Source organism: Eleutherodactylus coqui, chromosome 6 (genome assembly GCF_035609145.1).
Source record: "Eleutherodactylus coqui strain aEleCoq1 chromosome 6, aEleCoq1.hap1, whole genome shotgun sequence".
Lineage (NCBI taxonomy): Eukaryota > Metazoa > Chordata > Amphibia > Anura > Eleutherodactylidae > Eleutherodactylus > Eleutherodactylus coqui.
The window spans coordinates 234,444,428-234,588,606 of NC_089842.1; the positions used below are offsets into that span (position 1 = coordinate 234,444,428).

General features: G+C 47.6%; 4 protein-coding genes across 5 annotated transcripts in view; 2 read left to right on the plus strand and 2 right to left on the minus strand.

Annotated features, from left to right (window-relative positions):
• Positions 1 to 51,599: 51,599 nt before the first annotated feature.
• On the minus strand, positions 51,600 to 69,949 carry UBQLN4 (ubiquilin 4). Its single transcript, XM_066609123.1, has 11 exons — positions 69,764 to 69,949; positions 60,977 to 61,128; positions 60,473 to 60,681; positions 60,123 to 60,385; positions 58,581 to 58,739; positions 56,842 to 57,061; positions 55,577 to 55,716; positions 54,709 to 54,792; positions 54,201 to 54,316; positions 53,290 to 53,461; positions 51,600 to 52,284 (listed from the first exon to the last, which is right to left on the minus strand). Exons 1-11 carry the CDS (start codon positions 69,899 to 69,901, stop codon positions 52,132 to 52,134), a joined length of 1,806 nt encoding a protein of 601 aa, XP_066465220.1. The 5' UTR covers positions 69,902 to 69,949; the 3' UTR covers positions 51,600 to 52,131.
• A 445-nt stretch (positions 69,950 to 70,394) lies between these two features.
• Positions 70,395 to 75,619, plus strand: LAMTOR2 (late endosomal/lysosomal adaptor, MAPK and MTOR activator 2). Its single transcript, XM_066609124.1, has 4 exons — positions 70,395 to 70,535; positions 72,481 to 72,643; positions 74,959 to 75,048; positions 75,317 to 75,619. Exons 1-4 carry the CDS (start codon positions 70,468 to 70,470, stop codon positions 75,371 to 75,373), a joined length of 378 nt encoding a protein of 125 aa, XP_066465221.1. The 5' UTR covers positions 70,395 to 70,467; the 3' UTR covers positions 75,374 to 75,619.
• A 17,782-nt stretch (positions 75,620 to 93,401) lies between these two features.
• Positions 93,402 to 114,954, plus strand: RAB25 (RAB25, member RAS oncogene family). The gene is made up of 5 exons (XM_066609125.1): positions 93,402 to 93,617; positions 108,936 to 109,131; positions 109,570 to 109,766; positions 113,473 to 113,553; positions 114,287 to 114,954. Exons 1-5 carry the CDS (start codon positions 93,578 to 93,580, stop codon positions 114,421 to 114,423), a joined length of 651 nt encoding a protein of 216 aa, XP_066465222.1. The 5' UTR covers positions 93,402 to 93,577; the 3' UTR covers positions 114,424 to 114,954.
• Positions 114,955 to 130,625: 15,671 nt separating this feature from the next.
• Positions 130,626 to 144,179, minus strand: part of CIART (circadian associated repressor of transcription) — a 13,669-nt gene continuing 115 nt past the window's right edge. The window contains exons 1-7 of one of the 2 annotated variants that reach the window (XM_066609127.1): positions 144,097 to 144,179; positions 143,546 to 143,801; positions 136,899 to 137,441; positions 136,605 to 136,680; positions 133,092 to 133,170; positions 132,358 to 132,496; positions 130,626 to 132,270 (exon numbers count right to left, since the gene is read on the minus strand). The exon at positions 144,097 to 144,179 is cut by the window's right edge and continues 115 nt beyond it. In XM_066609127.1, the coding sequence (XP_066465224.1) occupies positions 131,764 to 132,270; positions 132,358 to 132,496; positions 133,092 to 133,170; positions 136,605 to 136,680; positions 136,899 to 137,441; positions 143,546 to 143,629 (1,428 nt within the window). In that variant the 5' untranslated portion in view covers positions 143,630 to 143,801; positions 144,097 to 144,179 and the 3' untranslated portion in view covers positions 130,626 to 131,763. Of the gene's footprint in view, positions 132,271 to 132,357; positions 132,497 to 133,091; positions 133,171 to 136,604; positions 136,681 to 136,898; positions 137,442 to 143,545 lie in introns of both variants that reach the window. The other variant, XM_066609126.1, reaches the window with a different exon arrangement.

Consider the following 144,179-nt stretch of genomic DNA (forward strand, 5'->3'; position numbering starts at 1 on the left):
AGATGGGCATAAGTGCATTTTGGTCATGTGAACATGCTGCATATTTGAGTCACCAAAAATCACTTATGCCCATGTTTGGGGAAACATTGGCATTATGAAAAGTTTGGGAAACACTGGTATAATACTACGTGCAAATTTCAGACAAATGTCAAGCTGGCCGCACTTCACCTGGTAACATCAGCTTTTTGCCGGTTGATGCAGGAGAGAACATAACTTGGGCGATCAGCGGATTGCCCCAAGTCCACATTCTGAAAGGGTTTGTGTATCATGGCAGTGTTAACTGTACTACTAGCATTATATTCTTGAACCAGGAGGCTCGGAATGAACAGTGATGTAGGTTGAGCCAGATAGCAGACTTGTATGCACTTGTCGGAGGACCGAAGGTAAGCCACAATAATTCTTTATATTGATATTGAAGCCCAAGAAGCCAACCCCAACCCCAACCAGTCCACCTTCTGGCATATTAGCCTCCATAGCAGTGCTATATAGTAGATATATTGCCTTAAAAGATAGAGTGGGCTGATTCTAAGGAAAGGAGATTTTCTTTTATTCTGTTGATCTACCCCATGATTGCCTCACCCAGTGCTTTAAATGGGCGTTATCAATACATTAGGGTGTGTCTTACTGTGCCTGGCACACTCGGCTACTCATAGGCATGTAAACAGCCATGGCACAAAGAGTTAAAAGCCATATGTAGAATGTACCATCAGTGAACATAATAAACTTGTCTCACATACTATATAATCCCTTTTTTTTTTATTATTAGTCACATTCATTTTTTTTCATATGATTGTTTTCTCCCACCCCCAAAAAATTGATGAACAGCAAATCCAGAGCCTCAGGGGTTAATCTTTTTTTTTCTCTCCCTTTCCGTCTTCCAAGCATGTAGACCTCTATTGTGTAATTTCTGTGCATATCAAAAGATGACATCAGTTGTTCGCACACACGCACACACCATAGGAGCTTGTATGTCAGGCAGATTAAGACCTCTCTCCTATAAAGCTGCCAATCAAATGGAGCAAGGCCAATGTTGAAAAGCCACAGCCTTGAGAAGCACTGCCCTGTGTATGTGTGTGAGTGTGTGTGTGCATGTGTGTCTCGCCCACCCACACTACTGTGTGTGTGCCTTCGCTGGAGAAGGGTGTTGGCGTCAAGGGAAAGATGAGAGATTGCATTGACAATGTGATATTTCAGTTCTCACAAAGCCGGCATCTGTTGCAGAAGCACACGGTAAGTGATTCACATTCTTATCCCGGGTCTTAAGGATGAGTAGAATTTAAAGAAAAAACAAATTTATTTTAAAAAAAAGGCAAAAGGGGTTAGAATTCTACAGGTGTCATAAATAAAAGAAGAAACAGGGACATGAATGTGCTGAAAGCACTGGTGTCTTCCAACGCTCACTTGTTTTGTGCATTCTTCTTTATTCATTTTGCTATAGTGAATATAGATTTTATAGATTTTTTAAATTTGACTTTAGAATTTAATTTTTTTAATTTGTTTTCATTAATTTTACTAGAATGTGACATTCATTTGTTTTTGACTTAAAGCGGAAAATTAGATTTAGATTAGATTTCATTTTTTTTAGATGTTTTAATATTAATTTTCAATGTCATGGGTTCAAATCGTTCAATTCTTTATATGGGTAACGTTGATTTTTGAAGAATACAATGGGTGGAGATGTTGGATTTTAGAGGGGGAGGTTAGTTTTTACAGCATGTTAAACTTGAAATGAAATTTGGGTACAGACATACATTGCACAAATGATGGTAACAGGTGTTTGGGAATACAATAGGATTGGTCGTGATCATGTAAGTGTACTAACTATATATATATAGATAGATAGATATAGATATATATAGATATATATATTTGTAATCATTTCTAGGTTATTTTAAATATTCAATATTTTATATAATTTAATCATTACAGTAATATACAATATAGACCCCCATGATTTAGTGTAAGAGTCATATATAGGAGTCATGAGTTTTAGCACCAGGGGAAAAGTTGCTATATAAAATATTAATAATTTGAAGTGTTTATATAAGTGTTACATAAATGCAAACTTTTTGAATTTTTTTTACATATTACAAATATACAAATTCAATGGATCCTCCTAACCCCTCTATGGGGATCCAATATACCTTAAATAAATGGATTTAAACTTCTAGTTTCTAGGATAGACTATATGGACACAGATAACATAATTTATGATTTTGAGTTTTTGGTCACATTCACATAAAATGATTTAACTCTTTCCTTCCAAATGATGATTGATATGGGGCTTTTAACCCTGAGGAAACCAGATGGATGCAGATTATGAAGGTTAAAAGCAAAGCGCTCAGGCTGTGTCATTGGGAGATCCTGCAGTTTGATAGCTGAGATTTAATGTCCAGTCAAGACGATGCCCCCCCCCCCCCCACCCCACACTTCCTTTAAAAATCTCACGCTGAGATAGTTTAGCGTAGACCTCAGCGTGTCGCCTCACATGAAAGTTGGGCAGGATTATGGAAGCGGCTTCAGTGGGTTTTACCCTCTCTGTTCCTTATATATTATCTTCTATAGCATAACTTCACACATACCCGCTCTCCCCAGGAGGTCCCCTACAGGTTCCTCAGTTGATTTCTAATGACTGGAACCTTTTTAGTGCCCCTTCCCCCTCCCATCTCCAGCTTCAATCCAAATGTCACCTACAGTAGTCACTTCTCTTAGTAGGGATACAACTGACTCCATTGGATTTATATAAGGCTTACAACACAAATGCATTAAATTGCAAGGTCTGTGATGTCAAGGTTGAGACTGACTACTTATCTGCAACCTTCTTTAAAATCAATTGAAGACAGTCACAACTAATGGGAATGGAAGCACATTGAGTTCCAGCCCAGCAAATGTGGGGGGCCCATCTAGCTCAAATGTCAAATTATATGTAGGCGTATGAGTTCCAGTATAGGATTTAAGTCCTTACTTGCTTAGCATCTCCATGGAGGTCCATAAGGGTGGACTGAGGACATGACTTTCCTCCTTGGAGTCTTTTAAAAGTTTCTGATTGAAAAGTGATGCTTCTGATTGCCACATAAATAATATAGGGGCTAGCAATGTCAAGTTACTGCATTGCTTTAAGAATGCATAGTCTTAAAGGCAATGTCCTTTTCCACATGTCTCCTGAGCAGACTGCTATTAAAGGGATATTCCAGACAGTCTATAGGTGATAGCTGCTAAATTGGTGCTGGTCTGAGCCCTGGGCTTGCTACCGTTAGCCAGAATGGAGATATCTGGTCCCCTGTTCCCCCCAGCTGGAGGACTGCAGCTAGCAGGAGTTTCAGTGGAGCAGCTGTCGAATATGCTGAGCGACCGACTGTGGCCACAGACTTCTCTTATCACCTTCATCTGGCTGTCAGGGTCCCTATCCCTTTGCTCCTGTCAGTTGTGGCAAATGCTGCACCCCTCTGCGACACAGGTCGTCTGTCTCCACCGTCCATAAGGGTGCACATGCGCATACACTTTGCTTCTTAAATGGCCAGTGCATACACCCAGCAGCTCCATGGCAAACCAATCTGGAGTGTACTTAGTCTATTTAAGGCTCCCTCTCCCACTAGAGTAGGGGTGTCAAACTAATATTCATCAAGGGCCACATCAGCCTTATGGTAGCCTGCAAAGGGTCTAATGTAATTGTAAGACTGTATAGTAATAGTGACCCCAATATGGCCGCAGTAGTAACATTGAGCCAAGTTTTAGTAGGACTCCCCATTGTGGCTCTAGTAGTAAGTTACCCCAGTAATATTAGTAACAGTGCTCCCATAGTGGTCTCAGTAGTAATAGTGACTCCCATAGTGACCCTGGCAATAAAAGTCATCCCAGTAGTAATAGGGTTCCCCATAGTGGCCCCAGTAGTAAGTGACACCCATATGGCCGCATTAGTAATACTGAGCCAAGTAGTAATAGAATTCCCCCTAGTGGCCCTAGTAGTAGGTGACCCCAGTAATAATAGTAACAGTGCTCCCATAGTGGCCTCAGTAGTAATAGTGACTCCCATAGTGACCCTGGCAATAATAGTGATCCCAGTCGTAATTGGGTTCTCCATAGTGGCGGAAAGTAGTAAGTGACACCCATAATGACCCCAGTAATAGTGACTCCCCCCCCCCCCCATAGGAGCCCCAATAGTGATACGATCCCTAATTGTAGACCTGGTAGCGATAGTGACTGCTCATAGTGGCCCCAGTAGTAATAGTGACCTCCATAGTGACCCCAGTAATAGGTGACCCAATAGTGGCCCCAGTAATAATACTGTTCCCATAGTGACCCCAGTGGTAATAGGGACTCCAGTAATAAGAGTGACCGATAGTGACTCCTCATAGTGACCCCTATAGTGGCCTGCATAGTAACAGTGTCCCCTATTTTGGCCCCAGCGGTAACAATGCCCCCCAGAGTAGCACCAGTAGTGACAGTGACCCTCATAGTGGCCGAGTAGTAACAGTGTCCCCCAGGGATGCTGCCTGGTCAAAGGCCAATAGCAACCCCCCAATAGTGACTCAAGTAATAATAGTGAGCCCTATAATGGCCTCAATAGTAATAGGGTCCCAAATAGTGGCCCCAGTAGTGATAGTGACTCCTCATAGTGTCCCCAGTAGTAATAGTGACTCCTGTCGTGGCCTCAGTAGTAATAGTGACCTACATAGTGGCCCCAGTAGTAAGTATTCCCTAAATTGGAGGCACCAGTAGTAATTAGTAACCTCCATAGTAATCTCAGTAGCAATAGTGACCACCCTATTGGCCTCTGGCTGACAATCATCCCTAAAGGCATACGAATCACCGAGCTTGTAGATCCGTTCTGGCAGTCTACGGTACTGATAAGGGTAGCTGAGCACAACCCTATCTTCATCCATCATTGACTTGAAAGGAAATGGCAGGGTGCATGCTTGACCATCGCTCCATTCAAACATCTTCCCATGGTCTTGGGTTGGGAATACCACTAGATTGGGAGTATTTGTCATCGCAGCTGTGGCAACTCAGTAAAGGCCCTTGTACACTGGACGATAATTGCTCAAATTTTCGCTGGACTGCAGGAATGTGAGTGATTATCGTTCAGCGTTGATGCCAGCAGCGACTGAATGACCAATGAATTCGTTCAGCGTTCAGTTTCTACAGCCATAAAAAATCAAAAGACAAAAAACATCAAAAACAACGGCCTGTTTACTGTGAATGGAGGTGGCCGGGTGAAGCGATCTCCGGAACACTCCTCCTCCATTCAGTGAGCGATCTGTGTAAAAGCAATGGAGCAATTATAGCTTGGATGATAATTGGATGCCCAACAGTCATTCCATGTAAAAGGACTCTTAATCCCAATAAAAGGACCTCTGAATAGCAGAGGAGGGTGATAAGGAGTCACTAGTAGAACAATGCCTGTTAAAAAGTCTGACTCATAGGGTAGCTACATTCCGATAGGGGGTGCTGTGGAGGCACTATTCTTCCTCCCATTTGCATAGCTTTTTCCGAGGCAACATTGTATGGCCTATAAGATTATAAGACTTCCTCTACCCTTGTAGTGGTTTCTACTGTGGTGCTCTCTACAAGGAGATACAATACCCCTTCACCCCCGACTCATGGAGGCCCTATGGAAAGGTTTAGTGCTGGAGCAAAATGAGCGCTCTCGATTGTGTTCAATGGTCAAGAAATGAGAGATACTGAGGAGTTAACAGAGACTGTCTACCTACTCTTACCGCGTTCTGGTTCTTGTGACTCTACTCAAACATGCTGGGGATGTCTTTCAATGGCATAATATTTTTGGGATCTTTGTGTCCTCTATGGTTTAGCTTATTGACCCAAACACAAGAAGGTCTGGTTTTATAAACTAGGCTAGAGCTAAATAGCAAACATCACTTGTGGCTGGAAGTATTGCTCCTTCACCAACAATACGACCACTACTATATACAGACAGTTTGGGGGTAATGTCCCCCATCAGTGTGCAGTAGGTTTCTGGCTTGGCTAATGAGCCTACAGATGTGGGTCAGGAAGGGTATTGTTTCTCCTTAGGGAGAGCACCTAGAAGGTGTGAGGAGACTTATAAGGCCATGCATGCTCCTCTGGGAAATATGCAAATTGAAAGATGGAAGAAGGCCGCTACAGCGCCAACTACTGGAAGACAGCATTCCTGCAAGTCAATGTCAGACCTCTTAACTAGCCTTGTAACAATGAGTATGCACATCTATGAGGGGCAAAAAAACCCCAAATAGCTGTCTTTACGTGGTGTTCTTTTCCTTTAGGAGAAGACTCTGGCTTTGGCTAATATTCCCAGTCATTGTTACAAGGCTTGTTTAAAGGTCTGACATTGATTTGCAGTAATGCTGCCTTCCAAAAGGTGGTGCTGTGGAGACATTTTTCCATCTTTAAATTTGCATATTGCCCAGAAGAGCATGCATGGCGATCTAAGTGTCCTCACCGCTTCTAGGTGCTCTCCCTAAGGAGAAACGATTCTTGACAAATGAGTGTTTGCTCATTCGTCCGCTGATCATTTTCCCTGCTACACGGCCCACTTATTGGGTGAATCAACATTTCGGCAAACATTTGGGCCCGATAATCAGGTCGTGGACAATGTAAAAAAGGTTTTTAGTTTTAGTCTACGGAAAAGGAAACGCAGAATAAGGCCGAATTCACAAGGATGTATTTGCACATGGAAAATTTGCGCAGAGAATAGAACCCATTCATTTCAATGGGTTTGTTCACATACATGTGTTTGCTGTGCGCAATGACATCACGCAAAACACAATGCAGCACGCTCTATTTTCCTGCACATTAGCACAGGGAGAGAACACATCTTGAACTCATTAAGCTAATTGGTCATTTCAATGGCTAAGAGCATCCGTGTGTGTTTTTTTGCGCACACAATTGAGCATAATGCCTATGCGCAAAAAGTACAGTAAAAAAAACGCTGTTACACACACAAAAATACACAACACCGGAAGCGCAAAAATGTAGCGCAAATACGCATGCGCTCTTGCGAATCCAACCTCCTTGTGTGTCTTCAATCCAACAAAAGTCACGTCCGTTTCTATAAGACTACACCCTTTTAAGCTGTTAGGGACCAGGCACTGTAAATCTACGGCACCTGGTCCTGGGCTTAAAGCCCCGCCAATAGAAAAATCATGGCGGGGATTTAAGCCTCTGCAATCAATTAGAGGCAAGAGGGGTTATCAGCTGTTAGTGACAGTTGATGACCCAGAGGAGAAGGCAGGAGGGGGTTTTAACCCTTTCTGCCTTTTCCTTCATCGAGTACACAGCACTCAATGAGCACTGTGTACTAGAAAGTGAAAGCGGAAGTGTAACTTTCACTACGGGAGCCTGGGGGTCACGTGACTGCTGGGGTTCCCTTCTAGAGCAGAGCTGGAGGGTCGTACTAGATCTTCACCAGCTCCGCCAGTGACTAATGTCACTACAGGGGTGTACCGTCACCGTATGCATCCTGTAAACCAAAACCATACTATATATCAAAACGTCTGAAAGAAAATGAGGAACCCATTTCCATGCTTTGTTTATAGTAAATATAATATTTTAAAAAAAATAACCAGAATTTTTTTTTTCAAATAATTTTTTAGCTTTTTACCCCCAATAAAACTAAAAACTGGAAGAAAAAGTTAGTGAAAACGATATTAAAAAAATAGCCCTATATGTCATGGAAAAAAAAAATGCAGCAAAAATAATTTTGATAGCTGAACGGAAAAAAAAAAATAGGGCAGTAAAACCACCAGATGGGTAAAATCCCTGAAAAGTGTCTGGTCCTTAAGGTACACAACAGCCTGTTCCTTAAGGGGTTAATAGCACAGGTGTGCATTGACTTTATAGCAGCTATAGCTTAAAGGTGGCCAGACATTTTCGGTCTCACCCACATCTGCGTGACGACTCCTGCGTGATTTCTGTTGTTTGGCTCCATTATAGGAGTTGAAGAATGAACATATTGGAACCCCTGGATCCGGCACGTGTGCCAGAGGACCCCACTGACCATGATAGAGTCCGGCAGGCGTGCCACCTGGAAGTTTCCTGGATAAAATAGTGTGCTATTTTCTCTCGGATCTCATTACAAATCAAATCGGAACTCCCAGTGCAAATGTGAATGAAGCCTTAGTTCAGCTCTGCTGTGCATGAATGGGGTCTCAATGGGGAGAAGGAATTAAAGGCCCATTTAGACGGGACGAATGTCGGGCTAGTAACGTTGGCTCAGAGCGGGGTGGCTGCAGGAGATTTCTCTCCTCGCTCCTCTCCATTGACTTAACATAGCGGCTGTTCAATACTGAATGGCTGCTATTTACACTGAACACTCATCGTTCAGCTCATCGTCCATCTTTTATGCTGGCAATGAGCTGATAGTTCAGTGTAAATAGCTGCTGTTCAGTACTGAATGGGCGCTATGTTACGGCAATGGAGAGAGGCAGGAGAGAAATCTCCTGCAGCCTCCCCGCCCCCATGCTGGCTGCTCTATGAGCAAGCCAGTGATACTATCTCCCATGCAACAGCACGGGAGTGAGGACACACAGGGACAAGTGTCAGGAACATTTGCCCGACATTTGTCCTGTCTAAATAGGCCTTAAGCCTCTGCCAGCCACCCCCCTGGCGACAGCTTAAGGTCCATTTACACACACAGATGATCTCTCAAAATTCGTCAGAAACTGACAGTTTTGAGTGATCATTTTGCATTAGGTACTAATATGTTAATCAGCCCATTAGAAGCTAAGTAACTTCATTTGCATGTATTTAGAGAACAGCAGGTAGTCTGTTCTCTAAATACATCATTGTTGTTCTCCAGCTGGACAGCAGCTGAAAGAATGTTATCAGCGTTGCCCACGGAGAACTCAGCGTGCGGTCCGTCTTATCAGGGACGACGGATTTTATGCTGAGCTGAAGTCAGCGATGGACGAAAAGTGCACGATGGGCGCACATTTACACACAACGATTATTGCTCAAAAGATGGCTTTTGAGCGAATTTTGAGCGATCATCGTTGTGTGTAAATGTACCCTTAGTGCGCTGGTCCCGGCAAAATGGGCATATGTGGCCCATGTTCATCTAGTGTGTCCGGCCAGCTGAAGTGAAAAAAGATGTTAATTAGAGATGAGCGAATATACTCGTTTCCAGTAATTACTCGATCGAGCAGCGCGATTTTCGAGTACTTCCGTACTTGGGTGAAAAGATTCGGGGGGCACCGTGGGGCGCGGGGAGGCATGGTGGAGCGGGGGTAGCAGCGGGGATCAGACGGGAGCCCTCTCTCTCTCCCTCTCCCCGCTGCAACCCCCCACTCACCCACGGCGCCCCCCGAATCTTTTCACCCGAGTACGGAAGTACTCGAAAATCGCCGCGCTCGGGTGAAAAAGGGGCGTGGCCGAGTAGGTTCGCTCATCTCTAATGTTAATGTCTCCAGAGCTGCTGCTCCATGACTGATGATAAAGGTTTTGTGCTGCGAATATAGACGAGATGAACTTGTTACTGTGCAGGTGTCATCCGTTACCGTGATAAAATATGGAAATTACTCCTGTGCTAATTGGGTCAGATAATTTATCGCAGCTCATTAAGAAATCCATTACATGATAGGAACTCGTTATAAATATTTATCAATGAAATTGAACTGGATATAAACATTTCGATGATAATTAATTAGACATGAAGATGTTTTTCTGCTGAGATGTAATTTTCCCAGATCCATTCAATAAGACCCATTGTCATATATAGTAATTAGTGGTATTGAGCTGATATAGGGGCTCCTCTGGTCAGGACTCTCATCTGTTGGCCGGAGGCAGATTAAGGCCGCTTTCGCACTGGCGACAAAATCGTGCGATTCTCTTACGATGCGACAGCGCTACAAATCACATGTATGTGCCGGAGCTTTGGGGGTAGACGTGCGGCAGAGCGGACAGCACCTGTTAGGTAATGTATTGGGGTTTTTTTTTTTTATGTAGCCAGGGCTTATTTTTGGGGTAGGGCATATATTTCAAGCGACTTTGTAGCGCCACAAAATTCGAGAAACCGCAGCGATATTGCACAGAACACATCTGCAATATCGCTGTTGCCCATGTGAAAGAGGCCTAAGTGTATCATGGCTGAATGTCTCTGGGATGTGTACAGATTGTGGGCTCACCATTCTGAAGCTTTAAAATGATCTGATGCTGACTGTATAGATACGGTACCAAAACCATGTTTACGGCATAGATATGGCTCCGGAACCAAGCTTACTACATGAATATAGTACTAAAACCAAGATTATTATATACATATGGTAACAGAAACAAGCCTACTATATAGATAAGGTAACAGAACCGAGCTTACTACATAGATATGGTAACAGAACCGAGCTTACTGGGTAGAAACTATTGTGATTCACAGCCACCCGCCGCTGGGAGTCACAGCATGCATTCTCTTGGTTCCATCCAAGTTTCCGTATTCATACCGTTCTTGGCATAAAAGATGTAAACCAGAGACACAAACAGCGCTAGATTCAAAAACGTTACGCAAAAGCAGCCGAAGGACTCTGTAAGGATTCACTTCTGGGCAGAGGGTTCCGTTTGGAGCCTTCATTCCAGATTTACATCATAAGTGAGGACAAAGTAGTGCAGCATGAAGTGCTCTTTCATCCGGATGAATGCCAGGGGGCATAAAAGAAACCAGTAGGACCCCTTTAACCCCTTCACCCAAAAGACCATACAGTTACGTCCTCCAGGAGCGGCTGCGTAGGATCCCAATCCGTACTAGGTGGGCGTCCGCTATCTTTTTGGCTGGTGTGGGCGGGTTTGAGCTGTCAATCACGGTGAATGCTGATCGCGTGTTAACCCTATCGCTGTCAATCCTGTCACTTTTGTCGTAGTGTGTACACCGTAAAATAAATACGGCCCCAGAGATGGCGAAATTGCATTTTTTCTCCATTTCACTCTACTTAGAAATCTTTAAGAGTTCTTCAGTACATTAAATAGTACTATTGAAAATATTACCCATCTCCCCCGCACACCGCTACATCTGTAAATAGTTGGACGAATGACCCACTTCAATTGGGGTCCATTTGGCGCTGTTTGCTACATAGGCAATCCGCTGAATTCAATGGATACAATGTAATACTTCATTTCTCCTGCGGAGGCGCTGCAGACAAACTGAACACCTGCTGCCAGGTTTCCCCACAGATGAAAGATAATTGATCGGGTCTCAGCAGCAGGGACTGTCCAAAGTGGAGAAACACTACAAGCAGGTAAGTTCTGGAATGGCCACCCCCCGGCCCTAATCAGGAGCTTCATGTGCACTGCCTGATGTCAGACACAAGAGGGCAGCATGTAAGTCTGTAAAGAGAACATGATGAACAGAACCTCACAGGTGTGAATGAGCCTTAAGGCCTCATGTCCACGGGGAAAATCAGGCCCGCCGCGGATTCCCATGCAGAACCCCGCAGCGGGTCCCTCCTGCCCTGCGGACATGAGGCCTAAAATATTTACTCACCTGTCCAGACGCTGCGGATCTGCCCTCTGTCGCGGTCGGATCTTCTTTCTTCGGCCCGGCGGATGTGCTCGGCACGCCGGTAGCGTGCCGCGCGCATGTGCCGTGCACTCCTTTTTTAAACTCCTGCTCTCCCGCGCCGGAGAGCAGAAATTCAGCTGCGGGTGTGCCGCGGATCCAGACGATTCCCATAGGCTTCGATAGAAGCCTGCGGGAGACCTGCACTAAAATGGAGCATGCTGCGGGTGTTTTCCCACACATGCAATCTGGCCTCAGGGAAAAATGACATCCGCAGGCATTTAATTACCTATGGGTGTCCAATGCATCCCTATGGGGCGCGGATCACTCATGTGGGGGATCGCTGCGGATTTTATTTTACCCGTGGACATGGGGCCTAAGGGGCCTTTCTGCCCGCAGCGGGCATTGATTAACAATATTCGCATGTTGCTCAGCGCTCGTTATTTCCCGCAGTATACCGCCATGGTACACATGGCTACTATGTGCAATCTACAATGTACTCAGCGCCAGCGCCTGCCGTAAAGACTGACCTTTATTAGAATATATCCAGAAAGAGGTAAGAAGTCTCACAAGGCCACATCTGGGTGTTCTCACTTCTATGGATGTATTCTAATGAAGGTCACCCTTTATGGGAGGCGCTGGCGCTGAGTACATCGTGTCTTTCAAATTGCATTCCTGAGGAACCGGCCCAGCGTCATTATCCGAGCCCTCCGCTTATTGGGGGTCGGCTGTTTAACACAACGCTGCGGATCAAGATTTTTGGTGAACTGTATTTTACCTTTTTATTGTTTATATACATTGTTACTATGCAAAACACTGTGTTACCAAACCCCCATATACACACACGCTACACGGTTACCATACCCTCATATACACACACGCTACACGGTTACCATACCCTCATATCCACACACGCTACACGGTTACCATACCCCCATATACACACACGCTACACGGTTACCATACCCCCATATACACACACGCTACACGGTTACCAAACCCCCATATACACACACGCTACACGGTTACCATACCCTCATATACACACACGCTACACGGTTACCATACCCTCATATCCACACACGCTACACGGTTACCATACCCCCATATACACACACGCTACACGGTTACCATACCCCCATATACACACACGCTACACTGTTACCAAACCCCCATATACACACACGCTACACGGTTACCATACCCCCATATACACACACGCTACACGGTTACCATACCCTCATATACACACACGCTACACGGTTACCAAACCCCCATATACACACACGCTACACGGTTACCATACCCCCATATACACACACGCTACACTGTTACCAAACCCCCATATACACACACGCTACACGGTTACCATACCCCCATATACACACACGCTACACGGTTACCATACCCCCATATACACACACGCTACACTGTTACCAAACCCCCATATACACACACGCTACACGGTTACCATACCCCCATATACACACACGCTACACGGTTACCATACCCTCATATACACACACGCTACACGGTTACCAAACCCCCATATACACACACGCTACACGGTTACCATACCCCCATATACACACACGCTACACTGTTACCAAACCCCCATATACACACACGCTACACGGTTACCATACCCCCATATACACACACGCTACACGGTTACCATACCCCCATATACACACACGCTACACTGTTACCAAACCCCCATATACACACACGCTACACGGTTACCATACCCCCATATACACACACGCTACACGGTTACCAAACCCCCATATACACACACGCTACACGGTTACCAAACCCCCATATACACACACGCTACACGGTTACCAAACCCCCATATACACACACGCTACACGGTTACCAAACCCCCATATACACACACGCTACACGGTTACCAAACCCCCATATACACACACGCTACACGGTTACCATACCCCCATATACACACACGCTACACGGTTACCATACCCTCATATACACACACGCTACACGGTTACCAAACCCCCATATACACACACGCTACACGGTTACCAAACCCCCATATACACACACGCTACACGGTTACCAAACCCCCATATACACACACGCTACACGGTTACCAAACCCCCATATACACACACGCTACACGGTTACCATACCCCCATATACACACACGCTACACGGTTACCATACCCCCATATCCACACACGCTACACGGTTACCATACCCCCATATCCACACACGCTACACGGTTACCATACCCCCATATACACACACGCTACACGGTTACCATACCCCCATATACACTCACGCTACACGGTTACCATACCCCCATATACACACACGCTACACGGTTACCATACCCTCATATACACACACGCTACACGGTTACCATACCCCCATATACACACGCTACACGGTTACCATACCCTCATATACACACACACTACACGGTTACCATACCCCCATATACACACGCTACACGGTTACCATACCCCCCATATACACACACGCTACACTGTTACCATACCCCGATATACACTCACACTACACCGTGTTACCATACCTCCATATACACTCACACCACACCGTGTTACAATGCCTACATATACACTCACACTACACCGTGTCACCATACCTCCATATATACTTACACTACACCGTGTCACCATACCTCCATATATACTTACACTACACCGTGTCACCATACCTCCATATACACTCACACTACACCGTGTCACCATACCTCCATATACACTCACACTACACCGTGTTACCATACCTCCATATACACTCACACTACACCGTGTCACCATACCTCCATATACACTCACACTACACCGTGTTACCATACCTCCATATACACTCACACTACACCGTGTTACCATACCTCCATACATACTCACACTACACCGTGTCACCATACCTCCATATACACTTACACTACACCGTGTTACCATACCTCCATATACACTCACACTACACCGTGTTACCATACCTCCATACATACTCACACTACACCGTGTCACCATACCTCCATATACACTCACACTACACCGTGTTACCATACCTCCATATACACTTACACTACACCGTGTCACCATACCTCCATATACACTTACACTACACCGTGTTACCATACCTCCATATACACTCACACTACACCGTGTTACCATACCTCCGTATACACTCACACTACACCGTGTCACCATACCTCCATATACACTCACACTACACCGTGTCACCATACCTCCATATACACTCACACTACACCGTGTTACCATACCTCCATATACACTCACACTACACCGTGTCACCATACCTCCATATACACTCACACTACACCGTGTCACCATACCTCCATATATACTTACACTACACCGTGTTACCATACCTCCATATACACTCACACTACACCGTGTCACCATACCTCCATATACACTTACACTACACCGTGTCACCATACCTCCATATACACTCACACTACACCGTGTTACCATACCTCCATATACACTCACACTACACCGTGTTACTATACCTTCATATACACTCACATTACACGTTACTACACCTCCATATACACTCACACTACACCGTGTCACCATACCTCCATATACAGTCACATTACACATTACCACACCTCCGTATACACGCGCTTTACACCGTATTACCATTTTCCCCATACAGCCGTCCAGGAGTATTGCAGACGCAGTGTTATTGATCATTTCTCATGTACCTCGCCTATTATTTGAGGGCAGTTGTTGGGTGAGGGCGCAGCCCACTGAGCCCCCATTAGTCGTAGTGTTTGTGTTGTAGTCCGCTGCACCCCTTATCTATATTGTCTAATTTGCTGCCTGGTTAAAGTGACCCTCTGGCTTGAGGACAAAATTCTGTCCGAGGACCGGAGCTGGAGTGGGGTCTACGATCTGCAGTTGGTTTTCCCTCTTTTCCCTCCAATCCACTGGTTCCGGGTCCTGTTTTTGGCCATCCAAGATCACCGACACAATCTTCAGACTAATCTCCACAGTGCGTTGGTAATGTTAGACTACTAATACATTATACCCGCTCTCTGATTGGCCAGAGCTGCTCATGTAATAGTGTACAGTGAGCATTAGTCGCTACGGCCATCTTGGATAGCCCAAACCCGGCAAATTGGAAGAGCAGGTAATACGTATATTCGCCCGCCCCTCCTCTCCTGGACAGAATTTTGTCTGGAAACCGGAGGTTGCTTTAACTAAGCTACTGTTGCTCATTCTGGGCTTTTACCTACTACTTTGGTCCTGCCACCTACCAGGAGAAACCAGTGGGGATATAAAAGTACAATATCTGCTCCACAGCATATTCCACAAGATTCAGGTAGGTGCGGGTCATAAATACGAGAACAGAACCAAACTTACTACTTAGGTAAGGTACCAGAACCAAGCCATGCTACATAAATATTAGAACAGAATGATACATGTTATCAAAACTGAGCATCCTGTACCAAAACCAAGCTTACTACATAGATACAAAAGAATCAAAATTTCTACTTATAGATACAGTACCAGGAATGAGCTTACTGCATAGTTACGGTACCAGGAATATGCCTACATTTGCAACTGTCAAAAAATATACGATCAATGTAGAAAAAATGGATCAACTAACTATGATTACCAACTACAATAACTATGGAGAACAAATGTGGATTCTTGCCGACCCTGTTATGTGTTTTCGGTTACCCCCCTACCTCTAACTTGTTTTGCTGTTTGAATGAGGTGTAGATACGACTATTCAGACTAAGAGATTGCTCAAGAGCGGCACAAAAAAGGGTACCAATAATAGAATTGGGCCCACCAAATATATATGTGCCCTCAATAGAATCAAATCCGTACAGTCAGATAATGAAATGGGTTTGGTTTAGTCAGGGTTAATAGAGAGAGAGGTGAAGAAACCTTATATGGCACAACCAGCAACGCGTAATGTTAGTTCCTGCCTTGATTAGGGATTATGGCTATATTAAGTGGGAAAAATGCCCACTTCTATTGGATCAAAATGTCCCCTCAAGTGGAACGATCCACAGCAAATAGCCAAGCTGGTCTATCTAGAATGAAGGACTAGAGCAGTGATGGCAAACCTTTTAGAGACCAAGTGCCCAAACTGCAACCCGAAACCCACTTATTTATCGCAAAGTGCCAACACGTCAGGGGGCGGGGCTTATCACAACGTATGATTTCACCCCCGTCATTATAAAAAGGACAGGGCCGCTTCAAAATGGACAGGGTGCAGCTTTTGACTGCTTTTTGGATGCGGAAATTGCCACGGAAATTACTTCCATGTGTAAACATACCCTAGAGGTAACAGGGACTCCCCACGGCGGCCCCAGCGGTAACAGGGACACCCCACGGCGGCCCCAGCGGTAACAGGGACACCCCACGGCGGCCCCAGCGGTAACAGGGACACCCCACGGCGGCCCCAGCGGTAACAGGGACACCCCACGGCGGCCCCAGCGGTAACAGGGACACCCCACGGCGGCCCCAGCGGTAACAGGGACACCCCACGGCGGCCCCAGCGGTAACAGGGACACCCCACGGCGGCCCCAGCGGTAACAGGGACACCCCACGGCGGCCCCAACGGTAACAGGGACACCCCACGGCAGCCTCAGCGGTAACAGCGGCCCTTCCCCACGGTGGCCCCAGCAGTAACACTGACAGCGGCGCAGGAGGCATGGAATATGCCGGCCCACTACTGCAGTGAAGAAGGGAGCGCGCCGGTCCGCCAGGTCTGTCAGCGAGGGACCAGTCGCAGCTGCGGAGCAGGCAGGGAAGATGCCGGGCTGCCACTGCAGTGAAGAAGGGAGCGTGCCAGGGACACTGAAAAGGCAAAGAGTGAAGACCTTCAGGGAAAGGTGAGGGAGTACGCCGCCAGGGACTTGTCTCACCTGCCAGGGCCATTGGTCCGTCCTGCTGTATCTGGTCTCCCAGTCCGAAGCTAGGGGCGCTAACGTGGTGAGCGGCCGATGGCTCTGCATGCCAGCAGAGAGGGCTCTGCGTGCCGCCTCTGGCACACGTGCCATAGGTTCGCCACCACTGGACTAGACCATCATTAGTAGATTTGGTGGTCTCAACACTGGCCAAAGAAATGGTATAAAGACCAGAAGAGTCAAATACTAAGATCTGGAACAATACCCTAACTGTTAAATGGTGCTGCCCCTATCCCTATGCTACAGCCTAAATAGGAGAATCAGACTAAGGCTGCCTGTCCACAGGCGGGTTTGAATTGCGTTCCCTACGGCGATAAACCGGCTGCGGGGAACGCAGTGAAAGCTCTCCCGTGTCCATGAGCGGATAATCATTGGGATTCACTGCTTGCAGGCGGCAATACGCAGCATGCTGCGAATTTACTGCGATTCTCCGCGGTCAGCCTACCTGTCAGATAGGCTGACAGCGGAGATCCATCTGCCGGCTCCTGCTCCCGGGCGGCGGTATCTCGCGGCGGATCTCTGCTGCGGGATACCGCAACGCCCGTGGACAGGCAGCCTAAGTAGCCGAAAAAAGTTGTGGTGGGGTACACCAAAATAACAAAGCAGGAGATAAAGCCTCATAGCCCCCAGTCTTGATGGTAGATACACAGCAGGCATCTGTCCGTGGATTCCGCAGCAATGTATGTCCATAGCACACAGCGTAAAATGATTCTTCCACGCACACGAGCGGAAATCAGTTGCGATTTTTGCTTACGGAGCAAGAATCGCAACATGCTCTATTTTCGTGCAGGATTCGCGCCGACAGCTTCCATTGCAGTCAATAGAAGCCGTCCAACCCGCGGCGATTCCGAAATTTCAGTTTCGAAATTGTTGTGGATCCACATCATAGTCGGCGCAGCGTTCTCTGCACTGTGCCTGTGCGCCGTCTGGAACATCTAGAGCACACAGAAGAGCAATCCGGACAGGTACGTGGGGAACCACCGGCCGGGCACAGGGTCTGATTCCGCTGCGGGATCCGACTCGGCCGTGTGCATTTGGCCTTAAAGGAAAGGGCCGGAACGTGCCACGAAGGGCACATAGGTGGAGGCCCTGCATGACAGGGTTGGCAGGGAAAGCAAAAGGCATGGGAAGGGTTAATCGATAGGGAAAGATGGGGGGGGGAAGTGTCAGTTGGCTTTAGGCATGTTAGGGATTGGTTAAGAAAATAAAGGGGGGTCAGTGGGGGGAGTGCATAAAAGGGGGGTATTTTGGGCTGGGCGGGAGCGCCATCTTGGAGAAGATATTTGAGAGCCCATCCACCCTCCCATTTTTTGGTATATGTATGTATGTATGTGTGTGTGTATGTATATATGTGTATGTACGTGTATATACATATATGTGTTCGTGACGTGGATGTTGGGGAACGTAGAAATGTACTGACCATGTCATGGCAGCTTGGCGGGCGGGGGGTCCTTGGAGGCAGTTTATAGTGGGTGGAAGGAGTTACGGTGGGGACGGCCTCCCCTGGAGCGATTATCACTCTACTGGTATTTTGGTTGGGTCTGGCGCGGTGGTGAAGGCCAGGGAAGGGATCCCGGGTGGCCTGTAATATTATGTGTTTATAGCCTCCCAGAGGGGGCTTGTTGGGCCTCCGAGCCGGGAGTACGGTTGGAGGCCAGGTACGGTTGGTTATGTTATTATACTCCAGCCCCCTATTTCTTGGTTGGGTCTCCAAGGGCCTCCTCCCCGTATAGGTTAACTGATAATGTTTTAATTTTGTCTAATTTAATAAATGGCTGCTGTGGCCAAAAAGTTTCCAACTAAGAAGTGGTATGGATTGTTTCTTAAGGGGGGTAAAATAGTAGATGCCGGGTGAGTCTGGCATACCCTGGTCATGTAATCAGTGAAATCTGTAGTTAAAGGGGTTGTCCCGCTCCGAAATGGTTTTTTTTTTTTTCAATAGCCCCCCCGTTCGGCGCGAGACAAACCCGATGCAGGGGTTTAAAAAAAAAAAAACGGATAGTACTTACCCGAATCCCCGCGCTCCGGTGACTTCTTACTTACCTTGCGAAGATGGCCGCCGGGATCTTCACCCTCGGTGGACCGCAGGTCTTCTGTGCGGTCCATTGCCGATTCCAGCCTCCTGATTGGCTGGAATCGGCACACGTGACGGGGCGGAGCTACGAGGAGCCGCTCTCTGGCACGAGCGGCCCCATTCAGAAGGGAGAAGACCGGACTGCGCAAGCGTGTCTAATCGGGCGATTAGACGCTGAAAATTAGACGGCACCATGGCGACGAGGACGCTAGCAACGGAACAGGTAAGTGAATAACTTCTGTATGGCTCATAATTAATGCACGATGTATATTACAAAGTGCATTAATATGGCCATACAGAAGTGTATAACCCCACTTTGTTTCGCGGGACAACCCCTTTAAGCTCGCCTTCACACGGCAGAGCTAGATTCCACATGCAGGGCCCGCAGCAGAATCCGGCTCTGACCACAATCGGCGACCCCACGTGGGTACCTGTCTTCTTCCCTCATTATCTATACTGCGGATGGTCCGGGTGGTGAGCCATCACACATGCGCAGCACAGATTTTTTTTTTCTTCAAATATTTCCTTTCCTGCGCTGTCGCTAGGCGATAATGCAGATTCCGCGACCTGTCCGCAATGTTAATTGTGGACAGGCTGCAGGTCGGACAGCTTCTATTGACTTCAATGGAAGCCATTCGTACAGAATCTGGGCAAAAAAAAGGAGAATGCTGCAATTTTTCCTCTGCTCACGGAAACCGCAATTGGGTTCCATGAGCCTGCAGAAAAAAGCAATTTCCCATGGCATGCTATAAATGATATTTGCTGTGGATCTGTTCGTGTACAGGTGGCCGAAATCTGCAATGCGGATTTCAGCTCTTCAAATGAGCTTACGAAATCCACAGCAGTTTTCACTACATTATGGGATTCCGTATGGAATCATGGGTGCCGAAAACTGCAGTGTGACGGAACCCTCAAATGGAACCATTTGCTGTAATGAGTGAAACAGACGTCACTTTGCATCTTAGTGCGCCTTCCTTTGTCAGTGGTGGACAGCGGTAGTACGGCGCGATGTGCTGGGCGGCTGGGCCACTGCAGTTCACCACACGCAGAGCCAGCCACTTCTAATAGCCTATCAGCGGCCGGCCCTGTGTACAGTGAACCATTGGAATACACGGATAATCCAACCCTTCCCATGATGATAGTTTCCCATTTCTCTGCTGCTAGATGGGTGACCCGACTCGCCCTTTGGGCATTTTATGGGCTCCTTCAAACTAGTGAAATTGTAGCTAAATATCAGCCCAGTGAACTGCCTGTATAAATGTCTCCCTTTCATATCAGTTAAACAGTATGGAAGCTTGATAATGGCTGGCACTACCCGACTGTCTTCTTGATTGCATATGCCATTCTTTAAAGACAGTCTGCCCAGTCCCTTTAAAGGGGTTGTCCCGCGCCGAAACGGGTTTTTTTTTTTTTTAAACCCCCCCCCCGTTCGGCGCGAGACAACCCCGCTGCAGGGGTTAAAAAAACGACCCGCACAGCGCTTACCTGAATCCCGGCGGTCCGGCGTCTTCATACTCACCTGCTGAAGATGGCCGCCGGGATCCTCTGTCTCCATGGACCGCAGGGCTTCTGTGCGGTCCATTGCCGATTCCAGCCTCCTGATTGGCTGGAATCGGCACGTGACGGGGCGGAGCTACACGGAGCCCCATTCAGAAAAGAAGAAGACCCGGACTGCGCAAGCGCGGCTAATTTGGCCATCGGAGGGCGAAAATTAGTCGGCACCATGGAGACGAGGACGCCAGCAACGGAGCAGGTAAGTATAAAACTTTTTATAACTTCTGTATGGCTCATAATTAATGCACAATGTACATTACAAAGTGCATTATTATGGCCATGCAGAAATGTATAGACCCACTTGCTGCCTCGGGACAACCCCTTTAAGGACAGGTCCTTAAAGGAATATTACCACCTTATAAAGTGATGGCATATGGCTAGGAGAATGAGGGGTCTCCGTCCTGAATTAGCACTGCATCCATCTCACAGTTTTACCCCTGTGAAGTGGCACCCTAACCACTGGATGTGCAGGGAACTGCAGTGCCATCCTATTTAAGTGACTGGCCTGCAACAGCCACGATCAGCGTTCACACAGATTGTAGCTGTTAATCCTTTAAATGACCCAATCGAAGTTTGGGGGTTTCAAAAAGACTCCTTGCGATAGGATCATGAGGGCCATTCAGTTGTCATGGCAGCCCAGGGTCTTCTGAAGGCCCCCCAGGGCTGCCATCTATGTTTGCCTGTGGTCTTCATGAATAGAATGCAGGCAGAAATACTATATACCGCAATACTGAAGTATTGCAGTATACGGTATAAGTGGTAAATTAGCACAAGTTCAAGTCCCCTATGGGGACGAAAAGTGCAAGTAGTAAATGAACAAGAGAGAAAAGGTTTTTTTATTATTGTAAAAAAATAAAGGATATTAAAATTTTAAAAACCTCCCCATGCCCTGTATTTAGAATTAAAAAGTAAGAACCCCCAAATCTATTTAGTCTCACTGAGTCCATTATGCTGGGTTCATACAGGGTGGAATTGCTATGGAAATTCTGCATGCATTTTTTAAACCTTGTCAAATTGGTTGTGCTGCTGACCACTACAACCATTCATCCAGGGCCAGTGGGGAAGCTGAAGAGGTGCTCGCTTGTCATCCGCACTCCGACTTCCAGGAATCCACTTGTAGTCGTCCAGACAAGCGTAATGCAAGCAGCACTCAGGAGTCTTCTTGGTGTAAAATCGCATCTCCAGATGTATCTTTATTAGGTCCACTAAAAACAACGTTTCGACCAACGTATGTGGTCTTCGTCAGGCTCATTTTTAAACCTGAGACTAAGCAGCAAAGTGGCCAAGATTTGCAAAAATCTTGTTCACACTCTGGGGACAGTCCTCTGCGGACAAGCCGCGCAGGAACTGACATGCGGCGCGGAATTCAAATCCGCGACGCGTCGATTGTATTTCCACCACCTTCTATGAAAAGAGATTTCCGCAGTGGAATACAGGCAGCAAAGCCGCTTCAAACCTGTGCCAAATGTCACGCGTTTGGAAGCAGCCTTTGCGCTATGGAAATTTTGCGGAATTTCCTTGCGGTCCTGCTGCTGACATTCCGCAAGATTTCCATCCCATGGGAACCCAGCCAAGTCCAATCTATCAAAATAACGCATTATTTATCTTGCACAGTGAGAAAAAAAATTAGAAAAAAAATCACAATGCCAGAAATGCGCTTTTTTTGGTCACCCTGTCTCCAGGAAAAAAGTTATAAAAAAGTTGTGTGTACTCCAATAAGGTACGGATAGAAACCACAGGTCGTCCCACAGAGAACAAAGTTCTGGCAGTCAGAAGATGGCGACAACCTATTTATTTACGTGCCTTGTTAACTCCACAAATATGTTGCACTTAGGAGGACACAATTATGCTAGTGTAAAGCCACCCTTATGAAGATACGGGGGTGGACAAAAATATGGAAACACCGTACGAAATGCATGCCTTAAATTACATGGGATTATAAATCATATTTCAACAAGGCATGTAGAGACCAATTTTAAGTGGAGGTAAAATGACAGATGCTGCCGGCCAGAAGTGAATATCTGTCCGAACAACAGGGTACCATTGGTCAGGGATTGGAGCCACTTAGCTGCTGTTACCTGCTGGCTCCCAAAACCACCTAGAGCAGGGCAAGAGGTGAAGTAAAACACAAATTTGGTGGGAAAGCTCTCAGCCAAGCAGGGGTCAAAAGGGCAGCTCCCTGCTAATGATTAAAATCCCGTGCATTTTGTTCGTGTTTCCATATTTTCGTCCACCCCTTGTAAGTGGTGGCAGATGTGTCTGGAACCCGGACTTCTTCCCCCCCCTCTAATGAAAAGAGCCTACATGTTTAGATGGTAACTGCTGGACGAGTCAACTTTTAGCATCTACCCCATTATCTCTATGTTCACATCATAAAGGAATTCTTTTCGGTTTTGAGGAATACATGAATTTCTGTAAACGGCGCGGGTTATCGTGACATCTCCTCGTCTACGAGCCGTGTAACTGCAAATTAATCAGGACTGCAAGGACCGTATTGCCAAGTATTTACGTGTAATTCCATCTTTCTGCTAATGATTTTGATATAAATATAGCTAGCTGCTAATTAGTAACACATTTTCCAATTGCTAATGAATGCTTTGTTAACAGAGATATGACTCAACCATCCCCGCACGATCCTCTCTATATTACACAGTCATTGAGGATAAAGCTAGGGGTTTTTCATCCCTGGAGCACATGAAATGATGACAAATTAGTGAATGCAAATTGGGCATGTTTTTTTAAGACTAGATAAGAAAAATGATTTGTAGAAAACGTGGTTATCACAGGATACAATAATATACATGCTAATAAGCAGTACATAGCTTCCAGTCTATTGATCCCTATGGTGCCATGTGTCAACTTTCTTTTTGCAACACATACAGGTTGGCATAGCGCCACTGTTGTCTATTGTTGCTCATAGGCAACGTATCTCCTCTATCATGTGTGATGCAACAGAGCCCACAATATTGCATAAGAAACAACTGAGAGCGATGACCTGGCTGGCTCACCACATTTCTAGTCTAAGACAGACAGACTTACTATCAGGGTTGTAACGATGAGGAAGCCCCAAGGTTCAGATGCTATTGGGTCCTGATATATAGAAGGACACCGCAACCGTAAAAGACATGTGATTATTGCAACAGGAACAGGTCCCATCAGGATAAACTAAGTGTAATGACATCGGCTGGAAGCTAGAAGGCAGTACTCAACTTCACCTTTGGCAGTTGAGTTTCCTGGTTACTGACCATGTCTCGCAGTATTCAGAGACCCAAGGACTTGAGTAGAGCTGAATAGTGTAACATAGCCCCACAGGGATAGCCTTGTAATGCAGAAATGTCCATGCGGACTAATTCCGTCCCATGTGAAAAGTCCCTAAAGGGTCAGACAATGTGTAAGGCAAGTGTTACGATCCTGTGGGCAAACTAAGCACGGGGCCCACACGATCGTGACCAAGAGAGATGGATACACACAAGTTTCGGAGAACTGGCCCTGTGCTACAGGGAGGATGACATGGCCCTTCCTGAGCGGGGACATCGCCCCGATAAAGGGTGGCCCAGCAGTCTTCGGATCTGGGCCCCAGCTACTCCTAGGAACCATGCACCAGAACAGGATACATACACATCCCACATCACAGGGACAGAACAACAGGACACACAGAGCCAGAAAACACAGCATACATCAGCCAAAATGCAACCCCTAGTAACAGATGCTAAGCTATATATAAATACCAGGTATTAGTTGACATTTTGATCAAAACGTGTAATCTAGCAGGCCACTTTACGGCGCCTGGCTATACCGCTAATCCCTACACTAACCAGGAGTCCAGCAGCACCGGACACAGGTGACAAAGCAAGCTGCTACAGGACAGGAACAGAACACAGGTGACACAGCAAGCTGCAACAGGACAGGAACAGGACACAGGTGACACAGTAAGCTGCAGCAGGACAGGAACAGAACACAGGTCAGCCACAGTCAGCCACCAAGCTGACATAGGGAATTGTGTCAGGGATCCACCAATTGACACACAGAGCAAGACATAAGACGTTTGGAGGCCGCACCTGTCAGGGGAAGGGAAAAGGGGAGCTGCATGTGCTGCAGATTAAGACTACAGGTGTGCAAACAGGGAAGCAGAGAGACACAACAGACCTACATGCAAATACAGATCTGAGTGGGAACAAAACAGATGCATCCAAACAGTACAAGACCACCATCAGCTACTAACAGGAGCTGAATTTATGTGCTGCAGGCTAAAGGGGATTGGCTGCTGGAGAACACCACACCCAGCCAGCTCAATTAACCCCAACCTGTGAAGCGGTGCTGCTAGGAACCTTAGTACCACAGATCCCAGCAGCACACACAACAGCAAGTTTATAGCAACTACAAGCAATGTGAAGGGGTAAGTGGACATTGGATGGGCAAGAGTCAGCTCAAACACGGGACTACACCCCTGACTGACAGTAAGGTTGGGGTAAGCAGGAAAAGGCCGAGGATTATTAAAATTGCTTCATTTCAGTTTATGGGTTTAAACATTTTTTCCGCAAATCAGTTTCCCAGCTACGGACATTCATGAAATCCTCTGGTAGGGGAGCAGGGAGTGACAGTGCTTGCAGTTCTGTGCAGGAGTCCCCTTCCACCAGCCAGAGGTATGGCTGGTTCATGTTCCTGACCCCCTGCAGACCAGTGGCAGGGAGTGCTGAGGTGCAGAAGAACACAAAGTACAATTTTTGGAAAGCCTCGTATAAGGCTGCTAGAGACGATTCTGCCCCCTTAGTGACATGGGTGGTGACGTGCCTAGCGTGTCACTGCTCAAAAAAACAGCCCCTTAATAGGGATGCGTGTGGAGATGAAGCCCTATTTCCCCGGATGACAAGGCAGCAGTTACATAGGCATGATATAAAGGAATTTGAGCTGCATCACAGATTCAGTGACGCAGCAGTGTGAGCAGCACACAGGAGAAGCCCAGCAGATGCAGCAGGGAGGCCACAGAGTACATGGCGGTGGCCATTGGGAGACGTTCTTTGAGCACAGTCCCCTTGCTCAGGGAGCCGTGCAGAAGAGACGACCAAAAAGGCCTTGATGACTGGGGGCTGAAATTGAGGACGATGAAAAGAACTGATGATTGGGGACAGAAAAGGTTCAAGCTGCATGGAAGGTGAAGGACGCTCCCTTCCTGCTGGGACTTGGTCCTGAAGCAGATGACATCACTATGAACCTGGAAGGATGGAGCAAGCTGCAGGATGCTTAAGACCGTTCCAGTGAGACGATAGTGTGCAAACTACAGGGACTATGATCAAGTGATGCTCGGGACCGTGATATGGTGACTTTAGCAGGAGAATAGAAATTGTGAATCAAGGCGCTATATGCAAAGTGATGCCATGTGAAGATATGTAATTTACTCTAAGAGGAGAACAAGGCGCCTTGAGTAGTGATGTAAGATGTATATGACAGATGTCCTTTTGCACCAACCAATTTCAGGTAACTGAGCCCCTGACAGGAGGCTCTAGTACCATGTTGGGCCACCTCTAGCTTGGATATAAGATGTGAAATGGGCAAGCATGGAGGCATACAGGTTCCATAATATCAAGCGACATATCGCTCCATGTTTGCTTAAATGAGCCTCTAGATCCTACAAACCCGTAGGCTGTTGAAGTTGGCATCCCAGATGGTTCCATACATGTTCTATTGGTGATAAATCTGGTGACTAGGCAGCCATGGAAGCGCGACAATATTGTGGGGACACATGTGGCTGCTGGATGTCCTGAACATATCGCTGAGCAGTTATATGTCATGACCCCCCAGACCCTTGCACCAGCAGAGGGCAGTATGCTGCTCCACAGCAAAGGCAGGATTGAGGCGCTCACCCCAAGGTCTCCAGACACGAAAACACAGCCGTCGTCAGCGCCCAAACTAAACTCGGATTTATGCTACAGACAACCAGGTTCCCCTCCGTAGTGTCCGGTTTCCTTGTTCACAACACCACTGCAAACTGAGGTGATGGTGGGTGTCAGAGGCCGTACATGTAATGGAGGCCGTGAGACCAAATGTTCTTCAGTCAACTGCCTAGAAATGGTTCCAACAGACAAAGGGCTGTAATGATGGCGCCCCCTGTCTCTGGATGGTGGACAATGAACCATTTGAAGCTGCTGGTGGTTGACGAACGTTCAGACTCTCTTCTCTACTGGTGGTCTGTAGAGGGTTCTGAGCCGGGTCACCTTGTGTGCCCCCATCCACTGGTCCCAACACCTCCTAATAGTCTGGTCAGAACGGCCGGTGGGTGAGGACCATCCAGCTCCTCACACCCCAATAATGCTCCCCCTCTCAGACTCTGGTAACGGGTTGAATTCCATTCTCTGCGTCGTAGAGGCGTCTAGTGGTCAACAAGCCCTACACAAGCAGAAGAAGAGGTCACTACACACAAGGAGCCTCCGAGAGCCTCTTATAGGCCAAGGGGGGAACCAGTTTTAGGGCTTCGGTGACAAAACCGTTCATCTAATCACCACAACGCTCATCATTTACAGATCTGCCTGAGATGGAACCGCATGCCGGGTTTTACAGCAAAATGACAACAACTTCTAGTGGCGGGATTTTTTTTTGACAAAAAGTGTATTTTAGTAAAAGCCTTTAGTAAGTTTCTGTAGAACATTTTCAGCTAGAGGTAATTTTATTCCAACTATATCCTAATAGAGCTCCCCCCCCCAGGCCCATCGGCTTTACCAGTATGTAGATTATATTCTTTTATTAGAGCACCATGGAAGTGACTTGACAATGAATTAAGATGAAGCAGCCGGTACATTTTGGCCTTCGCTGCCTGCTATTCTTTTTAATTAGGGGGTCATTATGAGCGCTTTTTTTTTTCTCTAAAGCTTTTTGGGGTTAATACAGGCACGGTCGTGTATTATCTCGGAGATCAAGGTAAAGGGAGCAATTAACAGAATGGAGGGTGGCATCGACTGGGCACGGAAAAATCCTTCTGTGCTGGGCAGCTTCAGACAAGGCTTTTGAAAACTGGCCACGATTCAGCTCCCCCCCTCCAGAATTTAATAGCAGGGACAATACTGAGAAGGATAAAATGCATATATTCCGTAAGAGGGCTGGAGAGGGACGCACATTAAAAGGCCTAGAACAAAAGGATGCCGTATCATTTGGGAACCTTTGTGTGTGGTACAACAAAGGCTCTGGAATGGCAGTCGCCTGCCTCTCATGTCTCCTGGCACCGCTGTTCCAATCTGTCCTTTTTAGGCTGGAGCCGGTGGAAATTTCCTGCGCGGCTTTAAAATAAATAAATAAAAATGTCAGACATGAAAAAGTGGCGGTCTCTTGGTCCCTGCCTGATTATCCTGTTATTTGAAGGCCCTCTTGGAGTTTGGGCGAGCAGCTGATGGAATCGGTGGGGGGATTGGAGAAAAGTGGAAGAAAGCTCTTGATTTAAGAGGTTTATTCGGGCGTAAAGTTTTGAAAATAGAGAACACGACAGCGCCCCCTATGGACATTCCTGGAAGTAGGCCTGAGAATGCCAAACTCTACTCTAGGCCTCTACGGATGGTGATCAGGACCACCGGCCATAAGTGTCTTTGTGCCCTCAGCAGTAATTAACGTAGAAGATCATACAGGGTGGGCAGAGTAGGCTGGCGCTGCACTCTTAGGACCCTTTACATGGGACGTGGGGTGCAGATGCCTGTCAGGTCGTCCTAGTGGTAATCTTTCCTGTGGTTTTACTAGTGAATGGAGGCGGAGTGGACTGGGATCGTTACAGCCCGACCGTCTCCATTCGCAGTAAACAGGAGTCGTTCTGGAGAAAACTAGAAGTGAGCAAATTCTTGCTCGTCCATTCGGGGTTTAATATAGTTGCATCCGTGTAAAGGACCCTTATGAAAAATGTCTAAAAGGAAATCTTTGTTGCCCATAGCAACCTATCACAGAGCAGCTTTCTTTTTACTCACCCCCAACTCTTGAACAACGAAAATAGGGACAACTAAAAATTTTATGACAAGCCACACCCTTTATACGCAAAACCACACCCACTGTATCCCATAATAGTGCCCTTGCGTGACCCCCTCACAGTAACGGTGCCTGCCGAAACGCCCTAATGGCCGCCGATACGCCTTTTGATGGCCGGCAGCTGTAGGACATGTATGAAGGGAACTCGCACATCGATCTCCCTCCATACATCGCGGCTGTTTCTTACAGCCGACACCCGCCGGCAAACCATAGGGGCTGTTAACCTTTTAAATGCCGCTGTCAATTCTGACAGCGGCATTTAACCCCTTCCCTCTTTATGACGTATATTCACGTCATGCAACGTCGGGGTATGTATGAGAGAGATCGCAGGATGACCTCTCTTCATAAAGCGCGGGGGACAATGTTTATTACCGCTGACACCTGCAGGCAATAGCTGTAATCAGCCGCATGGCCGATCTCGGCCATTAACCGTTTAAATGCCCCGAACGATGTTCAGGGGTCCTGTACAGCCCCCCCCCCCTTCCGCGATGAGATCACAGGGAGACGTGCGAATGTCATGGCAGCCAGGGTCCTTCTAAAAGGCCCCAGGGCTGTCTAGGCAGACTGTCTATCAAGCCATCCCCATGTGGTGGCTTGATAAACTGCCTGTCAGATTGCAGTATGATGTAATGCTATGGCATTACATCATACTGCAGGAGCAATGAAAGCTTCGCTAGTTGTGGCCCCCTGGGAAGATTAAAAGAAAATGTAAATATAAGATCAATAAAGTTTTACTAATTGTAAAAAAAAAAAAGTAATAGTTTAAATCACACCCATTTTGCCATATCTATAATAAAATCTAAATCATAAAACAAAAATACATATTTGGTATCGCCGCGTCCGTAAATGTCCGATCTAACAAAGTAGTGCATTATTTACCCTGACATGGTGAACGTTGTCTAAAAAAAAAAAATCAATAAAGAACACCAGAAATGCACTTTTTCAGTCACCCTGTCCTCCAGAAAAAATACAATGAAAAGCGATCAAAAAGTCCTATGTATTACGAAATGGTACCAATGTAAACTACAAGACATCTCGCAAAAAATGAGCCCTCGCACAACTACGTTGACAAAAAAATAAAAAAAGTTATTGTGCGCAGAAGATGGTGGCAGAATTTTAAAAAATTAAATGCATTTTTTTTTTTAAAGTACAGCAATAAAAAAAAACTATATAAATTTGAAAAATATAACTCGTCCCGCAAAAAACAAGCCCTCATACAGCGACGTCGATAAATAAATGACCCCTCCCGCCTCTCGTAGTGGGAGGGGTCAGTGGTCGCACGGATTACAGCAGCTGAGGCCGCTGCCACTGGACCAGGACTGCGAGGGAGTTAAATGCTTGTCAGGGAGGTTGGGAAGAGGAGGAAGATGGCTCCTGCAGCCTGGGACTGGGGGACAGCATCCCAAATCCTGGACAGTCCTACAGAATTCGGGATGCTTGGGAGATCTGATTTTACCTCCGCAATATATATACTGCTGAGGTAACATGAAAGCTGCGCAGTGATTGGTTGCTAGCGGCAACAAAGAGATTTCATCTTTAGACTCTCATAAGAGTGCGGTGATGGGATACGTTCCTGTGGCCACCTTGTAGATTAGAGTGTCAGCTCTGTAGGATAAAGAAGGGAAAATACTGACTTCCCTTTGTGTCCATTAGAGCCGATTCCCCCAGCGCTGCCCTTGTAGGCCTCCTGCTCGGCCTCGGGCGCGGTCTGATATCCCAGCTGGTCAGTCTGCCCCGAACTCCTGCCAGCAGATAGTGCTGGAGATATCAGCCATGTCGTGCTTCTACAGATCTACTAGCGGCTTGTAGTCCTGGGTGGCACAGGGCTCTGTGCCAAGTAAGGCTGCCTGTCCACGGACGATGATTCACTTGCGATAAATCTCCCGTGGATCACACTATGAAAAGCTTTCCATTGGCTAACTATCGAAAGCGCAGCCCGATGTCCACGCATGCTGCGATTTGCCGCAATTTTCATTGCAGACAGCTGCCAGTACTCCCTCTCCTCCCCCACAGCGGAATATCACTAGCGATATTCCGTCACGGACGGGGACAAGCAGCCTAATGCCCGGTGGAGGGAGTGTGTTGTATCCACCGGGGGTCACAACCAGGTCCTTTCAGTTGCATCCATATAAGTCAGTAATCTACAATTACCATCCAGGAATATCGGCCCCTGCGGACAGGAAGCTTCTTGTAGTTGCTGCAAATTAGATGGCGGTGCTGACATGTTCTGATCAGCTGACAGGAAGGGGTCAACGATTTGTACTCCTTGCGCCAAATTCTGACCTCCCATCAACACGGGGCAACAGAAATCTGAATTCATCTGGCCAGGGGATGTTTTTCGCTGCTCAGTGATACTAATTTTGCATCCTTTTGCCTGCTGGATTCTTGTCTTTCTGTTTTAACACAATGGTGCTGGAACCGGTCGTCTGCTGTTGTAGCTCATCCGTGCGGAGGAACAGCGAGTTGTGCGTTCGGACACGTTAGTTGGAGCACCTGCAATGTATTCAGCTGCTATTGACTGTGCGGCATCTGTTCGTTGAAATGATTCCTGACATCCTCCTCCGACCCCTTTCGGTGATAAGCTGTTTCCATCCACAAGATCCACTTTCACTGGATATTTCCCTCGATCACACCATTCTCAGTATTCTCTCTACACCATTAAAAGATAAAACCCCCAGCTCTTGGCAGTGAGGCCCTGGCTAGTCTAGCCCCGATGACCCGGTCTTGTTGGAAGTCACTCGGATCGTTGGATTTTCCCATCTAATGTGGATTTACACCGAAACTGATCCACAGAAGCTTGTCACGTGATTTCATACTGCCCTCCAGGGTGCCACCTTTCCCTGGCTCTCTCGGGGGTGCAGCTCTGGAGACGCGCCCTGGTCTGGGCATTACTCAGCCAGAATTTTTTTTAACAAGGGGAGGAGATACACATGGGATACATTTTTTTCTTAATGGAGGCTTACAAGAACGCCCGCTAAAAACGCTGTACTAACCCTCCATTGATTTCAATGGGGCTTCTCAGGTGAGCGTTTTAGCGCAGCATTTCCAACGCTGTATGCGCTATTTTAGTGTGTTGCAGCACTTTTAACGCACTACATCACCCACTGCAATGATGGGATGTGTTAAAACCGCTGGCAAACATGTTTACAAAGGCTGTCCTAAAACGCCACGTTTTTACAAACGCCTTTGAGAGATTGGTTAAGAGTACGCTTCCTTGTAGGCGATGTCTGTACAGAGAACCCACACTGTGTAAGGGCAAAATCACACAAGTGCAATTTAATCGTGCAGGCATGTACTCGAAAATGGCGATACTCGCTCGAGTAATTTCCCTTAACGAGTACGCTCGCTCATCTCTAGCGTGCACAGCAAGAAATACGTGAGAAGTACGCAGTGTAGTTAAAATTCTACTAACCAAGGCCCAGGCGCTGAGCATGCAGCTTTGTCATAATCAACCTTTGTAATGTTTTACTAAGATAGAAGTATCACACGAAGTGTTGACCTGTTTAGCCTTGTGGGGGATGTGAGAAGGTTCTTATACTTTATAACCTCTTGCATTGCAACAATAAAGCAGAAGAATTGCTAGAGACACCAGTGTTATTTCTGATTCTTCTACAATGCATGGAAAACTAATTAGGCATACCTGATTGATAGGGCTCTGATACCCCTTGAGTATCACCTAAAGTGATTATTTAACAGTCTCTAAAGTGGCCAAAGTATATAAATAATACCGCCACAGTGTGCAGAATTACAGTATGATAGAGTGCTCTATCCAAATAACTGTGCTGTATAGTGGCATAATAATACAGCCATAGACTCCACATACTACTGACATACAGTGAAGACTTTGGAGTGAGAAGAAACAGCAGCCGGTAATGTATGATTATGTCTGCTGAACTGATGTATCTAATCCTATCATATGTAATACAGTCTATTCAGTGTATCTAAGCCCAGCCTGCATAATACAATGTGGAAGATGGGTTATAGTCAAAGTGTGGCACGTGGACAAAATTCAAAATGGGGTCCAAAATGCTGTAAAACAACCTCCCAGACCTGTACTATATATTGTGGTCACAGTCACTATACAACCATAATGGTGACAGAGCAAGTAAGAAAAAAAAAATTTAAAACCCCAAATTAAAAGGGTCATACGGGCAGCACCCCTGTAAAAAAATAGTGCCAAAAAGTGCCCCTCAAAAATAATAGTGTTAAACAAAGTCCCATATTATGCCTCACTAAGCAATAGTGCCACCTTTTGTGCCCCACACAATAATAGTGCCACAGAGCAATAGTGCCCTGCTTAGGGCACAATTAAATAGCGCCCCTTTCGTGCCCTCTCATAGTAACAGGTGGATGTGCTTCCACCTCGCCACACACCGCTTTTGATTTTGGGCTGAGGTGGTAGCACCCGAGGAACACCGGTTTTCATGCTTAACCCCTGCAAGCAGGATGCTGTCTTTGCTGCGAGATCCCCAAGCTGTTAGACAGATGGTCCTGATTTTGTGGCTGCTGGCGCTGCATTGGACCAATTGCTTAGGCATCCACCCCAGGATGTAGATGCCTAATTAAGGGAGTACAGGAACAGGATTGGAGGGGGACAGGTTTAGAGGGTGCACACTGGGCCTTTAAGAGAAAAGACAGAAGCGATTGGTGCTACTACAGGTAGCAGGGAGAGACCGTGTGGAGGAGACATGGCAGGGAACTGCTAGTAGTGGCCAATCTTGTGGAGGACACTACAGGGGAATTTTTACTGTGTGCGAGCAGTGGGGCACTTTTACTGTGAGAGACACTATGAGGGGCGTAGGGAGTAGAGGCAGGATAGGGAGAGTGTGCAGAGAGGAGTTGTAGCTTTAAGGAATCTTCATGGCGGTCTGGGCCAGATGGAGAAGAAAAGAGAAAGTGAACAGCAGCAATCAGAGGAGACATGATCACTGGAGGTAAATGCTCTGTAATTAGGTTCACTGTGTCGAACTATTATAAAGTGACTGCATTATAAAGAGTTTAATAGAGCTAAGATGCCGTATCTAAGCCATTGTATTACAAATGTTCATTTATAGATATGTTCTGTTGATATACTGTATATATACATATAACAGCCTGGGGATCCCCCACTTGGAGGGATCGAGCGTGAAAACCAGGAGTCTACATCCGTCGGTCTGACAAGGTTTATTTTTGGGGGCTGGTAGTTGCAGGGTGGGAGGAGCTAAGGCCTTTGAGTCTTTAGCTACCGCGCTGGCTGAGTTGATGTATCTAAGCCTATAACGTGTGATACGGTCTGCTCTTCAATTGACGTAGGAAACGTTTGAGGCGAATTATCTGTTTAATCAGAATACGCTGCGCTAATGTGTCCTTGTTGTCGTGTGCCCAACCCCCAATAATTCTTGATAACAAAAAGCTCTTTATTATAGGCAGGATAACAAAGGCCTCAATTTTCCTGTCCTTATGACGGCTGCATCATTTGCGCAAATGAAAAGAAAAAAAAAAAAAAAGAACAAAATGGAGAGGTAAGCCCGAGGTCGTGAAATTGGAAAAACAACAAGATTATGATATGTTCTCAGCATCTATTCCGCATTTTTTCCCCTTCCGTTAGAAACAAAAGTCGTCGCCTAATTAATGCCATTTTCAGCCTGTTCAACAGGGGATTTTTTTTTTTTTCGTATTAATGTCATTTAACTGCGTTTTTTCCCCTCTCTATTGTGAGATATAAGTGTCTCTGATCCATTATCTGAACAAAAGGAGCTGTGTTTTTGGCTGATAGGGGAAGGATCTGCCATTTTAGAACGGAACGTGGAATACCATATTGAAAGCTGCGGGCTCTTAGCAACGTAAGGGTTACGACCTAACACAGCACCGCATCCCGCCGCAATTATGGAGCATTGGGGGATAACAGAAATAAATTGAAAAAGGAAAAAAAAAAAAAAAAAGCCGACCGGCTTGCTGAATTAATCTGCGTTTTATTCGTGGCCCTTCTTGTTCGTGAGACCATAAGTTCCATTATGGGACTGAAGAAATAATCCACATTAGACCTGAAAAATCTTTTTGTCTTTTTTTTCCAAAAAATTTGATATGAATAAAGCTTTATAAAGAAAAAAATGGGTGATTTTAATTTTTGTCACCTTTTTAATTATCTTTATTTGTTGAGCCTCTAATTTACATGATGTTTTTTTTTTCTTTTTGTAGGCAATGATGTATATAGGGCTATGGATACAGCAATCCCAGGGGCCACTGTTAGGTCCTGCATTTCTCCCAACTGTCCAAGATACAGTGGGACGCTGCTGGATTTTGAGGGCTGCCCCACCATCCCAAGAGGCAAGAGACATGTCCGCTAGGGACGAGTAAGGAGAAAATAAAAAAGTTTGTTCTCACCCCTCTTGATTCCCCCACCGCTATGGTCTGCGCTGCTCTGGTTCTTTGCTCACTTCCAGATAGTGTAATCATATGCTGTTTAGTATGTGATTGCTGCGGCCAATCACTGGCCTCAGTTGAACCACTACTGAGGTGTAAGGCGGTTTGATTGCCGCTGACTTTTTCCTGCTCGTTTGCTGTTCTGCTGTGTTGGTGATTTGCAAACTACTGTGACTTTACAGAGGGAAGGGAACAAGGAGCAGCTCTCTGCAGGAGAGAAGGGGCAGAAACTGGTTAGTCTGTGCAGTCATGCAGTGTGAGGGGCTATGGATTCTCCTCTGCATCTGTGCAGCTACGCTGCTGTGTGGGGAGCAGGGGTTACTCCCCCGAGTCTGTGCAGCCATGCAGTGTGAGGGGCTACAGATTCTCCTCTGTGTCTGTGAAGCTAGGCTGCAGTGTTATGAGCTGGGAATATTCCCTTGAGTCTGTGCAGCTATGCTATGGAGCGAGGAGCATGGGATACTCCCCGATATGAGAAAATGTGGTGCGCAGGATTAGCCCTACGGGCGTGAGCTTCTCACTAGAACAGACGTTTCTTTTGGATAAAGGCTGAGCCAAATACAAGCATTGGAGTTTTCTTTTTATGTTGCATTGATACTCAAAGCATACGTGTCAGCTCCCGCACCCTATGTGAGCTATCAACACCATTCCAGATTACCCGGGAAACCCCGAGCCAGATACCAGGGCCCCCTCACAGAGACTAGGGATTGCCTATAGTGATCATGCCTCTCCAGGCTCCTACTTACTTCTGGGTAGCTCGATCACTTGCTGTCTAGCACATGATCACCGCGGCCAAGCACTAGCCTCAGCCCAATCAACACTGAGGCCAGGGATTGATGACAGTGACCATGGGATCATGCTACCCAGAAGGGACCTGGGAACCAAAGAGTTGTGGGAGAGCAAAAAAGGTGAGTATAGGCGTTTTTTATATTTATTGTACTACATAAAACAGGGCATTATTACTGAGGGGGGCGTGTAGGAGGGCACTATTACTGTGAGAGAGCCACTAATGGGCACTATTACTGTGAGGGCACACAAAGAGAATGGCATAGCCAAAAAGGGGTGTGCCATAAGAATTCGTCCTATTTTCATTCCTTGGAAGGTATGTCCTCAGCTGCCATGGCACATCTATTGGCACCCTGAACTAGTGGGGCAGGGCTGCAAAAGGATTTGAGAGGGAACCCCCTCCCTCTGTATAACCACTAAGGTCCTGTGGTTGTTGTTGGCTAGGATTTGAGTTATCTCCTATCCTGGCCACTGGCGCAGGTTATCTGCTGTATAACACAAATGCCATCTGCTCCGGCGTCTTCAGTTCAACATACTATTATGGCGGTTGATGTTAGGTGCATTACTGCTATGAGGTTGTAGGGCGTCACAGGGAGGGGAGGGGTAAAGAGACAGGTTTTAGGGCTGTCGGCTCCAACTGGGAGACAGGATAGGGGATAACATCCTAGTCGGTGGGGTCTCACTGCTGAGATCCCCACTGATCCTGAGAAAGGGGGTCCCGTGTCCCACCCATCAGGACAACTCCTTTAACCCTTTCCAGTCCACTGTCTGACGTCTGAAGACATTATGATTTAAGGCTGTACAGCTCCGATTTTGGAAGACGTCCGTCGGGGTTCTCTTCCTGTATATTGCCAGCCTCTCTGCTGTCGGCGCCTATCCAACACGTTACCTCATGCAGTACTGGCTTTAGCCAGCAGATAGCGCTGTTGTATAATGGCAGAAAAAGAGCAAGCCCCCTAGGAAAACCAGGATACAAACGTAAGACCGCTCGCTTGTCTCTTTCCATAAGTGCCGACCACCTTGTACACAGGAGTGCACCCCATGACGGATCAGGATAGGACCACCACTTTAAGAAATGCTTAAAAGGGGTTTTCTGAATAAACTGGTGGCAGTAGAGGGGTTGCAACGTACAGAAATAACCCACAATACTCACATCCCTTTAGTGGGATTATCCCCCGCAGAGCTCTCCCGATCCTCTGGTCTGCTGCTGACAATCGCTGCAGTAGTCATGTGGATTGTTTATCCATGTGACAGCTGCAGCCAATGGAAGGCTGGGATGTCGCCGAAAATGCCTAGTAAACCTGCCTGGGGCTTCTACATTAGAAGTCCATGTGAGAGGTTTGTAGGATGTCACCAGGCCTTCTGGCTGGGTGAGATGACCTGGCATCATACTGCAAAAACAAGTCATCTGCGAGTATATGTATTCTATATAGTTTTGGTCGCAGGCAACCCAAATAAATAACTTGGAAAATCCCTTTAAGGTCCCATAAAATTGAGAATATTTAATTAAAGATGTTGTCGTTGTAAATTATTGCTGGCCTATCAGCAGTATAAGTAATCAATAGTAGTTCAATGGGAATCTGTTGCCTGGTATCGCCACCAATCAGCTGTTTGCTATGCTTGTTTACTGAGCTGATTTCTGAAGGAAGCTCAGGCCCAGTTCGCATTACAGTGAATGGGAACTTGGATTGCAATACCAAGTCTGCCCACTGCAGTGAGAACAGAGCTGTCTGCTTCCTGCAGAAATCAGCTCATTGTATGAGCACACAGACCCAGCAAATTGCTGATGGATGGGAGTCCCATGTGACATACCCCCATCAATCCATTATTAATGGTCTTTTCTGCCGACAGACCGTTGATAGTTTACAACTGGACAACCCCTTTCAAATAAGGACACCTAGGTAACAGCCACACGAAACAGCTACAATGTGGGAAGAAACGGTGTCAACAGGCGGTTTTACCGCAAGTCAGTACGGTTTTCAAAATTCCAGTTCTACACAGTGATAGTGATTACAGTGCAGTTACCTCCAGTAATAGTGATTACAGTGCAGTTACCTCCGGTGATCACAGGCGACGTTTCATCTTATTGACGTTGTTCACTTTCCTGTTTCTTCTCTCTATACCTATTCAAGTCAATGAGAGCACGAAAATATAGGGTGCACACGGACGGCATTCAAGTGTGCTAAATTTCTCACGGATTATAGCTTACACATGCAAAAAAAAAAAATGACGACATGGATGTCACATGCACATTGAATTTTTTGTCTGCTTTTCACGGACCGAAATCGCACGCTCCTTAGTGTATAAACCCTTACTCCTCTGATCAGATATATTTTGTATTTTCAGGAAGGCGCCAGTCATCGGCTTCTGGGTCGGTCTGGAAGACTAGTGATTTTGTTGTTTCTAGTGTAAGAGGCAAACAACAAATCTTAGTCTCCAAACTGCCCCGGAAAATGTCTTCAAGGAATCCAAGATGGCGGACAGACAGCTGTGACGTGACGCTTGCGCATTAATTGTTAAATGCGATTATGCAGGTCAGCATCAGTTTTATCAGCCAAACAGAAAGGCTATTAATGATCAATTAGGGACCTCTCGCACGGGGCGGAATTAGTCGGCGCAGACAGGTCTGCATTACAACCTTATCCCTATGGAACCTTCTACACAAGACAGAATTAACCGTGGATTTTGTTGCATTTTTAACCGCAGATTGCCTTCTGCGGAATCGCTGGTGTTTTATTCCGCAGACTTTATGCGCGAGATTTTATTTCCAGTGTGCTACAAATCCGCAACAATGATGCAAGACGTCCCTAATTTCGCAACAGATAGATTTTACGCTGCAGAGTTTAATCTTGCGATTTTGAAGTAAAAGTCGCGCAGATTTTAACTGGTGCGGAATTCAAACCTCAGAGGGATAACATTGTGGCGCTACAGGTTTAGATGCGATTCTAAATCCACTGTGAGTCGGTTTGTGCCGCGGATTTTGATATCTAATTTCATTCTTTCAAATGGAAAAGGTTCAATCCGCAGCATGTAGGTGTGGATTAGCCTCTGCGGACTTGCTGCATATTCGCTGCAGATATTCTGCTGTGGCAAGTCGGCATTAAACACACGTGAAAACGTCCTCGGAGAAAAATTCTAACTGCGTATTCCTGTTCAAGTCACGTTTTTTCCCCTCCTCACATTTGAACGTTTCATATTGGAGCCTGCTGGCGTTGTTTACTATTTAACGCCATATCTTAAAGGTACAGTATATCCCTTCGCCTGAAACTCATGTATTGTATACCACATGATGTTCGGCAGCAAATCTATGACTCTTAGGCCCAATGTCCGCAGCTGAATTTGATGCGCGGAAGGTCCGCAATTAAAAGTGCTGATAAGGAAGCATTGGCATCCGCAACTGAATTTAAGCATGCGCATTTGATGTGCAGAAAACGAATCGCAGCGTACTCCATTTCGGTGGGGATTCCGTGCTGACGATCCGCAGTGCATCCGCAAATATGCATTTCGGATTTGAAGGTTAAAATCAATTAGGGAGCTGGGGTTGCGGATTTATTTTTCCGCGCAGATGATCCGCAGTGCGTCCGCATACATCCATGCGAAAAAACCATTACATCTGCAATCTCCCGCTGTGGAAACTGTTCCGCCCGTGGACGTGAGGCTTTAGGCCTTTTTCGGATGACCGTATTTTAGTATCCATATTAGGACTGCAAATCCTGACCTGAGCTTACAGCACTACGAATCCTGGGATCTGCAACCAGAATACAGACGCTAAAAACACTACTGTATTACAACCGTCTGGGGCGGCCATACTGTTACAATTCACATGCAAGAAAACATCTATCCCTGGGCACTGTTGTGTACATGCTGTTTAAATAAAGCTTTTACTGTTGTATGATGTTTTTGTTTGGTACTTTTTCCTATATGTACGCGTCATGCTGATGACTGCACTACTGCTCGGTCTGGTACGGAATCCCACTGTCTAAGGCCGCCTGTCCACAGGCGGTGCACTATACCACCGCTGATGAGCACTTAGGTTCATCGTGGAAAATCGCAATGACTATCTTGATAGGTTTATTGCTGAGAATCGCGGTATGCCGCAATTTTCAGACGCGAGTGGAAAGTCACAAGCGTTTTTCCAGATTTTAGGGTCCGTATTATGGCCACCCCAGCCGGACCCCTCGCAGTTTCTCCTTCAGTGTTGTGTAGAGCTCCTCTACCATGTAAACATGCAGTGAGTGACAGTAATAGCGCACATAATTAATACCGAAGCCAACGATTACCCCTAGTGGGTTGTGTCGTGCAGCTATGGAGGTATGGAAGAAATCCCCGTCCTCCTCATTTTAAGTCTGTGACAGCCGACGTCTCGTCCCCAGTAAGTTTTCATCTCCCAAATTATGACAATCACAATGACAATTTGGACGGCTGTAAGGAGGCGAGAAGGAGGGGGGGAAAGGAACAAACTTTCCTGCAAACATTGCTGTGCTTCTCTCATGCACATTGCAGCTATCATGCTTTATGCACTAGTCACCTCCAAAGCTGCTTTTGCAATTTTGGTTAGACATTTGCTATATACTAGTGGTTCCCAAACTTTTTCAGCCATGAAGCCGTTTTTGAAGGAAAAGTTTCTCATGGAGCCCCAAAGCAGGACAGAGGGTGTGGTCAAGAGAGGGGTTATGGGTGTGGCTTATCACACTAATTATTTTTACTTCTGTCTTTATAAAAAGGTGAGAGCTGTTTAAAAAAAAAAACAGGGAGCACTGGATGGGCTATTGACATACACTATATTTTAAATAAACTGCGGAATTGAACCCCGAACCGCATGTCAATATCCAGAAGGGTTTTCTGCAGATTTTTCCCACAGCGTATGGAGATTTTCAAAATCTCATCCACTTTGCTGCTGTAAACTCTGTAGCAATTCAGCCCTGTGAAGTAATAGTGACCCCCTATATTGGTGGCCCTAGTAGTAATAATGTCCACCAATGCGTCCCCTGTAGTAATAGCGTCCCCCATGTTGGCCTCAGTAGTAATAGCATCCCCTATGTTGGCCCCAGTAGTAATAGCATCCTCCATGTTGGCCCCAGTAGTAATAGCATCCTCCATGTTGGCCCCAGTAGTAATAGCATCCTCCATGTTGGCCCCAGTAGTAATAGCATCCCCCATGTTGGCCCCAGTAGTAATAGCATCCCCCATGTTGGCCCCAGTAGTAATAGCATCCTCCATGTTGGCCCCAGTAGTAATAGCATCCTCCATGTTGGCCCCAGTAGTAATAGCATCCCCCATGTTGGCCCCAGTAGTAATAGCATCCCCCATGTTGGCCCCAGTAGTAATAGCATCCTCCATGTTGGCCCCAGTAGTAATAGCATCACCCAAGTTGGCCCCATTAGTAATAGCATCCCCCAAGTTGGCCCCAGTAGTAATAGCGTCCCCTATATTGGCCCTAGTAGTAATAGCATTTCCCACAGCGGCCCCAGTAGTAATAGCATCCACTATATTGGCACCACTAGTAATAGCGTCCCCTATTGCAGCCCCAGTAGTAATAGCGTTCCTCACAGTGGCCCTAGTAGTAATAGCGACCCCTATATTAGCCCCAGTAGTAATAGCGATCCCCCACAGTGAATTCAGTAGTAATAGCGTTCCCCACAGTGGCCTCAGTAGTAGTAGTAGTGCCTCCTATATTGGCCCCAGTAGTAACTGCATCCCCCACAGTGGCCTCAGTAGTACTAGCGTCCCCTATGTTAGCCCCAGTAGTAATAGCATCCCCTATATTGGCCCCAGTAGTAATAGCATCCCTTATATTGGCTCTAGTAGCGCTAGTGTCCCCTACAAAGGCCCTAGTAGTAAAAGCGTCCCCTATATTGGCTCCAGTAGTAATAGCATCCCGCACAGTAGCCCCAGTAGTAATAGTCTCTCCTATATTGGCACCAGTAGTAATAGCATCCCTCATATTGGCTCCAGTAGTAATAGCATCCCCCACAGTGGCCCCAGTAGTAATAGTCTCTCCTATATTGGCACCAGCAGTAATAGCATCCCCAACAGTTGCTCCAGTGGTAATAGTGTCCTCAATATTAGCCCCAGTGTTAATAGCGTCCTCTATATTAGCCCAAGTAGTAAAAGCGTCACCTATGTAAGCCCCACTAGTAATAGTGTCCCATATATTGGCCCCAGTAGTAATAGTGTCCCATATATTGGCCCCAGTAGTAATAGCATCCCCCACAGTGGCCTCAGTAGTAATAGCAGCCCCTATGTTAGCCCCAGTAGTAATTGTATCCTCTATATTGGCCCCAGTAGTAACAGTGTCCCCTATATTGGCTTCAGTAGTAATAGCATCCCCCACAGTGGCCCCAGTAGTAATAGTCTCTCCTATGTTGGCCCCAGTAGTAATAGCATCCCCCACAGTTGCTCCAGTAGTAATAGTGTCCTCTATATTAGCCCAAGTAGTAAAAGCATCACATATGTAAGCCCTACTAGTAATAGTTTCCCATATATTGGCCCCAGTAGTAATAGCATCACCCACAGTGGCCTGAGTAGTAATAGCGTCCCCTATGTTAGCCCCAGTAGTAATAGCATCTCCTATATTGGCCCCAGTGGTAAAAGCGTCCCTTATATTGGCCCGAGTGGTAATAGCGTCCCCTATCTTGGCACCAGTAGTAATAGCGTCCCCTATGTTGGCCCAGTAGTAATAGCGTCCCCTATGTTGGCCCAGTAGTAATAGCGTCCCCTATATTGGCCCCAGTAGTAATAGCATCCCCCACAGTGGCCCAAGTAGTAACAGTCTCTCCTATATTGGCCCCAGCAGTAATAGCATCCCCCCACAGTTGCTCCAGTAGTAATAGTGTCCTCAATATTAGCCCCAGTGGTAATAGCATCCTCTATATTAGCCCAAGTGGTAATAGCGTCCCCTATATTGGCTTAAGTGGTAATCGCACCCCCCACAGTGGCCTCAGTAGTAAGGGCGTCCCCTATTTTAGCCCCAGGAGTAATAGCATCCCCCACAGTGGCCCCAGTAGTAATAACGTCCCCTATATAGGCCCCAATAGTTATAACGTCCTTAATATTAGCCCCGGTGGTAATAGCGTCCTTAATATTAGCCCCAGTAGTAATAGTGTTCCCCACAGTAGCCTCAGTAGTAATAGCGACCCCCAACAGTGGCCTCAATAGCAAGAGCATCCCCTATGTTAGCCCCAGGAGTAATAGCATCCCCCACAGTGGCCCCAGTTGTAATAGCATCCCCTATAATGGCCCCAGTAGTAATAGCATCCCCTATATTGGCCCCAGTAGTACTAGTACCCCTACAATGGCCCCAGTAGTACTAGTACCCCTACAATGGCCCCAGTAGTAATAGCATCCCCTATATTGTCCCAAGTAGTAATGGCATCTCTTACATTGGCCCCAGTTGTAACAGCGTCCCCTATATTGGCCCCAGTTGTAATAGCGTCCCCAATATTGGCCCCAGTTGTAATAGCGTCCCCAATATTGGCCCCAGTTGTAATAGCGTCCCCAATATTGGCCCCAGTTGTAATAGCGTCCCCAATATTGGCCCCAGTAGTAATAGCGTCCCCAATATTGGCCCCAGTAGTAATAGCGTCCCCTATATTGGCCCCAGTAGTAATAGTGTCCCCTATATTGGCCCCAGTAGTAATAGCGTCCCCTATATTGGCCCCAGTAGTAATAGCGTCCCCTATATTGGCCCCAGTAGTAATAGCGTCCCCTATATTGGCCCAGTAGTAATAGCGTCCCTTATATTGGCCCAGTAGTAATAGCGTCCCTTATATTGGCCCAGTAGTAATAGCGTCCCCTATATTGGCCCAGTAGTAATAGCATCCCCTAAAGCAGTGCCAGTAGTAATAGTCTCTCCTATTTTGGCCCTAGCTGTAATAGCATCCTTCACCGTTGCTCCAGTTGTAATAGTGTCCTCAATATTAGCCCCAGTAGTAATAGCGTCATCTTTGTAAACCTCAGTAGTAATAGTGTCCCATATATTGGCCCCAGTAGTAATAGCGTCCCTTGTCTAGGCCCCAGTCATAAAAGCATCCACTACCATAGGCTCGGCACCAGACGTTGGCATGGGAGAAGTGGGAGCGGGTCTGCTGGATTCCCTAGCCTTACGGGCCTGATGTTCCTCTTTTCTAGATCTCAGCCTCCTGTCAGCCTTAACCGCCAATTCCATCGCATCATTGAGTGTCCCGGGAGCGGGATGGGAAATGAGTAGATCCTTGACAGCGTCAGAAAGACCCAACAAAAACACATCTTTAAGGGCGCTATCGTTCCAAGAGGCTTCACCTGCATAGTGTCTAAATTTAGAGCAATAGTCCTCTACCCACTGCTGCCCCTGACGTAGAGACATGAGATGAGAGACCGCCAACCCTGCATAGTCCGGCTCATCAAAAATACCCCCAAGTTCCTGAAAAATCAAAATCAACCGACTGCAGGCAAGCCGAGCTCTCGGGTAAGGAGTAGGCCCATGTCTGGGGGCGACCCCGAAGTAAGGACATAATCCATCCAACTTTCTGGGCTTCTGAGCCGGAGTGGGGCCGCATCTGAAAATTCAAACTACATACATGCTGAAAAACAAAAAACTTGCTCCTCTCCCCTGAAAATACCTCAGGAAGTGGACACTTGGGCTCAGGAATAGAAGGGGCGGTAGAAACATGCACTAACTCCCGTTGCTCCTGGGCCACCATACGACCGGACAGGTCTTGGATCAAGACCGCTAAATCCTGCAACTGACTTGTGAGGGTACTCATGGCCTCCATTGGAGAGCAATTTTAAGGCTCAGTTATTATGTTACGGTATACTACCCTTGATACGGCAGCCCGGATGCCCTAGATCTACTTGCCTCCACTCCAGGCAGGCAACTGGGCAGCAGTCCCTACTCTCACTAGGGACTGAAAAAGGGACGCTGGCGTACATGGATGGAAGAGGTAGAATACCGACAGAAAAGGCAGATGTAAATAACCAACACGAACAATACTAAACAGAACCGAGGCAGATGGAAAAACCTGGCAGATAATAGAGAAGTATAGCAGACAAGATGACAGAGGCAGGAGACCAACAGAGGCAGACTAGGTAGCACACTGAGGGAAACCAATAACTGGCAGTGATTGCAAGTTTCTGCCCGACCTTTAAGCAAAAGCCTCCACCACCAGCACCACGCCGGCCAGGCACCTGCACCCCCGGCAGCCTGACAAGCCGTGGGGACACGCCCCGACTGCGGGAACCCGCACACCGCCACCCCTGGATGACCAGCATCCCCCACTGTGGCCTCAGTAGTAATAGCGTCCCCTATATTGGCCCCTGTAGTAATAGCGTCCCCAATACTGGCCCCATTAGTAATAAAGTCCTCCACAGTGGCCCCAGTTGTAATAGCGTCCTCTATATTAGTTCAAGTAGTAAAAGCGTCCCCTATATTAGCCCCAGTAGTAATAGCGTCCCCTATATTAGCCCCAGTAGTAATAACGTTTCCCACAGTAGCTTCAGTAGTAATAGTGTCCCCCCACAGTGGACCCAGTAGTAATAGCGTCCTCTATATTAGCCCCAGTAGTAGAAGTGTCACCTATGTAAGCCCCACTAGTAATAGTGTCCCATATATTGGCCCCAGTAGTAATAGCATCCTCTATATTAGCCCCAGTAGTAATAGCGTCTCTTATATTGGCTCCAGTGGTAATAGCTTCGCTTATGTAGGCCACAGTCGTAATAGCATCCCCCCCCCCCAGTGGCCTCGGCAGTAATAGCATTCCCTATGTTAGCCCCAGTAGTAATAGCATCCCTTATATTGGCCCTAGTAGTAACAGTATCCTACATGTTGGCCCCAGTAGTAATAGCATCCTCTATATTAACCCCAGTAGTAATAGCGTCCCCTATATCGGGCCCCAATAGTAATAGCATCCCCCACAAAGGCCTCAGTAGTAAAAGCGTCCCCCACAGTGGCCCCAGTAGTAAACGCGTTCCCCACAGTGGCCCCAGTAGCAATAGGGTGCCTTATATTAGCCCCAGTAGCAATAACGTGCCTTATATTAGCCCCAGTAGTAATAGCGTCTCTTATATAGGCCACAGTCGTAATAGCATCCCCCACAGGGGCCCCAGTATTAATAGCGTCCTCAATATTAGCCGCAGTAGTAATAGCTTCCCCCCAGTGGTCTCAGTACTAATAGCATCCCCTATGTTAGCCCCAGTAGTAATAGCATCCCTTATATTGGCCCTAGTAGTAACAGCAGCATCCATTTTGGCCCCAGTAGTAATAGCATCACCCTCAGTGACCTTAGTAGTAATAGCGTCCTCTATATTAGCCCCAGTAGTAATAGCATCCCCCACAAAGGCCTCAGTAGTAATAGCGTTCCCCACAGTGGCCCCAGTAGTAATAGAGTGTCTTATATTAGCCCCAGTAGTAATAGCATCTTCCACAGGAGCCCCAGTATTAATAGCATCCTCAATATTAGCCGCAATAGTAATAGCGTCCAAACCAGTGGTCTCAGTAGTAATAGCATCCCTTATATTGGCCCTAGTAGTACCAGTGTCCTTCATTTTGGCCCCAGTAGTAATAGCACCGCCCTCTGTTACCTTAGTAGCAAGCCCCAGCAGTAATAGCATTCCCCAGAGCGGCCCCAGTCGTAATAGCGTGCCTTATATTAGCGCCAGTTGAAATAGCGTCCCCAATATTGGCCCTAGTAATAGCGTCCCCACAGTGGCTTCAGTAGCAATAGCGTCCCCTATATTAGCCCCAGTAGTAACAACATTCCCCACAGTAGCTTCAGTAGTAATAGTGCCCCCCCCCCCCACAGTGGCCCCAGTAGTAAGTGTCCCCTATGTTGGCCGCAGTAGTAATAGCGTTCCCCACAGTAGCCTCAGTAGTAATAGCATCCTCTATGTTAGCCCCTAGTAGTAATAGCATCCCTTATATTAGCCCCTAGTAGGAGCAGTATCCCCCACAGTGGCCGCAGTAGTAACACCTTCCCCTTATACCCCCCCCCCCCCCACAGTTGCCGCAATAGTAACAGCATCCCCCCCCACAGTGGCCGCAATAGTAATAGCATCCCCTATAAAGTCCCCAATAGTAATAATGTCCTCAGTGGCCCCAGCAGTAATGGCATCTCCAACCGCGGCACTATCTATCATATATATATATATATATATTTTATTTTTTTTATTAAATGACAGTCCTCATTGACTGACTCATCCCTAATTCTCTAACTTCCCACTGTCATACAAACGTAAAATTAGCCACGAACATTCTTTAGGTCCTAAATAGGAAAAGTAAAGGGGGTCTTTAAGGCTAAGGGGAGGTGGGAGGGGTGGCACATTCTGCAGAAGTACATCGGTACATGCAGCCTGAGGAGAATCTAACACTATGTGTATACATATTTTACTCCCCAGTTCCTCCAAAGTAACCATGACTCCACAAAATTTTCTGTGCGAACAACACGTAAATACTTGTATCAAATTATCTTGGCTGAAGCAGAGTATATCAACTATTTTTTAATAAAAGAAAAACTAACATTCTGCATAAGTATTCACACCGTTTGGTATGACACTTGAAAATTTAATTCTGGGGCTCCCATTTCTTTTGGCCATCTCTGAGATGTTTCTACACCTTGGTTGGAGTCATTTGTGGGAATTTCATAAAACCAGCACCCCTGTTCATAGAAGGTCTCACAGCTCACAATGTATATCAGCTATAAGACAGGAGACCAAGAACCCAACGGTCACTCTGACTGAGCTTCAAAGACCCTGTGTGCAGATGGGAGAAACTTCCAGAGTCAACATCACTGAAGCCTCCACCAAGTTGGGCTTTCACGACAGCAATATAGCCACTACAAAATTTGGCCTCCAAGTGTTCTGTCTGGAGAAAACCAGGCGCTGCTCATCACCGGCCCAATACCATCCTTACAGTGAAGCCTGGTCGTGGGCAGCATCATGCTGGGGGAGGGGAGAACCGTCAGGGGGGGAATGGAAAGCTGAATGGAGCAAAGTACAGAGATAGGCCTCATGTCCACGGGCGGGTCGGGTTTCGTGGGTGGGAGTCCCACCACAGAATCCCAACCTGCCCGCGGCATGAGGACATTACTTACCAGTCTGGATGCGTGCGGGTTGTCTCAGGTCTCCTCCGTGCATGTGGGTGGGCATGCTGGCCAACACCGCCCCTGCACATGTGCAATGGAGCCTTAAAAAAAAAAACAAAAAAAAAACATTTGTTTCCTGCGAGACCCGCAGCACACCCAGAGTGACAGTTCCGGGTGTGCCGCAAATCGTACGGCTTTAATTAACTTCAATGGAAGCCGTTCCCGCGGGACCCGCAGCATGCTGACATTTTGTTTTCTGGACCGGAAGGTCCGGAAAACAAACCCGCATGGTTTAATTAAGCTGTGGGTGCCCCTAAGGGTCTATGGCGGCTTGAACTCCAGATCCACATGGGGCACCCATTCCCAAAATTCAAACCTGCCCGTGGAAATGAGCCTATAATAAAAACCTGATCTAGAGGAGCAAGAGCCCTCAGACTGGGCAGAAGGGGCTTAGGGACAACTGGAACCCGGACTGGAACGCAATCGAGCAGCTTTAGGGAGACCCAAGAATGGAGTCCACAGACAGCCCCCACCCAACCTGACAGCTTGAGAGGCTGTCCAGAGAAGAATGGCAGAACATCCAGGTGTGCAAACCTTGTAGCATCATACCAAGACTGTAGGCTGTAATCATTGCCAGAGGGGCTTCACCTAAGGCCACGGTGGGAGTTTTTAGGTCAATGCTAAACGGTAGTTTTTTGTTTTTTAATGGAAAGCTGCCAAGATTTCTTATTCTGTCGTCACTATCATTATGGGGTTACCGAGTGCAGAATGATGGGGAAAACAAGGCCACAACATAACAAAAGTGAAAGAGTTAGAGACTTTCCAGATGCTAGACTATATACGCACACTCATTCACCCCCCCCCCCCCCCCCCCAAAAGAAAAGGGGATCAAGATATTGTAGTTTTGCAGTAAAACTCGTCCTGCAATTCCATCTCAGGCAGATCTGTAAATGATGAGAGTTGTGGTGATTAGATGGACGGTTTAAAAGTGGTTCCCCCCTTGGCCTATAAAAGGCTCTGCGGCCCCTTGTAAATAGTGACCTCTTAACGAGAGATCGTTGACCACTAGACACCTCTACCACATACTGCCAGGTTAGCAGAGGGGCGCATAACTGGAACGAGAGAAGTGGGACGGTCATAACAATTTACACACAAGGTGACCGGGCTCAGGACGCCCCCTACAGACCACCAGTAATGGGAGCATCTGATCATCCGACAAGCACCAGCCGCTCCAACTGTATGTTGTCCGCCATCCAGAGACAGGGGGCGCTATTGTTACACCCCTGTGTCTGTCAGAACACAGTTTCCAGGCGCTTAGATGAAGGAAGCTACCTTAATTCTGCATCCCATTAACCTCAATGGGGGATCTGTACTGTAGACTGTACTCCCAGTCATTGTTACAAGACTTGTGCAAAAAGGCCAACCTTAACTAGCAGGAATGCTGCCTTCCAATAGGTGGCGCTGCAGAGGTATTGTTCCATCTTCCCATTTAAGAGAAAGAAAAAAAAAAAAAAAAGAATCACATAACGGACAAATTCTGTGGATTGGTCCAAATGCTAAAATCCGTGTGTGGACCTGCCGCTTTAGGCCACTGTCGCACGTGGCAGAATCACTGCAGACATTTGCAGTGGAACACCCACAACAATTCTGCAAATTCAGTGTCGCCAAATCCGCATCCAAGTGGTGAAGATTTAGCAGTTTTCACTCATATGTCAAGGGTCGAATTCTGCAGCATAAAACAGACATGCAGCGGAATCAGAACCGCCAACATTTTATAAAAACACTGCGGATTTGGTGTGGAAATTCTCCATGTGAAGGGAGAACTTTAACCCTTTGCAGTCCAATTTTGGATTCAGAGTTTCCTAGGGGGCTTTCTCTTTCTGCCATTATACAATGGCACCATCTGCTGACTCGAGCCTGTACTGCAGCATAGGACATACTGGAGAGGCCCCCGACAACAGAGCGGCCAGTAATATACAGAAAAAAAATACGCTGTTGGACGTCTTCTGACATCAGAAGCTGTACAGCCTTCAATCAGAATGTGTTTAGACATCAGACAGTGGATTGGAAAGGGTTAACATATCGCCTCCACATTAAGTACTGTGAATACTGCGGACGCTCCACAGCAGAGTGTATGATGGCAGCCTCAGGGTAGCTTCACATCAGGGCTCGGGGCGCCGCTCTCCTGCTCCGTTCAGAAAGCAGGAAAAGGGAATCCCTACGACCAAGCGGCTCCGTCTCTGGACAGAATCAAACACCGCCAGATGGAGCCCGTGGACTATAACGGAGGTTTGTCCGCTAGAGATGAGCGAGCCTACTCGGCCACGCCCCTTTTTTTGCCCTAGTACCGCGATTTTCGAGTAATTCCGTACTCGGGCGAAAAGATTCCGGGGGCGCAGTGGGTGAGTTGGAGCAGGGAGAGGGAGAGAGAAAGGGCTACCCCCCGTGCCGCCACGCCACGCCTCCCCCAACCCCCCCCTAAATTTTTTCATCTTTTTACTGAAGTACTCGAAAATCGCGGTGCTTGATCGAGTAATTACTCGAAACGAGTAGGTTCGCTCATCTCTATTGTCCGCTTTCCACCCAGCTTTTGGCCTAAAAAAGTGCTGCATGCAGATGGGATACCAGCTTTACACCTGCAGAAAGAGTAATAGTATGTAAGGCCGAAAAAAAGGACACATGTCCATCCAGTTCGGCCCATCACCCCCCAATGTTACTCCCCCCTGGAGTTTGCAGCTGTACCGCTTTTAACCCTTTCCAATCCAATTTGTATCCTGGTTTTCCTAGGGGGCTTACTCTTTCTGCTGTTATACAACAGCGCCATCTGCTGGCTAAAGCCAGCACTGCATGAGGTGACACGTTGGATAGGCTCCGACAGCAGAGAGGCTGGCAGTATACAGTAAGAGAACCCCGACGGACGTCTTCCAACATCGGAGCTGTACAGCCTTAAATCATAATGTCTTTAGACGTCAGACAGTGGATTGGAAAGGGTTAAGAGGTAGAACCCATCCTGTATGACCCTCCTCTAACCCATGCGCACTGCATACATCCCTCCCGCCAATCTGACAGATGGACACACACTGCGTTTTGCCAAGATGCGTTTAGTATCCATGACCTTATGCGCAAAGTCGAGAAAACACATGCGCAAACCATTCCAGTTAATGTAACCAGAGGACAAGATCTCCACAGATTCCACCCCCCAGGATCTGAACACGACCTTCATGATGGATCTTTCAATGTCATCTGCCAACCGCGCCACTTGGGAGCGCTCAGCATCATCACGAGTCTGTGCGTAAGTTCAGGAAAAATAAAACATTTGGTTTATTGTTAAAATCAAATCTAATGAAAATAAGACTCCGCATCATTAGGGTGATGGGTTACCTTTAAAATGGATCGGGAGAGGGGGAAGAAAAAGAAAAGGAGGGGGAAGGGCAATAAAATAAAATCCTAGGTCGTTGGAGAATTCATGATATCCGCTGAGCAAAGTCACGTGTCGATTAGTGAGTTAAATAATTATGAGCAATCAGCTATGAGCGGGCTTTATGGGCCGTCCGGTGTGAGCGATGCCGAAAAGAGCTGAAATTAGGGGAAAATTTATGCCTCACGCTCCCCCCCCCCGCCCACCAAGGGAGGAGGAGGTGAGCGAGATGAGATGTACAGCATCAGAGCGCCGTCAGGAGCCAGGGAACTGTCCAGTGTCAATAGCATGTAGGGTTCGGCCTCTTTCCCATGATGCTCAGCGGTCAGGACTAAGTACTAAGGGGCCCGGATGGTTCTGTCAGGGTTTGCGCATCTGTGGGTTTCTGCTTTGGCAGGCGGCTTGCTGTTATTAAGAGGGCTGAGAGCCCAACAGTCTTTCGATGGCCGCGTTGATGTCTCCACCCGTTGCTATGAGTGCTTGTAGGTTAGCTTCACGGTTGATAAAACCCATTGCGTTTAACTGGTCCAATTGGGACTGGAAGCGGACTTCTGGGGTCTGCCCCTGCAACAGGTAAGACAGCAGTTACAAGGCAGCTCAACACACACACTCTTAGCCTTTAATGGGGTTGTGCCAGGACAGACCATAAGTTATCATGGGGGTTTGACAACTGGGACCCTCACCAATCTCAAGAACAGAGGTCCCACATGACTCGAGTGCAGGTTGTGTATGTATACCCCTGCCCCATTCATTGCAATGGGACTGCTGGAGATTGCGTAGAAGTGGTCAGCAACTTCTAGCGCTGCCACTGAAATGAATGGGGTAGTGGCGCGTGTGCATGCAACCTCTGCTCATGTGGGATCTCCATTCTTGGAGTTGGTGGGGTTGTCAGCGGTCATGCTCCACTGATCATGAAGATATCACTTATCCTGTACATCTTGGCAGAACCCCTTTATTTCAACTCTGTGGAATATTTGGTAGGTGTAATAGTGCCACGGAGTTGCACTATGCTAAGCATAACTATTTCTAAGCATAGAAATTGCTTACCCCCCTCCCACAACGTCACCCAACTACTCTGCAGAAACAGCTCTTGCCATTTTGTGCCTCGCCACTACACCCATCCCCTCTCAGAGCCCTTGTGTCCCCCTCCCCTGAGTTCCCAAGAAAGCAACTTGCACCTTAGCCCTCACCCCCCTCCGTATACCCCTGCTCACTCCCGTATACCCCTGCTCACTCCCGTATACCCCTGCTCACTCCCGTATACCCCTGCTCACTCCCGTATACCCCTGCTCACTCCCGTATACCCCCCCCCCCCCCACCCAAGCTACTGGATATCAAGAAGCCTCTTTGATATAAAGTAGTTTCATATCAAACTGACAGCAAAGTGCCCTCACTGACAATGGAGTACACCGAGCCACTGTTAATGGTGCCATCCCGAATGATAGAGGCATAGAAATGTTACCACGGTCCCTTGTACTACAACCTGACACTGCGGCCCTCAGACCAAATAAGACTTCTGCTCTACAGGGGATTAAAAAAGGAAGCCCACAACCCTTCTCCCACTCATACCGGGGTGCTCCCTCCTGCTAGAAGTTGGATCATCTGCTGCATCATTTGTTGCTGGGGGGTGCTGGTGCCCCCTGCTGGAGAGGCACTGGTCGGTGTGGAGGGAGTGGGATTGTCAGGGGCTGTGCTTCCACTGGATGTAGGGGGCATCCCGGGGATTCCAAGGGAACCAAGACTGGAAGAGAGAAGACACCGATGTAGACGATTAAAATCCAAAAACCAACACCATAGTTCTAGAGTTCCCCTGTGCGCTCATGGGGGGGAACCACAGGCGATACCAGTCACTGCCGTGTGTATGGGCATCTCAAAAGGGAGGGGGTGTTCATCGCTAAAAGACACTTCTAGGGTTATAAAATTAGGTATCCCCAACTCCGAGGCCTCTGGAGGGAGTGCTGCTGCTCCAAATAAGACGGAATTGGGCCACGTCAGATGATGCGCTTGCCATTTAGGAGAAAAACTTAGTAGAAATGTCGCTGATGGGTGGCGCTGTAGTCATGCTACAAATGTTCGACAAACCTCTCACATATGAAGCAGAGGTCTCCAACTTGGGTGAAGCTTAGTTTTGCTATACACATACGATTGCTGAGGGTCTGACTGCTGAGACCCTTAGCGATCCCGAGACTGTTGTGCCCGCGTGCCCCATGTGAACGCAATGGTGGTAAGCATGCTCGACCGCCACTCCATTCAAAACTGCCAAGGACACCGATCTCCGCTTGTCCCATACAGCAGTGATGGAGCATGCATACTGCTCCAGTCTCCAGTCACATGGGTGCACGGGGGTTGCTGGAGGTTCACCAGCAAATGGACCCCCTTATCCTGTGAATAGGGAAGCAAAGGTCTTTTGTGGCCACACGCCTCTAAAGACTAAGGTTCCACCTGAAAGCCACAAGAGTACACAAACGCTGGCGCCTTACCTGGAGATCAGGCCAGGGGCCTCTGTCTGCAGAGTCTGAAGCCCCTGCTGAATCTGGAGGAGGGCTTGCATGGCTCGGGGATTGGTCATTATAGAAAGGGATTCAGGATTCTGCATCTGTGGGTGAGAACAAGGGTGTAAGCACTTGCAACCATTACAGAACGCTCCTCACAACACCCCCATTCGTACGCGTTGTACACTTGCCGGAGAGACTCCTGGTTTCAGAGTGCACAAATAGAAGAAAAAAAAAAAAAGGAACTGATCCTGTCCCTGTATTTTTTTTGAATGGTGAATCAGTGAAAGTGCATAGAATGAACCACTTTGCATATTTGATTACTCTGCCCCTTCCTAGGTTGCTGGGGACATTGCTGACCGACAACCTTAACCTGCAGTTGTCAGGGTATCCATTGCAACCATATCCGTAGCAACCAGACTGTCAGACAAGACTGGAATGACACCATGCAGACAGCAAAGAGGATGGAGTACCAGCTTGGCATCGAACGGCTCACCTGCTGTAGGAAGACTGGCAGCTGGAGCCTGAGCTGTTCCTGGAGCTGAGGGTTACCAGCAAAGATTGGAATGTTTCCCATCATCTGGTGGGAAAATAAAGAGAAGAAATATCCCAACTGCTATTAAAGGGGTAAACTATTAACGGCCTATCTGTAGGACAGGTCATCAATCGTAGATCAATAGGGTCTTGCCTGGGGTCCTCGCTAGTCAGCTGTTCACCAGGCCAGTGTTCTCACGATTTCTGCAAGAAGCAGACAGCTCCATTCTTTCTGCATGCTTTATAGCAGAGGCCAAGTTCTCATTAAGGCGAATTGGAACTTAGTTTGTAATACCAGACCTGGCCACTGCAGTGAAAATGGAGCCGTCTACTTCCTGCAGAAATCAGCTCAGTGCATGAAAAAAAACAAAAAAAAACAAACAAAATAAGTGCACAAGAGAACCCCCACCCCCCACTCACACACACTTTTCGTTTCCCAGCAGGAAGGCTTGAACCTGTGATCCTATGATTGCTCCGATAATTATGCACCTAGACGCCACTACATTGCTGAGGGCCGATGTCACAGAGGGAGCACCCTCCCTCTGTAATCTCTTTACATGCTGCGATCGATATTGATCACAGTATATAAGGCGTCTGTTCTCACCGATCCCCCTCTGTTGCAGCGGGAGGCCGGCTGTCAGGATGTAACGGTACGCCCATTCGCAGGAACTGCTTCCCAGCCAGGATGTACATTTACGTCCTTGGGTGGGAAGCAGTTAATCGTTAACAACTGCAGAACCCTCCTAGCATCTGAAGCCCCAACGATCCGACACGGATGGCATAACGAATCAATATGCCTAATGAGAACCCCTGTAGTACGACAGACCAACCTGAGCAGCAAAATCTGGATTCTGGGAGAGAGTCTGCATCATGGTGCGCATGTAGGGGGCCGAGATCATGCTCTGTATTAGCTGGGGGTTCTCAGAGATCTGCTGCAGCAAGCCCTGCATCTCTGGGCTGTTAAACATGCCTAAAAACAAGAGAATGACAATTAAAGTAGTTCAATCCCAAAATGGAGAGAGTAAAATGCAACAGTAGCTGCAAGCAAACAAGTCTGCATCATGGAAAGTCTAAGGGCTCATGCCCACAGCAGTCGCGGGATACGACCACGGGTTTACGCCGCGGGAGTGCCAGGATTGTAAACAAACCGCGGCTGCTTTCGATTGCGGAATATTGCGCGTTTTTTCCGCGGTCTCCATCAAGGCTATATTGATTGAGTCCTCCCGCGGCGTAAATCCGCAGGAAATAGAACATGCCGCGTTTTTTTTTTACTGCTCGCGTAAATCCACGGTGAAATAACGCATGTCGGCATTGGCTGGCAGAAAAGCTATTAGGTTCAACAGAACCCAATAGCTGCGTTATTCCGTCACAGACTTACGGCAGGGGAACAAATCCATTCGTGGGCATTAGCCCTAAGGGTCCTTATACATCTAGAGTAAAATGGTCACACGAAATCCACAGCATTTATAGTAGAAGCCTTGTGAATGGGACATTCTCCCACTTTATATGGTGGTCAAAACTTCCATGTAGAAGTGACACACGAAGGATTTGACTGCAGATTTTGCTCTTTACAATGTAAAAGGCAAAAGTCGCTGCAAAAATCTATACAATTAGGTGCAGATTGTGTATGAAGTCTGCAGCAAATATGTTCCCAATTATCCTCTATCCACAGGATAGGGGATTACTTCCTGATCAGCGAGGGTCTCACCCCCCACAGATCCAGAAAACCAGGCTCCCATGTCCTGGTCTCCTCTCTCCCCATACAGACATCACTGTGAATGAAGCATTGGCCTAGCATTCGTAGTCGGTGCTCCATTCAACAGGGTTGATGGCTGGGATCAAGTAAACAAACTAATTGATCGGGCCGTGTAAAAGTTCCATACTACATCTACTGTGTCCACCCAGACTAATCTCACAGAAGTCACTATTGCTTAGAAGAGAAGTCAACAGTAGTACTACTGGTGCCCCCTTCTACTGGCAAGGCCTGTACCCGAGGTGGCAGATCTTATGAAAGTGATAACACTAATGAGCATTTTCAGAGTGTGCTTGGCAACAGGTATTGCAGTCCTCACATATGGCCTGAAAGTGCACTTACCTGACCCCAGACTGGCAGCATTGATGCCAAATGGGTTGGATACCGTAGGGGCAGTCTGGCTGGTAGTGGCGCTGCTGCTGCCGCCCTCGCTGGTGGGGGGCTGACTCTGTGGGGAAGTAGGATTCCAGGGATTGGGAAGAGGCTCCCGGTTCTCTGTGCGCAGCGGCTGAGAGGCTGAACCCTCGGAGCCCCCCGGTGAGGAAAATGGGTTGTTACCGAACTAGGAAAAGAAAAGAATAGATAAAATATTAGACAGCCGTTATAAGGGTAAACTAGAACAAGCAGATATAATATATAGAACCTGCCCTGTTACCTCAGATTGGGCAAAGCATCATGGGAAATAATGCCCTACTCAGGGATAAACCCTGCTGAAGAAAAAAAAAAATGGAGGCATTAAGCATCAGAGTATAACCTCAAGTCCCCTACACTATGGGGGCACCAATCTGTCCAGTCTGGGTGCCACTACATATTACATGAGCAGTAGTGCCAAGTGTCTGGTCATCCCAGCAAGTGCCAAGAAAACGTGGGCGCCAACACAGCTGCTAGTAATCGCACCCGTAGATTGTGAATCAATTTTACGTGATCCGGGGCAAATGGAGATAACAGTGAGGAACCTCAAAAAGGGACTGGAGACAATGCCGCTCTCCTCCAGTTCTGCGTTTTGCTGGCATCCTTGTCACCACCCGCAGCCCAACCAGGTTATACAGGTAGCCCTGTAGTGGGACCTGTGCTCACAGACCAGCACCATGATGTAGGCCATCTCACACCTTCCGGAGCATTGGGTGACAGAACTAGGTCATTGTTGATAAGGCAGCAGTTTCGGCATCACCCATGAGAGGTGGGCAGGACGCCAAGTCCTTTCTGAACGGCCGCCGTCAGGTGATCTTTGTCTTCCCTGCTCACACTTCCAATTTTTGGGCTTCAATTAGATAGTGATTCTTGCCAGTCTTGTCTCAGGAGGTGTCCAGCAAAACAGAGTTGGCCTTCCCTGCCTCGAGAGGCCGCGTATCAGAGCGGCGGTTTTCTTCATTGGTAACCTGACCATAGTAAGCGACCTTAAAACAGGAGACATCAACTTGCCGGTTGATACATGTGGCCACGTTACGTTTCAGCTGCCTATAGCGCAGTCGGGATCATGACAGCGGTCAAAAAAGTCATGTTAATTTTGCAATGGGGGCGAGACAGCAGCCCGTATAGGATAGACGTTGGGAAGTCACCCACACCTACCCAATACTAGACATCATGTTCAGCATCCCCGTCATTGGTGGTTGTACTGTATAGGTAGACAAGTAGGTTGACCGCAACTGAGGCATTGGGAACAGCAGAATTGGCAGGTTGGCCACCGGCACATAGTTCTTGACACAGAGCACGGCCCTCGTTCATTAAAGGTGCAATTTAAACGTTCCCTTCCTTTCCCTGAGCAGCGTATAGTTGGCATTCATCTCTAGCAGCACGATGCACACAGATACTGAGCGGTACTGCTCGTCTCGTTAGGTCGCCATTACAAGTACAGATTCAACCTGGTGAGTATCTGCAAAGCCCAGGACTAGCGGCGGCGGCTGGCGCTCAGGTAATCGCGTCCTTACTTGCTGCTTCAATTACACACAAGTAGCTGCCTGCTGCTCTATAATCAAGTTCAATAAATGAAGTGAATTCTCCCCCATGAGGCTCCCAACTCATTAGCTACATAGAGAGGAAGATTAGTGCGCCCTCTGCTGGCGAACAGCACCCAACCTTACCTGCTCCCTGGCTGCACTGAACATCGGCTCCTGGATATCTGTGTACATGCGTCGTAAAGCGTTATATCCTCCGGGGATGCTTTCCAAGTTACTCAGAGCGCGGTCCTGGTTCCTCATCATTTCCTGCATCATGGCGGGGTTGCGGGCCAGCTCCATGGTCTGAAATGGCATCGGGTGAGATCAATGCAAGTACAGAGGCAGAAGTTTCTTAGGGACTTACACACTGAATGATAGTCAGATATTAGCTGGATCGCAGGAAGACTCGCAGCAACAGATATATATATCGCTCTCTCTCTAGCTCGCGCGCGCGCTCTCTCTCTCTCGCTCGCGCGCTCTCTCGCGCGCGCGCTCTCTCGCTCGCGCGCTCTCTCTCTCGCTCGCGCGCTCTCTCTCTCGCGCGCGCGCTCTCTCGCTCGCGCGCTCTCTCTCTCGCGCGCGCGCTCTCTCGCTCGCGCGCTCTCTCTCTCGCGCGCGCGCTCTCTCTCTCGCGCGCGCGCTCTCTCGCTCGCGCGCGCGCTCTCTCGCTCGCGCGCGCGCTCTCTCGCTCGCGCGCGCGCTCTCTCGCTCGCGCGCGCGCTCTCTCGCTCGCGCGCGCGCTCTCTCGCTCGCGCGCGCGCTCTCTCGCTCGCGCGCGCGCTCTCTCTCTCGCGCGCGCGCTCTCTCGCTCGCGCGCAGCGCTCTCTCTAGCTCTCTAGCTCGCTCTAGCGCACTCTCGCTCTAGCCCCCTCCCCCTCTCCCTCCCTCCAGCTCTCCCCCTCCCTCCCTCTAGCTCCCCCTCTCCCTCCCTCTAGCTCCCCCTCTCCCTCCCTCTAGCTCCCCCTCTCCCTCCCTCTAGCTCCCCCTCTAGCTCCCCCTCTCCCTCTAGCTCCCCCTCTCCCTCTAGCTCCCCCTCTCCCTCTAGCTCCCCCTCCCCCTCTCTAGCTCCCCCTCCCCCTCTAGCTCCCCCTCCCCCTCTCTAGCTCCCCCTCCCCCTCTCTAGCTCCCCCTCCCCCTCTCTAGCTCCCCCTCCCCCTCTCTAGCTCCCCCTCCCCCTCTCTAGCTCCCCCTCCCCCTCTCTAGCTCCCCCTCTCTAGCTCCCCCTCTCTAGCTCCCCCTCTCTAGCTCCCCCTCTCTAGCTCCCCCTCTCTAGCTCCCCCTCTCTAGCTCCCCCTCTCTAGCTCCCCCTCTCTAGCTCCCCCTCTCTAGCTCCCCCTCTCTAGCTCCCCCTCTCTAGCTCCCCCTCTCTAGCTCCCCCTCTCTAGCTCCCCCTCTCTAGCTCCCCCTCTCTAGCTCCCCCTCTCTAGCTCCCCCTCTCTAGCTCCCCCTCTCTAGCTCCCTCTCCAGCCCCCTCTCCCCCTCTCCACAACAGGTCGTTATGACTCTTAACGACTGCCTGTTTAACCTCCGGCCCACTGCACCTCCATTCCCTGAGTGATCCTCGCTGCTGGGTGGAAGCACAGGAGCGATTATCACTTGGACGATCATTGGGTGCTGAAGGCCGTCCTATGGAGGAGGACCCTACTAAGGCATGAACAGGCTTCTGCCCATCACCACATGACGTACCTGTCTCATGAGCTCGGGGTTGTTCAGCATGTGACTTATTTCCGGGTTCCTTTCCATCAGCTGTTGCATTTGCGGATTCGCCATGATCATTTGCCTCATCAAGTCGGGGTTGGACATCATGTTCTGCACTAATGGGTTCTCCATGATCTGAGACAACATCTCTGGATTGGACATGAGCTGGCGCTGCATCTGTTGCTGGAGCTCCATGAAGTTGGCAGAGCCCATGCCCAGATTACCCAAACCAGACAAGCCTCCAAAACCAGCTGGGGAGATGAAGAACGAACATACAGTGTAATGCACCACGGCAGGAACGAGCCCACCCCATCACTCAACAAGGGGGTCATACTTACAAAGGATGCTAGGCGAGGAAGCCCTGTCAGGTGGGCTTGTGCCGCTCCCCCTGGTGCTAGCGCCAGAGCTGTCAGGGGCAGTGGTGGCCGAGGGGTTAGACTGTGAGGGAGAGGTGGCATTTCCTGTGGGTGAGGAGGATGCGGTAGAGGCAGCAACGGCAGCGGCGGTGGCAGCAGCAGAGGGAGACAAGGCGGATGGATCCTGCGACCTAAACAAACAAGTTCATTAGGGATCAAACTCATTCAGGGGGCAGAATTTCTCCAAGGACTAAGTGTCGAAATCCGCATTTTGGCATCCTAGGATATTAGTGCTGTAGTATCAGCTCGGCCTCAGGCGGCCGCACGTGGGTCAGACCCATTGACAGGAGCTAAATGTGTATATAGAGCCGCATCACAATCCACAGCAGAACTCTCATTGGAAAAGGCCAATATGGATAAGACCAACGATGCCCGTGTGGATGAGGCTTTACAGGTTACCCCCCACCCAACAGCTTCTCCACTCACTTCTGTGCCGTCTTGATGACTAGATGTACGGTGAGGCCATCTTTGATGCCGTGTTGGTTCAGCGTGTCCCCATCTTTCAAGATCTTCCCAGCGAAGATCAGTACCAGCTGATCCTTCTTGGCTTTAAACCGCCTGGAAATCTCGTCCTTGAACTGCAAGGTGAAGAAACAGAAAGTCAGTAGGGTGTTGTAACTAGGAACATTCAGCTAGTCGCTGGGCTAGAACACCACTTCATGACGGATGGGGGTCCAACTTCGCAAACTGCAAGAATGAGGGGACGGCAGCTCCGACTCATGCACAGTGGCCATGAGGGTGTACTGCACTGTGGAAGCACACATTTAGCACCGTGGCCCCTTCATTCTCAGGATCAGCGGAGAGCGGAGGCCTGACCCCCCCCCCCTCCCAAACCCCCCCGGATTGTGTAAAGATCTGCGAATGGAGGTGGGCAGCCGGAGGAGACCCCCGACACGCTCCACCTCTACTCAGTGAGCCATTATAGTTCCAGTGTAAAAAAGTTTTGTCTTTTGGGGTCTTTGCGAGACCCCTGGCTGCCATGACAAAGCATTGGCTGACAAAGGGAGCTCCCTTGCACAGTCAGACTGCTTAGATGCTGCAGTGACTGTGACCATGGCATCTAAGGGGTAAAGGGGAGCAGAGACCAACATTATTGGTCTCCGGTCACTCCCCGATTCCCAAGACGGTCAGTTAGAGCCCAGGCAGCGAGGGCGCAGCGCCATCACAGTTTTCTTCTGAGGCGTTACATTAGAGGTACCACCCTGAACAGCCGTTGCAAAAAAACCTCTATAGGGCTGTCATTAAGGGGTTAAATCCACAGCATGTCAATTATTGACCACTACACAGTCTGACATGCAATCTGGTGTCAGCAGGGGGCGCTGCACACCACTCTTCATGCTCGTGACAAAAGGAGATTACTCTAGTAACAGCCAGAGCAGCGTTTTCTGAGCATGCTCAGTTGTGGGGCACTGCAGGAGGTTGGTTTACACAGAGCTGTTGGGGAAGGGGGGGGGGTGGACTTCCTGCAATGCATTATGGGAATTAGGCCATCAGTACAGTTCTGATGCATGTCAAGCATTAGCCTACAAAGTTTTGAATGCAGCTCTGGATGTGACAGGAGTGTCAGAAGCAGCATGTAAGGGGTTAATTCCCAACAGCAAGGGGGGCAGGGGAGCAAACAAGTAGTCATGTGCTCCGGCGGGAGGCGTACAGCGTGGCCTCCGTGTCAGAGGATGACTGGCAAACTCCACAGAGACTGGCGCTGACACACTGGCACAGAGGCAGCTGTTACCACACAGACACGGCATTATGCAGCTCCAGAAGCAACATTAGCGCAGCGGAGGGGGTAGAAACGGCCGCGCAGGAAGCCGGGAAATCTACGGGGTAACGGTGCATCACTGAGGGGGGACACCTCATTAACCCCTTCACGATGTGCGCCGTACCTGTACGTCAGGTGTCTGTACTGAGCAGGATCGGGAGCGGAGCCCGCTACGTACGTGGCGATCATCTGTGACAGCTGCCACCCGTCTGCCACCGCAGCGGTCACAGATGACTCTGGACCATCAGGGCATTTTAAAAGGGTCAACACCTGCGATCAATCGGGAGTCCTGAACGGCCAAACCGCGATGACAGCGAGATGCTGCCCGGGTGTCAGGGCGGTCGGAGGCCTTCAGTAAGCAGCTATAAAAACTGGCCCGTGGCTCATCTCAAAAGTAACCCGTCATCACGCTTAATTCTATGTTATGGGGGGAAACGTGAGGAAACGCAGCGGTGTCTGATGCTCACTGGGTCCCGTTGATCCCTATGGACAGTGCATGGAGCTGAAGAGGGTCATGCGGCACTGGAATGGGGGACTATCAAACATCACAGTTGAGCGCAATAACAGTTTATGGAACTCCAATGTGATGACAGGTCCCCTTTAAGAGAAGGCTGGCCATAATGCAATACTGCAGTACTGCACTATATTGTAAAAGGGGTCAGATGATAACTTTTCTATGGAGGGAAAAAAAAAAGTTGAAGTATTAGACAATATTCACTTATTGGCAGTAGCATCCCCCCCCCCCCCCCCCCCCAGCAGCTGTCAGAGGGGAGGCCACCTTCTCTGTGCAATTAGAACGCGATTACCTAACCGATAGTAGGCTCCAGCACCCTGTTGTACCGCCTCTAGCTTGGATACAAGATGTGATACGGGCGAGTATGGAGGCTCTAGTACCCTGTTGTACCACCTCTAGCTTGGATACAAGATGTGATACTGGGGGGCATGGAGGCTCTAGTACCCTGTTGTACCGCCTCTAGCTTGGATACAAGATGTGATACGGGCGAGTATGGAGGCTCTAGTACCCTGTTGTACCACCTCTAGCTTGGATACAAGATGTGATACTGGGGGGCATGGAGGCTCTAGTACCCTGTTGTACCGCCTCTAGCTTGGATACAAGATGTGATACAGGCAGGCATGGAGGCTCTAGTACCCTGTTGTACCACCTCTAGCTTGGATACAAGATGTGATACGATCAGCATGGAGGCTCTAGTACCCTGTTGTACCGCCTCTAGCTTGGATACAAGATGTGATACAGGCAGGCATGGAGGCTCTAGTACCCTGTTGTACCGCCTCTAGCTTGGATACAAGATGTGATACGATCAGCATGGAGGCTCTAGTACCCTGTTGTACCGCCTCTAGCTTGGATACAAGATGTGATACGGGCGGGTATGGAGCTCTAGTACCCTGTTGTACAGCCTCTAGCTTGGATACAAGATGTGATATGGGGGGCATGGAGGCTCTAGTACCCTGTTGTAATGCCTCTAGCTTGGATACAAGATGTGATACGGGCGGGTATGGAGCTCTAGTACCCTGTTGTACAGCCTCTAGCTTGGATACAAGATGTGATACAGGTGGGCATGGAGGCTCTAGTACCCTGTTGTACCGCCTTTAGCTTGGATACAAGATGTGATACGGGTGGGCATGGAGGCTCTAGTACCCTGTTGTAATGCCTCTAGCTTGGATACAAGATGTGATACGGGCGGGCATGGAGGCTCTAGTACCCTGTTGTACCGCCTTTAGCTTGGATACAAGATGAGATACGCTCTGGCATGAAGGCATACAGGTTCCTAATGGTATCCTGCAGCAAATCGCTCCACTTTTGCTGTAACTGAGCCTCTAGGTCATGTAATCTGGTAGGCTGTGGAAGTTGGTGCTCCAGATGGTCCCATAAATGTTCTACGGGTGATAATTCTGCTGACCGGGCAGCCACAGAAGTTTGACAATGTTGTGGGGGCTTCCTGTGACCCCCTGTGTGTGCGGCCGAGCATTATCCTGCTGGAGGCCACCATGAGAGGAACACATGTGGCTGCAGGATGTCCTGAACATATCGCTGAGCGGTCATTGTCCCTCGTACCACCACTAGGGGGGACCAACTGCCATATGTGATGACCCCCAGACCATCACACCAGCAGGGGGCAGTGTGCCGCTCCACAGCAAAGGCAGGATTGAGGCGCTCACCAAGAGGTCTCCAGACACGAAAACACGGCCGTCGTCAGCGCCCAAACTAAACCATCATCACTGAAGACAACCTTTTTCTACTGTCGCAGGCAGTTTCATCGTTCACACCACTGCAGACGGAGGTGATGGTGGGTGTCAGAGCCAGTACTTGTAATGGGGGCCGTGAGACCAAATGTTCTTCAGTCAACTGCCTAGAAATGGTTCCAACAGACACATAGGGTGTAACGATGGCGCCCCCTGTCTCTGGATGGCAGACAAACAGATGGAGCTGCTGGTGCTTGTCGGATGATCAGACGATCCTCTCTACTGGTGGTCTGTAGGGGGCATCCTGAGCCCGGTCACCTTGTGTGCCCCCATCCACTGGTCCCAACACCCCCTATCAGTCTGGTCAGACGCTCCTCTCTACTGGTGGTCTATAGGGGGCGTCCTGAGCCCAGTCACCTTGTGTGACCCCACCCACTGGTCCCAACACCTCCTAACAGTCTGGTCAGAATGGCCGGTGGGGGAGAATTTATCAATATGACCATCCAGCTCCTCACATTTCAATAATGCGCCCCTCTCAGATTCTGGTAACAGGTGAATTCTCTTCTCTGCCTCGTAGAGGCGTCTAGTGGTCAACAAGCTCCACACAAGAGGAAGAAGAGGTCACTACACACAAGGGGCCTCCGAGAGCCTCTAATAGGCCAAGGGGGGGGGGGGGGGGGGGGGGGAACCACTCATAGGGCCTCCGGTGACAAGACCGCTCATCTAATCACCACAACCCCCATCATTACTTACATGAACCCCCCCCCACACACACGTCTTTCCTCACTTAGAAAAAGTTTTCTAGTACATTACATGGCACACCAGCCTCATGTAGATACGTCACCCAAAAAATAAAGTCATGACTGAAGTACCGATGACCCGTCCTCAGGATGGACCATCAGTAGGCGATTGGTGGAAATCCACCACTTAGGAATCCCTACTGATCAGCTGTCTGAAGCGACAGTGGCTTTCGGGTGAGCACGGCTGTCACTTGAGTCCATACCCGACACAGCGCTGTACAATGTATAGTGGCTGGGTCTGGTACTGCAGCTCAATATTCACTTGATTGAGATGGAGCGGCTCTCAGGCCATGTGACCAACAGACATGACATCACATGCCTAAGAGGTCACGGCACTAACCCGAGCGTCAGATCACGCCGATCAACTATTGATGGTCTACCCAAGGACACGTCACCAATAGTTCAGTCCTGGAAAATCCCTTTAACATCTCCAAACAAGACAGACAAGGAAACGGACGATGGCTGAGTAAACAATATGGAACACAACGCTCTCCGACTCCGCTGCCAAAGTCTCCCCAGGGATGGAGACAACCGCACAGGTGAGAAGCAGCCGTGCCATATGGTGCGTATCTATATACGTGTACGTATGGCAGTATATCACCACCTCCGTGTAATACCACATACCGAATGAGTGGAGGGTTCCCACCTATCACAGCACCCTTCCTTAAAGGGGCACCCTGATGCTCAGCGTCTCTCCCAGTCACTGGGTGCAGCAAATCCCCCTGTGCCGCTCTGACCCCCCGTTTCTCGCTCCGCCCCCCCCCCCCCCCAGGTCCTGCACTATAACAGTATATGGGATTTGCCTGAAAAGTCCCTTGAAAGGGATTTTTCAGGCAAATACTACTACGTTTCCCCTAAAATAGACACTATCTTATATTAATTTTTGCCCCAAAAGTAGCACAGTGTCTTATTTTCATGGGGGAAGGGCTTATACTCACCTGGTCTGTGGTGTCCCGATGCCTTGAACTGCGGCAATCTGCAGTGTCCTCCATGCTGATATATCCCTTTCTTTCTGGTGAAGGAGCTTTAAATGCCCCACCTCAAGCAAAGCGGGCGCTGTGATTGGATCGAGCGCCAGCCAATCAGAACCGGCGCTCGTCATTCACTGAATGGCTGTGATGGGTTCATCGAGCGCCGGTTCGGATTGGCTGGCACTCGATCCAATCACAGCGCTCGCTTTGCTGGAGGAGGGGTATTTAAAGCCACGTCACCAGAAAGAAAGGGATATCTCAGTGTGGAGGACACGGCATATTGCCGCATCGCCGGGGACCATCGGGAGGTACTCAGACGCCGCAGGACAGGTGAGTATTGATGCTTATTCGTACTGATCCTGAGTTACATCCTGTATTATACTCCAGAGCTGCACTCACTATTCTGCTGATGGAGTCACTGTGTACATACATTACTTATCCTGTACTGATCCTGAGTTACATCCTGTATTATACTCCAGAGCTGCACTCACTATTCTGCTGGTGGAGTCACTGTGTATATACATTACTTATCCTGTACTGCTCCTGAGTTACATCCTGTATTATACTCCAGAGCTGCACTCACTATTCTGCTGGTGGTGGGGTCACTGTGTACATACATTACTTATCCTGTACTGATCCTGAGTTACATCCTGTATTATACTCCAGAGCTGCACTCACTATTCTGCTGGTGGTGGGGTCACTGTGTACATACATTACTTATCCTGTACTGCTCCTGAGTTACATCCTGTATTATACCCCAGAGATGCACTCACTATTCTGCTGGTGGAGTCACTGTATACATACATTACTTATCCTGTACTGATCCTGAGTTACATCCTGTATTATACTCCAGAGCTGCACTCACTATTCTGCTGCTGGAGTCACTGTATACATACATTACTTATCCTGTACTGATCCGGAGTTACATCCTGTATTATACTCCAGAGCTGCACTCACTATTCTGCTGGTGGAGTCACTGTGTACATACATTACTTATCCTGCACTGATCCTGAGTTACATGCTGTATTATACTCCAGAGCTGCACTCACTATTCTGCTGGTGGAGTCACTCTGTACATGCATTACTTATCCTGTACTGCTCCTGAGTTACATCCTATATTATACCCCAGAGCTGCACTCGCTATTCTGCTGGTGGAGTCATTGTGTACATATATTACTTATCCTCTACTGATCCTTAGTTACATCCTATATTATACCCCAGAGCTGCACTCGCTATTCTGCTGGTGGAGTCACTGTGTACATAAATTACTTATCCTGTACTGATCCTGAGTTACATCCTGTATTATACTTCAGAGCTGCTCTCACTATTCTGCTGGTGGGGTCACTGTGTACATACATTACTTATCCTGTACTGATCCTGAGTTACATCCTGTATTATACTCCAGAGCTGCACTCACTATTCTGCTGGTGGAGTCACTGTGTACACACATTACTTATCCTGTACTGATCCTGAGTTACATCCTGTATTATACTCCAGAGCTGCACTCACTATTCTGCTGGTGGAGTCACTGTGTACTTACATTACTTATCCTGTACTGATCCTGAGTTACATCCTGTATTATACTGCAGAGCTGCACTCACTATTCTGCTGGTGGAGTCACACTGTGTACATACATTACTTATCCTGTACTGATCCTGAGTTACATCCTGTATTATACCCCAGAGCTGCACTCACTATTCTGCTGGTGGGGTCACTGTGTACATACATTACTTATCCTGTACTGATCCTGGTTTACATCCTATATTATACTCCAGAGCAGCACTCACTATTCTGCTGGTGGAGTCACTGTGTACATACATTACTTATCCTGTGCTGATCCTGAGTTACATCCTGTATTATACTCCAGAGCGGCACTCACTATTCTGCTGGTGGAGTCACTGTGTACATACATTACTTATCCTGTACTGATCCTGAGTTACATCCTATATTATACTCCAGAGCTGCACTCTCTATTCTGCTGGTGGAGTCACTGTGTACATACATTACTTATCCTGTGCTGATCCTGAGTTACATCCTGTATTATACTCCAGAGCGGCACTCACTATTCTGCTGGTGGGGTCACTGTGTACATACATTACTTATCCAGGACTGATCCTGAGTTACATCCTATATTATACTCCAGAGCTGCACTCACTATTCTGCTGGTGGAGTCACTGTGTACATACATTACTTATCCTGTACTGATGCTGAGTTACATCCTGTATTATACTCCAGAGCTGCACTCACTATTCTGCTGATGGAGTCACTGTGTACATACATTACTTATCCTGTACTGATCCTGAGTTACATCCTGTATTATACTCCAGAGCTGCACTCACTATTCTGCTGGTGGAGTCACTGTGTACATACATTACTTATCCTGTACTGCTCCTGAGTTACATCCTGTATTATACTCCAGAGCTGCACTCACTATTCTGCTGGTGGAGTCACTGTGTACATACATTACTTATCCTGTGCTGATCCTGAGTTACATCCTGTATTATACTCCAGAGCGGCACTCACTATTCTGCTGGTGGAGTCACTGTGTACATACATTACTTATCCTGTACTGATCCTGAGTTACATCCTATATTATACTCCAGAGCTGCACTCTCTATTCTGCTGGTGGAGTCACTGTGTACATACATTACTTATCCTGTGCTGATCCTGAGTTACATCCTGTATTATACTCCAGAGCGGCACTCACTATTCTGCTGGTGGAGTCACTGTGTACATACATTACTTATCCTGTACTGATCCTGAGTTACATCCTATATTATACTCCAGAGCTGCACTCTCTATTCTGCTGGTGGAGTCACTGTGTACATACATTACTTATCCTGTGCTGATCCTGAGTTACATCCTGTATTATACTCCAGAGCGGCACTCACTATTCTGCTGGTGGGGTCACTGTGTACATACATTACTTATCCAGGACTGATCCTGAGTTACATCCTATATTATACTCCAGAGCTGCACTCACTATTCTGCTGGTGGAGTCACTGTGTACATACATTACTTATCCTGTACTGATGCTGAGTTACATCCTGTATTATACTCCAGAGCTGCACTCACTATTCTGCTGATGGAGTCACTGTGTACATACATTACTTATCCTGTACTGATCCTGAGTTACATCCTGTATTATACTCCAGAGCTGCACTCACTATTCTGCTGGTGGAGTCACTGTGTACATACATTACTTATCCTGTACGGATCCTGAGTTACATCCTGTATTATACCCCAGAGCTGCACTCACTATTCTGCTGGTGGAGTCACTGTGTACAGGGGAGGGGGACATCCAGGACCCCTCACCACCCAGGTGTGGTATCCATAGTAACAGGAGCCCCATGTGCGCCTCTCCTGCACCCCTGTAACGAGCCGGTATCGCACATGTTACCCAGTATGTGAGCCCCAGCATACAGCTGCCAGCCGGTGCCCCTTCACCCACAGTGCAGCCCATTGCCCGGCCGCCGCTTACCTCCCGCACACACGCCGTCTCTCCGATCACGATCTCCTCCTTGTCCTTGGGTGTTTTGACAGTGACCCGAATAAAGCCTTTTCCCGGCGCCTGCCCGGGATTCCCGGAGGCCGCACCGTCAGCGCCGCTCTCCGCCATCTTGTTTGCACCCGCCCACCCCGAGGAGGAGCAGAAAAGGGGGGAGTGTAACCGGCAGAAGGAAGACAGAGCCCTCCGCGCTTTGTTTCGGTTGCTAAACTCTTCAGCGACCTCCCTCGGCGCGGAGGAATAAATGCAGCTGATGGTGCTGCGTCATTCCACACGACCAGCTGACCCTGGTTCACCAATCATCAAGCGGTTCATTGAAACGCAATAACTACAGGAGCCAATCAGATTACTGTATGTAAAACTAAATGAGTCGTGACACGCTGTGTGCGTTCCAGGGCCTAAACTGTTGTCAAGGCAACGGAAGCCTTTGTCTGTTTATAATATTCTCCTTATCATATTTTAATACTATTTTAACGTCATTATTATTATTTTCTCGCCTTATATCCCGCCAACTGTTGATTGAACTAATTTAACGCCCATCAAGGATTCCTAGAGTTTTGCCTTCTCTTGAATTGGACTCCATTTCCCGTCATGCGCTGCGCGGGTGGGGTTTTCTGGTCACATGACTGGTACTTAGTGAGAGGCTGGTTGTGTGGACTTGCTGCAGGAGGATTATTATGTTGCGGCCCAAAGCTCTGACCCAGGTGCTGAGCCAGGCCAACACTGGGGGTGTGCAGAGCACTCTGTGAGTATACAGCGCCTCTCTGTAGGGCATTTACAAAATCTGCAGCTAGATTTATGGCTGCACGCCTGCTGTTGCTTTCTGTTATCAGCCAGAGAGCATCTAAAACGGGTGTCAAACTCCTTTTCACGAGAGCACATCAGCCTTATGGTTGCCTGTAATGGTGTAGTAGGGCTCATTCACATTTGCGCAGCGCGTTGCACACAATATTTGCGTATGGAATGCGCAGTGAGAGGAACCCCCCCATCCCCCATAGTGGTCCCAGCAGTGATTGGTGTGTCCCCTCCTTCCCTAGTAGCCCCAGTAGTGATAGTGACCCCCCTCTTAGTGGTCCCAGTAGTGATAGTGACCCCCCCCCCCCCAGTGGTCCCAGTAGTAATAGTGCCCCCCCTCCCAGTGGTCCCAGTAGTGATTGGTGTCCCCCCTCCCAGTGGTCCCAGTAGTGATTGGTGTCCCCCCTCCCAGTGGTCCCAGTAGTGATTGGTGTCCCCCCCCCCCCCCCCCCAGTGGTCCCAGTAGTGAGTGACCTCCCCCCTCTAGTGGTCCCAGTAGTGATAGTGACTTCCCCCCTCCCAGTGGTCCCAGTAGTAATAGTGTCCCCCCTCCCAGTGGTCCCAGTAGTAATAGTGCCCCCCCCCTCCCAGTGGTCCCAGTAGTAATAGTGCCCCCCCTCCCAGTGGTCCCAGTAGTGATTGGTGTCCCCCCTCCCAGTGGTCCCAGTAGTGATTGGTGTCCCCCCTCCCAGTGGTCCCAGTAGTGATTGGTGTCCCCCCCCCCCCCCCAGTGGTCCCAGTAGTGAGTGACCTCCCCCCTCTAGTGGTCCCAGTAGTGATAGTGACTTCCCCCCTCCCAGTGGTCCCAGTAGTTATAGTGTCCCCCCTCCCAGTGGTCCCAGTAGTAATAGTGCCCCCCCCCCCCCAGTGGTCCCAGTAGTGAGTGACTTCCCCCCTCCCAGTGGTCCCAGTAGTAATAGTGTCCCCCCTCCCAGTGGTCCCAGTAGTAATAGTGCCCCCCCTCCCAGTGGTCCCAGTAGTGAGTGACCCCCCCCCCCCCCCCAGTGGTCACAGTAGCGATGGTAACTCCCTCCTCCCCCTTCCCGTGGTCCCAGTATTGATAGTGACCTCCCTCCGCCCACCCTTCTAGTTTTCCTAGTAGTGATAGTGACCCCCCCCCCCCCCAGTGTTTCTACGGTAGTAGTTATAGGGTCCCCCCCCCCCCTAGTGGTCTCCGTAGTAATAGTGACTTCCTCCCCCACCACCCATTAGTGATCCCAGTAGCAATAGTGGCCCCCTTCCCCAGTGGTTCCAGTAGTGATAGTGACTCCCCACCCCCAGTGTTTCTAGTAGTAATAGGGTTCCCCCCCAGTGGTCTCTGTAGTAATATTGACTCCCCCACCCCCACTAGTGACCCCACCCCCCATGGTGGAGCCAGTGGTAATAGTGACCTGCATAGTGGCCCCAGTAGTGACAGTCACCCCCATAGTAGTCTCAGGGTTGCTGGCAGGCCATAGGCCAATAGCGCCCCCCTCTATTAACCTCTGGCCAGGCGACATCTCTGCAGTCTTCACCCCCTTCCCGCCTGCAGCTCCGTTCCGGTGGCAGCGACTGCCGAGTCTGTGATCCACTGCGCTGTCACCTTGTTGCAGATGCCGACGGGAAGAGGTGAGCGGTCACAGACTCGGCAGCGGCCGCCACCGCACTGGAGCTGCCGGCCGGGCGACTATAACTGCTGTTCTTTTTTACGCACGGCCGACGGGCCCCATAAAATGAGGCGGTGGGCCGGATTCACCCACGGGCCTTGGGGATCCCATATGTGATCTAAATGGATTGAGGGGATGTGAAATGAAAACAGGAAGTGTGCTGTGCACGGGGGAATATCTTCCCCTGCCCACAGGTGTGTTACTGGTCATTTCCTGTTGCTATAAGCTGTTTTCCTCGTCTCCCCGCAGGCTGCTGAACAATGAAGGCTCTCTACTTGCATATTCTGGCTATGGTGACACAGATGCCCGAGTTACAGCTGCTATTGCTAGCAACATTTGGGCTGCCTATGATAAAAACGGACATCAGGCATTCAACGAGGACCATCTTAAATTCATCCTTATGGACTGCATGGTGGGTATTGGGGAAAGGACGACGCCTCAATTCAGGGGGACTTTCCCTATAAACAGGCGTCCCCCCATATTATCTCCCGGGGGGCTCTTGTTTAGGACCTCGCCACTATTTATAGCCTAGGCAGAGAAAACCGATTGGTGGAGACAAACTGCTGGAACCCCCACCGATTCGAATACCGATTGTGTCATATGAGCGATCGCAGTATTGTAGGGGGTGCGGCAATAGCTCGTAAAAGTTTTTTAACCCTTTAATGCTCCAGTTACATCATGAAGGTTCGGGATTGGAAGGAGCGGGATCGGGTTGTTAACCCTTTAAATGCCGCTGTCAATTCTGACAGGGGTATTTAATTGCTCAACCGGAATTCGGAGGCCCTGAATGGCTTCCCTGTGTTGAGATGATGGGGTGCCATTGGGTTGCCGTGTCCTTCTGAAGGCCCCCAGGGCTGCCGTTGCACATGTAATATGGTATTACATCGTACTGTTGGAGCGATCAAATGTTCGTAAATTTAAATCCCCCTATGGAGACTAAAAAATATATATGTATAAATGAGTTTTAAAGAAAAGTGTTAATTATAAAAAAAAAAAAGGTAAAAAAAAATAAATTTTCCCATATTTTAATAATGGAAACAAATCATAAACACATTTGGTATTACTTATACTGCACGGTAAATTCAGAAAAACAGACACGACGCAGCGTTGCACTTTTTTTTGTTTGCGCTGTTTGTCTTTCATTCATCTTTAAAAAAAAAAAATTAAAGTGATCAAAAATTTGTAAGTACTCCAAAATGGTATAATTGAAAATGTCAGTTTATCCTGCAAAAAAAAACAAAAAAAAACCCACTTCGTGTATATATACAGGGTGAGGCAAAAGTCTGGACACACCTGTTTAACTTGTATAGTAATAAAACTAATTTCCAATGTGTGAAAATTGGGAGGGAGGTTGCATTTTGTTTTGGTGGAGGAGACCTTTTTTGCAGCCATTTTGAACTTTGTCTTAGTGAATTCAGCTCAGGTTTTTCAGATGGGAAGGGGGGCATGTGACATTAAAGGGGTTGTCCAGTTGTGAAATACTGATTGCCTGCCCTTAGGATAGGACAGGACATCAATCAATAGTAGATCAGTGGGAGTCTGCCACCTTGCAAGGCAGCTATTTACTTGGCCGATAAGCTCATGCACTGCGCTGATTTCTGCATGAAGCAGACAGCTCCATTCTCACTGCAGTGGTCAGGTTTGGTATCGTAGGCAAGTTTACATTCACTTCAATTGAAACTTTGCCTGTAATACAAAGCCTGGCCACTGCAGTCAGAATGGAGCTGTCTGCTTCCTGCATAAGCTCATGAGACCAGAAAACAGCTGATCAGCCTGGTCCAGGAAGGCAGACCGCTGTTGATCTATTGTTGATGGCCAATCTTCAGGATAGGTCATCAACAGTTTACTTCTGGACAGCCCCTTTAAATTTGGCTAGAATGTACTCAGAAATATACTGGAAGTGTCTTTACTTGTTTAGGAGCTATGCCATTTCAGGTGAACCAGATTACGTTTTTTTTGTATACACGAGGGACTTTAAATGGCCCTAGAGATAAAAGTCCAAAGGAGTTAAGTCTGGTGACCTTAGCGGCCATTCTGCCGGACTTCTATGTTTCTCTGGGACCATTTAAAGTCCCTTGTGTATGCATTAAAAATACGTAATCTGGTTTTCGTAATCTTCAGCATGTTCTTCAGGACTGGATTAAACGTCTAACCATGTGCATCCGGCAGAATCGTGGACACCTCCAGCGCTTCATCTAAAGCACTTCGTGCAACTTTGCCCTCACTTTGCCAATCACATGACCTGCTCCACCAAAAAAATGCAGCCTCCCTCCCCGGTTTATACTTTAACACATTTTAAAAGTCAAGTTTCTCAACATTACACCATTTAAGCGGGTGTGTCCAGACTTTTGCCTCGCCCTGTATTTTAGTGATGGTGGTGGATTTGTGCTTTTTACCCAACTGCCAGTCTGAATAAGAACAGCTGCAATATAAAGCACGGGGGAGATGATGAGGCAGTAGTCTGAGACAGGAGGTTGCTTTCAGATTTCTGAGAAGGCTAGTGGCAGATTAGTGTAACTGCGAGTTGCACCTGAAAGACTGGCGCAGCTCGCGTCAGACAGCACCTTCATAGGCATGTCCAATTTCTAGTCTGTTAGACAGACAGGAATAGGACATGCTGTTGAATTTAAGAAAAAACGTCCGTGTAACCCATGAAGTGCTGGAGCCTAGTGACTTGCTAATGATAGTTGCCTCCATACTCCATTGTGTCTTGTTGCTTCTCCGCAGGAAGGTCGCGTCGCGATTACAAGAGTGTCAAACCTGCTGCTGTGTATGTATGCCAAGGAGACTGTCGGATTTGGCATGTTGAAAGCAAAGGTAAGTGACGATCCTTATCCACGTCGTGTTGGTTCCAACCCCCATGGTTTACACTGCAGCTCTGCTTGTTCGGATTGTGCTAGCTCAGCGGGTATTCCTGCTCGGAGAGCTGATTCCTATTGGCTGATTATAAGCTGCAAGCCTCTAAGCTATGAGAAAAACTGATTACCAGGTAAATGCAACTGTACAGGGGGAGGGGCCTCGCCAAGGGGGCGGAGCTACACTATTATATTCCATTCCATTTACTACCTTCTTGTGTGGTTTCTAGGCCCAGGCCTTGGTGCAGTACCTCGAGGAGCCCCTTAACCAGGTCTCTGCGTGTTGAGACTGTGGACTGTTCTCAGCTGCCGCTTACTGACTCCCTTGAAGACCGGTCTCCGTCCCTGATGCCTTGTTGTCATAGAAGCTTCTCCGCCTGATCCTCTCGTGTTCCCCTCTTCTATAATGATGATACATTTCCTGTATTTTCTGTGTACAGATGTCTGGATTTTGCCTAATGAGGTCAATTAAAGGATGTATAGAGCTTACCGGCCGTTCTGGACGGAAGAGCTCTGGTTATTACTGTTCTAAATCTGTTCATGTTTCACTGAAGGATCTCTCTCATTTAGTCAGCGACTAAACTAAAAAATGGCAGCTTGTATACATTATGCGAAGACGGAGGTTGCTGTAAAATGCCGCATATTTACAGTATGTAGAAGGTGAGTCCATGGCGTTCGCAGCGGGAACTGGTTGTGTCTGACAGCCGGGGGTCCTGCTGCAGCGGGTGAGATTGGCGAGAACACCGATCCCTGCCATTAACCCATACCATGCCGTGATTAATGTTTGCTAGTTAACAGAGGGAACCCCCCCCCCTCTTTCAATTATTTTTTGCGCACTTTTATATTTCTTGTAAAAAAGCCCATGTTTGGTATTGTCACATCCGTATTGACCCATACAATAAACTGACCACACTTTGTATCCCTGCCTCACAAAAAAACTTATTAAAATGATCAGAAAAGTCAAATGTACCCCAAAATCTAAAAACTACAACTCCTCATGCAAAAAAAAACAAGCCCTCACAGAGCACTGTCCATAAAGTTTTGGGTCTTTGAATGCAGTGATGCAAAGAAAAAATGTTACTTCCAAAAAAGGGTTTGTATTACAAAAAGTAGCAACCCCCCCCCCCCCCAAATAATATATAATGTTGGTATTGTTTTAATTGTACCGACCTGTAGAAAAAAAAAAAGTTATGTCACTTATACTGCCGTAAAAAAATGGCAGAATAGATTTTTTTTTCCTGCCGGCTCAAAAAAATAAAATAAAAATTACACGGCTGTGACCCCCACCCCCCCCCTATGTAGGACCTCTTCATACGTTTCCACGCTCCTTTCAGCAATACTCTTCTTGAACAGGAGGTGGCAGCAGACGCTTTGTAGATGATCTGCACCTGTCAATGAGATGCTCATAAAAGTTAAGTTAGGGGAGGTTAAGAGTAGCTTCTCTGCAGCCTATCCCTCTCCTTCTCATAGATCCCCTCATTTAAAGGGCCCAGGCCCACTTATAGTTTACATATTGGCCCAATAACCAACCCTGATATCACTAATTCAGTGATTGGGTTTCCTACTGTGCATTGATAGGCCGGACTCCAATTAAGGGTCAACTCACACCGGTGAGTGTAATGTAGGTCCGAGAAATCATCCTACATCGCACTCAATATAAACTGCGGTTTCTCAGCGATGTAAGAAAAACGCAAATGAATGAAAAATGAAGCGCTGGCTCTGATTGGTTCTCGAGCGCCATGGCTCAGCCAATAAACGCAGTGCTCAGTGAATCAATCACAGCCATTCAATGTGATAGCTGTGATTGGCTGAGTTGCAGCGCTCGAGAACCAATCACAGCTATCACATTGAATGGCTCTGATTGGTTCATCGCGCACTGCATTGATTGGCTGAGATGCAGCGCTCGAGAACCAATCAGAGCCAGCACTTCCTGGAGGCAGGATTTATGAACCCCTCTGACCAGGAAGCGGCAGCTGAAGACTACAAGCAAGTGTGCCGCAGCTTCAGAAGGACAAGTGCGGCAGAGCAGGCAGCGCCTGTCGGGTAATGTATTGTTGTTTTTTTGTTTTTGTTTTTTTTAAATGCAGCTAAGGCTTAATTTAGAGAAAACTGTAGGACTTCCTACTGTAAAAGTTGCGCTGCACAAAAAAACACGATTTTATGCGGTGCAACACAAAGGAAAGCTCTATAGGGAAACATGGGCTACAAGATATCACAAATCACGGCAATAGTCAGCATGCCACAATTTCTCACAATGTAGCCGCCTACAAAACATGGCTAATGTGAAGGAACCCATAGGAGAGCAGCGGCTTCACATACATGCGACTCGTAGTCACTCCGCTGCGTTTCAGCTAACTGAGCTCAAGGAGGGACTTTTTGCTCAGTGTAAACAGGCAGTTGTTGCTCTTTGACTGCCTGTTCACAGTGAATGGAAGTGGGTGGCCATAATAGATCTCCACTGCGCTCCACCTCCATTCATGAATGATTAGCAACAGTTGTCCTGTGTAAAGTAACTGTAAGTTATGGTGCTCATAGGACACATCACGGGGGATCCGGGGATGTGCTTTGTATACTTACCCGGCTCCCCATTCCTGTATTGTGACCGATGGAAGTCTGTATGTGGACAGTGGGGGAGGCTCATCGCTGCAGGCTCTGCGCACACCCATAGAGAACAGTGTGTGCATAGTCTGCTGCACCGACTTCCACAGGCCACGGCGTGGGAACGGGAGTCAGGTAAGTATGCAAAGCTTAAAGGGATAGGTCATCAATAGTTGATCGTCTGGGGTTAACCACTCGGGACCCCGACCGATCAGCTGAGCAGACGCTTGCTGAAATCAATGAGAGCTGTGCCTGCAGTTACAAGCGCCGGCCACTATATGGAGGTTGGCGCAGGGGCTTCCGCTCCAACCTCTGTGTATTTAAAGTGGAAGTCTCCGTGCCAACCTCCCATGTAGTGGCCGGCACTTGTAAGTGCAGGCACGGCTCTCATTGAAATCAATGGGAGCTGTGTCTGCGGTTACAAGTGCCAGCCACTACACGGAGATCGGCGTGGAGGCTTCCCCTCCTAGCTCTGTTTATTTGCGGAGCTGACAGCTCAGCTGATCGGTCGGGGTCCCGAGCAACAGAAACCAGCCGATCAACTATTAACCCCCTAAGGACGCAACTTTTTTTTTTCCCCATTTTCTTTTTTTCCTCCCCCCTTTTAAAAAATCGTAACACCTTTATCCATAAACGTCGCTGTATGAGGGCTTGTTTTTTGCGGGACGAGTTGTATTTTTGATTGGTACTACTTAATGTACCATATAATGTACTGAAAAACTTTTTAAAAAATTCTAAATAAAGTAAAAATGGGAAAATAAAACAACGTTCCGCCATCTTTCGTCTTGTTTCTACGGCGCAGAAATTGCAACAAAAATGACATAACTTTATTCTATGGGTCAGTGCGATTGCTACGATATTAAACGTGTATAGTTTTTTTTTTTTGTTTTTTTTTAAAGCCCCCCCCCCCCCCCAGGGGACCACAACTAGCGATGCTTTGATCGCTGCTGCAGTATGATGTAACGCTATAGCATTACATCGTTCTGCAATCTGACAGGGGGGCGGCTTGATAGGCAGTCTGCTAAGGCAGCACTGGGGCCCCCGGCTGCCATGACACCCACACAGCTCGCTCTGATCTCATCGCAGGGGGGCCACGCCGGACCCCTGAACATGGATCGGAGGATTTAAATGCCGCTGTCAGAATTGACAGTGGCATTTAAAGTTTTAATAGCGCTGATCACCCGCATGGCTGATTGCAGCTATTACCCGCTAGTGTCAGCTGTAATAAAGAGCTGACACCCGCACTGTATGAAGAGAGGTCACCCCCGCAATCTCTCTTCATACATAGATCGCCGATACAGGCCGTCAAAAGGTGTATCGGTGGTTGTTAAGGGGTTAATGACCCATCCTGATGATAGTTCATCAATAGTATTTTCCGAAAAAAGAAAAGTCAGCTCACCGGTTCCATCCATTTTCTCAAATTTAATTCACCCTAATTGATCTTTAAGGGTGCTCAGAAACCCGGGGGCCTGCTGGAGAGGAAGGTTTTTTCAAATATTGTATAAAATTCCAGCACCTCCTTAAAAACACACAACTTTATTTTTTAACCCCTTGAGTGGCACGCCCGGAAATTTTCCGGGACGAGCTCCACTGCTCATAGCAACATAGCTATGTATCACTATGGGAGCTGCAGAGCACAATGCCACAAGCTGTGACAGTGTGCTCTTCCTGCACAGTCCCACACAGAGCAGTGCAAGGGCTTTGAAAAACCAGCAGAAGATATTGCCGATATGTCGGCAATCTCCTGCACTGGTTTGTTTACAGGTTGCCATAGAGACCATCGGCTTGTCAGAAGCAAGCAGATGGTCTCTGTGGCAGGGAGAGCTAGTGCTTGGCTGTCAGAGGACAGCTAGGTACTAGCTCTTACAGCAGAGATCAGAGAAAACCTCCGATCTCTGTTGTGTTAACCCTTTACATGCTGCAGTCTATGTGACTGCAGCATGTAAAGGGCTGTCACTGCAGCATGTAAAGGGCTGTCACCATCGGACCCCCGGAATGTGATCAGGGGTCCTGATGGGTCCCTGTGGAAGTCCCCTAAAGGGACAAAAGAAAAAAAAAATTTTTAAAAAAAGGAAAAAAATTCTAAAACAAATAATAAAAACACTTGTCTCCCTTTACTTTGTAAAAAATCAAAAATACAATTACACATGTGGTATCCGTGTGCGTCGTAATGACCCAGAGAAGGAAGTTAATACATTATTTAACCCCTTAATGACATGGCCCCTTTTTTTCTTTTTTCCCTATTTCTTTTTTTCCTCCCCCCTGTTTAAAAAAATCACAACTTGTCCCGTAAAAAACAAGCCCTTATATGGCCATGTCAATGGAAAAATGAAAAAGTTATGGCTCTTGAGACGCAACTGCAAAATTAGTTGAAATTCAATGATTAGACCATTTTAAAAAACCTGCCCTGGTGGGCACGACAGGGTGGTAGGAAACCCGCCACTCAAGGGGTTAATCCGTAAAACCAGTTTCGATGGCGGGTGTTGCAGTGCTGTAAGAGTGCTGTATGGCACAGGTTTATGGATTAAACAATAAAGTTTTACGGAGACGCTGGACTTTTATGCAAAAGGTATGTAACCTACATCCATGGACCCCTCTGGCCCTGTCCTTGAGCACTAGGACTTAATGTATGCTGCTCATAGAGGATGACCGGTTCCCTTTAATCGAGCAGAGGTCCTTCACAGCCATAGTGGTATCTTGTCTTGGAGCTGGGACAGAAGTGGTGTAAAAGTCACACAACCAGAACCATACTAAGTTATTGTCAGAGCAGTTCTAGATTTATTTCCTGCTTGCAGTAAGCCTGGCTCACCACTAGGTAGAGCCCTTATAACTAGTGTACAGTGGCATGTTTATAAGGCCTCTTTCACACGGGCTACAACATGCATGTATGTGCAGCTCATGGTTTCCAATGGGTTCTTTCAGGCTACAAAACATCTCTCATGTGAAAGAACCCATTGGGAACCATGAGCCTCACATACGTGCGTTTTGTAGCAATGATTGTGTAGCCCACGTGAAAGAGGCCTAATACTCTGAAAAGTCTTCAGATCATTTCACTTTCTTACATTTTGTTATGTTGTGGCCTTGTGTTTCCCATCATTCTGCACTCAGTACCCCATAATGACAAAGGGACAACAGAATGGAAGAAATTTTTGTAATTTTTTTAAAATGAAAAACTACCATTTTTGCATTGACCCAAGTATTCCCACCCTGTACTCAATACTCAGGTGAAGCCCCTCTGGCAGTGATTCCAGCATCCAGTATCCTTGCTATGATGCCACAAGGTTTACACATCTAGATTTGGGGATTTTCTGCCCTCCGTCAAGTTGGATGGGGGCCGTCCGTGGACGCCATTCTCAGGTCTCTACAGAGATGTTGGATTGGATACAAGTACGGGCTCTGGCTGGGCCACTCAAGGACAGTCACAGAGTTGTCCCTAAACCATTCCTGTCTAGTCCTGGCTGTGGTCTTAGGGTCATTCTCTTGTTGGAAGGTGACCCTTCTGCCCAGTCTGAGGTCCCTCGTGCTCTGGATCGGGTTTTCATTATCCCTGTACTTGGCTTCATTCAGCTTTCCATCAGCTCTGACCGGTCTCCTCTTCCCCAGCATGATGCTGCCACCACCAGGCTTCACTGTAGGGATGGTATTGGGCCGGTGATGCGTGGCGCCTGATTTCCAGACAGAACACTTAGAGGCCAAAAAGTTCCATTTTGGTGTCATCAGAGCAGAGAATCTTGTTTTTTTCACAGTCCGAGCGTCCTTTAGGTCTTTTTTGGTAAACTCCAGGTGGCTTTACTGAGAGCACTTCTTTCTGGTCCCTCCACCCTACAGCCCAGATTGGTGGAGGACTGAAGTGATGGTTGACCTTCTTGAAGTTTCTCCCATCTCCACACAGGATCTTGGGAGCTCAGCCAGAGTGACTGTTGGGTTATCGGTCACCTCTCTTACCAAGGCTGGAGAAAACTATTGAAAATCGTAGACTTCGAGGCGCAACTCCTATAATGAACAGAGCAAGTTGCAATGAGTGATTAACATGGTTCTTCTTTATTACATAATTAAGCCAATATTCACGCGTTTCGTAGCCGAAGCCCCTTCTTCAGAAACTGGTGTAAAGAGTGCTATGTATAATTAAAATAAAATGAAAAATAGGTAAGGCGTAATAAAATTGTACGTTTCAAAAATTACGATGGTCCTGCCAGCGATATTACATATTAAAAAATAAACTATCAAGACCTCTAGCTCGTAGACTCCGAGCCAACCCAATAGTGAGCCCCTTCGTCAGTCTCCGTATGAAACATGGCACAGTCACGGCAAACCCTTTGACAATAATATCTGAATTCAGGCAGTTTTGGGCCAAACTATATTCCCAGCCCCATTATACACCTCCAGAGCCACTAACCTGTACCTCTGAGACGCCACACTCCTGGAGGCATTTTTGGATCACCTGGTGGCAAAAATCACTCCAGAAGAGGTCAAGGACGCAATAAAAATAATGAAAGTCAACAAGCGCCCGAGTCCGGATGGCTTCTCCGCCGCCTACTATTAAAAATTCTCCCCAACTCTACACACGCATCTCACAAATTATTTTAACGCAGTACGAGATGGTCAACGACTAGGACAGATATCACTTATGGCAGCTATCCCCAAGCCCGAGAGAGATCCACCGGACAAACAGAGTTATCGGCCTATATCCTTAATCAATGTACATATAAAACTTCTAACCAAAATTCTAGCCTCGCGGCTAAATGCAGCTTTACCATCTATAATAGGAAAAGATCAAGTAGGCCGCCAGGCTCCAGACAACATCCGTCGGGTAACACACCTCATACATACCTGTCAAATCAGGGGCATTCCTGCAATGTTGCTCTCCTTGGATGCTTAGAAAGCCTTTGATACTCTAAGCTGGTCATACCTGTTTTCAGTATTAGAGCATTGGAAGTTTCCCACCGAGTTTTGAACATGGTTGCGGATTTTGTACAAGTCTCCTAAAGCCTTTGTTCGTTATAAAGGCTTTTGCTCCGATAATTTTACGATTCAGCGCGGCACAAAGCAGGGCTGCCCGCTCTCCCCTCTCCTTTTCATTCTAGCCTTAGAACCATTAGCTTTAAAAAATTGTAACAATCCCAACATTAAAGGAATCGAAATGGCTTCGATCCACCACAAAATCAGTATGTTTGCAGATGACATATGATCCTGTTTCCCTGAAAATAAGACATACCCTGAAAATAAGACATAGCATGATTTTCCAGAATTTTTGAGGATACAAAATGATTTTTTAGGCTTTTTGAGGATACTTGAAATATAAGCCCTACTGCGAAATTAAGCCGTTCTAGCAGTTAATTAAAAAAGTGTCCAGGCAGCTATACATGTAAAAAAGTTAAACCTTTTTGAACAAAAATTAATATAAGACACTGTCTTATTTTCAAGGAAACACGGTAGCTATAATATCTTCTCCTCACATCACAATCCCGAATTTTAATGGCGGAACTGTTCAGGTTCGGGTTTCTCTCCGGCCTGAGAATGAGGCAAAATCAAAAGCTTTTGATCTCACGCTGCCCTCACACACAATCTCCCTTCTCCAATCCAACTTCCCCTTTCAATGGATGGCCCGGTCTATGGGCTATCTGGGTATAAGTTTGACAAACTCCTGTGCCTCGTCATATGCGCAAAATCATATCCCACTCCTACGTAAACTCTGACTACTATTGGAAAGTTGGGACCGATACCATATATCATAAATTGGAAGGCTGAACTCCCTAAAGATGTCATTTCTTCCTAAACTCCTTTACTTTTTTAGAGCTCTTCCGGTAGAGGTACCTGGGCGCATCCTGAAGACACTTCCGTAGATCTGGAATATCTGGAATAACTCCATCCCCAGGGTAACATGGTCCACTCTATACAGACTTAGACTGCAAGGTGGTTTGAGAGTTCCACATCTAATAAAATATCAGTTGGCACAGTTAGCTTCTCTTCATTCTACTACTAATGCCCCTCTTTGGCTTGCTCTAGAGGTCATGGAAATACACCCTCTCACAGTAGATTCACTTTTATGGACTCACCCCCCCCCCCCCCCCTTTCCGACCCAGAGACCTGCCATATCTAACCCAAATATAAAACATTCCCTTAGAGTATGGGATTCCATAAAATATTCTGGGAATTTGATCTCCCCTCATCTACCCCTTTTACCACTCTTGGTTAACCCTTTATTTCCACCAGGCTATGACTACCCTCTAGCTTTTCAGGGCTGGACAAAAAGAAGCATTACCAAAGTACATAATTTACTCTCACAGGAGGACATGATTACGTTTCCCGCCCTTCAGAAAAGAAAAGACCTACTGCCCTCTGAAATATTTTGTTACCTACAGCTTAAAAATTGGTTATCCTCCCTTCTAAAAAACACAAAACCCCTGTAGTGGCCCAAATTAAACAGGGTTCCTCCATAATGTTATGTTTTTGTCCTGTGCAATCGTATTGCCAGTGTCTTCTATGTTGTATGCATTTGATGTGTATTGCACCTCTGCAGCACTGAATGGGTTAATGTCTGGGTTATGGCTGAGAAATGTATCATGTTGTATGTCGTGTGACCTTGTGATATAAATGTCTTTGCAAGGTGGATGCAAAGAGGGAGTTGATGGAGTCAGCAAAAGGAGTTAGCAAAAGTCAGTCTGCTTCTAGTCAGTGAATGAGCCGCACAGATACCCATCGGTGTGTGTGAAGAATGGAGAAAGCTGAGCGATTCCCTACTGCTTGGCCCAGGACTGTGCTGCCTGGGGTGTGCCAGTGCTACAACTAAGTACTGAGTGAGGAAGGAATCATTGCTTGTCGAAGGAAGGCACAGGAAGCGTGTGTACTGGTAGAGAGTAAGAGAGAATCGCGGGGAGTGGGATCACACAGATAACTAGGACTGTGGATTGTCTGGATTGCCCCAAGTATCCGCCCTGTCACACTACCCTCTCTTGTTGTATCTGTGCCACAATCTACTGTTGAACTGTTATCAAGTTACAGTAAACGGACATTACCGACTGTTCCCAGTTTGTTTAGAAAGTTATCCCTGTGTGTGGACTAAGTTATTTTCTTCACCGAGATTCACCGCAGAGGATTTAACCCTTTCCAATCCAATTTGTATCCTGGTTTTCCTAGGGGGGCTTACTTTTTTCAGCGATTATACAACTGCGCTATCTGCTGGCTAAAGCCAGTACTGCATGAGGTGACACTTTGGATAGGCTCCGACAGCAGAGAGGCTGGCAATATACAGTAAGAGAACCCAGATGGACGTCTTCCAACATCGGAGCTGTACAGCCTTAAATCATGATGTCTTCAGAGGTCAGACACTGGATTGGAAAGGGTTAACGCTGGCATCACAAGTGACAAGAAGATTCAAGGTAACCGCTAGTTACCCTTTCCCTGTGACCTCCCCCAGCAGTAACTTGGACAGGTCCCAAACTACCCTCAGTGCAGGAGATGGTAGACAGAAATGCCTTATCTCCCCCACCATCTTCTCAGCTGTGGGCCCGCTCCTTGGACGCTGCACCCCCATACACAATTACCCCCTTCAAAACCTTTTGCCTTAAACACCCACAAGCAAAAGGCCTCATTTCTCAAATCTATTTGAACCTTGTCCATTCCACGTACCGCACACAATTATCATATGTAACAAGATGGGAGCAGGCCTTGGGTGGTACTCTGGGTGAGAAGGAGTGGTCTCAGATGTGGAGATCAACCAACTGTGGCGCCCGTAACGCATTCATGTTGGAAACTTCATATAAAAAATTCTCCGATGCTGGGACTTAGTCTCCACCAGATTTGCACATGCGGTCCCTGGTTACTCTGAAGATTGCTTCCGAGGTTGTTCTTCCCCTGGAGACATATGGTGGTCCTGCCCTAGGGTCAAAAGACTCTGGAATAGGACATATTCCCTAACTTATCCAGTAACCTATCATAACTTGCGTAAATTCCATGGGAGGCTCTGTTGAACAAAAAGATTGAGAATATATCCCCAAACTCCAGAAAACTGATTTTTTCTTCTTTTTAGCTGCAAAACAAACTTATTGCTCATTCCTGGGAAAAGAAATGTCCTAGAGATGCTGCGGGCTCAGAAGAGTGTCCGTGCCATGTCGAAGCGAGAACCGGCTTTGATTGATAACCGGCTTCCAGCTGCAACAGCGGGGATTGGTGTTCTCATCGATCCCCGCTCTTAACCCCTCACATACCGCGATCAATGTACATTGTGGTATGTAAAGAATTCACAGAGGGAGAGCAGCCTGCCATGGCCTGCAATCGCTGTTGTGAGTGATTGCATTATCATAGTGATCATAGCTTTTATGGTTCAAGTCCCCTGCAGGGACATAAAAAATATAAAATTAAAATAGTATTAAAAAAACCCCCTTCTTTGTGCAATTTCCCCTGTTTGTATTAGGCCTCATGCCCACGGCCGGGTCGGATTCCAACTGCGATATATCGCAGCGGAATCAGACTCAACGCCCGCCGGAGAACCTATACTCACCAGTCTGGATCCACGGCACTGGGCTGTGACGCGGATTCCTGCGATACTTCTGCAGTGCTCACAGCGTAAGTATCGCGGGAGGGGCGGCTTCTATCGACTGCAATGGAAGACGTCCGTGCAGTTTTCCGCACAAGATAGAACATGCAGCTATTCTCCCTCGCGAGTGGAAAATCATAGTTGATCTCCTGGGCAGGGGAGAATCGTTTAACACAGCATATCTATGGACAGACATTGCTGCAGATGTCTGACCACGAATTCTGCAGCGATAATCCGTCCGTCGGCATTCGGCCTAAAACAAATGAAACATTTTTTAAAAAGCCCACGTATTTCATATTTGGTATCATCGTATCTGTAACAGCCTGCATAATAAATTGAACACACTATTTATCCTACACGGCTAAATATAAAAAAAATTTTTGTTAATTTTGCCTCCCAAAAAAAAGCAATAAAAGTGATCAAAAAAGCTCTATGTACCCCAAAATAGTACCAATAAAAGCTACAGCCTGACACTCAAAAAAGAAGCCCTCACGGAGCTCCGTCCATGAAAAAATAAAAATGTTATGGGACTTTGAATGCAGCGATTTAGAAATAGAAAAGAGTTTTTATTGTCCTGGATTAAAATTTAGAATATCTTCTCTCAGGTCTTTGCTTTGTGGAGTCAATATACACTGACTGACCACTTTATTAGCCCCCATCTAGTAGCGGGTTGGAATCCTTTATCCTCCAGAACTGCAGCAGTTCGTTGTGGTGTAGATTCCACTGGGTGATGAAATCATCCTGCAGGAATATCGGCCCCCGCGGACAGGAAGCTTCTTGTAGTTGCTGCAGATTAGATGACGGTGCTGACGTGTTTTGGCCAGCTGACAGGAAGGGATCATCGATTCATGCTGCTTACAGCAAATTCTGACCGCCCATCAGCACGGAGCAACAACAATCTGGATCCATCTGACTAGGGAATGTTTTACCGCTGCTCAGTGAGGTATTATTGTATCTTGATGCCACCAGGAAGCTAGGGGTTTGACAGGGCTGGCATGCAGGAACGCCCCTGTCAGACCCCTAGCTCCCCATAGGTTGACGTCACTTAGGGCCTAGCTGCACAGTGTTTAGAGATGTTTTGCGGGCCATGGATGGTTAGGGTTATAGCTTATTTTCCATTGGCATTTACAGAAAAAAAATTAACCCTCACTATAAAATCACCCCTAACCTTAACCGTCCAGGGTCCGCAAAAATCGCAAGACAGTGCTGCTGCAAGGTCTGCCTGCTGTCCCCCTGCCATTTGGCCTGGCCAACCCCTACCTCCAGACAGAAGGGAAACGGAGAGCGAGGAGCAGCAGCACCAAGGAATGGCCGGACTGCACTGTCTTGCTGCCGCTGCATCACCATCGTGTAGATCTGTGTGCGGCAGAAACAGGCGGCAAGTGCCCGACGGCACACACAGTCCTGCTGCCGTTAGCTGACCACACACTCCATGTGCGGCCGCGGCCGGTCCGGACACCTACCCTGTGGATCATCACCAGCAGCAACAAGGAACATGAGCAGCATCAGCGGGGAAAGCGGCGATGATCAGCAGCAGCAGACGGCCAACTCACTACTGCAGAGGGGAGTTAAGGTATTGAGCGGGAAGGCTGGAAAGTAGAAGCAGCATCGGGGGCCGCCCCGGGGAGCCTGGCAGAGTGAAAGCAGCAGCGGGGAGGAGAACTCTTGACCGGGAGCAGAGGGGAGAATTAAAGTCACCTTCCAGGACCTGCAGAGGGGACATATGTGCAGCCAATGAGGTACTAGGGGTGTCACCGGGCTGTCAGTGCACTCTCCAGCACTACTTCCTGGTGGCGTCAAGGTACACTAATACCGCTCAGTGATACAATTGAATATAGCTTGATATTTATAAGACCAGCCAAAGGAAGCAAACAGAATGCGGCGCGGTCTGCTGAAGCATGGGCGGCACGTACAGATGACCCAATTTAGACGGAACAAGTCCCAATGGCAAGAACACTTTTTGAAATATACCTTGCCGAAGGTCAGGCAGGGGGCATGTGATGGATTGATGATGGTCATGCCGCTGCCTGGGAAAATACATAATAGGAATCCCAATTTATCATAGAAGCAGTTCCAGGAAGACGTCCTCGTACTGAGCGCTTACGAAGAAAAAAAGGTGGAACATTTTTTGAGATGTGGCCATGACATGACTCCCTGCTGCACCACCACATTGGCTTCCTTAAGGTTTTCCTGGCACACAGCATATATTCCTGGGCATGCTATGTAACTAATTCACAGGGGATTGGAAACAGTATATATTTCTGAGTGCTCTGTATATGGACCTAAATCACTAGGAGTTGCACACAGTATATATCTTGAGGCACTCTATATATGCTAGATCACCTAGGAATGGACACAGCATATACAGTATATCCAAGGGCACCCAATGCCATTAGATCACAAGGGACTGGACATAGTATATAATCTCTTGGCATTCTATATAGATTGCACACAATGCATATCTCTTGGCACTCACTATATGCCACTAGATCACCAGGTACTATATTCAGCATACACCTTAGGACGCTCCATACATACTAATAGATCAGCTATTCCACCAGGTTACAAAGGACTGGGCACAGTACATATATATGGGCGCTCTATATCTGCCACTAGATCACCAGGGATGGGATGCTGCACATATCTCTGAGCACATTATATATTCCACTAGATCACCAGGGACTCTACAAAGTATATACCTCTATGGGCTCTGTATACATTACTAGATCACAAGGAACAGGACACAGCACATATCTCTAAGAACTGAATATATGCAACTAGATCACCAGGGACTGTACACAGTACACATCTCTAGCCACTCTATATATGTCACTAGATCACCAGAGATTGTAGACGGCATATATCTCTAGGCATTCTCTACATAGCATTAGCTCACCAGGATTGGACGTAGCATATATTTTGGGACATGCTTTGCTGGCCCCCTCCATAATGTCATACATGTATGTCTCATGTTGATGCTCTGTGCAAAACTGTCTTTTCATTTTGGTATGTGTATTGCACAGCTGCAGTGTGTGATGAGTTAATGTCTGCAAAGTATGAGCTGACTGCCTGTGAATGTATCAGTTCTTTCCTGTCACATGGTATGAGAGAGGCTGTAAATGTGAGTGCTTGAGAGCGGGAAAGGAGTTCAGAGTTCCAACTTCAGTGATATCTTGAGTCCCATCTGGAGGCACCTTCAGCCCTCATGTGTTGAAGATGGAAGAAGAGGAGAGGTTTTCCCATTATGTTTGTCTTCAGTTCAAATTGTAAGTGAGCCCCAAAGAGAGTTCAGTCTGTCAAGGCCTAGTGCAGAGGTACTCAACTGTCCGTGTTCACACTCAAGCGCCTTGAAGTCTGAGTCTCGCTGAGTGGAGGTACTAGTCTGCTAGAGAGTCTGTGGAGTGAGCCTACCCCCGTCTTCCTCTAGAGTGTTCCCCATCCAGGAGCGGTATCTGACAGATAATGTGGACTGCAGGACCGGTATCATCCTGAGTTTCCTCCCTGACCTCAAATCTCTTGCTTTGCCTGCACTAGTATTGTGATAGACATGATGATTAGTCAGTATAAAATGTCTATCGATTTGTATAAACCAAATGTATTATGCTATTGTAATGACTTTTAGCTCTGTGGAGTTTAATGGACACACAATCTAATCATGGTATTTGCTAGACAATGGATGTGCGATGTAATGTTGGCTGAGTACATAGAATTGCACAAGAAGCCTCTAAGAGTTAAGGGTCATAGTGTTATATGTATATCTGTGTTCAACACTGAGTGTTTTCCTAGCCCTCTTCCACCCCCCACACATAAGCTATTTAAACAATGATTTATCACTACACAGAAATGACTTCAGCTAGGACAAAGTCCACGCCACATCAACACTTGGAGAAGGGTGGGCAGAGAGGCGGGAGATTCTATATGATCCGACAAATGAGAATCCTATATGTTACTGATGTAATCTGTTGCACGCCCATTGTATGTCTTTACAATAAAAGGGGCTGTCTGGGTGTTTCTGACCAGAGAGCCATTTTGGATATGAGATTGATAGCTTGTGTCTGATCTGCTCGATGATGTGTGCACACTATACAATTTGGAAGCTACAAAATACCCCGAAACCTGCTGGAGAAAACCATAATCCAGATCAGTATATCTGTTGAATTTCTGCCTTGTACTACTAAAGTGGAGTTTTCGGTAAAGTTATTTTCAGGCCCTGACCGTTCCCGGGGACCTGAGGTACTTAAATTATCTGTGCCTCATTTATTTTCCCCGCCGATGGTCATGTCGGGGGGTACTGGAACAGTGGCATCACCCGTGACAAACCCCTCTACAGCTGTTACCCTGTTTATTGGGGATCCCCATGCCGGGGGTGTCCGGGAGAGGCTCAGCGCCGCCCTGGCCCTAGCTACGTGTGTCCCTCCGGGAGGGAGTCTGGTAAGTGCCACCGTAACAAGTCAGCATTTTACCCTCAGCGTATGCCATGTGTCCGGGGGTTACCCTACGGGAGGCTGCATATATACATTACTATCTCACAATGGACTGGACATAGCATAGATCTCGGGGCACTCCATTATACTACTAGATCACCAGGGATGGGACGCAACACATACCTGAGCACTCTGTATATTCCACTAGATCACCAGGGACTGGACATGGTATATACTTCTATGCACTCTATATATGCCACTAGATCACCAGGCACTGGACACAGCATCTATATCTAACGGCACTCAATGCGATTCGATTACAAGGGAGACACCACATATATCTCTGGGCATTTTATATATGGCATCAAATAACCAGGTATTGCACACAATACATTTCTCTTGGTTCTAAATATATGCCACTAGATCACCAGGGCCTGGACACAGCATAAATCCCTGTGTAGGCATTCAATATATGCCACTAGATCACTAGGGACCAAATACAGCATATATCGTAGGGCACTCTGTATTTATTACTAGATGACCAGGGACTAAACACAATACATTGGCACTCAGTATATTCCACTAAAGGACTGGACACAGTATATATCTCTGGGCAGGGGCATAACTATAGAGGGTGCGGGGGATGCGGTTGCACCCCGGCCCAGGAGCTTTAGGGGGCCCATAAGGCCTCTCTTCTCCATATAGCGAACCCAGTACTATAAGTAAAGCATTATAGTTGGGGGCCCTGTTACAAGTTTTGCATCGGGGCCCAGGAGCTTCAAGTTACGCCTCTGTCTCTGGGCACTCTATATCTAACACTAGATCACCAGGGATTGGAGACAGCATGTATCTCTGGACACTTTATACACTAGCTTTATGCACTAGCTCACCAGGAACTAGACATAGCATATATCTCATGTCATTCTATTAATATTAGATCAGCAGGGATGGGACGCTGCACATATTCCTTTAAGCACTCTATAAATTCGAATAGATCACCAGGAACTGGACCCAGCGTATATCTCAAGACTGTATTTGCCACTAGATCACCAGGGACTAGACACAGTATATACCTCTATGCACTCAGTATACACCACTAGATCACCAAGTACTTTACAAAATTAAGCCTGTATGCAATCTGTACCTACCGCTAGATCACCAGGGATTGGACACAGTATATACCTCTATGCAATCTGTATATGCCACTAGATCATCAGGGACTGGACACAGTATGTACTTCTAGACACTCCTTATACACCACCATATAGCACCATATATACCGCTGTTTAATTATGCAGTTATAATTCAGTCTACATGATGTATTTTTTTTCTTTCCAGTTACTACCCATGTTTCCCCAAAAATAAGACAGTGTCTTATATTAATTTTTGTTCAAAAAGGTTTAAAGGGGTTGTCCCGCGAAAGCAAGTGGGTCTATACACTTCTGTATGGCCATATTAATGCACTTTGTAATGTACATCGTGCATTAATTATGAGCCATACAGAAGTTATTCACTTACCTGCTCCGTTGCTGGCGTCCTCGTCTCCATGGTTGCCGTCTAATTTTCGCCGTCTAATGGCCAAATTAGACGCGCTTGCGCAGTCCGGGTCTTCTTCTCTTCTCAATGGGGCTCCGTGCAGCTCCGTGTAGCTCCGCCCCGTCACGTGCCGATTCCAGCCAATCAGGAGGCTGGAATCGGCAATGGACCGCACAGAAGAGCTGCGGTCCACGGAGGTAGAAGATCCCGGCGGCCATCTTCAACCGGTAAGTAAGAAGTCACCGGAGCGCGGGGATTCAGGTAAGCGCTATGCGGTGTTCTTTTTTAACCCCTGCATCGGGGTTGTCTCGCGCCGAACCCCCCGCTATTGAAAAAAAAAAAAAAACCCGTTTCGGCGCGGGACAACCCCTTTAACTTTTTTTACATGTATAGCTGCCTGGACACTATTTAAATTGGATTTTTAAATTAACTGTTAGCAGGGCTTAATTTTGGAGTAGAGCTTATATTTCAAGCATCCTCAAAAAGCCTGAAAAATCATTTTGCATCCTCAAAAATTCTGGAAAATCATGCTAGGTCTTATTTTCAGGGTATGTCTTATTTTCAGGGAAACAGGGTATTTCGGCTTGAAGAGGTCAGATTCCGCATGCGGAAGCCCTGCATACCTGCCCTCTTTTTCAGTATTGCAGATGGCTGCGGCAGCTCGTCGTCGGAAATGTGCAGAACCGATTTTTTTTTTTCAAAACTTTCTTTTTCCCATGCTGGAAGCCTGCATAGGATTGCGGCAAACAAACCACGGCATGTTCTATTTCTGTGCGGGGCTCGCACATCAAACAGCCGGAGCCGCGGGCGCGGGTGAGTACGCGCTGGTCCCTGCAGGCGCTCGGGTCGGGTCCCGCGGCGAGAATCCTCGTCGCTGGATACGACCCGCCCGTCTGCAGGCGGCCTTAGTGTTGCTGCATCTTGTCACTGTCTTCTGCCTACAAAGTTGACTTCTGATCTCTGGTCCTCAGTATCTAAGCCCACACCCCGTGATGTGTGATACTGTCTGCTGAGACATTGTATCTAAGCCTTTTTTGTAAGACTGGCAGAACCACACACTGCACTACATTTCTCATCATTTTCTGGCTCCAGCGGGGACATGGTTAATCCTAGGTTGGGCCATTGCATCACAGTAGTTGCAGGCCACAGCCATCCGCATTACCTGTTAGTCCTGAAAGGCGACACCTAATCAAACATGGAGAGGAGGTAAGCAGCAGAACGCCCACTGAGTCACCGCATTACACCTCACTCCACCTTCCTGCAGGAAGCGCTGCAGGTATGCACGGAATCCCCTCTGCCACCTGCAGATCAGCAAGGGGCACAGGGTACTAAGGCCACGCCGCACCACGAAGGGTGCAGAACCGGTATCAGGAGGGCACAGCGGAGGGAGATCAGCCATGAAACCCGAAGAGGACGAATATAACTTTGTGTTCAAAGGTGAGCCTGTCCGCCCCTTCCCCTTCACACACCTGCTGCCACCTGGACCGTCGGTGCCCGGCAAAGTCCCACACGCTTATCTTGTGTTTAATGATTGCAGAGCATTTCCCCTTTAAGAAAAATAAGTCTTTGACTTCCAGCTATGGGGCCCCAATATGTAGGGCCCAATGCAAGGCTTCAGTGCTTGGGCGGGGGCCGTTTTACCAGTGGCACCCCTAAAACTGATCCCAGGTGAGGATGGCATGAAAGAGGGCATAGGTCACAAGGGGGGCATCAAATGCCAGAACCTTTGACCCATGCTCCGCCCTCCAGTCTACATGAACAGTCTGAGTGTGCATATGTGGCAGTATTATTTATGGTCACCTTATGTAGGCTCTGTGTATTTTACTGTATGACAGTATTATGTGTGCACTGCATGGCACTGTTGCTTGGCTATTTTCTCGTGTTGTGGGCACTGTATGGTGGTATTATTTTGGAGTAGTATAACACCATGTGCTAGTATAATTCAAGCACTGTATGGCACTATTATTTGGGCATTACGTTGCTCTGGACCCTATACATTGGTATTACTGAGGCACTGGAGGTGATAGTTAGGTACTGAATAGTACTTTTTTGGACACTGTATAATGGTATCATTTAAGCACTGTATGGCACTATTATTTGACTATCATATGTTGATGCGGGCCTTGTACGGTGGTATTATTTGGACACTATGAGGTGATGTATTAGATCCTGATTGGCCCTCTTTTCTGCCCATTGCATGACACTGTATGGTGGTATAATTTAAACATTGTATGGCACTATTTGACCATTGTATGTTGATGCGGGCCTTGTATATTGGTATTATTTAGACACTGTAAAATTATATTTACATACTGAATTCTGCTGGCCACTGCATGGCACTATATGTTGGTATTATTTAGGCACTGTGAAGTAATGATATTCAGGCACTGAATGGTACTCTTTTGGGTCATTGCGTTGTATGGTGGTATTATTTTAGCACTGTATGGCACTATTATTTTGACCATTATATCTTACTGTGGGCCTTGCATATTGGTATTATGTAGACACTATGTGATGATATGAATGACGTTTTTTTTTGGCCATTTATTTGCACTGTAGGGTGGTATATTTTAAGCACTTTGTTATTTAGGTAATGAATGGCAGTCTTTTTGGTCCACTGCATGGCACTGTATAGTGGTATTATTGAGGCACTGTGTGGTGATGATATTTAGGTACTATATGTCACTCTTTTCTGGTCATTTCTTGGCACTGTATGGTGGTATTATTTAAGCACTGTATGGCACTATTATCTGACCATTATATATTGATGCGGGCCTTGAATATTGGTATTATTTAGGTACTGGCAGATGATATTTAAGTACTTAATGGCACTATTCTCTGGCCACTGCATGACACTGTATTGTGGCAATTTTTTGGGCACTGTGGGGGTGATGATATTTAGGTACTGAATGGTACTCTTTTTAGCCATTGTATGGCACTGTATGGTGGTGTTTATGACACTATTATTTAACCACTATATATCTTGCTGTGGGCTCTGTATATTGGTATTATTTAGGCACTATGAGATGATATTTAGGTAATGAATGGCGCTCTTTTCTGGTCACTGCATGGCACGGTATGGTGGTATTATTTAAGCACTGTATGACACTATTATTTAACCACTATTATCTTGCTGTGGGCATTGTATATTGGTATTATTTAGGCAAAATGAGATGATGATATTTAAGTAATGAATGATGCTTTTTTTTTTGTCCGCTACATGACACTGTATGGTGGTATTATTTAGGCACTATGAGGTGATGATGTTTAGGTTCTGAATGGTACTCTTTTTGGTTTTTGCATGGCTTGTATGGAGGTATTATTTAAGCATTGCATGGGTCTATTATTTTGACCATTATATCTTGCTGTTAGCCTTGTATATTGGTATTCTTTAGGCACTATGAAATGATGATATTTAGGTAATGAATGGTACTCTTTTTTGGTCATGGCACTGTATGGTGGTATTATTTAAGCACTGTATGGCACTATTATTTGACTATAGTAAATTGATGCGAGCCTTGTATATTGGTATTCTTTAGGCACTGTGAGATGATGATATCTAGGTACTGAAGGGCACTCTTTTGGTCATTGCATGGCATTATAGAGTTGTATTATTTAAGCATTGTATGGCACCATTATATTTTGATGTGGGCCTTGTATATTTGGTATTATTTAGGCAATATGAGATGATGGTATTTAGGTAATGAATAGCCCTTTCTCCTGGCCATTGTATGGTGATATTACTTATGCACTCCATGGCACTATTACTTGACTCTTATGTTGCTGTGGGCCTCTTTAAACACAATGATTGTTGCTCACAATTTGCTCAAAAGCCATCTTTTGAGTGATAATCATTCTGTCTAAATGAGCTGCCATCGTGCACTATTCGTTCATCACTTATTTCTATCAAGCTAGAAATGAGCGATGAGCCTTATCACCACCGCATGCTGATTTTTCTCAGCGGGCGGCACTGATAACATTCTTTTAGCTGGTATCCTGATGTTTCTCGGAGCTAGCAGCTCAACAGGACACTGTGCATATACAAAACAGCTGCATTGTTCTCTGAGCTATCACAGCGGTATCCCGCTCCGCCTGCAGTACTCTTAGGGCTTATTCACAAATCCGTATATAGGCCTACACACCCGGCCGATATAAGGTGTCCTTTCTGCAGGGGCTGGAGGTGGGCCGGGAGCAGTGCACTGAGCCCCCGCCCCCTCTCCGCCCTTCGCCACTATTTGCAATGGGAGGCGGCGGGACGACAGGGGGAGGGGAGAGTTAGCTCCGCCCCATCCTTCCCCTACCATTGTAAACAGTGGCGAGGGGTGGAGAGGGGGTGGGAGCTCAGTGCACTGCTCCCGGCCCGCCTCCTTCCCCTGCAGAAAGGGACACCGTATATAGTCCAGACGTGAAAACCCAGCTGATATATGGACGTGTGAATATACCCTTAAGTAGCTAATTAGCTACTTAAGAGTTATGCAAAGATGATCGCTCAAAACTGTCACTCAAACGATTTTGAGCGATCATCGCTCCGTGTAAATAAGTATTAATAATAAATGTGGTATTATTTAGGCACTGTTTGGTGAGAATACTGTATGGCGGTATTATTTTAGTACTTTATAGCACAATTCATTGTTCATTATATGGTACTACAGGCCCTGTATAGTGCTATTATGTAGGCACTGTATGGCGGTATTATTTATAAATTACATGGCATTCTTTAGTCATTCTATGGCAAGATTTGATTAATGAAGACTTACGTACATTCAAAATGTTAGTGATTTTCTCCAGTGCATTGTGGGAGATTACTCAGAACTATAAGCCTTACAGCCTCCATGACTGACAAAATCTGATTCCTTTTATTTGGATGTGAACAGAGAAGAGACTCCAAAAATCAGATATTATTGCTAGTTTCCGGTTCCCCCGGTGGAGATGACAGCCCTGGGAAGCTAGAGGTCCGGTGGAGATGACAGCCCTGGGAAGCTAGAGGTCCATTGTGTGTAGTGTGTTTGTTCCATAAGTCTAGGAAGTAGGAGGCATAACCTTTCCTCCATGGTTATCACACACTCCTGATGCTTATCACATACAGTATTTACCTACAAACTCCACCTGACCCATAAAATGTGTCCTGACAACAGAACGCCAGATAAGGGTTGTGTCTCCTGACCTCTCCCAGGGTATCACTATAGTACCCTCATCCTGAGCCTCCAGGTGCATGAATAGAATGCTAGAATCACAGTGAGGACTGACACACCTCTAGAGATCATGATGATAAACAGGTTATTTTTTCCCTTCTAATCTCTACGCTGGGACTGGTAGTTCTATTTGCTGTGATTTCTCCCAGTATGAACTGCAAACAGTCTAATGTTCGTGATCGCTGAGCAATTTACAACCAGGTATTTTTAGAATAACCTGGGAGCAAAAGTCTCACGAGGAATCGTAATCCGTATACGGGGATATGTACTGCACACCTGCCTTCTTGGGAAATAGTGCTGCTGTATCTAAGCCCATCATGTGTGATACTGTCTGCTGAGCTGTGTATCTAATCCTACCCTGTGTGATACTGTCTGCTGAGCTGTGTATCTAATCCTATTATATGCGATACAGTCTGCTGAGCTGTGTATCTAATCCTATCATATGTGATACAGTCTGCTGAGCTGTGTATCTAATCCTATTCTATGTGATACAGTCTGCTGAGCTGTGTATCTAATCCTATTCTATGTGATACTGTCTGCTGAGCTGTGTATCTAATCCTCTCCTGTGATACTGTCTGCTGAGCTGTGTATCTAATCCTATCCTGTGTGATACTGTCTGCTGAGCTACTGTATATAATCCTATCCTATGTGATACAGTCTGCTGAGCTATGTAGCTAATCCTATTCTATGTGATACAGTCTGCTGAGCTGTGTATCTAATCCTATCATGTGTGATACTCTCTGCTGAGCCGTTTATCTAATCCTATCCTGTGTGATACTGCCAGCTGAGCCGTGTATCTAATCCTATCCTGTGTGATACTGTCTGCTGAGCTGTGTATCTAATCCTATCCTGTGTGATACTGTCTGCTGAGCTGTGTATCTAATCCTATTCTGATACTGTCTGCTGAGCTGTGTATCTAATCCTATTCTATGTGATACAGTCTGCTGAGCTGTGTATCTAATCCTATCATATGTGATAGTCTGCTGAGCTGTGTATCTAATCCTATCATATGTGATACAGTCTGCTGAGCTGTGCATCTAATCCTATCATATGTGATACAGTCTGCTGAGCTGTGTATCTAATCCTATCATATGTGATACAGTCTGCTGAGCTGTGTATCTAATCCTATTCTATGTGATACAGTCTGCTGAGCTGTGTATCTAATCCTATCATATGTGATACAGTCTGCTGAGCCGTGTATCTAATCCTATTCTATGTGATACTGTCTGCTGAGCTGTGTATCTAATCCTCTTCTGTGTGATACTGTCTGCTGAGCTGTGTATCTAATCCTATCCTATGTGATACAGTCTGCTGAGCTGTGAATCTAATCCTATTCTATGTGATACTGCCAGCTGAGCTGTGTATCTAATCCTATCCTGTGTGATACTGCCAGCTGAGCCGTGTATCTAATCCTATCCTGTGTGATACTGTCTGCTGAGCTGTGTATCTAATCCTATCCTGTGTGATACTGTCTGCTGAGCTGTGTATCTAATCCTCTCCTGTGATACTGTCTGCTGAGCTGTGTATCTAATCCTATCATATGTGATACTGTCTGCTGAGCTGTGTATCTAATCCTATCATATGTGATACAGTCTGCTGAGCTGTGTATCTAATCCTATTCTATGTGATACTGTCTGCTGAGCTGTGTATCTAATCCTATCCTGTGTGATACTGTCTGCTGTACCATGTATCTAATCCTATGCTTTGTGATACTATCTGCTGAGCCGTGTATCTAATCCTATCATATGCGATACTGTCTGCTGAGCCATGTATCTAATCCTATCATGTGTGATACTGTCTGCTGAGCCGTGTATCTAATCCTATCATATGTGATAAGGTCTGCTGAGCCGTGTATCTAATCCTATCATATGCGATACTGTCTGCTGAGCTGTGTATCTAATCCTATCATATGTGATACTGTCTGCTGAGCTGTGTATCTAATCCTATTCTATGTGATACTGTCTGCTGAGCTGTGTATCTAATCCTATCATATGTGATACTGTCTGCTGAGCTGTGTATCTAATCCTATCATATGTGATACTGTCTGCTGAGCTGTGTATCTAATCCTATTATATGTGATACTGTCTGCTGAGCTGTGTATCTAATCCTATCATATGTGATACTGTCTGCTGAGCTGTGTATCTAATCCTCTCCTGTGTGATACAGTCTGCTGAGCTGTGTATCTAATCCTATCATATGTGATACAGTCTGCTGAGCTGTGTATCTAATCCTATCATATGTGATACTGTCAGCTGAGCTGTGTATCTAATCCTATCATATGTGATACTGTCAGCTGAGCTGTGTATCTAATCCTCGCCTCTGTGATACTGTCTGCTGAGCTGTGTATCTAATCCTATCATATGTGATACTGTCTGCTGAGCTGTGTATCTAATCCTATTCTATGTGATACAGTCTGCTGAGCTGTGTATCTAATCCTCTCCTGTGTGATACAGTCTGCTGAGCCGTGTATCTAATCCTATCGTATGTGATACAGTCTGCTGAGCCATGTATCTAATCCTATTTTATGTGATACTGTCTGCTGAGCTGTGTATCTAATCCTCTCCTGTGATACTGTCTGCTCAGCCATGTATCTAATCGTATCCTATGTGATACAGTCTGCTGAGCTGTGTATCTAATCCTCTCCTGTGATACTGTCTGCTGAGCCGTGTATCTAATCCTATCCTGTGTGATACTGTCTGCTGAGCTGTGTATCTAATCCTATCATATGTGATACAGTCTGCTGAGCTGTGTATCTAATCCTCTCCTGTGATACTGTCTGCTGAGCTGTGTATCTAATCCTATTTTATGTGATACAGTCTGCTGAGCTGTGTATCTAATCCTCTCCTGTGATACTGTCTGCTCAGCCGTGTATCTAATCGTATCCTATGTGATACAGTCTGCTGAGCTGTGTATCTAATCCTCTCCTGTGATACTGTCTGCTGAGCTGTGTATCTAATCCTATCATATGTGATACAGTCTGCTGAGCTGTGTATCTAATCCTCTCCTGTGATACAGTCTGCTGAGCTGTGTATCTAATCCTATTCTATGTGATACTGTCTGCTGAGCTGTGTATCTAATCCTCTCCTGTGATACTGTCTGCTGAGCTGTGTATCTAATCCTCTCCTGTGATGCTGTGTATCTAATCCTCGCCTCTGTGATACAGGCTGCTGAGCTGTGTATCTAATCCTCTCCTGTGATACAGTCTGCTGAGCTGTGTATCTAATCCTCGCCTCTGTGATACTGCCTGCTGAGCCGTGTATCTAATCCTCGCCTTTGTGATACAGGCTGCTGAGCTGTGTATCCAATCCTCTCCTGTGATACTGTCTGCTGAGCTGTGTATCTAATCCTCTCCTGTGATGCTGTGTATCTAATCCTCGCCTCTGTGATACAGGCTGCTGAGCTGTGTATCTAATCCTCTCCTGTGATAGTCTGCTGAGCTGTGTATCTAATCCTCGCCTCTGTGATACTGTCTGCTGAGCTGTGTATCTAATCCTCGCCTCTGTGATACTGCCTGCTGAGCTGTGTATCTAATCCTCGCCTCTGTGATACTGTCTGCTGAGCTGTGTATCTAATCCTCGCCTCTGTGATACAGGCTGCTATCAGCTCCTACCATTATGGCTTCCTGAAACCCGTTTGGCAGCCTTTCTGTCACATCAGAAGTGAAGTAGACGGGCGTGAATATTATTGCAAGTCCCAACGTAGGCCGCTGCGGTGTGGGAAAGAGGGTGAAACGCCCATCGCGCTGTCCGTAGGATGCAGGCGGGGTCAAACTGACAGCTCCAACAAGCTGCGCCATTGTTCACAGAGTTCCCACGGACAGCGTGCTGTTTAGCGGCTGCTGTATCTAAGCCTATTATGTGTGATACCGTGCTGCTGTATCTAAGCCTATTATGTGTGATACCGTGCTGCTGTGCGCCTCAGTGCAACGTATTTGCACACTGAACGAGACTTTTCTGCACGGGTTTCAGCGTATCTTGCGGTACTTTTTCTGCCCGCAGGGCATCTATATTTGCCCGCGAGGCACAAAGACACACATTGAAATGTCTAATTAATCTAATGAGCGCCAGATGTGATCTTCTGCCACTGGAATTCTCCTTGCGCATCGCGTGTATTTGCGCTCCTCCCCCCATTCCCCGTTGACTTCTATGGGGACCTTTGGTACGTAAATAAGCGGATTGATAGAGCATATTTTTTTAATGCAACTGAAATACACGAGCAAAATATGGAAATGTGAAAAAAATCATTGAAGTCAATGGGTTCTATCCTCTGTGTATTACATGTGCAAATACGACCCTGTGAAGCCGGCCTTACCGGTCATGTGCCGAGACGCTGTATCTGATCCTATTGTGAATGATCCTTTCCTGCTGAGTCACTGTATCTAATCCTATTATGTATGATACTGTCCTGCTGCATCTAATCCCATATGTGATACCGTTCTGCTGTATCTAATCCCATGTGTGATACTGTACTGCTGTATCTAATCACATGTGTGATACTGTTATGCTGAGCTGATAAATGTAATCCCATGTATGATACTGTTCTGATGTATCTAAACCCATGTATGATACTGTACTGTTGAGCTGGTGTATCTAATCCCATGTTTGATACTGTCCTGCTGAGCTGGTGTATCTACGCCCATGTATGATACTTTTCTGCAGAGCTGCTGTATCTAATCCCATATACGATGCTGTCCTGCTGAGCTGGTGTATCTATTGCCATGTGTGATACTGTCCTGCTGAGCTGCTGTGTCTAATCCCCTGTGTGATACTGTCCTGCTGAGCTGGTGTATCTAATCCCATGTATGATACTGTCCTGTTGAGCTTATGTATCTAATCCCATGTATGATACTGTCCTGCTGAGCTGTTGTATCTAATCCCATGTATGATACTGTCCTGCTGAAATGCTGTGTCTAAACATATGTACGATACTTTCCTGCTGAGCTGGTGTATCTAAACCCATGTATGATACTGTCCTGCTGAGCTGGTATATATAAACCTATGTATGATACTTTTCTGCAGAGCTGGTGTAGCTAACCACATGTACGATACTGTCCTGCTGAGCTGGTGTATCTAACCCCATGTATGATACTGTCCTGCTGTGTTGGTGTATCTAATTCCATGTGTGATACTTTCCTGCTGAGTTGGTGTATCTAATTCCATGTGTGATACTTTCCTGCTGAGCCGGTGTATCTAATTCCATGTGCGATACTGTCCTGCTGAGCTGGTATATATAAACCTATGTATGATACTTTTCTGCAGAGCTGGTGTAGCTAACCACATGTACGATACTGTCCTGCTGAGCTGGTGTATCTAACCCCATGTATGATACTGTCCTGCTGTGTTGGTGTATCTAATTCCATGTGTGATACTTTCCTGCTGAGTTGGTGTATCTAATTCCATGTGTGATACTTTCCTGCTGAGCCGGTGTATCTAATTCCATGTATGATATTGTCTTGCTGAGCTGCTGTATCTAATCCCATGTGTGATACTGTCTTGCTGAGCTGCTGTATCTAACCCCATGCATGATACTGTCCTGCTGTATTTAATCCCATATGTAATACTGTTCTGCTATATCTAATCCCATGTATGATACTGTTCTGATGAATCTAATCCCACATGTGATACTGTCCTGTTGAGCTTGTGTATCTAATTCCATGTATGATACTGTCCTGTTGGGCTGGTGTATCTAATTCCATGTGTGATACTGTCCTGCTGAGCTAGTGTATCTAATTATATGTGTGATACTGTCCTGTTTAGCAGCTGTATCTAATCCCATGTATGATACTGTCCTGCTGAGCTGGTGTATCTAAACTCATGTATGATACTTTTCTGCTGCGCTGGTGTATCTAAGCCCATGTAAGATACTGTCCTTGTGAGCTGGTGTATCTAATCCCATATGTAATACTGTTCTGCCGAGCTGGTGTATCTACTACCATGTATGATACTTTTCTGCAGAGGTGCTGTATCTAATCCCATGTTCGATACTGTCCTGCTGAGCTGATGTATCTGATCCCGTGTATGATACTGTCCTGCTGAGATGCTGTGTCTATTCCCATGTGTGACATTGTCCTGCTGAGCTGGTGTATCAAAGCCCCTGTATTATAATTTTCTGCTGAGCTGGTGTATCTAATCCCATGTACAATACTATCCTGCTGAGCTGGTGTATCTAATTTTATGTATGATACTGTCCTACTGAGCTGGTGTATGTAAGCCCATGAAAGATACTGTCCTGCTGAGCTGGTGTGTCTAAATCCATGGGTGATACTGTCCTGCTGAGCTGGTGTATGTAATCCCATGTATAATACTGTCCTGCTAAACTGCTGTATCTAATCCCTTGCATGATACTGTCAGTGCTGTATCATGTGTGATACTGTCCTCCTTTTATCTAAGCCCATGTGTGATACTGTTCTGCTATATCTAATTCTCTGTATGATACTGTTCTGCTGAATCTAATCCTTAATGTGATACTGTCCTGCTGAGCTGGTGTATCTAAACCCATGTATGATATGGTCTTGTTGAACTGGTGTATCTAATTCCATGTGTGATACTGCGCTGCTGAGCTGGTATATCTAATTACATGTATGATACTGTCCTGCTGAGCTGGTGTATCTAAGCCCATGTATGACACTGTTCTACTGAGCTGGTATATCTAATCCCAGGCATGATACTGTCCTGCTGAGCTGGTGTATTTAATGCCATGTGTGATACTGTCCTGCTGAGCTGGTGTACCTAAGCCTATGTATGATACGTATCTGCTAAGAGGTTGTATCTAATCCCATGTATGATACTGTCCTGCTGATCTGGTGTATCTAGTCCCATGTGTGATACTATCCTACTGAGCTTCTGTATCTAATCCCATGTATGATACTGTCCTGCTGAGCTGGTGTATGTAAACCCATGTATGATACTGTCCTGCTGAGCTGGTGTATGTAAACCCATGTATGATACTGTTCTGCTGACCTTGTGTATCTAAGTCAATGTATGAAACTGTCTTGTTGAGCTGGTGTATCTATTTCCATGTGTGATACTGTCCTGCTGAGCTACTGTATCTAATTATATGTTTGATACTGTCCTGTTGAGCTGGTGTATGTAATACCATGTGTTATACTGTCCTGTTTAGCAGCTGTATTTAATCGAATGTAGGATACTGGCCTGCTGAGCTGCTGTGTCTAATCCTATGTATGATACTGTCCTGCTGGGGCTGGTGTATCTAAACCCATGTATGATACTTTTCTGATGAGCTGGTGTATCTAATCCCGTGTATGATACTGGCCTGCTGAGATGCTGTGTCTAATCGCATGTGTGATACTGTCCTGCTGAGCTGGTGTATCTAAGCCCATGTATGATACTGTCCTGCTGAGCTGGTGTATCGCATTTCATGTATGATACTTTTCTACTGAGCTGGTGTATCTAATCCCATGTATGATCCTGTCCTGCTGAGCTGGTGTATCTAAACCCATGTACGATACTGTCCTGCTGAGCTGCTGTATCTAAACCCATGTGTGATACTGTCCTGCTGAGCTGGTGTATCTAAATCCCTTTGGGATACTGTCCTGCTGAGCTGCTGTATCTAATCCCTTGCATGATACTGTCGTGCTGTATTTAATCCCATGTGTGATACTGTCCTGCTTTATCTAAGACCATGTGTGATTCTGTTCTGTTATATCTAATTCTATGTATGAAACTGTTCTGCTGAATCTAATTCCACATGTGATACTGTCCTGCTTAGCTGGTGTATCTAAACCCATGTATGATATTGTCCTGTTGAGCTTGTGTATCTAATTCCATGTATGATACTGTCCTGTTGGGCTGGTGTATCTAATTCCATGTGTAATACTGTCCTGCTGAGCTAGTGTATCTAATTATATGTGTGATACTGTCATGTTGAGCTGGTGTATGTAATACCATGTGTGATACTGTCCTGTTTAGCAGCTGTATCTAATCCAATGTAGGATACTGTCCTGCTGAGATGCTGTGTCTAATCCCATGTGTGATACTGTCCTGCTGAGCTGCTGTATCTAATCCCATGTGTGATACTGTCCTACTGAGCTGCTGTATCTAATCCCATGTGTGGTACTGTCCTGCTGAGCTGGTGTATCTAATCCCATGTGTGGTACTGTCCTGCTGAGCTGGTGTATCTAATCCCATGTATGATACTGTCCTACTGAGCTGCTGTATCTAATCCCATGTGTGATACTGTCCTACTGAGCTGTTGTATCTAATCCCATGTGTGGTACTGTCCTACTGAGCTGTTGTATCTAATCCCTTGTGTGATACTGTCCTGCTGAGCTGGTGTATCTAATCCCATGTGTGATACTGTTTTGCTGAGCTGGTGTATCTAATCCCATGTATGACACTGTCCTGCATAGCTGGTGTATCTAATGCCATGTATGATACCTTTCTGCTTAGCTGGTGTATCTAATCCAATGTGTGATACTGTCCTACTGAGCTGCTGTATCTAATCCCATGTGTGATACTGTCCTACTGAGCTGCTGTATCTAATCCCATGTGTGGTACTGTCCTGCTGAGCTGGTGTATCTAATCCCATGTATGATACTGTCCTACTGAGCTGCTGTATCTAATCCCATGTGTGATACTGTCCTACTGAGCTGTTGTATCTAATCCCATGTGTGGTACTGTCCTACTGAGCTGTTGTATCTAATCCCTTGTGTGATACTGTCCTGCTGAGCTGGTGTATCTAATCCCATGTGTGATACTGTCTTGCTGAGCTGGTGTATCTAATCCCATGTATGACACTGTCCTGCATAGCTGGTGTATCTAATGCCATGTATGATACCTTTCTGCTTAGCTGGTGTATCTAATCCAATGTGTGATACTGTCCTACTGAGCTGCTGTATCTAATCCTATGTATGATACTGTCCTGCTGAGCTGGTGTATCTAAGCCCATGTATGACACTGTTCTGCTGAGCTGGTGTATCTAATCCCAGGCATGATACTGTCCTGCTGAGCTGGTGTATCTAATCCTACGTATGATACTTTTCTGCTGAGCTGGTGTATGTAAACCCATGTATGATACTGTCCTGCTAAGCTAGTGTATCTAATCCCATGTGTGATACTGTCCTACTGAGATGGCGTATCTAAGACCATGTATGATACTTTACTGTGGAGCTGGTGTATCTAATCCCATGTGTGATACTGTCTTGCTGAGCTGGTGTATCTAATCCCATGTGTGATACTGTCTTGCTGAGCTGGTGTATCTAATCCCATGTATGATACTGTCCTACTGAGCTGCTGTATCTAATCCCATGTGTGATACTGTCCTACTGAGCTGTTGTATCTAATCCCATGTGTGATACTGTCCTACTGAGCTGCTGTATCTAATCCCATGTGTGATACTGTCCTACTGAGCTGCTGTATCTAATCCCATGTGTGATACTGTCCTACTGAGCTGCTGTATCTAACCCCATGTGTGATACTGTCCTACTGAGCTGTTGTATCTAATCCCATGTGTGGTACTGTCCTACTGAGCTGTTGTATCTAATCCCTTGTGTGATACTGTCCTGCTGAGCTGGTGTATCTAATCCCATGTGTGATACTGTCTTGCTGAGCTGGTGTATCTAATCCCATGTATGACACTGTCCTGCTTAGCTGGTGTATCTAATGCCATGTATGATACCTTTCTGCTGAGCTGGTGTATCTAATCCCATGTATGATACTGTCCTGCTGAGCTGGTGTATCTAAGACCATGTATGACACTGTTCTGCTGAGCTGGTGTATCTAATCCCAGGCATGATACTGTCCTGCTGAGCTGGTATATCTAATCCCATGTATGATATTGGTCTGCTGAGCTGATGTATCTAATCCCATGTATGATACTGTCCTGCTGAGCTGGTGTATCTAATCCCATGTATGATACTGTCCTGCTGAGCTGGTGTATCTAATCCCATGTATGATACTGTCCTGCTGAGCTGGTGTATCTAATCCCATGTGTGATACTGTCCTACTGAGCTGCTGTATCTCATCCCATGTAAGATACTGTCCTGCTGAGCTGGTGTATCTAATCCCATGTATGATACTGTCCTGCTGAGCTGGTGTATCTAATCCCATGTATGATACTGTCCTGCTGAGCTGGTGTATCTAATCCCATGTGTGATACTGTCCTACTGAGCTGCTGTATCTAATCCCTTGTGTGATACTGTCCTGCTGAGCTGGTATATCTAATCCCATGTATGATACTGTCCTGCTGAGCTGGTGTATCTAATCCCATGTATGATACTGTCCTGCTGAGCTGGTGTATCTAATCCCATGTATGATACTGTCCTGCTGAGCTGGTGTATCTAATCCCATGTATGATACTGTCCTGCTGAGCTGCTGTATCTAATCCCATGTATGATACTGTCCTGCTGAGCTGGTGTATCTAATCCCATGTATGATACTGTCCTGCTGAGCTGCTGTATCTAATCCCATGTATGATATTGGTCTGCTGAGCTGATGTAATTAATCCCATGTATGATACTGTCCTGCTGAGCTGGTATATCTAATCCCATGTATGATACTGTCCTGCTGAGCTGGTGTATCTAATCCCATGTATGATACTGTCCTGCTGAGCTGGTGTATCTAATCCCATGTATGATATTGGTCTGCTGAGCTGATGTAATTAATCCCATGTATGATACTGTCCTGCTGAGCTGGTGTATCTAATCCCATGTATGATACTGTCCTGCTGAGCTGGTGTATCTAATCCCATGTATGATACTGTCCTGCTGAGCTGGTGTATCTAATCCCATGTATGATACTGTCCTGCTGAGCTGGTGTATCTCACCCTCAGGCCTTGATTTAAAAAAAAAAAAAAAAATTGCATAAAAATCGCAACCATCCTTCCACTGGATTCCAGATGAACGATTTTTGTCTGCACCCGGATAAATAGCGCATGCTGACTGGTAACCGACTTTATATGCCACGCTAACCGATGAGTCTAGCCCCATGTTTTATAGCGATCGGTGGTTTTTATCGCTACTGCATATTTTTTGCCAATACGCAGCAGCGGCCCGTGGGAATGGCGGAAAATGCGGAGTCAATAGCGGTAATTATTTATTCATGTGATAATAGAGTGCGTGCGAGCGAACGTAAAAACGCATATGGTCGTGTGTAGGAGGCCTCACATGGGCGAGGGCGATATGGAGCCATGAATCACTCCCCATATAGCACCCGCCATCAAAGTGACATCCCCACTTCGGGGATGCGGGGATCCCCCGCCGCAGCTGTCAAACTCGGAGAGTGTCTCCCATTGTTTCCCATTGGAGACCTCACAATGCTTGTGGTGATACTGAAGACAATGGGTGTTGCGATGCGAGATCACGCAGCAAGATAGAACATGCTATGATTAGATTATTGCATCGCAATGCTATACAGGAAAACATCGCTCATGTGTTTGACCCCATTCAATTGTGCAAGATTTGTGCAGCTCGCAACACGCGAATATCACACGTGAAAACACGTAATTTCCATTAATAGATACATATTTCAACCTGATGCCGCCACCTGCAGGTAAGGTGTAGCATTACATGTAAAGTATGGTTCTCACGCTCTTCTGTTTCCCGCAGTGGTTCTGATCGGAGAGTCCGGGGTCGGTAAGACCAACCTACTGTCCAGATTTACCAGGAATGAGTTTAACCACGACAGCCGCACCACGATAGGCGTGGAGTTCTCCACCCGCACGCTGACCCTGGACGGACACCTGGTGAAAGCTCAGATCTGGGACACGGCCGGACTGGAGCGTTATAGAGCTATTACGTCCGCGTAAGTTGAAATGGTAATTTTTGGGGGCGAGGGAAGGAGAGGTGTCCACATGCATCCCCAGCCACAGACATGGGGGGGCGCCAGCGTCCACAGAGTCGCTTCACGCAAATTTTAATGGAGCTGAAAAGCAACTCTATGAACAGTTTCCAACCATTAGGCAAGGGATACGCGGCGACTTTGGTCACATGACATGAAGTTTCAGAAAAGTGGCGCGGGTTTTGAAGCGACATACTGCGGCATCTCAGGTTTTTGTAAGCCCCTCCCCTTTCCAACCTTCAAACTTGTAGAATGCACATTTACATAACTCCGCCTCTTTTTGGCACGGTTAAAAAAAAAAAAATCTTGCCAAAAAGCAGGATGGTTCTAAGTTTTCCCATATGTCTGAAACGCCATCTTAGTTACTGGCGGGCTCGTCCAATGCACTTCCTCTTCTTCTAGTTATTACAGGGGGGCCGTCGGCGCTCTGCTGGTGTATGACATCACCAAGCATCAGTCCTATGAGAGTGTGGACCGCTGGCTCAAGGAGTTGTATGACCATGCGGACGCCAGTATCCTCGTGATGCTGGTTGGAAACAAGTCTGACCTGAAAGACGAGGCTCGGGAGGTGCCAACGGAAGAAGCCAAGATGTATGCAGGTAATATAAACCACCAGGGGGCGCCCACATATGAAGGGAGGATAAGGGTGCCCACATACATGTCGGCTGAGAACACCAACTTCAGCTGCATCAGCCCACCATCAGTGTATAGCGGTTACCAGCCGCTGATGCTGGATGAAGGAAGGATCGGGCATACTAGATTTCAAGATGCCCCATCATTTCTTCTCATGGGGGATAAGACACTACTGGAGGAGCCCCGATGAAAACACATGTGCAGTCGTCCAAGGTAAAAAATTGCTGTATTGAGATCATACTAACCAACTTTTGTAAGAGGAGAAAGTCTTGCGCTGTGTGGGAAATTTTTTTAAGCCACCCCACTTTTATGCTAAGCCACACTCTTTGTATTCCCTCCCAGCAATAGTGTCCGTTGGTGGCCCCTCATACTAAGGCTGGCTTCTCACAGGGTGGAATCCCGCGGTTTTGCTGCAGCAAAAAACTGCAAGATTTCCACCGGGAAAGCGCAGCTTCAAAACCCGCGGCACTTACCCGCGGCACTTAGCCACGGGTTTGGAGCGGCTTGGCCACATGCTTTTTCGTTGTGGCCAGTGCTCCCATAGAGGAGAGCGCAGCCGCAAAGGGGAAAAAAAAATTAGACATGCTGCGGCCGGGGAATCCATGCCGCCGCGCCGGCCTCTGCCGGCTTTGCCACGACAGATTGGCCGTCCCGTATGGACAAGATTTTTGACAAATCTGGTCCACATGGCTGGCTAACCCCGGGATTAGCGGCCACAGGTGGATCTGCCACAGTGAAATTCCACATGGAATTTCTGCGGCAAATCTGCCCTGTGTTAACCCAGGCTAACAGTGCCCCTCAGTGATCCCTTCACAGTACTGGTATACTGCTAACGAGTAGACAGACAACAGCTCTAAACAGTGATAGTGATTACAGTGCAGTTACTTCAGCCAAGATGGCCAACCACGTAGTCATGTGCAGACAAGGTGGCCACCCCCATAGTCATGTCCAGGCTAGGCGGCCACCCCCATAGTCATGTCCAGGCTAGGCGGCCACCCCCATAGTCATGTCCAGGCTAGGTGGCCACCCCCATAGTCATGTCCAGGCTAGGTGGCCATCCCCATAGTCATGTCCAGGCTAGGTGGCCATCCCCATAGTCATGTCCAGGCTAGGTGGCCACCCCCATAGTCATGTCCAGGCTAGGTGGCCATCCCCATAGTCATGTCCAGGCTAGGTGGCCACCCCCATAGTCATGTCCAGGCTAGGTGGCCATCCCCATAGTCATGTCCAGGCTAGGTGGCCATCCCCATAGTCATGTCCAGGCTAGGTGGCCACCCCCATAGTCATGTGCAGACAATGTGGCCCACGGGCGCCGGGAAAGATGCTGCTAGGAAATTTTGCGTCCCTGCTGCCAACCCCGCGCTGCCCTTCTTGACCTGCAGGCCAAGCAGATCAGCAGCCAATCGCGTACAGGGGGCTTTAACCCCTGTCAATCTTGGCTCCACCAGGAAGTGGCGTCAGGATACAATAATACCTGTGCAGACAAATTGGCCACCCCCATAGCTATGTGCAGACAAGGTGGCCGCCCCAATAGTCATGTCCAGACAAGGTGGCCGCCCCCATAGTCATGTCCAGACAAGGTGGCCGCCCCCATAGTCATGTCCAGACAAGGTGGCCGCCCCCATAGTCATGTCCAGACAAGGTGGCCGCCCCCATAGTCATGTCCAGACAAGGTGGCCGCCCCCATAGTCATGTCCAGACAAGGTGGCCGCCCCCATAGTCATGTCCAGACAAGGTGGCCGCCCCCATAGTCATGTCCAGACAAGGTGGCCGCCCCAATAGTCATGTCCAGACAAGGTGGCCGCCCCAATAGTCATGTCCAGACAAGGTGGCCGCCCCCATAGTCATGTCCAGACAAGGTGGCCGTCCCCATAGTCATGTGCAGACAAGGTGGCCGCCCCCATAGTCATGTCCAGACAAGGTGGCCGCCCCCATAGTCATGTCCAGACAAGGTGGCCGTCCCCATAGTCATGTCCAGACAAGGTGGCCGTCCCCATAGTCATGTCCAGACAAGGTGGCCGCCCCCATAGTCATGTCCAGACAAGGTGGCCGCCCCCATAGTCATGTCTAGACAAGGTGGCCGCCCCCATAGTCATGTCCAGACAAGGTGGCCGCCCCCATAGTCATGTCCAGACAAGGTGGCCGTCCCCATAGTCATGTCCAGACAAGGTAGCCGTCCCCATAGTCATGTCCAGACAAGGTGGCCGTCCCCATAGTCATGTCCAGACAAGGTGGCCGCCCCCATAGTCATGTCCAGACAAGGTGGCCGCCCCCATAGTCATGTCCAGACAAGGTGGCCGCCCCCATAGTCATGTCCAGACAAGGTGGCCATCCCTATAGTCATGTCCAGACAAGGTGGCCATCCCTATAGTCATGTCCAGACAAGGTGGCCATCCCCATAGTCATGTCCAGACGAGGTGGCCATCCCCATAGTCATGTCCAGACGAGGTGGCCATCCCCATAGTCATGTCCAGACGAGGTGGCCATCCCCATAGTCATGTCCAGACGAGGTGGCCATCCCCATAGTCATGTCCAGACGAGGTGGCCATCCCCATAGTCATGTCCAGACGAGGTGGCCATCCCCATAGTCATGTCCAGACGAGGTGGCCATCCCCATAGTCATGTCCAGACGAGGTGGCCGTCCCCATAGTCATGTCCAGACGAGGTGGCCGTCCCCATAGTCATGTCCAGACAAGGTGGCCGTCCCCATAGTCATGTCCAGACAAGGTGGCCGTCCCCATAGTCATGTCCAGACAAGGTGGCCGCCCCCATAGTCATGTCCAGACAAGGTGGCCGCCCCCATAGTCATGTCTAGACAAGGTGGCCGCCCCCATAGTCATGTCCAGACAAGGTGGCCGCCCCCATAGTCATGTCCAGACAAGGTGGCCGTCCCCATAGTCATGTCCAGACAAGGTAGCCGTCCCCATAGTCATGTCCAGACAAGGTGGCCGTCCCCATAGTCATGTCCAGACAAGGTGGCCGCCCCCATAGTCATGTCCAGACAAGGTGACCGCCCCCATAGTCATGTCCAGACAAGGTGGCCGCCCCCATAGTCATGTCCAGACAAGGTGGCCATCCCTATAGTCATGTCCAGACAAGGTGGCCATCCCTATAGTCATGTCCAGACAAGGTGGCCATCCCCATAGTCATGTCCAGACGAGGTGGCCATCCCCATAGTCATGTCCAGACGAGGTGGCCATCCCCATAGTCATGTCCAGACGAGGTGGCCATCCCCATAGTCATGTCCAGACGAGGTGGCCATCCCCATAGTCATGTCCAGACGAGGTGGCCATCCCCATAGTCATGTCCAGACGAGGTGGCCATCCCCATAGTCATGTCCAGACGAGGTGGCCATCCCCATAGTCATGTCCAGACGAGGTGGCCGTCCCCATAGTCATGTCCAGACAAGGTGGCCGCCCCCATAGTCATGTCCAGATGAGGTGGCCACCCCTATAGTCATGTATAAGCAAGAGAATAAAAAATGGTACAATCAAAAAGTAAAAACAGATTAGAAAAATGGACAATGTTTATCTGGTTTTAACTAATAAAACAAATGTGGAATCTCGTCGCTGTGAGGTGTCCCTGATGGTCCCCTGTTGAGCCCAGCAGCATCATGTAGAAAGTTTCCCACGAGAAATCCCTCACGCCATCTTTGTTTCTTCTTCCTCACAGACAGTAACGACTTGTTATTTATGGAAACGTCAGCGCTTGATTCCACCAACGTTGAACTGGCCTTCGAAACAATTCTCAGGGGTGAGTGTGTCATCCGCTTGTGGGGTCTCCAGGGGGATGAGGAGCGCTTCTCTAGATCAGAGTATATAGATATGACATGTTGGAAAATGGATTACAAGGGTGTCCTGTATGGCCGGCCCAGGAGGGTTCTCGCCACCTGGACGCTAATTAAGTGAAAAGGCCGATGCCGGTATTTATTTTTTACCGGCCATTAATACCTCTTCCCTCCCAAGCATCTGCCATGTGCACAGGTTGTGCAGGTCGTAGATGTCGGGGGGGAGAGGTTTGGGGTCACCTCTGATTACCACAGTGGCGGCCAAACAGGAGCTAGAGAGAATCGGTGAGTGAAATACTTGACGGTGTGAGGTTGCTGCCAGTCTAGAGGTTCAGTATGGGGAGAACACAAAGAGGGGACCCTATTACTTGGGCCTTGGCACTATTTATATTGGGACCATTACTGGGGTCACTATTACTATTGGGCACAATATGGCATCATTATGACTACTGGAGACACTACTGGGGTCATTATTATTACTGGGGCTACTGTGGGGGACATTATTACTATTGGGGCCACTGTGGGGTCACTGTTACTACTGAGGCTACCATGGGGGGGGGGGCAATACTACTACTGGGGCTACTATTCCTATTGGGGAAACTACTGGGGTCACTATGAGAGTTGTTATGGCTGGTATTTTTTTTTTTTGTCAAAGCTGGCAACCCTATTCACCACCCATCTGATCCTCTCATCTTCTAGACATCTACAAGAAGATTCTAAGGAGCAAAGGAGAAGCCCCAAAAGAAAACACTGTGGTCTTATCTAATGACGCTCCCACTACTCAGTCTCAAGCTCATAACACCGAAGCCAAGAAGGCTTGTTGCCAAAACATCTAGGTAGTCCATCGCAGGGTGTAGGAGAAGCTTGAGAGACATCTGAGGACATCTGAAAGGATTGCTAAGATCTTAGAGGAAGGAGAACTCGTGATGTATATCGATGCCTGGATAAGATGTGAAATATGGAGGGTTCCTCAACCTCGGCCCGATGGTTTCTCTCCAGGTTTGGTACTCCCCTCATCTGCAAGGACTTTGTAAACCTTGATCCATGCTTTTTGAGTTTGGGTTTCTATATCACTTCTGAGATGTCTTGAAGCAGAAAGAATAATTGGACGTAGCTTGAAGTACCAAATATACTCAAGGGGTAGTATGAAGATCTTGGGCCCCAATACTTAATCTGTACCAGCCCCCCCCCAACTAACATGGTGCCCCGTCAGGCACCAGATGTGACTTTTCCTCACTAATCTAGAAAGCAGCACATTTAGTGGTTAACTATAAACACTGTAAGAATATGAATAATGTTTTATAAATTAAGGCCGATTGTCCATTACTTGCAACTTTGTATGAAAATACAGTTTTTTCCAAACACTTGTAATTTTGCCTCATTCAGTCCATAGAAGATTTGTGACTAAAGCTTAGCTATGCACCGAATGGCCACTTTATTACAGACCCATCTAGTAGTGGGTTGGACTCCTTTGGCCTTCAGAACCGCAGCAATTTGTTGTGGTGTAGATTCCACTAGGTCAGTGGTGGCGAACCTATCGCACGTGTGCCAGAGGTGACACTCAGAGCCCTCTCTGCTGGCATGCACGCCAGCTGCCCGCTCACCATGGTAGTGAATACCGACCGGGGTGCCACGGCTTGTCTGACGGTATTCACTCAGCGGCGCTGCTAGTGGCACTGATCCTAGGAACACACTGTGACGTCAGTGTACAACCGGGATCCTCCTCCCCTGATGTCTCCTCCTTGGCTCCGCGAGAGCAGAGGGAAGGAGGCGTTTGGACGCACACATTGACGTCCTGAACAGTGGAGCAACAACGCTTTGATGAGGAGGAGGGGGTACGTATGTGGGTCTCTGGGGGGTGCTATTACTACTGGGGCTGATATAGGGAATACTATTAGTAATAGTGTCCCCTATTTTGGCCCCACTAGTAGTAGAATTACTACAGAGGCCACTGTGGGGGGTCATTATTACTACTGGGGCTAGTGTGGGGGTCAGTATTACTACTAGGGCTGCTGTGGGGGTGTCACCATTACTGCTAAGGATGCTGTGGGTGACACTATTACTACTGAAACCACATGACTACTGAGGGGGTCACTATAACTGCTGAGGCCACTGTGGGGATCACTATTACTGTTGAGGCCACTGTGGGTGCCACTATTACAACTGAGGCCACTGTGGGGGACACTGTTGCTGCTGGGGCCACTGTGGGTGTCACTATCACTTCTGAGGCAATTGTGGGGGTCACTATTACTGCAGAGGCCACTGTGGGGGTCACTATTATTGCTGAGTCCACTGTGGGAGTCACTATTACTGCTGAGGCCACTGTGGGTGTCACTATTACTTCTGAGGCCATTGTGGGGGTCACTATTACTGCAGAGTCCACTGTGGGAGTCACTATTACTACTGAGGGCCACTGTGGGAGTCACTATTACTACTGAGGGCCACTGTGGGAGTCACTATTACTACTGAGGGCCACTGTGGGAGTCACTATTACTACTGAGGCCACTGTGGCGGTCACTATTACTGCTGAGGCCGCTGTGGCGGTCACTATTACTACCCAGGCCACTGTGGGAGACACCATTATTACTGAGGCCACTGTGGCAGTCACCCATTGCTACTGAGGCCACTGTGGGGTTCACTATTACTACTGAGGCCAGCGTGGGGGTACTATTACTGCTGACGCTACTGTGGGGGTTACTATTACTGCTGAGGCCAATGTGGGGGTAACTATTGCTACTGACACCAATGTTGGAGTCACTATTACTACTGAGGTCACTGTGGGGGTCACTGTTACTGCTGGGGTATTTTTACACGTGGCAAAAAGGCTGCAGAATGTCCTCAGCGGAAATTTCAGTGGCAAATTCCACAGCGTTTACGCATCTAAAAAACGGTCAAAATCTGCACCCTGTCCATTTTAAAGCGGCCCTGTCCTTTTTATATCGACGCACGTAAAATAATTTGTGGTGATAAGCCCCGCCCCCTGACATGTTGGCACTTTGCAGTAAATAAGTGGGTTTTGGGTTGCAGTTTGGGCACTCGGTCCCTAAAAGGTTCGCCATCACTGCACTCAGTGATGAAATTATTCTACAGTAATATCGGCCCCTGCGGACAGGAAGCTTCTTGTAGTTGCTGCAGATTAGATGGCGGTGCTGACATGTTCTGACCAGCTGACAGGAAGGGGTCATCGGTTCAGGATGCTTGCGCCAAATTCTGACTTCCCAACAGCACGGGGCAACAGAAATCTGGATCCATCTGACCAGCTGCTTTTTTCACTGCTCAGTGAATTTTTGTGCTACTTGCCCCCCTGGAGACTCGCCTTTCTGTTTCTCTTAGACACAATGGTGCTGGAACTGGTTGTATGTTATTATAGCCCATCCATGCTGAGGAACGGCGAGTCGTGTGCTCAGACACGTTAGTTGGAACACCAGTGTTGTATTTAGCTGGCTGTCTAGTACCTGTTAGTCTAAACGATTCCTGACATCCTCCTCCGACCCCTTTCAGTGCCAAATTTCTTCCATCCACAGAATCCCCTTTTGCTGAATGTTTTCCTCGATCACGCCATTCTTGTTATACTCCACACTGTTACCCGAGAAAACCCGACGTGGTTGGCAGTGATATCCCGCCCCCGGCTAGTCTAGCACCGATGACCAGACATCGTTGGAAGTCGCTTAGATCGCTGGATTCTCCTATCTGATGTTGACTCACACTGAAAAACTGATCCACGGAAAACTTGTCACGTGATTTTATACTGCACTCTTGGATCCCGGCGATACAGGGAGCGCCAATCTCGAACAGGGCAGGATCTCTAATAATGAAGCTATTCAGTGTATGTTGGGGTAATTTTAAGAGACTTGTTGTAATTTTAACATTTTAGTGTTATTTCAATTTGTGGCCTGTAGGTGTCACTGTTTCCTTTTAGATAAAGAGATCTAGTAAAGTTCGCTGCAAAACAGTGACATCTACAGGCAAAATGTGGGTATTTCACGCATAAAAATATTGAAAACCATCACCTTTCTTAACTTTTTTTTTTGGTCCAAAAGATAAAATATGCTTAAAATAAACTAGCAGGGTGCAGTATCCATGTGTCCTTCTATCAGCTCAGCTACTCTGCCTGCCGGTTACTGCAAGGTTCTGGACTATCAGGCACTGCTATATTTAAAGGGAACCTGTCATCACTTCTTACAATTTAATCTAATTAGCTGCTAATGAGATTTTCTTATCACTAATTAGTTCTGTACTCTGTACAATCTACTTTTGAAGTTTTCACGTGCTGTATTAATGAGTTGAAGAGTCAGATATTTCCCTTCGCGCTGCGCCGACACGCCCTGTTCTTGATTGGCCTGATTTCTATTCTGCGCTGTAATCCGAAGGAGGCGCTGTAACAAACCCCACCCGCACCCGCGCACTGCAACTCTCCTATACTAGCTGCGACTTCAGCGGTATACTGCGCAGGCGCCTTGAGGATCATTGCGACAAGTCAGATGACTGTGGGAGTAAAGATTCTCAAGGCGCAAGCGCAGTACGGAGTACACGACTAATTAGTGATAAGGAAATCTCATTAGCAGCGCTGTTATGCCCCTTTTATAAGGTGTAAGAACCTCACGATTCTCGTTAGCCCAAGTGAACGAGCTGCTGACGTCACCACCAGCTCATCCGCGCTCGGGCAGCGTGTTTAGACTGCATTGACTAATCGTTCAGTGTTTGGACTGCACAAGAAGTGCACGAGCAGGCCCGTTTTTTAACCCTTTGCAATCCAATTTTGGATTTAGGGTTTCCTAGGGGGTTTTATCTTTCTGCCATTATACAATGGCGCCATCTGCTGGCTAGAGCCAGTACTGCTGTATGGGACATGCTGGAGAGGCCCCCGACAACAGAGCGGCCAGTGATATACAGTAAGATTACCCTGCCGGACGTCTTTCGACATCGAAGCTGTACAGCTTTCAATCAGAATGTCTTCAGACGTCAGACTGTGGATTGGAAAGGGTTAAAGCTGGCTGACAATGAACGATGAACAAGAATTGCGCGATTCCCGTTCGTCGTTGGCTCTCATTTAAACTGAACGATCATTGTTTAGTTTTGCTCGTTTGACCGATTTTCTGAACGCTAATCGTCCCAGGGAAAAGCAGCATTAAAGGTTTTATTGTAGATTGTTTTGTAAAAACGTGACGACAGGTTCCCTTTAACCACTTACTGACCAGACATTTTGCCCCCTTACTTAGCAGGCATGGGCCACATAGTCTATGGGCAGTCAGGAACTGGTTAAATGCGCTCTGGAGTTTTACGATGTGGCTTTTCAAACAATTCTGGATTAGTGAGATTTTTTTTAGGTTTAGCGACAAATTAAGTTTTAGTCTATCCACATTTCCGAGTTGTCATGTGACAGGCAGGCCCGCACCACAGTCACAATACAGCCCGACCGCACCCGTAAAAATGGAGAATACGCCTCATATTAACCGCGGTTCACACACGTTGCCACCTAGCGAGTTGCAGTTTTCTTGTCGAGACTAGATCCAAAAGGCGGTGGCATTCTTTACAAAGTTCGGAGGCGTTTCCCTTAAGGCTACCTTGCACACCCAAGTTGTATCGGACAGCACACGGATAGCGTTCTTGTGCAAAAATCAGAAAAAAATAGGACATGCTGTGAATTATTCTGTTCCTCGGACTGTTACTTTCAATTCTGCATCAAAATCTGCTGTGCGAATATTCAGCAGAAGGGCATATGCTGCAACGCTGAATGCTCCCCTGGCCTCCTCCTTCCATTCCTCTGGGGCCGGCTCTGATGCTCACGTGCCCACTGCAGGCACAATTGGGGGTGGGCAAGGATAAGCATGGGCACTCTGCCCAGTCTATGGCTACAGCTCCCCGTATACAGCGGTGTCCTGTGTGATCTGTAGCTTCTCTATCACCATCAGGGACCTTATCAGTAATTAGTCTTACAGTTGCTCTTCTGTGGGATCCAACCTGACGGGTGACCTTCATCCCGTCCCGCACACATCAATGATCCTTGGACGCCCATCACTTTGTCACCAGTTGCTCTTCCTTGGGGCACTGTGGGTAGGTACTAACCATCACACACTGGGAACACCCCTCAAGACCCGCTGCTCTGACTCTACACAATTTGGGACATTATCCAACAGTCTCAGGCAGCAAAAGGCAAGTCCCACCAGCCACCCCCCCCCCCCCACCCCACCCCTTCCCAATCTTCGCTCCTTGCTCTTTAGCAGACCTGAACTGGGAATCCTAATGGGCTGTCGTTCCTGGCCGTGGACGCCACTGTCAAATGTCCACAGGATGCTGATACACTTGAATAGTGTGGCAGAGCAAAGAGCCATAGGTTCCCTGCTTTACCATTCACTGCTCTGTAGGCCGCAGATGCTTGGACTATGGACAGAAGGTCAGGATTGTCATGGGTGGTGATGCAACCAGGTTCAGAATACGAGGTGGACACAGCAAGTAGGTATGCTTGACCGAGATAAAGGTCAAAAGATAGGTAACTGTTATGCAATATTTTGACATTTAGTAATAAGGCCTGACTATCACTATCTAATAATCGCAAACACGGTCAGCAATGTACAGTTGTTGCACACTTGTCCAGAAGAATACCCATACCATGGGAAAATAACATCTAGAGAAAGGGATGATTCAAGAAAAAAACTGCGGCTATCCGCGCACAGTCTGTATTTAAAGGGGTTGTCCCGCGGCAGCAAGTGGGTCTATACACTTCTGTATGGCCATATTAATGCACTTTGTAATGTACATTGTGCATTAATTATGAGCCATACAGAAGTTATAAAAAGTTTTATGCTTACCTGCTCCGTTGCTGGCGTCCTCGTCTCCATGGTGCCGACTAATTTTCGCCCTCCGATGGCCAAATTAGCCGCGCTTGCGCAGTCCGGGTCTTCTTCTTTTCTGAATGGGGCTCCGTGTAGCTCCGCCCCGTCACGTGCCGATTCCAGCCAATCAGGAGGCTGGAATCGGCAATGGACCGCACAGAAGCCCTGCGGTCCATGAAGACAGAGGATCCCGGCGGCCATCTTCAGCAGGTGAGTATGAAGACGCCGGACCGCCGGGATTCAGGTAAGCGCTGTGCGGGTGGTTTTTTTAACCCCTGCATCGGGGTTGTCTCGCGCCGAACGGGGGGGGGGGGGGTTTAAAAAAAAAAAAAAACCCGTTTCGGCGCGGGACAACCCCTTTAACGAAGAGAAGCCCAAGAAGCTTGTGCACAACAAGGGAAAAGATAAGTTCCTCTTAATGCAAAGCTCCAATGATGAAGAGAATAATATATCAATGTCTCTAACTAGCAGGCCTGCTTACTCTCTGTCTCTAATTGTTTGTGTGTACACACTTTGTTTATACTAATGTATTTTCTTCACTTACAAACTCCACTGCCCTCTTCCCGCTGATGGGAGTACAGAGATTTCCAATGTCCATTGGCGGTCTCCGATCTGATAAGCTGTAGAATGATGGGTCAGTCTCTGTAATGACTCTCGTAGCATCCCTCTGGCTATGGCCTTTGTGATTCTGCAGTGCAAACTCCTGAAACAGTATAGTCTCAAAAATCTTTCTCAGCCCAGGGTATTATTCTGAGGGGGCACTGAGGGACATTATTAAGGAAAAGGGGGCACTGAAGGACATTACTCTTGTATCAGGCCTCGAGGGGCATTATTAAGGATAAGGGGGCACTGAAAGGCATTATTACATAGGGCATGGCTTTCCATAAAAGGGGCATGGCCGGTCATAAAATCTTGCTGCGGCATGCTTAGCACGTAGCTACAGTTGTCCCTCCTTTCATTGTTCACAAGTTGTGAGGTATGTTAATGTTATGGCTGATTAATGTACTTTATATATGACACTTGAGAAAGGAAAAAGCTATTGCCCACAGAAGGTAAAAAGATGCCCATCAGTTGTACTCCTTCCCTAAAACATAACTTTTATTAATTATTAATACCTATTAGGCTAAACTTTAGTGTTCCCCTGCACACATAAGATGCAGAAATGTAGGACAGGGGTATAAATCCAAAATAGTGCAAAAATGTGTCCAGGTCTACCTTGGTATGAATCTTAGTCAGATCTTCTCTCCTCAACTGGTCACCATGAAGAGGTATATGCTGCAGACTATTGACCACAAACTATGTAAACAGCATGTGGATGCATGAGACTTGAAGGAAGACACATTTAGAACCTCCCGAAATCTTCCACCAGAAACTGGCATCATCAGGGGAATGGGCCAACTGACATGCACCGCCCCCTTAAAGGTTCCATAGACCCATCCATGCCACCTTGGCTAATTAGGCTATAGACAATAAACCAATCCCTTTGCAAAGAGATGACAATGAAGATGTCTGCGAAACCTACCAACTGCATACCTCATCTCACACTAATGCTGTCCAGTCCATGGCATCATCGCCACCAAACATCCCATCCGAAAAGGAGTCCAAACACCCATCTATGCCTGCGCATGAGCAGAAACATGACATCAAACATGAACTTAAGGACTCAAACTACTGTCCATGATGATACATTAATAGTGGCAGAGGTACTGCTATAGTTACCACAATGGTCCAGGAGGGTTAGGGGCTGTCACAGCCCCGTCCAGCAGGTCAGAGGACTGCCTCACCTACAGTAGCCAGACGCTCCTAATGCAGATGTATTTTATCGGTCCTAATAGGGATGTGTAGTGCGGTAATTCAGGTTATCAGACTCGTGGTTGGACTGGGACTTATGGTTTGGATGACTTAATGCTAACATATGGCAGATTTTACATTAGGCACTTCCAGACCACATTACATAAATATACGTCATGAGGTTGTGAAGGGTGTACGGGGTGGACGCGAGAGTCTACTCCATCAACTATTTTTGACAGCCACTGACAACTCTAGTTAATCATTTAAATTGACTGTGTGTATAAACAGCCACCCGGAGCGCCCCCACCTCTGGCACTCCATCAGCCACCCAGGATGCAATCACAATGTTTCGATGGGTTAGCCCAGAGCTTAATGAAGGGTAGCTAATTAAGCGATGTCTGCGGCCTACGGCTGAGTTGAATAGGCAATACTGAGAATTACTATATCCTGCAGTAGTAAAGTATTGCAGTATACAGCGACCAAGTGAGTTCAATTCCCCTTTGGGGGAAAAAAATAAGAAACTAGCATTAAAATGTTATAAAACAAAAAAATAAATGATAAAAATTTCAAAATATCTAATTTTTTCCTATAAAAAATTCAAACAATGAAAATCCCCCCCCCCCCCCATATATTTAATATTCTTTAGGGGTTAGGGTTGGGGTGCCGGGTTAGGGTTTAGAGTTTGGGTTGTCTTAGGGTTTAGGGTTATTGTTAGGGGTTAGGGTGTGGGTTAGGGTTTAGGATTAGGGTTAGAGGGTTAGGAGTTAGGGTTATGGTTAGTGTTTTTGGTTAGAGGGTTCGGGTTGGGGTTAGGTTTAGGGTTAGAGGGTTAGTGTTGGGTTAGGGGTTAGGTTAGGGTTAGGGTTTAAGGTTAGGGTTAGGAGTTAGGGTGTGGGTTAGAGGGTTAGGGTTGGGTTCGGGGTCAGGTTTAGAGTTAGGTTTAGGGTTAGAGGGTTAGGGTTGGGTTAGGATTAGGGTTTGGTTAGGGTATGGGTTAGGGGTTAGGTATAGGGTTAGGGTCAGGATTAGGAGGGTTAGGGAAAGGTTTTAGGGTTAGGATTAGGGTTTAGGTTAGGGTTAGTGTTAAGGTTAGGGTTAGTATTAGAGTTTGGGTTAGGGTTAAAGTTAGGGTTAGGGGTTAAGCGGTTAGGGTTTAGGATTAGGGTTTGGGTTATTGTTAGGTGTTAGGGGTTAAGGTTAGGGTTCAGATTGGGGATGGGGTTAGGGTCAGGGTTAGGATGGTTAGGGTTTAGAGTTGGGGTTAGTGTTAGGTTTAGGGTTGAGTTAGGGTTAGAATTTGGGTTACAGTTAAAGTTAGGGTTAGAGTTTAGGGGATAGAGTTAGGGTTTAGGGTTAGGGTTAAGATTAGGGGTTAGGGTTAGGATGGTTAAGTTTAGGGTTGTGGTAAGGGTTAGAGGGTTAAGGTTGGGTTGGGGTTTAGGGTTACAGTTAGGGTTGGGGTTAGGGTTGGGTTAGCGTTAGGTTAGGGTTAGGTTTTAAGTATAGGGTTTAGGGTTGGGTTAAGGTTAAATTTAGGATTAGAGGGTTAGGATGGTTAGGATTAGGGGTTAGGGTTCGGTTAGGGGTAAGGGTTGGAGTTGGGGATGGGGTTAGTGTTGGGTTAGGTTAGGATGGTTAGGGGTTATTGTTAGGGGTTGGGCTTAGGGTTATGGGGTTAAGGTTGGTGTTAGCTTAAGGGATAGGGTTAGAGGTTAGGATAAGGGTTATGAGTTAGGTTTAGGGTTAGGGTTGGGGTTTGCGTTGGGTTAGCGTTAGAAGGTTAGGTTTGGGGGTTAGGGTTTAAGGTTAAGATTAGGGGTTATGGTTGGATTAGGGTTGGGGTTGGAGTTAGGGTTGGTTTAGAGCTAGTATTAGAGGGTTAGGGTGAGGATAGTTAGGGTTAGGGGCTAGAAGGTTAGGGTTGGGTTAGGGGTCAGGGTTGGAATGGGGTTAGGGTTAGAGTTGGGTTAGGTTTAGGGTTAGAAGGTTAGAGTTAGCATGGTTAGGGTTAGGGGTTATTGTTAGGGTTATGGGTTTAGGGTTGGAGGTTAGGGTTTGGGTTAGGTTTAGGATGGTTAGGGTTATCATTAGGATTTGGGCTAGAGTTTTAGGTTAGGGTTTGGGTTAAGGTTAGGGTTAGGGGTTAGAGTTAGGGTTTAAGGTAAGGGTAAGGGTTAGGGTGTAGTTTAGAGGGTTACAGTTAGGGTTATGTTAGGATGGTTAGGGTTATGGTTAGGTTAAGGGTTATGGTTGGATTAGTGTTAGGGTTAGAAGTTAGGTTTAGGGTTAAAGTGTTACGGTTGGGGGGTGGGGTTTAGGGTAAGGGGTTAGGTTTTGGGTTAGGATGGTAAGGGTTAGAGCGTTAGGGTTAGGATTAGGGTTTGGTTTTGGGTTAGTGGTCAGAGTTAGGGCTTAGGGTTGGGGCTAGGGTTTAAGGTTAGTGTTTAGGGTTAGAGTTGGTTTAGGGTTATTGTTAGGGTTTAGGTTTAGGGTTGGGGTTACTGTTAGCGTTGGGGATGGGGTTAGGGTTGGGTTAGGATTAGGGTTTGGGTAGGGTTAGGGTTTAGATTTAGGGTTAGGGTCAGGGTTAGGAGGATTAGGGTTTAGGTTATTGTTAGGTTTAGGGTTGGGTTATTGTTAGGATTAGAGTTTGGGTTAAGGTTAGGGGTTAGGGGTTAGGGTTAGGTGGTTAGGGTTTAGGATTGTGGTTAGGGTTTGGGTTTAGGGTTATGGTTAGGGGTTAAGGTAAGTGTTGTGGATTGGGTTAGGGTCAGGGTTAGGAAGGTTAGGGTTAGGGAGAGGGTTTAGGGTTAGGGTAAAGGTTAGGGTTTGGGTCAGGGTTTAGAGTTGGGGTTAGTGTTAGGTTTAGGGTTGGGTTAGGCTTAGAATTTGGGTTTGGGTTAAGGTAAGGGTTAGCGGGTTAGGGTTGGGGTAAGGGTTAGGATTTAGGGTTACAGTTTGGGTTGTTTTAGCGTTAGAGGTTAGGGTTAGAGGGTTAGGGTTATGGTTGGGTAAGGGTTGGGTTATCATTAGGTTAGGATTTAAGGTTAGGATTAGGGGTTGGGTTAAGGGTTAGGTTTGGGGTTGGGTTTAGGGTTGGGTTAGATTTAGGATTAGAGGGTTAGGGTGGTTAGGGTTAGGGGTTAGGGTTGGAGTTGGGGATGGGGTTAGGTTTAGGATGGTCAGGGTTTGGGGTTATTGTTAGAAGTTAGGTTTAGGATTATGGGGTTATCTTAAGGGATAGGGTTAGGGGTTAGGATAAGGGTTTAGGGTTGGGGTTAGGATAATGGTTAGGGTTAGGATAAGGGTAAGTGTTGGTGTTAGGGTTTAGAGTTGGGGTTAGTGTTAGGTTTAGGGTTGAGTTAGGGTTAGAGTTTGGGTTAGGGTTAAAGTTAGGGGTTTCGGGCATAGGGTTAGGGTTTATGGTTAGGGTTAAGATTAGGAGTTAGGGTTGGAGGATTAGGGCTTAAGGTTAGGGTAAGGGTTAGGGTGTAGTTTAGAGGGTTAGGGTTGTGTTAGGGTTACGGTTAGGATGGTTAGAGTTATCGTTAGGTTTAGGGTTAGAGGGTTAGGGTTGGATTAGTGTTAGGATTAGGTTTAGGGTTAGAGTGGTAGGGTTGGGGCTGGAGTTAGGGGTTAGAATTAGGATTTAGGTTAAAGGGTTAGGGTTAAGATTAGGGGTTAGGGTTAGGATGGTTAAGTTAGGTTAGGGTTGGGCGGGTTAGGGTTTAAGGTTAAGATTAGGGGTTAGGGTTGGGGTTGGAGTTAGGGTTGGGTTAGAGTTAGGATTAGAAGGTTAGGGTTAGGATGGTTATGGTTAGGGTGTTAGGGTTGGAATTGGGGATGGGGTTAGGATTAGAGTTGGGTTACGTCTAGGGTTAGAGTGTTAGGATGGTTAGGGTTAGCATTAGGGTGAGTTTTGGTTTAGGGTTATGGTTATGGTTAGGGGTAGAGGGTTAGGGGTGGAGGGTTAGGAGTTAGAGTTGGGGTTTATGGTTAGGGTAAGGGATAAGGTATAGTTTAGAGGGTTAGGGTTGGGTTAGGGTTATTGTTAGGATGGTTAGGGTTATGGTTAGGTTTAGGGTTAGAGTTAGGGTTTGATTTAGGATGCTAACGGTTAGGGTTAGAGCATTAGGGTTAGGATTAGGGTTTGGTTTAGGGTTAGCAGTTAGGGTTATGGTTTAGGGTTGGGGTTTAAGGTTAGTGTTAGGGAGTGGGTAAGAGGGCTAGGACTAGGGTTACGGTTGGGGTTTGGGTAAGGGGCTAGGGTGAGGGCTAGAGTTTTAGAGTTAGGCGCTATGGTTGGAGGGTTAGTGTTGGGTTAGAGAGTTAGGGTTAGGATGGTTAGTGTTAGGGATCAGGGGGTTAAGGTTAGGTATGGCTTATGGTTAGGCTTTAGGGTTAGGGCTTAGGGTTGGGGTTTAAGGTTAGTGTTAGGGTGTGAGTTAGAGGGCTAGGACTATGGTTGGGGTTTGGGGCTAGGGTTAGGGGCTGAGGGTTAGAGTGTTAGGGTTTACGGTTGGAGGGTTAGTGGTTAGGGTAAGGTTTAGGGTTGGGTTAGAGGGTTAGTGTTAGCATGGTTAGTGTTAGGGGTTAGGTTTAGGGTTAGGATGGTTAGGGTTATGGGTTAGGATGGTTAAGTTTAGGGTTTAGTGTTAGGGGTTAGCGATAGGGTTGAGTTGGGGTTTGGTTTAGAGGCTTAGGGGGTAGGGTTTAAAGTTAGGGGTTGGGGTTAGAAATGGTTTAGGGTTAGAGTTAGGATTAGAGGGTTAGGGCTAGGGGTTAGGGTTAGGTTTAGGATTGGGTTAGGGTTAGGTTTTAGGGTTAGGGTTCGGGTTTATGGGTTAGGGTAAGAAAAAAAAGGTTTTGGATTAAGAAGTTTTCTGGATTAACAGGCTCTAGTACCATAAATGCTGGGGAATAAGTTGGCACTATACAAACAAAGATGATTATTATTATTACCCTGTTGTAACACCTCTAGGTTGGCTACAAGATGTGATACAGGCAGCATGGAGGTTCTATTACCCTGTGGTACCGCCTCTAGGTTGGCTACAAGATGCAATATGGGCAGCAAGGAGGCATACAGGTTCCATATGGTATCCTTTGGCTTATCACTCCACATTTGCTGTAACTGAGCTTCTAGGTCATGTAAACTCATAGGCTGTAGGAGTTGGCATACCGGTTGTAGCTAGTGTGACAATGTTGTGGGGGCTTCCTGTGACCCTCTTGTGTGTGTTGCCGAGCATTATCCTGCTGCCTCTTGGAAGCCACCATGAGAGGAACACATGTGGCTGCAGAATGTCCTAAACATATTGCTGGACTGTCAGTGTCCCTCAAACCACTACTAGGGCTGACCGACTGTCGTATGCGATGGACCCCAGACCATCACACCAGCAGGGGGCAGTGTGCTGCCACTCCACAGCAAAGACAGGACTGAGGCTCACCCCGAGGTCTCCAGACACAAACACAGCCGTCATCAACGCCCAAACTAAACCTGGATTCATCACTGAAGACAACCCAGTTCCCCTCGATGGCATCCAGTTTCATCGTTCACAACGTTACTGCGAACGGAGGTGACAGTGGGTGTCAGAGGCTGATGTCCTTCAGCCAAGAGCCTGGAAATGGTTCCGAGAGACACAGGGGTGTAACGATGGCGCCACCTGTCTCTGAATGTCAGACAATAAACAGTTGGAGCTTCTGTTGCTGGTCAGACGATCAGACGCTCCTCTCTACTGGTGGTTTGTAGAGGGCGTCCTGAGCCCGGTCTCCTTGTGTGTCCTCACACATCCACTGGTCCGAACACCTCCTAACAGTCTGGTCAGATGCTCCTCTCTACTGGTGGTCTGTAGGGGGCGTCCGGAGCCCGGTCACCTTGTGTGCCCTCACACAGCCACTGGTTCCAACCCCCCCTAACAGTCTGGTCAGATGCTCCTCTCTACTGGTGGTCTGTCGGGGGTCCTGAGCCCGGTCACCTTGTGTGCCCCCCATCCACTGACGCCAACACCTCCTAACAGTCTAGTCAGGCGCTCCTCTCTAGTGGTTGTCTGTCAGGGGCGTCCTGAGCCCGGTCACCTTGTGTGCCCTCACACATCCACTGGACCCAACACCCCCTAACAGTCTGGTGAGACGCTCCTCTCTACTGGTGGTCTGTCGGGGGTTCTGAGCCCGGTCACCTTGTGTGCCCCCCATCCACTGACGTCAACACCTCCTAACAGTCTGGTCAGGCGCTCCTCTCTAGTGGTTGTCTGTCAGGGGCGTCCTGAGCCTGGTCACCTTGTGTGCCCTCACACATCCACTGGACCCAACACCCCTTAACAGTCTGGTCAGACGCTCCTCTCTACTGGTGGTCTGTAGGGGGCGTCCTGAGCCCGGTCACCTTGTGTGTCCTCACACATCCACTGGTCCCAATACCTCCTAACAGTCTGGTCAGACATTCCTCTCTACTGGTGGTCTGTCGCGGGTCCTGAGCCTGGTCACCTTGTGTACCCTCACACATCCACTGGTCCCAACACCCCCTAACAGTCTGGTCAGACATTCCTCTCTACTGGTGGTCTGTAGGGGGTGCCCTCACACACACACACTGGTCCCAACAGCTTCTAACAGTGTATTTTGTGAGGATATTTTCCGCTCTACTAGGAGATCTTAGACTCCAGATGGCTTGTACTGTAAATGCTGCCTAAATTCCACAATTTAGCGCTACAAGTGAAGGCAGCCTAACGACAGAGAATCACTGATCTAGGCCATCACAGCTCATAGCAACTATTCAGTTACAATCCTAGTACCGGATTACCACACTTTCCGTATTACCAGAATGAGGCCTGTGTTTATTCTACAAGCACGAGTGCGATCTAGTGTTTATTGCTCCCCACACTTGTAGTCGCATTGATCCGCCCCTCCGTTGTCATCACGTTCTGACTTGGTTGCCCTGAGGGTAATAGTGTTCCTTACAGCTGGAGCTCAGTCACATGGAACAGGTAAGGTAGAGCTGCGAGGCACGGTCGCCACGCCTTACATCCACCCGCAGTCATTACCTTATGTTCCGACTGCAGCACGTGTAAGGACAGTCTGTTCCACAGGTCATGCCAAGCTGCGCTGCCGAAAGTTGGCACTCAGTACTTTCTTTATAGGCATGTAACCTTTACTCAGACTATTGAAGATGCCACTCATGTGCTGCCAACACTCCAGAAATCCAAAGAGGAGGAATGACACGGCCATAAGCAAATAATTCCTATAATCCGCCATTTGATGGTCCATAAACACGCAGAACTTGGTCCAAGCGCAGGATTATAAAATCGTACAAAAATGTTCCAGGCTTGGAATCATTATTTAAAAAAGGATTTTTTTTCCCTTTATCATATTATGTGCGCAAATTTCTCAACATTTTCAGGATCTCTGCTTGCTGTCTTTGAAAGGGAACATTATTGCTTATATCCAGAGGCTACAACTCTCTGTGACCAGAAGCATACCTTGACGCCGTTGGGTCCCGAAGAAGAATTACAGGGCCGATAGCAAGTTCTGCCTGAGGTCCTTGGGTGCAACTCAGATCAGATTCTGGTCCAAAAGATAGTGTGCAAGTACCCCTAAATTTTTAATATAGAAAGGGGGTCTCTGCCCAGAGGGGAAACATAACAGCTCATTGAGCTCAGGTTCACCTCTCCCCGATCGTCCCGCTTAGGTCATCTGCAGTCAGTCTGTGCCGTCTTCAAACAACCTGAGCTCTGCTAGGTTTATGGGACCAGTAAACAGACAGGACAGCAGAGGGCTAGAGCCATCGGTAGGGGAAGCATGAACTGTTCTGTATGTATCTATACTGGAAGACCCCCTTTTTAAAATAAAAAAATCTTGGACTACCCCTTTAATTGGCTATAACGGGTCAGCATGTTGTTCGTGAAATACATGGACTGAAAATATGTCCGTGTGAACAAGCGCTAATGCTCCTTTTATAGTTCTGGTCTCATATGGGGAAGAGCAAATGTGTCAGACCCCCAAGGCTCCAGGGGCTGGGTGTGACTGCACCTATTTGGAACCTCTCATGGAATTACACCGCAGGACGCAGCTGCAGAATTCCACGTGTTTTTTTAATGCAGACCAAATGTGGAATTCCATCTCTTGTATGTTAGAAATCGGCAACAATTCCACAAGAGGTCCTTAAAGCCCAATAGGGATAACAGAAATGTCCGTACGGACTAATTCCGTCCCGTGTGAAAGGTACCTTACGCCCCTCTTTTGTGAAAGTTCAATCCAGCCTGGACAATCTTCTTAATAAGCACAACACCAGCATGAATCTCTCCCGTCCTGCAATTTGGTGCACCGTGTCCGTGCAGAGGACGACCCTTGACGATGCAGCGGGGGGTATAAACAAACTCCCCCGCGGCGCTGATCACATGTAGCAATAAGACACAATGACAGCATATAAATTTACATACAAAAATTTAATGTTACAAAATTACATTAAAACCAAAAGACAGTGATGGTAGTCTCATCCTCTGTGCTGCTGTGGGACTGCGCCCCTCGTCTCTCCGCTCCGTCCCCGCGACGAATATCAGCACACAAGTTCACAGATCACGGCACAACTCATCTCCCGAAATACTCTGTGCGCTGTGGTCATTTAAACTTGCACAAAGCGCCTGCATACTAGACCCCTACAGGGGGCAGCGAAAGACGTCTATTAACAATCGGAGATATTAAATAGGCGCCTCGCTGTTCGCTGTCACATGTACATAGCTGTAGAACTGCATAGACCTTCTTAGTGCATAGAGGTACTTGCCCCAATTCCTGCCTAAAGAGTGAACACGACCGGAGATCGATACGCTGTGCTATAGCGTCAGCTTACTACCTGCGCCATAAAAGGGTTGGCGGTTTGTCGGATTTCTTAAAATTAATAGAAAAATTGAGACGCAGGACAATTCGCCACCCGAGAATATTCAGCCAGTCTGGTTGCTAGGCAGTGTGTCCCTAACAACCAGGCTGTCACGCAGGACCCACAAGTCTGGATTGGCATAGTGCTGACAGAAAAATGACTTTTTCCCCCCAATATGTGGCAAGGACCACTTCCTGTACAGAACGCTGTGCCCAGGATTTCTGTACGTGAAGTAGACATGGCCCCGTGGACAGCGCCCACCATGATCCCCCGACTCGAACATCCCATTCCCACACCGATCAGGAGGCTTGCAAGGAGAGGGAAGCGGTGGAGATCTAGGAGACGCCGTCCCATCTTATTAGTCCAACATGAAGGGCAGCTTGCGGCCGACGAGCAACACTTTGTGAAAGTTTCGGACCCACTAAGGGCACTAAAATATTGCTGTTTATCTGAAATACTCCTTTCTTAGACGTTGTTTTTCCAGCTCTCCAATGTAATGTCTGAAAACTCGATGGAGTCAATTCCTCAAAAATAAGAAAAAGCGAAACACGACACATCCAACGTTTTTTGTTTTCTTTTCATGTTCCCCCTCCGCCTTGATGCGTGGGGTCATTCGTCAGACCCAAGACTACGTATGGTCTGGATCATATTGGCGAAGAGCGTTCTTATGGGCTGGGAGACCCTGGAAGGTCTTAAGTGTTTTCTCCGACAGGTCTATGGGTACAGGTTGGTAGTAATTGGAGAGAGCGTGAGGCCTCCAGACTTTCTGTGGCATGATGTTGGCCGATGGCTGGGACACTTTGGCTGCGGGTTGGAAGTTCTTCTGGGCTCTTAGGTGCAGTGGATTTTTCTGCCTGTGTTACAGTAATAGGAGCTAGTGATGACGGCTGATTGTTCTGCACAAAGAAGATGATGCCACAACTGGGTGCATTGGGTCCAAACAAGTCCTGGCTTAGGGCTCGGTTGAGATGATGCAGGTCGACTTGGCTGAGGGGTGGATTACAGATGGGAGCTGTATGCATCCACGTCATGTTCATATTGGGCCACTGGGCCAAAACTTGAGCCCTTTCTTTGCAACAGGCACAATCAGAATGCAGAGGGGCCTGCAATGGTTGGTTGGGTGGTGAGTTCATAGACTGGCTGCTTGTGACTGGCTTCAAGTCACAACTTTTCTTCTCTGTAGATGTGATGTTTGGTTGCTGCACGGGGAAAAAAAAAAGGAAACAATTATTTCTCTATCAAACAATAAAGACGGACAGAAGAAGAGCAGCAAGAACGCTCGTTACCTTGGCCATTTTGTATCGGGGTTCCTCCATATCGTAGTCGGAGGAGGAAGATGAATGGGAGGACAGGGAGCTGGCGACCTCAGGGAACCAGACCTTCAACATCATCTCCACTTGTAGAAGGGTGCTAAGGTAGCGCTCTCTGGAAAGCAACAACATGGATGTTACAGCTTATGTGTGATACATAGGAGGTACAATACAGAGAGTAACTGGCAAGTGCCCGGCATACGGACTACCGCCCGACTATCGCTCTTCTGCTTACATAGGAACGATAGTCGTTCAAGTGAACGTAGGTGAAGCAGCACAGAATAGTTCCAGGCCGCCTCCATTCAGGGAACTGGAGTCGCTCAAATATTGCAAATTTGGGAAATAATCGCTTTGTGTAAAAGTACCCTTAATGGCATATTCTGGCAATGGGAGTTTTCACCTATCCATTGGATGGGTGAAAACTGATCGATTGGTGGAGGTCCGACCACTGATCCTAAGAATACTCGGATTGGCTGTTTCTGTCTACCCCATGAAATGAATGGAGCGGACTGATCTAGTTGAGCACAGTGCGCGGATATCTGCCTGTGCCATTAAGAGGTATTGAGCAGCGGCTGCGCGCGTACGACCAGCGGCTACGTTCCCCACTGAAGAAGTGGAATAGTATATCTTACAATAGATGGAGGAGATCATGAATTTCAAGATCTCTGCTAATGTAAGTGTCCAGGAGAGAAGCCATGAACAGTACTCACCCCATCTCTGGTTTCTGGAGAACGCCAACGATTCTCTGTATGCGATCCATAGCGACGCTCTGCTGGAAACTGCTTAGCCCTGGTAAGAAAAAAGGGAAACAGTCATTGACCAGCCCTACTGAGCCTCATTCAGCACGCCAACACTCAAACCGACACACATGGGCGAGTCAGAGGGATACATTTCCCCCCAAAATGAGGACAATTAGTAACTACCTCCTAGAAACCAGACTACTGAAAATGCACAAATTAAAAAAGGGGGCTCTGGGGTGAGCAGGCCGAGCGCCACGAACAGTATACAGCTTAAATCCGCATGGAGGAGGAGACTGAAAGGATCGGCGATCGCACGTGAGCAGGGGGTCACGGACAGCAGAGGGAACATTGTTCTCCACGGCACAGAGCAGCTTTAGGAGTGCAAGACAGTTGGCCCAGGCACGGACATGATCTAAGGCGAATAATAGCGCCAATTGGCAGTCAACATTTTGACTCCTTGCGAGGTCTAGTTATGGAGTCGCCTGTTGGTAGGACAGGAACGCATCCAATTACTCAGCATCCATTACTAGTCTAATAGCTATGGAGCCCCAGAGACTGACGTTTGATATTTGCCCCATTTTGTTCTTCCTGTTTGCAGTGGATAAAGGTCACATTGTTCAGATTGGAGAATCCCAGGGAGAACCGATGCAGCGACGAAAACGAATTATTAACCAGGGCATAGAGCGAGAAGATAAGGGAACACTGACACTGGCGAACATTGACGCAGGGCTCCTCTCCGACGTTGGCCGGCTGCACACGGGAGCGCAGTCAGATCCGACCCCATGCCCAGCCGGCATCCGTGCGTACCTGTATTCTTTTCTGTACTGCGGATGGCCCACACGGCGAGCCGTCGGAGATACGCAGTACAGGGTTTTTGTTTTTTTTCTAAATCCCTGCTTTTCACTAGGCGATAACGCAGGCACCCGCAACCTTTCAGAACAGTAGTAGTCGAAAGTATCTTAGGATGCCCTCCTCCTCCGCATGCTCAGTCATACATATTAATTTCTCCACATGACGCAATTTACAGATTCACGCCGCCGCTCAGGGTCCAGCGGAGCGCTTTAAAGAAAAAACAAAAAAAAAAAAAACAAAAAAAAACGTGCATTTTAGCAATCCGCCCGCTGTTTGTTTTTTTTCTGCTCGCGTCCCGCTTTGATCCGGCCTGCGCTGAGTCATTCCTTTATATAGAAATACCTCAAACATTCCCCCCAGAGACGCTGGCGATCGATACCCCCTATACAAGGCCTTTGTGCAAGGTTCAATGAGGTAAATCATCGCACGGCAGGCCGTCCCTGAGCCGACAGACTATACGTTCCGGGGAATGCCGACACGGCAGCTTAACCCTTTAAGGACAGAGCTAGTTTAGGTTTTGAGGACAAGAAGTTCTTGTTTTTACCTCACAGCACGTTGTAAGGGGTCACTATTTATGTTTACAGCCTTCCTGCTTAGGATGAATTATACACAGGCGGCCATGGAAAAGAAAATCTGTCTTGCCTATATCAGCCAATCACAGTGCAGCTCACATTTTACCTCAGCGGTATAAGAAATGAGAGCTGTGCTGTGATTGGTTGCCTCAGCAAACATTGTACTGCAATGTATGGTCACTTATAACAGCGATGGCAGTCCAAGGAGGTTACATCGCGGAGGGCCTCCCTCTGTGAACCCTGCACATGGCGTGTAAGAGGTTAACAGCAGGGATTGGTTTCTCGCTGTCAGTCACTGATACTTCGCACAGCTGAGGGTTTGTTACAATAGTGTTACGTCTATACCGTCATCTGGTACACTGCGCCGGGGCAGGAGAAGCACTTGTGCTGCAGTGTTTAGCCGATACTGACATCTGGGAGGGGCGCTGTAATGGGAGCGGGATTATATTATGCAGGCGGCGCTTCCCGTCTCCAGCAGCGCCATGTGCAGCAATATCGCTCCTGCCTATTACGTAACCTACTTACAATGCAAAGTACTGTAGAATTATAGCAGAAGCCGCCAGCTACTCAACACCTCCCTAATCCTGTAAGTCAGAGCATGCACACACATACATACAGGGGGCACAAACTTATTGTGGAATCAGCCCCAAAACGAGGAACACACTAAAGGGAAACTACAGCCACTGCCAATAGAAGCATACCTAAGTCATTTATACAGGAGGGAGATAAGTAGTATTCTTATGCGCAAGGCTATCCCTGCTATACTGCTGCCCCCCAATGTGCAAGGCTACACCAGCTATACTGCTGCCCCCCCCCAATGTGCAAGGCTACACCTGCTATAATACTGCCCCCCCCCAATGTGCAAGGCTACACCTGCTATAATACTGCCCCCCCCCCCAATGTGCAAGGCTACACCTGCTATAATACTGCCCCCCCCCCCCAATGTGCAAGGCTACACCTGCTATAATACTGCCCCCCCCCCCAATGTGCAAGGCTACACCTGCTATAATACTGCCCCCCCCCCCCAATGTGCAAGGCTACACCTGCTATAATACTGCCCCCCCCCCAATGTGCAAGGCTACACCTGCTATAATACTGCCCCCCCCCCCAATGTGCAAGGCTACACCTGCTATAATACTGCCCCCCCCCCCAATGTGCAAGGCTACACCTGCTATAATACTGCCCCCCCCCCCAATGTGCAAGGCTACACCTGCTATAATACTGCCCCCCCCCCAATGTGCAAGGCTACACCTGCTATAATACTGCCCCCCCCCCAATGTGCAAGGCTACACCTGCTATAATACTGCCCCCCCCCAATGTGCAAGGCTACACCTGCTATAATACTGCCCCCCCCCCCCCCAATGTGCAAGGCTACACCTGCTATACTGCTGCCACCCCCCCCCCCCCAATGTGCAAGGCTACACCTGCTATACTGCTGCCCCCCCCCCCACCAATGTGCAAGGCTACACCTGCTATACTGCTGCCCCCCCCCCCCCCAATGTGCAAGGCTACACCTGCTATACTGCTGCCACCCCCCCCCCCCCAATGTGCAAGGCTACACCTGCTATACGGCTGCCACCCCCCCCCCCCCCAATGTGCAAGGCTACACCTGCTATACTGCTGCCCCCCCCCCCGCCAATGTGCAAGGCTACACCTGCTATAATGCTGCCCCCCCCCAATGTGCAAGGCTACACCTGCTATAATGCTGCCCCCCCCCCCAATGTGCAAGGCTACACCTGCTATACTGCTGCCCCCCCCCCCCAATGTGCAAGGCTACACCTGCTATACTGCTGCCACCCCCCCCCCCCAATGTGCAAGGCTACACCTGCTATAATGCTAGCCCCCCCCATCTGCAAGGCTACACCTGCTATACTGCTAGCGCCCCCCCCCCCCCCTCCAAGTGCAAGGCTACACCTGCTATAACACTGCCCCTCCACAACCCCTCCCCCTCCCAATGACCAAGGCTACACCTGCTATAATACTGCCCCCCCTTCCACCTCCATGTACCAGAATATAACAACTATAATACCACATTTAATAGAACATAACGGTTATTCACCTCTGTCGTATCTCCCCCGTTTCAGTCCATTCAGAAGGTCCGTCAGTGGCTTTATAAACCCTTGAAGGTCATGACACTGGAAAAAAATAGATTCGGGTTTACTATTCGAGCAAATTTGCCACTGTCATTCATAAAACAGACCAAAGGGCATGAACTACGACCCTGCGCCTGATGGCAGCACCAGGAATATTGGTTGTGCCCATCCACATGGCCAGAACAGGGATTGCTTTCCCCTCACATCAGAACCAGAGGCTTTATGGGTAAGACATAAAAACAAGTGAATCTTAAAAGTACCTTTTGGGCAAAGACCCGGTCTCCTTCAGACGCGTGCGACTCCTTGTCCATCCACCAACTTGGGGACAACTCTGCATCGGGTTTCCGTTGCCTTTTGAGTCCTTGAGGAGCTTCCAACTTTTCCTTCTCTCGTAATACAAAATGCTTCATCTGCTTGTCCCGCTTCTTGTGAATGGCCTCATTGGTCAGATGGCCCTCATGAGTACAAGTCCTCCCTTCCACCTCTCCTGGGTACAGGAGATGCTGTCCTGAATGTTGGTGCCAGAAGTTCCTCCTGGCTTGATACTCATTCTCCAGACGGATTAGGACCGGGTGGTCCGCGTTGGTGAGACGGGAGTTTGGGATCAGATTGGAGTTCTCAAAATCCTCCTCTGTTTTGTTGCTACTTTCCTCCATGGGATCGGTGAGGAAGACGTCGAAGTCTGCATACTTGTGTCCTTCTTGGTCGGTGGTGGTGGTGGTGGAATTGCTTGCAGAACAAAGGGAGTCGAAAGACGACAAGAAGTCGGAGGACTCGGTATCTTCCATGTATGAATCAGCTGCCTGGAGGGGGATAAAATGAAAATATTCTCAGTTCTGTAGAAAGATGATGAAATATCAACAACGTCTGATTGTTATCTGCGCGGCTGCCATGTATTGACATGCCGATCACCTGGAGACTTGCAAATGATTGATGCGTATAGGCAAAGAACCAGACTAACGTGAATTACAGTAAGTTCTTCTGCCATGTCAGAAGGTCACACTGTTGGCTTCCCGGGAGCTGGGACCCTCACACCAATGGGCCAGAGTGCCATCAACCGTTTTGTAAGGCTCACCAAGGTTGAAGGTACTGCCCCCTGACTGTTGTGTTTTTTTGTCCAATCCCTTGACTGGAATTCAAGGAAGAGGATGGAGGGGGCTCTGTTCAGTAGGTGGTACCAAGACAAAGATCTGGTGACAAACTTGCTAAAGCTGGCCTTACACTTTAGATACTTCTTGACAGCTATCCCTCCCGATCCCCATAAATGTTGGGCTCGGCTGAGCATGAATGTGTTCTCAAGACATCTCTGGTGGTGGCTTATCTCCCTTAAAGGGGTTGTGCTACCAATAAAGTGATCAATAGGCTCACAGAAGGGAGGATAAATTTCTGGTCTGCAGGGGCGAGATCGCTGTGACCTCCATGGATCACGAGAATGGGGGTTCTAAAAATCCCCGTATGATTAGGACGCTCAAGCATGCTCACCACCGCTCCAATTCACTTCGATGGAACTACCAGAGATGGTTGAGCACTTTAGGACCCCCATTATATAAATGGTAAGATAGCCCCTAGAGGCAATGTGGAGTTCCCCTTTAAGCCTACAACTTGCCATAGTCTAGAAAGCACTAGTTTGTTACTCCTCATTAACCCTACTGAAATTGCGGATTTATTTCATAATTTGTGAACCAAAGGCCATGCTCGGCGCTGGAACATGTGTGACTCCAGTTGCACGGCGAGGTGATCCATCATGACACCCAACTGAAGAAATGTACAGCGCGTCAACACGTGTCGGGTTGTGCAACAGCAATCACATTACTGGAGTGGAAAGCGAAAGGGATGAAATATTTATTAGCATGTTCCAAATCCTACCAGAAGGGGGCAGCGTGGAGCGGAGGCATGACAGCAGGCAGGGAAAGGGGAGGGTAATGTACAGGACACCTGGTGAGATTTTGCAACCAGCCTGGATCTTTCTGCGCCGACATGTGAATAGATGTATTATCAAATTGGCACGTGGCGTACCCAGAGCGTATTCCAAGACAAGCAGAGAGAAAACAAAAAACAGCCACACCAAGCTGGCACGTACAGAAGGCGATGGTTTATGTAACGACCGTCGACAAGAGGGGAAAGGCGCAAACAGGTTAAAAAAAAGGGATAGTCCACCTAAAATACACGAAGTACAACTCCATTCACAAAGGACACCTCACCGAAGGCTCCTCTTGAGGTTGCCACCAACCGCACTCTGGCGAGCGGCCGATCACCCTGGGGGTTCGCCGATACATCGAGGGAGATACAAGATGTTGCAAATGCTATTAGGAAACACTCTTTAGAGGTGGACCACCCTAAAGGGATTGTCCACCAAGCTCCTTACTCTAGAGCCCAGAGCCTTTACTAGACCCCAAGCTGGCATTGTAATCCACCAGCACCGCGGCAATTGGGGGGTGTGTGTTGGCCAAAGGGGCCACCCTCTGGTCAGCTGCTTAGTCGTGGTCATCTTTGAACACAGCATCTAAGTAGTTAAGGGCTACAATTGGGTTGTCAGTTATAGTTGATCACTGGCAGATTTGGAGTGGACCTTTACTTCCGAACTTGCTCCATACATCCTGTGGGTCAACATATGGGGCCAACTACACTGCTTCTCCATTTTACATCCTGACTTCGGAAGGGTGTCCTGGCTGGACCATGGCTCTCCGGACCTGGACTCTAAGACGGCCCCTTAAATGGCCTCTACTGATCTATCCCAAGATGTGAAGCTCATGGTTCCCCCACCAATTCTGAAACTGATCGCAACAGCGAAGTACCTGCAGCACTGTGTGGCAATCATGATGACATGCCAGAAGAAACTCTTAAAAGCCGAATCTCCCCTTTAACCCTTTGCAATCCCATTTTGGATTCTGGGTTTCCTAGGGGGCTCTCTCTTTCTGCCATTATACAATGGCGCCATCTGCTGGCTAGAGCCAGTACTGTGTTATAGGACATGCTGGAGAGGCCCCCCTGACAACAGAGCGGCCAGTAATCTACAGTAAGAAGACCATGCCGGGCATCTTCCGACAAAGCTGTACAGCCTTCAATCAGAATGTCTTCAGACGTCAGACAGTGGATTGGAAAGGGTTAAATCTCACCTACATCCTCGAAAACAAAAATTTAGATTAAAAAAAAAAATAAAAAAATATTGAATCCAGGTATGATCGTCACACACAATTATGACCAGGACACAAACTACGCACTTGGAGTTGCTTCATTTCATACAACACTGAAAGCCTAATCAGAGCACAATGCGCCCAATTACCACCTGCCCCCCCCCACCCCCCTCGCAGCCATTCACTCGGTCATGGGGTCAGTAAATTACAGCGTTTTCATCACAAGAGAGTCCAGGACATTTGTTCATAATTAACTAGGTGTTTAGTAAGGCCATTCACACTGATGATGTAACCCCTGACTGTATTTGCCGTGTTTACAGCCCATTTAAGAAGTTAAAGGGCAATTCCACCATAAAGACACCACGACCACCACTTCTCAAAGTGACGGGCAAGCAGCCATCGGTAAGGCTCTTGGTCAATGGTTAGAAGTTTCCAGAACTCAAAATGCTCAGTTTTGTGATCATTGGGGATCCCAGTTGCGGCTACCCACCAATCAAACACTATAGACAACGTTTCTCAACAATGTGGGATCTTCACCAGGACAGCTGTGACTCACAGGCCACATTCTCTGTTGCCAAGCAGCTTTCTGGCAAATTTGTGCCTCATTTTATCTTCTAGCGTGGCTAACGAATTAGTGTAATCAATTCTTAAGGGTTCTCTAATGATTACAATAAGAAACTTGTGATTTTTAGGGGAATTTCCCCTTTAAAAAAAAAAAAAAAAAAAAAAATCCAACATACAGCAGAACACTACAAAGCCGAGACTTTTTATTCCCACGTGCGCTCAGGGTACATTCCGCCTTGCCAATCCCAGGTGATGTCTCTCTATACCGTCATCTTGTTGATTCAGTGATTAGAGCAGTTGTGTTGTAGCCCTGAGGTCCTGGGTTCGAATCCAAGTTGTGGACATGTACTTTGTGTTCTGCACATGCCTTCTAATTTTCAAAACCAAACTTTTTTGGTGGCACTGTATCAGAAAACAAAATTATTGCGCAGCGTTAACGACACACACACACACACACACGCGTGTGGGCCAGCAGTGGATCAGGCTCCACGTGTTCACCAGACAGCTCATAATAAACAGCCACTGTCGTTCCAGGTCTGATCCTAAATCCTCTTAGAGGCGGACGTACGACCTCCAGCTACGAAGCGGACGTGTGAAGAAAATATGACGAATGGCATCTAATTACGTACAGTTTTGGGTCAGAAAATAGAAATAAGGGCAACACCGCCCTGTTCCAAAAAAAAATAACACGTCCAAGAATTTTCCCGGCTTCATCCCTGACCGCTAATGGAAAGCCAGCAGGAAAAGCAGAGTTACTTTCCACCGACGCCGGCTGAAGCGCTATTCTAGGCAAGTCATAGTTGCTTTCTTCCAAGATCAGCGTCACAGCTGTCTTTGGGTTGCTACTGCAGCTCAGTCCTCAACATTGAAGTGAATGTCGATGAACTGTAAAACCACTCACAACCTGTAGGCAGGTGGGGCGCTATTTCAGAAAGAAAGCCGCCATGTTTTTTCCAATCCTGCACAGAGGGAGACTGTAGACCTCAGCTTCACAGTAGATCTTGGAGGCAATCCTGCTTTTCCTCCGGGTCTGGACACTGCCAGATTTGGGTGGTGAATTTCTAAGGGGGCCTTACTAAAATTGGCGATAGGCTAGGTTTTTGGACAATTTGAATCCTTACGGCCGGTTGACTATCCCGGATTCACAATTCTTGCGCTTACAATGAATTAAGCCCTGGTGGACATTCTTACAAACCGGGAGGAACTTTTTGAAAGAACCTGGATTTCCTGGTACCAATATCTGCTTACCATGCGGCTATGGAGCCCGTCAACGCAATCCCATATTCTGCCAGATATGGCAAACTAAGCTCAAGCTACGCTTTTACCAATCTTGTATTCCAAGACAGCACCGAGCCATCTTTGGTGCCGTGGCCCACTACTGTAACCTGCATCCTCAGTACCATGCCATGGGCTAGTCTACAAGGTGACCTTGGAACCACCACTTTGGTCAGGATCACCCAACATTCCATAGAACACAACTGGATACTTGTAGCAAGAATTTCCGACCTGCTTACGAAGTTTCCTTTACGGTTTGTTCTTCTAACTAGCGGTCACCTGACTTTCTGCGGCGGCCGCTGTAAGCATCCCTCTATTTCTTTACCCTATTAAAGTGGGCGGTCCAGTAAGCGGACAACCCCTTTAACTAAAGTCGCCGTGATCCAGGGTTCCCTCTGACCACCAAAGTCACGTATTCATTTAGGCCAGCTTCACACGGGTGGACCAGATTGCGCATGCGTCACTTTTTCATGGCGCTCGTATGCAGTTTTTTTCGGGAGGGGGCAAAACGCTGCGGCCAGGAGTTGTACAAAGTGTCTCGTTTTTTGACGGGGTTTTTTTGTCCATAGTCTTCTCTCTATAGGAGTTGAAAAACTCACGTTTATATAAAAAAAAATATATATATAAAAAAAAAGTTTAAAAATTTTTTTTTTTTCCTCCTTCCTTCGCAGAGCTTAAAAACCCAAGGCGCTCACCACGCCCATCTCTGACGGAATGTTTACACAGGGATTATGGGGGATTAAGTGTCACTTTGTGGCTCTGGAGGACCATGACACCCTGCAGTAATTCTGCAGGCGCTGGGGACATGTACTTTATGATGCTTACTCCAGCTGCTGCAGAACTTCTTTGCTAGCAGAGATCTCTCACTAAAAAGACACCAGTATTCCGGATGGTGCCCTGCATGGTATCTCATGCGACAGTCTCCTCCAATTCAAGGCCGGCTCTGCTCTCCCTCTTTGGAGACCCCCTCCCCCCAAAAAAACTAGCCGAGTGTGACCCTCAATAAAACAGCGCACATCTCTTTAAACCAATCAGGAGGTCTCTCTTCACTTGTCTCTAAATACAGCTGCTGCAGAACCTCTTTGTCAAGAGACATGGGAGTTTCAGGTTAATCAAAGCTGCCTCTTCTTCAGACAATTAGAGCATTGGTCTCTAATCTGTGGCGGAACTACATTTCCCAGCATGCCTTTATTAGCTGCAGGCTGTCAGGGCATGCTGGGAGTTGTAGTTCCAAAAGCAAGCGGAGCAGAGAGCTCAGTGCCGGAGCACTACCCAGTAATCCGCACTTCAGTAGAGAGCTTCTGGAAAAGCTGGGTGACCGCCAAGATAGTCAACGACTACTACAACGCCCATGCAGGAGTCGGGGGGGGGGGAGATGTGCGACAATTCTATGAAGCCTGCGATGGCGGCCATACTAGTTGTCACCCAGCTTTCCCACAGACAGACCTAAGAACAGAGTCAATAAGAATACATATCAGACCATAATAAGATCTGCCGACGGCGGCGGCATGCCGACGGCCTCCCCTGACCACGGCGGCACGCCGACGGCCTCCCCTGACCTAGGGACCACGGCCGCAGCAATTCGCATATTGACCACACGGAACCATGGCCCTCGATCAGATGGCTACAATATTTCCCCGTCCTCCAACATTCCCATCTCAGCAAATAACAGTACAAACGTGCGAGCGGCGGCCGAGACCCCATCGCCATGGAGACCGGAGGCAATTTTTAAACGGATCGGAGGTCGGAAGCGACGGACGATCTCGACACCAGATTAAAACTAAAAAGCGGTGATGTGGCGGAATTACCCCGCGCCGCCTTAAACCGCAAGGAGACAATAAAAGGGACCGCGCAGGGGGCAGCGGCGCTCTCCGGGGAGCATGGGGGGAATCCTCATTAGTACTAATAAGCGAATAATTAATTGGCGCACTCACCTCGCTGCAGTCCGGGGCTCTGCCGACTGTCTGCTGCGCTCTTTGTTCTCCCAGTAATTTGGGTGGTGTCCCGGGTTGTCTCATGTGACGGTCTCCAGACGTCTCGGATGTACCTGCTCTGTCTCTTTGGCTCCAGGAAGTGCGGACCTCAGATGTCTCTTTAGACTAGTTAGGATGTCTCTTTTAGCAGATGTCTGACTCTTTAAATGGAAGCTTTAAGTGGAGGTCTCTGGAGCGGACGGTCTCATGGATTCCTCTGTAGGAGGACAGACTGGGGTTAGAGATCTCTGGGATGTCTCTCTAAATAATCAGCTGTCTCTTAAGAGTCACAATCAGAGGATGTCTCGGGGTTGGTGACTGTCAGTGGCAACTGATGTCTCAATAGAAATCAGGGAGGGTCTACAAAAAACCTAGAGGTCTCTTTGCATTAGGTGCTGTCTCTAAAGGTCAATGGAAGCTTTTAGCTGCGGTCTCAGATTAGGAGTGGATGTCTCTGTGTTTAAGGTGGTCTGATAGTAGTGGTCCCTGGATGTCTTAGGAGAGGTCTCTACCTGTCTCTTGGCTCTGCAGATGTCTCTGACTCTCTGTAGCAGTCTCTGGGCAATAAATAAAGTCTCGCTTCTGAATCAGGAGC

Coding starts and splice junctions, on each gene's coding strand:
- UBQLN4 (XM_066609123.1), bottom strand. CDS start 69,901: ATGGCGGAGAGCGGCGCTGACGGTGCGGCCTCCGGGAATCCCGGGCAG. Junction 61,129..69,763: donor AGACGGCGTGTGTGCGGGAG/GTAAGCGGCGGC, acceptor TTCACCTTGCAG/TTCAAGGACGAGATTTCCAG. Junction 60,386..60,472: donor TTCCTCGCCTAGCATCCTTT/GTAAGTATGACC, acceptor TCATCTCCCCAG/CTGGTTTTGGAGGCTTGTCT.
- LAMTOR2 (XM_066609124.1), top strand. CDS start 70,468: ATGTTGCGGCCCAAAGCTCTGACCCAGGTGCTGAGCCAGGCCAACACT. Junction 70,536..72,480: donor GGGGGTGTGCAGAGCACTCT/GTGAGTATACAG, acceptor GTCTCCCCGCAG/GCTGCTGAACAATGAAGGCT. Junction 72,644..74,958: donor TCATCCTTATGGACTGCATG/GTGGGTATTGGG, acceptor GCTTCTCCGCAG/GAAGGTCGCGTCGCGATTAC.
- RAB25 (XM_066609125.1), top strand. CDS start 93,578: ATGAAACCCGAAGAGGACGAATATAACTTTGTGTTCAAAG. Junction 93,618..108,935: donor ATATAACTTTGTGTTCAAAG/GTGAGCCTGTCC, acceptor TGTTTCCCGCAG/TGGTTCTGATCGGAGAGTCC. Junction 109,767..113,472: donor AGAAGCCAAGATGTATGCAG/GTAATATAAACC, acceptor TCTTCCTCACAG/ACAGTAACGACTTGTTATTT.